The following is a 144179-nucleotide window of genomic DNA, read 5'->3' as shown; positions in this document are numbered from 1 at the left end:
CTGTGTGTGTTTCCGTCTGTGTAGTATGTGAGTGCATGTGCGAGTTTTTCTGTGTGTTGTGATATGTGAGTGCATGTGTGTGATTCCCTGTGTGTCGCATGTGAGTGCCTGTGTGTGTTTCCGTCTGTGTAGTATGTGAGTGCATGTGCGAGTTTTTCTGTGTGTTGTGATATGTGAGTGCATGTGTGTGATTCCCTGTGTGTCGCATGTGAGTGCCTGTGTGTGTTTCCGTCTGTGTAGTATGTGAGTGCATGTGCGAGTTTTTCTGTGTGTTGTGATATGTGAGTGCATGTGTGTGATTCCCTGTGTGTCGCATGTGAGTGCCTGCGTGTGTTTCCGTCTGTGTAGTATGTGAGTGCATGTGTGAGTTTGTGTGTGTGTTGTGGTATGTGAGTGCGTTTATGAGTTTCCATGTGTGTAGTGTGTGAGCACATTGTGATTTTCAGTGTATCCACGTTCCTGTGTGTGGGAGCAGCATGCAATATGTGAAACTCTATTGAGTATTGAGTGTATTTATCATGTTATTTGGGTTAAGCTATTTAATGAGTGCTTTAGAGGTTTAAATGCTTCAAATTATTTGTCTCTTTTATTTTTCCCTACTTTTGATTGCCTGAATTTAAGAACAATAAATGCACCTAGTGTTTTGTTTGTTGTGTATATTTTTTGTTTGGTTGGTTTTTTTTGGGGGGGGACGGGGGACGGAGGGGGTTGATTCATTGATTGTGAATAGTAGCTGTTTAATTGTCCTTTGTTCATCGTTAAGAAGAAATACAGCCTCTAATTTAACACTCGAGCACCCTGCACTTCAACTACAAATTCCACCTTGTAAGTAGTTTTATGTTATTTGTAGCGTTTATTATAAAAAAAAATCTTTAAAGACAAACCCAAACCAGTTGAAGAAGATGTGAAGACTCTCACCTCTAGCGTGGGATTGTTAGTAAAATGACACGTCATGCCTGCTACTACACACACTATTAACTTGTAACATGTTTATTATAATAGTGAGTGCTCTATATTATAATATCCTCTGTTATCGTATGCTCTATATATTGCTTCCTTATAGTTCTTCCAGTGTCACAGAGCTAACGCATTACAGCTCATTCAGCAATGATCGTCTCCAATGTTAGGATATAGAAAAAGGTCCTGCCCAATTGGTGATTCTACCCTTGGTATAGTTGTTTACCCTCTATGTTGCCAAAATCCCAAACCCTGAATCCATGTGTACCTACAGCCCCATACCATGCGGGCCAGTCTAAAAAAAAAATATAAAATCGGTGTCAATAAATTACCATGTAATAAAACATTTCTTTTTTACAATATGGCCATGCCTAAAAACAAGTAACACAAATTTATGTAACAGTAAAAAAATCTAAAGTCTGATGAAAAAGCATGCACTGTATAGTTCAAAGTGATTTTCTAAGAGTATTTGGCAGAAAACGTGGATATGTCCATGGGAAGCAACATATACGTATCGATGTCATCAGCCTGGATGGTGACAATTACTCCTGGCAATGAAAAGGTTAATAGGAGATTGTAATCTATAAGCATTCTCTCAGGGTGAGATAGCCGTCATTAGCATACAAGAACTCGACCCCAAGAAGCTAAATACATAGTTAAAAGTGACTGTTCTAAGTTTGTGGGACTTCTGGGGATCATAACGGTAGAACATAACTTGGTAAGATGTTATCTAAGCATCTGTGCTACAGTATCACTGACTGTATTACAGGAAAGTGTTATTCTGCTCCACAAAATTCATATAAAAATGTGCCCCACTGTGTTTTAATGCCACACTCCCTGGTATATTTGTCAAAAAAGATTCACAATGATCATCTGGTTACATAACATCCTCTTATTGAGCACATTACCAAATCCCAGCATCATCATGTGTTTTGTGTTATCTAAAAGGATATTCGTCATCCACCAAACCACTCACACTCTTTTGAAAAAGCATGAAATTGTATCTATACATTTTGAAAGCAGATTTCTTAGAAAAATGTATAAATTTGGAGAAACTCCCATCTAAAGAGAAACTATAAGCACTAAAACAAGTTTAATTTAAAGAGCTGCTAAACCCCCAACTCCAAAATTAGTATTTAATAAGGATAAAATCTTAATGAAATACTCACTTTAACTTTGTTGGAAATTCACTGAAATCCCAACACAGTCAAAAGATATACTAAGACAACTTATTTTTCCTATGCTTTACAAGCTAGACAAAGGTAGAACTAGCTTTTGGCAAGTCCCCACTAGTGATAGTTGAAGGATCTATGAAGGATCCTGCTGTCTTGTGGGATCATCCATAGACCTGTGAGTGATATTCACAACAGAGAGGTGAATACTGGAGGGATTGTTATGTTCCAAGCCTCTCTCGACCTGGTTTCTATGAGTGTGGCATTGGTTTACATGGCAGGAGGAAGCTGCTTGTTGGGCCTATATATGTGGGTAAGTTGAGGATTGTAATTCAAGGGCATTACATTGTGCCCAAATTGTTTGTATTATGAATAATGTTATGTATTATGTTTGGATTAGGTTGTACCCCTGGCTCACGTGACATTGGCAATACTAATGTAAATTCTGTGCATATTTTGCGTATGTTGTCAGTGCACACTACAGGCTGGCAACAGACATAATGTGATTATTCCCTTACAGGCTCTTATGTGTCCCCTCCCTCTCGGCAACCCTGCCATCTCCCAAATTTCCTCCTTTCAATTCTTCATTCATTCAAATCCATCCGCACTCCCTCTCCCCCTCATCTTGCTAGCTAAGAGCATGTGCATGCGTTCTGAGCTTGTAAATGATCCAATCAAAGGCATCTCTATGGAAGTCTTGAGAATGATTTCTGTATATTTAAGAAGGCTTCAATGTGTATACCCATAGAAAGAAGGTAGTCTACATGATTACGGCATAAAAAGGCAAACATTTATTTTGGGACCATGTGTTTGAAAGAAATTGTTCCATTTACACCACATATGCTGTGGTGGAGCCTCAATACTTCCCTCTTGCTGTGAAGTTTGGGGATGACTGATGAGCTGTTGATGGAGTACCAGCAGTGGACAAATGGCTCTGATGTTCACTGAGTGTGTCTTGAGACTTGTTAATGTAGATATCCCCCTTCATCATTTTATCATGTTATGTCTTTAATCATGCAGAGTCTATTCAAGTTTATACAAGGTATCTTTCTTGAGTTCAGATCTTCTTGTTTTCTCCTAATGATAAGGTCTATCCTCTCTTGCCCAGTGTCTGTTTCTAGATATGTATACACTCTGAATTCTAGACTTATTTAGTTATTATGAGTGCATTGTACTTTATGGGGGTTGTTTGTTTTGTAGTGTATTGTTGCCTCTGTAATTAGTGGGGATAGTGGGGATACTTTAATGTAATACTTTAAATGTGTACTATAGTTGATTTACTATGCTGTGTGTAATCGCCACATAAATGTTTAATTTGGTGTAAATCTTAACATTTTTAAAGACAGCGCTGTACCAATTTTTGAAGCTCAGTAAAGAGATATCAATTTTCTGTAATAGTTAAAGAAATACTATACAGTTGTATTCCCACCACTATAACTCCCTCTGACCCCCTCCCTCGCCCCTCACCCTCGCTTTCCTATGGGGATTTTACTGACTCCTGATGTCCCCATGCGGAGGGTAAGGACGTCCAGCATCAGTTAGGCGACCAAAATTTGCCAAGCAGGAAGTGCCTCTAGTGGATGTCTGATTGACAGGTACTAGAGGCAGTCTTAGTCCTGCGATGTAATTATTGCAGTTTCTCAGAATAAGAAACATTGCAGGGTTAAGGGAACAGGGACATTGCACCCAGACCATTTATAGTCGCCAAGCAGGAAGTGCCTCTAGTGGATGTCTGATTGACAGGCACTAGAGGCAGTCTTAATCCTGCGATGTAATTATTGCAGTTTCTCAGAATAATAAACATTGCAGGGTTAAGGGAACAGGGACATTGCACCCAGACCACTTCATTGAGATGAACTGGTCTAGATACCTGTAGTGTCCTTTTAAGCTATATATTCAGGAGCACTGGTAATATGAGGTTAACCCTTTCGTTGCTTTCATTATATCACATGCAATCACTGTGCAACAACTGACTCCTTATTCTACCTCCATAATTATTTAGTGATCTTAAATCATTCTCTTTGTGTAAGGAGTGAATACAGGGAGCCATAGGGAACTATAAAATTATATACTCAACTTCATAAATTCCATCTATAATCCCATCAGAAAAAGAATCTCAGGTGCCCCATTAATCATCTAAATGAGAAATTTCCTGGCAAACCCTTTGTCTGCCAAAGGGCTTCCCTGGATGTCACAGAGCAATAATATTAATGGCAATTCCAGATGAGAATAAGTTAATACTCAAAATTAAAAATATCTCTCCCAGAGGATCCATTAGTGTCGGAAATAAGGAAAATTCCCATCTCTTCTAATTGCAAAGTATCTAGCGATTATTAATCTGTTTTTAATTCTATTAAGAAAGATGGTCCTGGAAGGTGTATTAATTTCACATTAAGAAGCTCAAAGCACTTCATTAGAAAAGCTTCCTATTGTAATTGAAACCCAAGTCTTATCACCTATAAATATCTAACTCAGGTCTTTTGTCTGTGACGAGACCATCATGACTCTGAGACAGTACAAGGAGAACACATGAGGATTTAGAATCAGACTATCAATACTGTGGTCTCTGCTGGGCACTATTATATCTCATCTTGATTGGAGGGTCAGACACAGTTTACAGAAAGCAAGTATTGGGATTGGTTCAGTCTTAAAACATGCCGAATCTGTCCAGCAAGAAATTATCATGTTTGGACAGATAATGACAGGTCGTTAATAGACAAATATTGTATCTAATTTTGGTCGATGAAATTGTATTTATTTCATTACAGTATGGACTTACAAGCCAACCAATCAGAGCACTCTGACTGAATCTGCATAGCATGGGAGATCCCTTACAAGGGCTTTTCCAGCTATGGTAGCTCAGAACAACAACAAAAAAAAAAAACTATCATTAGAGAGAAAAGGAGGAGCAGTATAAACATAGTAATATAGAATGTGACGGCAGATAAGAACCATTTGGCCCATCTAGTCTGCCCAATTTTCTAAATACTTTCATTAGTCCCTGGCCTTTATCTTAAAGCTAGGTAGCCTTATGCCTATCCCACGCATGCTTAGTAGAGCAGTTGGCTTTAATGTTGTGGCTGATCAGTGTGTATATATGTGTATATATATGTATTATATAGTCTTATGACACTAGCCAGGCCTTTGAAGTTACTCACCACTGCAAGTCTGGATGGTCCTTGGCACATTCACCAATTGAATTTCTACCTGCCAGGGTAAAATTGTACTCACCAATAGTGATGTCGCGAACATAAAATTTTCGGGTCACAAACGGCGAAAGCGAACTTCCGCAAACGTTCGCGAACCGGTGAACTGGGCGAACCGCCATAGACTTCAATGGGCAGGCGAATTTGAAAACCCACAGGGACTCTTTCTGGCCACAATAGTGATGGAAAAGTTGTTTCAAGGGGACTAACACCTGGACTGTGGCATGCCGGAGGGGGATCCATGGCAAAACTCCCATGGAAAATTACACAGTTGATGCAGAGTCTGGTTTTAATCCATAAAGGGCATAAATCACCTAACATTCCTAAATCACAATGGATATGGATTGACACCTGACATATGACATATTGACACCTTGACATATGGATTGACACCTTGACATATGGATTGACACCTGTCCTCAGAGACCCTGATACACACTGACACAGAGCAGAATAGGGACTGTTCCTACTACATAGGGTCACTTGGCAGATATGGATTGACACCTGTCCTCAGGGACCCTGATACACACTGACACAGAGCAGAATAGGGACTGTTCCCCCTACATAGGGTCACTTGGCAGATATGGATTCACACCTTTCCTCAGGGACCCTGATACACACTGACACAGAGCAGAATAGGGACTGTTCCCCCTACAGAGGGTCACTTGGCAGATATGGATTGACACCTGTCCTCAGGGACCCTGATACACACTGACACAGAGCAGAATAGGGACTGTTCCCCCTACATAGGGTCACTTTGCAGATATGGATTGACACCTATCCTAAGGATCCCTGATACACACTGACACAGAGCAGAATAGGGACTGTTCCCCCTACATAGGGTCACTTGGCAGATATGGATTGACACCTGTCCTCAGGGACCCTGATACACACTGACACAGAGCAGAATAGGGACTGTTCCCCCTACATAGGGTCACTTGGCAGATATGGATTGACACCTGTCCTCAGGGACCCTGATACACACTGACACAGAGTAGAATAGGAACTGTACCCCCTACATAGGGTCACTTGGCAGATATGGATTGACACCTGTCCTCAGGGACCCTGATACACACTGACACAGAGCAGAATAGGGACTGTTCCCCCTACATAGGGTCACTTGGCAGATATGGATTCACACCTTTCCTCAGGGACCCTGATACACACTGACACAGAGCAGAATAGGGACTGTTCCCCCTACAGAGGGTCACTTGGCAGATATGGATTGACACCTGTCCTCAGGGACCCTGATACACACTGACACAGAGCAGAATAGGGACTGTTCCCCCTACATAGGGTCACTTTGCAGATATGGATTGACACCTATCCTAAGGATCCCTGATACACACTGACACAGAGCAGAATAGGGACTGTTCCCCCTACATAGGGTCACTTGGCAGATATGGATTGACACCTGTCCTCAGGGAGCCTGATACACACTGACACAGAGCAGAATAGGGACTGTTCCCCCTACATAGAGTCACTTGGCAGATATGGATTGACACCTGTCCTCAGGGACCCTGATACACACTGACACAGAGCAGAATAGGGACTGCTCCTCCTACATAGGGTCACCATTTTTAGCCCAAGGCAGCTCATCTCATCAGGCCTTTTTTAGTGGAATGTATCGCCCACTGTCAGTCCCTTCAGGATCCATCCCTCATTCATCTTAATAAAGGTGAGGTAATCTAGACTTTTTTGACCGAGGCGACTTCTCTTCTCAGTGACAATACCTCCTGCTGCACTGAAGGTCCTTTCTGACAGGACACTTGAAGCGGGGCAGGCCAGAAGTTCTATCGCAAATTGGGATAGCTCAGACCACAGGTCAAGCCTGCACACCCAGTAGTCAAGGGGTTCATCGCTCCTCAGAGTGTCGATATCTGCAGTTAAGGCGAGGTAGTCTGCTACCTGTCGGTCGAGTCGTTCTCTGAGGGTGGATCCCGAAAGGCTGTGGCGATGCGTAGGACTTAAAAAGCTCTGCATGTCCTCCACCAACAACACGTCTTTAAAGCGTCCTGTCCTTGCCAGCGTGGTCGTGGGAGGTGGAGGATTACTTTCACCTCTTCCCTTGTTAGATATCCCGAGCATACTTTTAAAATTATTTTGCAAATGCTGCATCCTTTCCGACTTGTTGTAATTTGGTAAAATTTCAGCCACTTTCTGCTTATACCGGGGGTCTAGTAGCGTGGACACCCAGTACAGGTCGTTCTCCTTCAGCCTTTTTATACAAGGGTCCCTCAACAGGCACGACAGCATGAAAGACCCTATTTGCACAAGGTTGGATGCCGAGCTACTCATTTCCCGTTCCTCCTCCTCAGTGATCTCAATGAAGGTATGTTCTTCCCCCCAGCCACGTACAACACCACGGGTACCAGATAGGTGACAACGAGCACCCTGGGATGCCTGTTGTGGTTGGTCTTCCTCCTCCTCCTCAAAGCCACATTCCTCCTCTGACTCCTCTTCCTCACAATCCTCTTCCAGCATTGCCGCAGGTCCACCAAGCGATGATGATAAGGCTGTTTCTGGTGGTGATGGTGACTACAACTCTTCCTCTTCACGCTCATCTACGGCCTGATCCAGCACTCTTCGCATGTGTACGCTCCAGAAAGAAAACAAATGGTATGATGTCGCTGATGGTGTCTTCGGTGCGACTGACTAGGTTTGTCACCTCCTCAAAAGGACGCATGAGCCTACAGGCATTGCGCATGAGCGTCCAGTAACGTGGCAAAAAAATCCCCAGCTCCCCAGAGGCTGTCCTAGCACCCCGGTCATACAAATATTCATTAACGGCTTTTTCTTGTTGGAGCAGGCGGTCGAACATTAGGAGTGTTGAATTCCAACGTGTCGGGCTGTCGCAAATCAAGCGCCTCACTGGCATGTTGTTTCGCCGCTGGATATCTGTAAAGTGCGCCATGGCCGTGTAGGAACGCCTGAAATGGCCACACACCTTCCTGGCTTCAGGACGTCCTGTAAGCCTGTGTACTTATGCACAAAGCGTTGTACGATCAGATTACACACATGCGCCATGCACGGCACATGTGTCAACTTGCCCAACTTCAATGCCGCCAACAAATTTGTTCCATTGTCACAAACCACTTTGCCGATATCCAGTTGCTGCGGAGTCAACCACTTTTACACCTGTGCGTTCAGGGTGGACAGGAGTGCTTGTCCGGTGTAACTCTCTGCTTTCAAGCAAGTCAAACCCAAGACGGCGTGACACTGCCGTATCCGGGATGTGGAATAGTACCTGGGGAGCTGGGGGGGTGCCGTTGATGTGGAGCAACACGCAGCAGCAGAAGAGGACTCAGCCGAGGAGGTTATGGAAGAGGATGGAGTAGGAGGAGTAGAGGAGGTGGCAGCAGGCCTGCCTGCAAGTCGTGGCGGTGTCACCAACTCCTCTGCAGAGCCACGCATTCCATGCTTGGCAGCCGTCAGCAGGTTTACCCAATGCGCAGTGTAGGTGATATACCTGCCCTGACCATGCTTTGCAGACCAGGTATCAGTGGTCAGATGGACCCTTGCCCCAACACTGTGTGCCAGACATGCCATTACCTCCTTTTGCACAATTGAGTACAGGTTGGGCATTGCCTTTTGTGAAAAGAAATTTCGTCCGGGTACCTTCCACTGCGGTGTCCCAATAGCTACAAATTTTTTTAATGCCTCGGACTCCACCAGCTTGTATGGTAAAAGCTGTCAGGCTAATAGTTCAGACAAGCCAGCTGTCAGACGCTGGGCAAGGGGGTGACTTTCTGACATTGGCTTCTTACGCTCAAACATGTCCTTGACAGACACCTGACTGTGGGCAGATAGGCGGGAACTGCTCAAGGCGAGAGACGGAGTGGTGGATGGTTGAGAGGGGGCAAGGAGGACAGCAGTGGTTGATGTGGCTGAAGATGCTGGACCAGGAGGAGGATGGCGGCTTTGAGTTTGTGTGCTGCTTGTACTCATGTGTTGATCCCATAGGCGTTTGTGATGTGCCTCATGTTTTCCTGGCCAACTGCATCATGTGCCTACGCAAAGCAGTTGTACCTAGGTGGGTGTTGGAGTTCCCACGACTCAGTTTCTTTTGACACAGGTTGCAAATGGCATCACTGTTGTCAGAGGCAGACACACAAAAAAAATGCCACACTGCTGAGCTCTGCAATGACGGCATTCTGGTGGTGGACACAGCATGCGTTGATTGGCGTGCTGTCGGGCTAACCCAGGGTGCCGATGCATGCTGTCTGACTGTGCCACTAGCTCCTTGCGACGACCTACCCCTGCTTCCAACTCGTCTCCTCCTCCTCTCTGTCTCCCCATCTGAACTTTCGCCCTGTTCTTCTTCTTGCCAAGCGGGCACCCACGTGACATACCATGGACGCATTGTCATCATCAACCGCTTCACTTGTATCTGACAACTCAGCGGAGGAAGCAGCAGCGGGTACAACATCATCATCATCACACCGTACGTCCATGTGTGTAATGCTGCCTGACTGAGACATATCCCTGTTATCTACATCCTCTGGCAATAATGGTTGCGCATCACTCATTTCTTCAAACGGATGTGTATATAACTCCTCTGACAGATAAAGTGAAGCGGCTGTGGTGCTAGTGTTGGTGGTGGCGGCCGGCGTGTGAGTGGTATCTTGAGAGGTGCCCGAAGCTAAGCTGGAGGAGGATGGTGCGTCAAGGGTCCGAGCGGAAGCTGTAGAAGATTGGGTGTCCTGTGTTAGTCAGTCAACTATGTCCTCAGAACTTTCCAAGTTCAGGGTACGTGGCCTCTGAAAATTGGGCATTATTCTAGGGCAAAAGGGAATCACAGCACCACGACCACGACGGCCCCTGCGGGGTGGCCTGCCTCTGCCTGTCATTTTTTTTTGGATTAGTGGTACTATGCGTGCAAGCTACTGTGAGACCAGATATGAGTGGCACTGTGCAGTGGCAGAGGTTGGCAGAGTACACGCTGTAGGCCTGACACACCCGCTTGAAGAAAACTAACTGCTATTCAATCTATAACAGTGAAAACAGTTTTTTGGTTTTAAATGCATGCTATTGTGACACCAGATATGAGTGGCACTGTGCACTGGCAGAGGTTGGCAGAGTACACGCTGTAGGCCTGACACACACGCTTGAAGACAACTAACTGCTATTCAATCTATAACAGTGAAAAAAGTTTTTGGGTTTTAAATGCACGCTATTGTGACACCAGATATGAGTGGCAATGTGCACTGGCAGAGGTTGACAGAGTACACGCTGTAGGCCTGACACCCACTTGAAGACAACTAACTGCTATTCAATCTATAACAGTGAAAAAAGTTTTTGGGATTTAAATGCACGCTATTGTGACACCAGATATGAGTGGCAATGTGCACTGGCAGAGGTTGGCAGAATACACGCTGTTGGCCTGACACCCGCTTGCAGACAACTAACTGCTATTCAATCTATTACAGTGAAAAAAAGTTTTGGGGTTTTTAAATGCACGCTATTGTGACACCAGATATGAGTGGCACTGTGCACTGGCAGAGGTTGGCAGAGTACACGCTGTAGGCCTGACACACAGACGCTTGCAGACAACTAACTGCTATTCAATCTATTACAGTGAAAAAAAAAATGTTTTTAAATGCAAGCTATTGTGACACCAGATATGAGTGCTGGCACTGGGCAAGTGGGCACAGTATCCACTGTGAGCCTGACACAGAAGCTGGCAGGCAGGCAACTGCAATTAGATTACACAGGAAACTTCAGGACTGTAGTGGACACTGAATACACTAGCCTAGCTATACATTTCCCTATCAAATGAGCAGCAGCTACACTTTCCCTCCTCTATCTAAGAATGCAGCTTCAGAATGAATCTAAAATGGATGCTGTACAGGAGGTGGGAGGGTCTGTAAGGGAGGGTCTGCTGCTGATTGGCTGGAATGTGTCTGCTGACTGTGAGGCACAGGGTCAAAGTTTACTCAATGATGACGAATAGGGGCGGATCGAACCGCGCATGTGTTCGCCCGCCGTGGCTAACGCGAACACGCTATGTTCGCCAGGAACTATTCGCCAGCGAACAGTTCGGTACATCACTACTCACCAATGGTTAGTGATGAGTAGAAATGTTGTAATTTGTAATTCAGCTAAGTTTTGAAATTCACTTTAAATTCACTATGGATTTCTAACAATTCTCACGTTAGTAAATAACTCTGATACAGTTAAAATGTATAGAATCATTTAAAGGATCAAGGTGACGTGCACAAATTGGTAAAAACCTCTCAATTCCAGAACACAGGAAAAGCCTATACAATACAATATATAAAAAACACATCATACTGTAGTATATTTAAGTATGCTGAGTAAATGCGGTAATTAGAACACTCACACGTTTGACTGTAGGCATTTGCTCTGACTGTAGGCATTTTCTCAACATTGAGCAGATATGTCAGAAGTCCGGTCCCACCAGATGTAGCAGTTTCCTTGGACAGATACTCAGGAACCGATTTGAATAAAATAACTTTTATTGCACATGAGCTCTGATGAAGTGAGTCAAGACTCACGAAACGCGTAAGGACAGCAATACTTTTCGTCACTTCCTGCAAAACATTACTGAGTTGGATTTGGAATGCAGAAGGGGAGAACAGTGACACACACGCGGCATCATTCAGTTCTTTTGTCTACCAGCCGGACTGCAGGACGGTGCAAACTGCCCCCAACAACAAGCTCTTTCCACTAACACTTGGTGTCATCTTGCAAATTGTGAGTGCATTTTTAAACTTACTGCCTTCTTAAAATTATTTATTCAGTATACACTATGGATCTCCACTCTGTTTCTTTGTAGAACGGAGGACAAAGTCATAACTTATGATCACCATATATAATCTTTAAGTATTAATATTGATCTATATGCAGTGTACACACATTGATATTACAAACATCTGAAGAAGACATCATTGGTACTGTACTATATCAATATAGCTTGTTCAGTAGATAAACCCCACCTGGATTAAAGGACCACTCTAGTGCCAGGAAAGCATACTCGTTTTCCTGGCACTAGAGTGCCCTGAGGGTGCCCCCACCCTCAGGGACCCCCTCCTGCCCGGATCTGGAAAGGGGAAAGGGGTTAAATCTTACCTTTTTCCAGCGCTGGGCGGAGAGCTCTCCTCCTGCTCTCCTCCTCCGATCCGCCTCTTCTCCTCCCCGTCGGCTGAATGCGCACGCGCGGCAAGAGCTGCGCACGCATTCAGCCGGTCACATAGGAAAGCATTCATAATGCTTTCCTATGGACGCTTGCGTGCTCTCACTGTGATTTTCACAGTGAGAATCACGCAAGCGCCTCTAGCGGCTGTCAATGAGACAGCCACTAGAGGATTAGGGGGAAGGCTTAACTAATTGATAAACATAGCAGTTTCTCGGAAACTGCTATGTTTATAAAACAATTAGTTAACCCTAGCTGGACCTGGCACCCAGACCACTTCATTAAGCTGAAGTGGTCTGGGTGCCTAGAGTGGTCCTTTAATAGCTGGAGCTAACGGAGAATAGCTAACATTGCACAGACTGCATCAGTTTATTTATTTTGATACTTGTATCAAATAGAAACTGCAACTAATTGGACTTTAAAGCATTGATACTTTCACAGTAATCTATTAAGTTTTATGAAAAGCTTTTGAGCTATATTCAGTTTTACTGTTATATATATTTTTTCTCACGCATGAGATACTGTTTTAATTCTTAAAGGTACATACTATTACCAACTCCTGGATACCCATTAGATCATATCGAAAACCATTCTTTCACTACTGCATTTTTGGAACTTTTTTGTGAAATCCCTGTTATTTCTAGTAGACTGGTTCCTATAGCCATATTATTAACGCTATATTTGAGACTCTCAATCTCAGCTACAACTATAGGCACTATACCCACAACATTGAGGTGTAGGAGATATGTTGCTGAGAGAGCCCCTTTAATGCTGATTATAATTGCAGGAAATACCATGGGCAAAGCTAGGACTACAGTGGGAAATCACTGCTCTCATACGTGTGCCAGTAATTATCTCAATAAAGCAATTAAAGTCTTTAGATTGATCTGCTAAAATATGTCAGTGAAATTCTCTTAATAAATGTCCCTGGATTTTTTTCTATGTGTTACAAGTAACAAATGGTTAAACTCTGCCTGTCTCCAGCATGACCTATTCTCTGTGCTCTTTCTATCATTTGCCTTTCTAATAGTGGCCCTGTCTCTTTAATGAGATTGAAGCGAAAACTTTAATTTTTCACCAAGACGCTTATAATTGCATTTTCTGAGTGTTTGAAAAGAGCGACGAGAGAACTATTAATCTCCCGTGTGCCAGAGGAAGAAAGAGGAGGCTCTATAATTAGGTAAAGTTGATCCTCAAACTGCACATATCTGTGGACAGACACGGGGCTATGTGCACTCGTGGGGTATTTTACCGTGATGTATAAAGCTGAGACTTTAACTGTCAATCTCCGTTAGTAGTTATCTTAAGAAGGAACACATTTAGCAATTTTATGCTGGCAGTGTGGGTAACCAAAGCAGAGACCTGATGATTGTTTACCCCCTTCCTAAAATCAATATAAAAGGAAATAAATGGGAAACGACTACATACCACCCCCACCCACCCATTCTGCCCATTACATAGGTTAACAGGGTATTTAAACAACTTAAAGGGTCACTGCAGGCACACAAGGTGCTTAATCTCTTTGAAGTGATTATAGTGCCTGGAATAAGCTATAAAACTGTCTCATACACTTTCAACATTAAAAAATGAAATTTTACTTGTTCCTTTGCCCTCCAGATCTCCCACATAGGGTGTTGATCCTCTATGGGAATATGCTGAACCTAATCCCCTGTTAAAGGACCACTATAGTGCCAGGAAAACATACTCGTTTTCCTGGCACTATAGTGCCCTGAGGGTGCCCCCACCCTCAGGGCCCCCCTCCCGCTGGGCTCTAGGGGTGGAAGGGGTTAAATGTACCTCTTTCTACCGCGCCGGGCGAGGAACTCTTTTCCTCCTCTCCTCCTCCTTGTCATCGTCATCGGCTGAATGCGCATGCGCAGCATGAGCCGCGCGCGCATTCAGCCAGTCCATAGGAAATCATTCTCAATGCTTTCCTATGGACGCTGGCGTCTTCTCACTGTGAAAATCACAGTGAGAATCGCGGAAGCGCCTCTAGCGGCTGTCAATGAGACAGCCACTAGAGGCTGGATTAACCCATATGTAAACATAGCAGTTTCTCTGAAACTGCTATGTTTATGGAAAAAAGGGTTAATCCTCACTGGTCCTGGCACCCAGACCACTTCATTAAGCTGAAGTGGTCTGGGTGCCTATAGTGGTCCTTTAATGCTCCACATTTCCTTGTTTAGTGAATAACTATTTGTATCCTTTAATTTTGCTCTGGTTGTTGGCTTGCAGTATTTGTATTTCATTAATGGACAATTAGCTGATACAAGTCAGTATGTTTAGAGTTTATTAGCAGAAGTCTTAGTCCAGGCTTCCCCAAACTCTGGCCCTCCAGATGTTGCTGAACTACAACTCCCATGATTCTAGGAATGAAATAGATGGGCTGAGAATCATGGGAGTTGTAGTTCAGCAACATCTGGAGGGCCGGCGTTTGGGGAAGCCTGGCTTAGTCAATCCTTTTTTTCCGTTCATGTTAAAAGACCATTTTGTTGTAACTTTACCCTAAAAAACAAAGAAGCACCCTGCTTGGCCATTTCAATATACTGGTACTCACACGATTACTATAGTAGACTCCTGCTGGAAAAGTGGTGAGATGGTGTTCCCTGCTGGCAGAAACTAGTAACTGCACTCAATTTCAATGCATTTCAATCTGACTGGAGTTAATTCATTATTTTGAGTGGTTACCTGACTGTATGTAACCAGAAGAGCTCCAGAGAGTCTTGTGTAAAATGACCTATCTCCGCCTTTTCAATGCATGTTCAATCTATGTTGACATTCTCTCCAAAGTGGCATAAACTCTTCAACCCATTGGCATCTAATTAAATCCATAGCTGGCTGACTCACAGTGGTCCTTTAATGCGTATGAATGGGGATCCTCATTTAACCAGAAACATTGCTAAAAAAAAAAAAAAACACAACTTTTTGTTAAAGATAAACAATTAAAATAAAGTGTGAATAATGGGCTGAACTTAATTTGGCCTGAGGGGGAAGCAATGACGCCAATATACGAAATGTAAAAAGTGTGATAGCGCACAGGTAGCATCTTGTTGCTTTGTCCTATTTTACAAATTAGAGTTTGGTAAATAAACCTATTTCACATCTTGCTGTGGAACAGAATGCAGACATCGTGAAATGTTGTGAAAAGGGATCTGAACTGCAAAATTTAGACAAAAATAGCTTTAAATGACAAATTCCCTAAATCAGCTCTTTCCCCATTTTAACCATTATGGCCTAAAATTTGCAGCTCCCCACCATCTACTGTTTAGTGACTAATTCACATTGTTTTTCATATTCCACACTTTTTATATAACTGTAAATAGAGAAATAATATGTGTTTTCAGAAGTGCGCTGTGTATGTTTAGACAGTCCCTTGAGCAACTTGCTTCTCACTTACGGATTTCTTCCAATTCAGTGATAATGGGGGTCAGAAAAAAATTATAGATCTGTGTTTCCCACTGACTGCTAGCATTTCAATTCTGTTGGTTGTATCAGAACATTTGGACTTGGTTTTGTAAACAGCTGTGTTAAACAATAAAGCTGGGACACACGCCATTTAATATCTGGCATTGTATATCAGATAAACAGTTTTAGGGTCAAATATCTTTAGTCTCATAATAAACAATAGCTAAAAAGCAAACTATTTGATATTTGTATTTTCTACTCAGTTACCTGTGCTGCTTCTAAAACACCTACCCACTGATTTATGTGTGGTGGTAAATCCGCAAGAATTTTTTTTTTTTTTTTTAATTACCAGTAGTTACAGTGTTGCATTCAGCTGTATCCCTTAGTATTTAGGTTCATGAGTAATTGTCAAGACAGAAGCTGTACGTTACAAATGCCCATACTGCATGCCTCCCAAGTGCAGGGCCAGATTAAGAGCCCATTGGGCCTGGTGCTGACAATTATGACGGTCCTAATTACAGAATCTTATCAACAGAAAACACAGGATGCAGTCATTAGACTACACATACCTTATGCTAATCTCTCGCTTTCCCAACCAAATCCATACCCCCAAAGGGGAGGACCCACTCAAAGTGGGGTGCAGGTCTGCCCGAAGAACTGGAAGCTCAGCCTGAAGTCAATGCATGTCAGGCTACCTGTCAATCATGCAGGCTGGCTATATAAGGGCGGACTATGCAGACAGTGCTGTGTCAACACACTGAGCTTGGCGTGAACGCGCCTAATGATGTGCTCTTCTGGGAACAATTCCCGGGTGTCCCCCAGCATTCATTCCTTCATTTCTTACTAGCAGGCAGAAGCTTATGGTATGCAATCTGGGACAGAGAAAAGGTGGATGTAGTGAGTGTAGCAGAAAGGGAACATGCCGCAGTGTTAGAGACTTAAAGGGAAACTCCAGTGCCAGGAAAACAATCTGTTTTCCTGGCACTGGAGCATCCCTTTACCTCCCACCAACCAATCCCCAGTTACTGAAGGGGTGAAAACCCATTCAGTCACTTACCTGAGGCAGCGGCGATGTCCCTCGTCGCTGCCTCTTCCTCTGCGCCGCTCCTCCCTGTGCTTCCGTCGGCCGGTGGGCGAGACTGATCCCGCCCACCGGCCGAGGAACCTAATGCGCATTAGCGCTCCCCATAGGAAAGCATTGAAAACTAATTTCAATGCTTTCCTATGGGGATTTGAGCGACGCTGGAGGTCCTCACACAGCATGAGGACGTCCAGCGACGCTCTAGCACAGGTTTCCTGTGCTATGAAGCAGGACGTTTCCTCTAGTGGCTGCCTAGTAGACAGCCACTAGAGGTGGAGTTAACCCTGCAAGGTAATTATTGCAGTTTATAAAAAACTGCAATAATTACACTTGCAGGGTTAGGAGTAGTGGGAGTTGGCACCCAGACCACTCCAATGAGCAGAAGTGGTCTGGGTGCCTGGAGTGTCCCTTTAAACAGCAAGAGCATTTGCACCATGTGCAAAGTCAGCTTTATCTTAAAAGAACACTATAGTGTTAAGAATACAAAGCTGTATTCCTAACACTATCCTGTCCCTCTGCCCCCACGGCACTCAAGGGGTTAACACTCGCTAAGGACTTCAGGGGGGATGCGTCTGTATGCTGCCCTAACGGCGTTAATGCCCTCATAGAACACCCCAACATCGGAGAGTGTTAAACTACAATAAATGTGTTTGGAAATCAGTCTGTGTACATTAGATACATTGTTCCAATTCTATTTATTAGTTGGTTACTTTAGTTGAATAAATTGTTATTAGTAAATCATCTATAATTTTTAAGAACAGCTCCGCCCCGGACCACTCAGACCCCTGAGATTAAAGTGTCCTTTTTTGTCCATTTGGAATGTTGGGAGGTTTGTTACTGCAGTGCTTATTCTGTAATGCAAGGATGTATAAAGACACTTCCTTACAGTACAGAATACAGATCATATCCTGGGACCTCAAGTCCCACTACTCCAAGAAAAGCAAACAGACACAGAAGCAGATATTCCTTCTCTACAGGGAAGCTGGACTGGACTGGGCATCCAGCAGAGATGAGACCTTGACTGTCCTTTGGGATGTCACGTGCTTGTGATAGGAATCTGTCATCTGATTGCAGAGTGACACAGAGAGGTGACAGCCTCGCTCTCTCACCGCACACTGTGATGTTGGAGCTGCAGAATATTCCTTTACATACCAATAATTATGGATGTAAATTGCAGCAAACAAATCCGGTGGATGCACAGTGTCACGACGCTGTCTCAGTGACATTCATTGAGTCCCTGATCTCAGTGTGTGTCAAGACAACAATAGCTGCACATCTCTCCATTTTACATTTTATATATACCGTATATACTCGAGTATAAGCCGACCCGAATATAAGCCGAGACCCCTAATTTTACCCCAAAAAACTGGGAAAACGTATTGACTCGAGTATAAGACTAGGGTGGGAAATGCAGCAGCTACAGGTAAATTTCTAAATAAAATTAGATCCTAAAAAAATTATATTAATTGAATATTTATTTACAGTGTGTGTATATAATGAATGCAGTGTGTGCGTATGAATGCAGTGTGTGCGTATGAGTGCAGTGCGCGTATGAGTGCAGTGCGTGTATGAGTGCAGTGCGCGTATGAGTGCAGTGCGCGTATGAGTGCAGTGCGCGTATGAGTGCAGTGTGTATGAGTGCAGTGCGTGAGTGCAGTGTGTGTGTATGAGTGCAGTGTGTGTGTGTGTATGAGTGCAGTGTGTGTGTGTATGAGTGCAGTGTGTGTGCGTATATATTAATTGAATATTTATTTCCAGTGTGTGTATATAATGAATGCAGTGTGTGTGTATGAGTGCAGTGTGTATGAGTGCAGTGTGTATGAGTGCAGTGTGTGTATGAGTGCAGTGTGTGTGTATGAGTGCAGTGTGTGTGTATGAGTGCAGTGTGTGTGAGTGTGCAGTGTGTGTGAGTGTGCAGTGTGTGTGAGTGTGCAGTGTGTGTGTGAGTGCAGTGTGTGTGTGTGTGTGAGTGCAGTGTGTGTGTATGAGTGCAGTGTGTGTGTGAATGCAGTGTGTGTGAGTGCAGTGTGTGTATATGAATGAAGTGTGAGTGTGTGATGCAGTGTGTGTTTGTGTATGTGTTGGTGGGGGTGGGCATTTGATATATTATTAATTATTTTTTTTTGTTTATTTTTTTATATTATTATTTATTTTTTTATCATTATTTATTAGGTAGTTATTTTAATTATTATTGTCATTTGTAAAGTGCCAACATATTCTGTAGTGCTGTACAATAGGTGGTCTAACAAACAAATAGTTGTAACAAGACGAGTTGGAGATAAACAAACATAAGCCGGTGCAGCCCCTGCTAAAAGATCTTAATATACTAAGGGGAGTGGGGTATATTTGCATAAAGAAAGGTAAAACACAGTCATACGTAGCAAACACATGTTGCAAGATAAGTTTACAATAAAACTAGATTTATGAACATTATGTGACTCAGTTGGAGGAAAGGAAGCAAAATGTGCTAGCGAGGTGTAAGGAAGGGAAAGAAGGTAGTTAACAGTTTCACTGATGTGCCTGCATGAAAAAGTGAGTTTTTTGTTTTTTAATGATAGACTGGAGATTGGGTATAATCAAATAGAGCGGGGCAGGAAGTTGCATAGGAACAGCGCCACCCTAGCAAAATCTTAAATATCAGATTTGGATGTTCATGTATAAGCAAAGGACAGGCTCAGGTCTTTCTCAAAAGTTAGGTAGGGGTTATGAATCGTTTTGTAGAGAAGTATTTAAGATTTGAATCGAACTCTTGATCAAGGGGCATGGTTTTTAATTATATGCCAACTGCCAAGTCTAAGACACATGATTACATGCTGTCTAACATTTAGTAAAGTGAGAATTGTCAAAGTGAATTCAATGTGAATTTCAAATTTATGGCTACGGTAGCTAAAATAAAGCATACCTGATTTGGAGAATCAGAAAGCTAGAATTTGAGCTCACCACTGCACCACTGCACCACCAGAGATCTCATGTGGTCTGATACCGGAGGAGGTCCATGGGGTGGTGGCATTATGAGTCACCGCACTGGTTGATACCAACCCTAGTGACACCACAGCATTTGTCTCAATGTAGGAGCACCTTTTACTTGTTTTCAGAGTAACTATGTGAGATCCTGATGCTCACACGTTAGATTCTCCCATAAATTAGTGAGATGGATCCTAATGCAATCTACGAGGCATTATGTCAGTTAAATTGTATATAGAATGTTTATTAGTGCACTGTATGTTTGGCTCAGTGTGAAAAGTGCTTTGTTGTAGGACATTATTTTTAATGCCTTGGACATGCCTTGCACAGGCGTGTACGACTGAGTGAGTTACACAAGCTTGGTTATTCACTGAACTCTGAACTTATGTGAATTAATTCCCAAATGGCAAAAAAATGACAAGATGTGATAAAGGCTGAGTTGGGGAATTCTCTCAGGTCAGCTATTTTTGCCTTGATTTTTTAAATCGGGTTTAAATTGGTAAAACCCAGAAGGCTATAAATGTTACGATTTTAAAGTAAATTTCAAATTTAAGGCCAAAAACAGCTAAAATTGAAAAATTAATTCAGCTATGATTCTAGTTTGGCTATGTGGGTCTAGAATGGTATTCACTTTTAATGCCCAACAGTTCTCAATTTAGTTAGGAAATAACCTTGTCAAAGTTTTTCAAATAACTCTGACACTATCGAAACTCCGGCTATATGGCAGTCAGGCAATTTACCAAGAAAATCACAAAAATGTATTGAGTGTGATGGCTGGTGACTATACCAAAATGACAAAACTTAAATGACAATCCACCTTGGAACCAACAATAGCGATCCAATGTAACAGGGGACAAATAAATATCCATTGTCATTTACATATATTAGGGGGTATACACCCACCATTTTGCAGGTCATTTGCAGGTTTTATAATGTATTTGATATTATATTCGTTTCCTGTTTTGTGCTTATTTTTGTTTATGATGTGTACTGTTTTACTATGTTTCTTTATTTGTTTGCAATGTTTTGTATGATATTTGTTATTTATGCATTGATATTGTGTATACGTGCCTAAAGATATCTCATCTATTGAATATTAGACTTCTGCACAAATTTTCAAAGTTGCTGCTACGAACGAATCAAAGGCCTCTTAACCTGCGCCCAAATGAATTGATCCGCCCAGGACTTACCTGTGGAGTCTTATTCATAATAAAGCTCAACTGGTACAACCCGGACAGATCAATTCGCTTGGGATCAGATTAAATGAAGTTTAATTTGTTCGTAGCAGCAGCAAATCATTTGTGCACAAGTCCATTGAATGTGCATGTTAATACACATCCCATATTGTGAGTCACACAAGAGATAGGCTAGTGGATTTTCTTATAAGAGGCCCCGCTACTATTGTTTTTATTGTTTGCAATTGTTTGTTGGAGTATTAATCTCTCTTTTTTATATTTTTTTCCTTACTTTATATATGATAACTGCAATTTTTTTTTCTTATTTGTCAATATTGGTATATATTATATTTTGGTATATATTATATTTTAAAGCGGTTGGCTACTTTCTGTGAATATAAGGGGAACATTTTGCTTTCCTAAACACTAGTGGACATTTTCACTAAACTCTGACCTATAGGTAGATCCAAACCACATTGGCAAACTGTAGGCCAAAATAGCTCATCTGGAAGAATTCTCCAATTCAGCTACAGTCAGAGCTGGAACCTTGTAAACATTATTTTGCCATTCAGAATTTAATTTACTACAGGTAGAGATTACACACTTTGTTGTAGCCATTCCAATTCATACCAGCAATGGGCACTATGATAGGCTGAAAGCGGTCAGCTGACACTCTCAGCCAATCACAGCCGTCCATTGCTGCTCAGGCTTATACTTCCTCATTAGTCTAACCAGCACATGGTGGTGTGGGCAGCTGATGACTCTCGTTTACCATTAAAACATTAAATAATGATTAGTTGAGTTATTTGTTATATATAAGTATGTTCTATGCCCCTCATAAAAAAATGAACACCACACCCATCAATCGAAAGTTTAAATTTAAATTATACATTTTATATAAGGTAAGATTGTGTCTGTCATTATTGTGCGGTCTATTTATTTATTTGTATTGCTCACGTTACATAACAATTCCCTGTTGTAATGTGTTATGTGACAGAACATGTCATTTACAAATAGCTGGGCGTGTTCCAATCCCTCAGAAGACGCTGACACTGTATTTAAAGGGGGTATATGATTGGTTTAATTAGTTTGTGGTTTATAATGAATTTCATATGAAATCTACAGACAAAATCTCACTTTACACGAACCTGATGAAGCTTCAACTTCTAGGAGCCTCCATATCAAGAAAATAGATACATAAGATACCTACCTTCCTACACCAGTCGTCACCATCAAAATGAATGTCACCTTGGAGAGACTCGTTCTAGAGACATTCCCATTATAAAACGTTTAACACCCACTCCACCAGATTTAAAGTGAAGGCAAATGACAGAGATGCTTAGTGCCATTTTCAATCCCAATACCTTTTTAAAATCACAGCTGGCTTAGTTATTCACTAAAGACTGGCATTAAAAGTAAATTCAAAAAACATTTTTAATTTTGTGCCAAAATGAACCAAACTGAAAACTTATTTATTTATTTTTTGTTCTTTCATTTTGGTCTAAAATTTAAATTTCTTGTGAAATATCCAAAAATTAACACTTTCACGTATAACCCTGTAGTATGTCATATTTGAGAGTGCAGGCAAAAAGGCATCTTCTAACAATAAGACTTTCAGTATACTCAGTACTGGTTTCAACTTTTGAATCTATAGAAATGCCTTCTATTCAATTCTGGCAATCAAAGGTTAAAACTGCGAATTTCTAAAGAATCTTACCTTTATTAAAGATGAATGGCAGACATAATGCAACCCGCTGCAGAACTTGAATAGAATATGAAGTGTGGTGGTGGATTATCACAGTTGGGCATTAAATTCCCATTCAGACCCGCAGAAGATTAAGTAGCGTGTAATATATGTTAGAATGTGGGGCAACGATTGTAGAACAGTATTAGTCATCTCTCCAAACATCAAATACTTGCGCAGGGTATTATTTTTAATCCATATTTAAAGTTGTAGTGGTCATGGGGAGATGGTCTTCGTATGGAATATGCCAAAGTAAATCTATTTCTTCGTGGCATACCACAACCAACTCTCACCAACTGTGCGCGTACAACAGATGGAAAAGTTACATTTTCCAATCACAAATTTTCTTGCCGCTAGCAAAACAAACGCAGTGTTTATTCCACGACTACTGAGACAAGGTTCAAAAAAATCCAAACACAGGATGAATGGGAATGATTTACTGTTACTCCCATAAATAATTGCAAAGCTAATGTTTATCCTCTACAACCGGACTGTAATTACCAAATGTCAACATTGCTTTCAATTCTGGAACATTGTGTTTATCTCAAAAAAAAAAAAGAACACAAAATTGGCAGTAGCAAAATGTTCCACTTTGGAGGTTACAATTTTGGATGATCGGATGTGCGAGTTGTATTGTTTTCGGACTGACCTGGCCAGGTCATGAGACATTATTAATAACAGGTCTACAAATGTAGGTTTCTGAATAATGCTATTCTCTGGTTTCTTGCACCAATTGTATATGACTGGAGGTGCCATGCTTCAATTTTGTGTTCAGCTCAGATAATGGTAGATGTGGGTGCACAGGTGGCATCAATTGTTATAGCAACTCATTCCAGATCTTTGGTTTGAATCACCGTGATCCTTTGCTGCTTGATCTCATCCATTGGCTTCACTAGGATAAACCCCTTGCACTATTGTTCACCATCTTGGTGGAACTTTTTTTTGTGTTTGCCCAATCTTTTGCACAAATCAACTAGCAGCTCTGAAAGGGATTGTGTTCCTGTTTGCAATGCCATCATTATGTTGTTTCATTGTACCTCGCCCCTTCATTTCATTCTGCCATTCAGTAGCAGAGTTTCGTTCAATAGTGATACATATCACCACCGTGTTTCTCCTCCATTCTGTGCCAAACTGAATCTCTTGCACCACAACTACCTCTAACAATAGAACCCAGATCTACTACCAAATATATTTAATGTGTTGCCAATTTTCCATTTAGAAATGCTTGAATATCACTCTATGTGAGAGACTGCACGTTTTTTTTTATTTCATGTCGTATCAAGAAGTAGTGAATTGGATGGCGCATTCAAGCCCTCGGTTATGTTGAACATACCATATACATTCTCCAAGGTTGTACTACCTGCCTGTTCTAATTAGAGAACAAAGACTCGAGTACTAATTAATTCTTGTTACCTGGGGATTAACACCTGGAGTTTTATTCTACCTGGAGGAAATGTTACTGTAAATTGAGTAGTGTGCTAAGGGGTGCCCATCGGAACTTTCATTTAATTGAGAAAAACAATAAATTAAAAAAAGTCACATTTATCAGATAAAAACCAGATACAATTCTAATATTAAGTGCTAAATAAGTGGCTATCACCATGGAAACCAACAGAGTTTCTTCAAAGTTAGCTCATTGTTCCAATTTTACCATGACAAATATGGCTCCTGGACTTCCTTTACCATACTAAAATAGGACAAACCTAACAATTAATGTGTTCTAGAATCTAGAGCAGGTATAGGCAACCTTCAGCACTCCAGATGTTTTGGACTACAAATCCCATGATGCTTTTGGGTGTAAGAGCATTATGGGAGATGTGGTCCACAACATCTGGAGTGCCGAAGGTTGCCAATCCCTGATCTAGAGAACAGTGTCTCAGCCATTTCCAGGTTCTCCAACAGGCACACAGTGGCTCATAAGTACTGGACATCAACCTTTATAATACCAAGTGACTTTACCGAAACAGCTCTATTAAATTGCTCTATAAACTACCAATAGAACATGGGACAGTACTCTCACTTACTCGTCAATACCTCCCTAGATTATAACATGCTTTTTTCCATGGGTCGTAAAATGATGGCTGGAATATGTCTTGTCTATTTAACCCAAGTGTCATAAAACCTCCTTCCGATTGATTTCCCTAGGCCGTGTCAATAGACTCTTTTCCCTGTAGATGCCCCCACCAGAACCGTTTAGTCTGAGTACAAAGCATAATGAATGATTTCCCTTTTTGTTCTCTTGCTAAGAAAAGTGTGGATAAAACAGCCTGATTTGTAGCGGTGAGTGAGGTACATACAGTTGCATAAAGCATGAGTAATGAGTATCACCCTTAGCTGATTCTTACTGAAGGGAGGGTCCAGCAATAAACGGCTAATCTGAACTAAACACATTACAGATGAGCTCATCAGCTCAAATCTAATTATTATGTGCCAGGCCTGGCTTAATTGCTTGTCCTTGACATAAATAATGTCTGCCATAAGCCTATTACCCTATGTAAGCCTATTATTGCAGTAATCGCGTTGCTGTCAAAAGCACAAAACGGAAACGGACGAAGAGAGGAAAATAATGGGATGCAATTAACAGGCAAACAGGGACAAGCAGCTTTTTAATCGTTACACGGGATAACACAGGACTGATTCGGCGCTTGGTGAGGACTGCGGGCGTCTAGAGAGAAGGGCAAGAAAAAATGATTGAGCAGAACATAGGGTGTATTCTTCTACGAAGAAGTGATGATTCATGGACGGGGACAATAATGATCTCAAAAAGATGGACAATGAATCTAAATGCTGCTTTTTCAGGCAAACTGTTAGCATTATTTTTATAGGTTTATTCAGTAAATGCCAACATTGCGCTGGCACAGTTTGTTTTTTAGCAGCACTTTGCGTTTCTGGCAAATGCAAGAATTCAGGATATTATTTTTATACACTTTTATGACTCTGGCACTCTGACCTTTGCTACTTTACCCAGAACGACGTATAGACCTCGGAATTATTTTAACATCAGACAATCAAAGATCTAAAATGAACTTTTCCAGGCAGAACAATATTTCTACCAAGTTAGACTGAGAATTTAATGCCTTCTCTTACAGACTATTTTCTGCGATAAAACAGCATGAAAATGGGTTAACTTAAAAAGCCCTTGGCAATGCATTGCCGATACATCAAAGAAGATTACGAACTTGAAATTTGCTGAATAATAAAACGCCCCAAAGCCTCACACTCCCAAGCAAAAAATTATTAATAAAAAAGCTGTCAAATACTGCCACCCTTATTCCTGTCCTCAGAACACATTATACAGGGTTCTTCACTTCCTTTGGTACCAGTACATATTCCTTATTCAACTGTATTCCTGCAGAATATGATGTTACTTTACAAATACCAGATAATAATAGTATTCTAATGTTTAAATTTGAAAAAGGGCTCTCCCTAGAGCCCAGTTACCTCTTCTTCCAAATTATAATAAATGTATTTATTTTTTAATTCATAATAAAAATAAATAAATTTCTCCCCTTTTTCTAGGGGCTCCATATTATTGGTGTGTCTGAGTGTATAACAGAACTTTACAGCAATAATACTCCCAATAAAGTGTTTTTAAACTGCAATAAATATTCTTATTTGATTCTCTTTGATGAAGAGTGTAGAGTAGACATGGCAGAAGTTTTCAGTAGATCGAGAGTTCGGTGGTTAGTGGTAAAAGTGAAGCATTACAAGCAGTAATAGTGAGTCACTTCAGAAACTAGTAATCAATAAGGGTTTAAGGATCCTCTTACTGTTTGGTCAGAAATAAAAATCCAACCCAGGCCAGAGAGGAAAACTCACTAACGCAGTAAAGCCCTTCTTACCGGCATCAGCCACATACAGTAGTCTTCAATGACTGTTGGCAGGAGGGATTTTCCCAGTGCAGCCAAATACTTACCATGTATAGCCCCATATAAGACTAGATCCATTGGGGGCTATTGGCCCTTTAGTGGTTTTGGTGATCCCTGAGTACATGTTGGTCCTGATAACTCATCTTTTGTTCTGCTCTCCTGACTTCTAGTTAAGTTTTTGGCCTTTTTTTCTCCCCGCTGGATTCACAAACACAGGGGAAGCACTCATGCCAAATCACTTAGTCGCAGTAATGTACTGGTGCTTCAAGGCTCGGAGGTGGCGAGTCTCCAGATAGTCATTTAAATAACATATTGTATACAGAATCCAGTCACACAATGTTCTATGGAACCTTGCAGATTTTAACAGGAAAATGACTTCCACTGAAATTCCAACACAGTCTTAATATATTCCCTATGTTTCACATGTGCGAGAGTTAAACACTAACGTGAGCTCCTGGTAGGCAGAGCGCTAGAAGCTGAACAAGATTGACTGGAAGAAGATAGTGGCAACTGCGAGGGACAGGCTCAGGTACGTAAACCTCTGCTTTCCCTGCACCCAATGCCAACAAGGCACCAAAGTCAGCAGACACCATTAGGGTCTTTGCAAAATCTGAAAATACCGCAGGTGGTGACAGAGTCACTTTAAAGACACATTACGTATTATTGCTGTAAGACTACTTGTATAGCCCTCCTCATTTCTCACTTACCCAGAGCTCACTCTCCTTGTCTTGTGCCTTCCTTAACACACATCTTCAACTGCTCTCTCTTCTGGCATTGTTCCTGCTAACCTTAAACATGTAGTACCTATCCTGAAAAAAACATGTCTTGACCCATCCGCCCCGTCTAACTATCGTCCCATATCCCTGCTTCCTTTTTCCTCAAAGTTTCTGGAAATACTTGTCTCACTTCCTCAATTCCAACTCTTTCTTTGACCCTCTTCAATCTGTCTTTCGCCCTCTCCACTCTACTGAAACTGCTCTTATCAAAGTTACTAACAACCTAATCGCAGCTAAATCCAAAGGCCACTACTCCATACTAATTATTCTTGACCCCTCTGCTGCCTTTGACACCATTGATGATCATGCTCTCCTTCTTCAAACTCTTCAATCACTCAGTCTCTGTGACTCTGTCCTCTTGTGGTTTTCCTCCTATCTCTCCCAACGCTCACACAGTGTCTCCTTTTTCTACCCTCGTCCAGTCTCGGTTGGAGTCCCCCCAAGGCTCTGTCCTTAGTCCCCTTTTTTTTTTCTCTTTATATTGCCTCTCTTGGCAAATGTATTACCTCTTTTGGATTCCACTACTACCTGGACGCTGATTACACCCAGAGATATCTCTCTTACCCGGACCTCTCCCCTGCCATCCTGCAACGTGTCACTGCTTGCCTTTCTTCCATCTCTGACTGGATTTTCTCCCGCTTTCTGAAACTCAATCTCTCTAAAACTGAGCTTTATTACTATTATTAAAGAGGAGGCTCAGTATTAGGAGGAGGAAAGATACCACTAACTTGAAGGGAGAGCGAAAGAGGAGGCTCTGTATTAGGAGGAGGAAATACTGAGCCTCCTCTTTCGCTCTCCCTTCAAGTTAGTGGTATCCACATAAGTCCATCCTTGCAAGCGCGCTGTCTTGGCGTCACACTTGATTCTGGCCTCACCATTGAGCCTCACATCCAGTATGTTGACAAATCCTGTAGATTCCATCTTAAAAATACAGCCTGCATTCAGCCCTTTCTTACGCAAGATGCTACCAAGGAGCTTGTCCATGCTCTAGTAAGTTCCTGCATTCTTGTAACTCTCTCCTAATTGGTTTTCCCAAAAGCCGTATTGCCCCACTACAGTCTGTAATGAATGCTGCCGCCATTTTCCTATCTAGTCGGTCCTCTCACACCTTACCCGTCTGTCAGTCCTTCCATTGGCTTCCTGTATCCTATAGTCAATTCAAAGTGCTAACCCATACCTATAAAGCATTGACCAGTTCTATTCCCTCATATCTCTTCACAGATCCATAGGTATGCCCCTTTTCGGCCTCTCCGCTCTGCCGGTGACCTTCTCCTGCACGTTGGTCGCATGCATACGACTAACTCATACATGCAGGACTTCGCGCGGGCGGCTCCCTTCCTACCGCCATCAGACTCTCCCCTAGTCTTCAATCGTTCAAGAAGTGCCTTAAAACCCATCTCTTTAGGAAAGCTTATGGCCTCCCAGAGTAACCTCTACCTCACATACCTGTCTCTTGCTCTCTCCTATAGGGCAGCACTTTTTTCTCTCCTCCAGCTCTGCTTCACTCCCACCTTATTTGACTTCTATTCCCTGTCCTAATGTGTTTTATACTCCACCCCCTATAGACTGTAAGCTCGTTTGAGCAGGGTCGTCTTCAACCTATCGTTCCTGTAAGTTTTCTTGTAATTGTCCTATTTATAGTTAAATCCCCCCCTCTTATAATATTCTAAAACGCTACGGAATCTGTTGGCGCTATATAAATGGCAATAATAATAATAATAATAATAATAAAAAAGTTTTCTTTCTGCTTAGAGAGGATCTAATTTAAACACACAGTTCTGGCACTTGGCAATGAGGGCCTCTACAGAGGTAATTTAATACATTTTTCAGAGGCTGAAATCAATATTTCTAATTTAAGTTTGTAACAGTGAATGGAAAGCGCATTTCTTATGCCAAAGGTGTTGAGCATGATTTAATCTGTCACAATGGCTCTGCATGGGGTAAATGCTAAATTGTCCGCTCAATAAGTAAGTCGTGTATTTAAGAATCGGTTCTTTATTGCAAGTGGCGTTAACATACTTTGGTTAACATTTATTTTCTCTTCGGCTAATTAATTATTGTACCCTTCCATAGTTATTCATTAAAATGGGAAATGGGAATAAATGACAAGGATTTCCACATTTTAGACCAAAATAGTAGTTCAGGGACAATAACTGTCGGGAGAATTTTTCTGACCTGACTGCTATGGACTAAAAGTTGAAATGTTCTGTCAGTTCTGTGTCATTTTCTTCTATGGTGAACAGACCACTAAATAAAGTGTGGCCATTACTATCGGTAGTTAAAGGGAAACTATAGTGCCAGGAAAACTAAATTGTTTTCCTGCACTATAGCTCCCCCTCTCTCGCCAACCACCCAAAAGTCCCTCTAGTGGCTGTCTGTTTATCAAAAACGGCAACAATTACCTTTTCAGGATTATGGGACCTCGGACTATGCACCACGACCACTTTAATGAGCTGAAGTGGTCTGGATGCCTATAGTGTCACTTTAAGATCATCAAACTGCTCTTGTGTGACTGGTGTGAATTTAAATAATCTTGCGTATTATCTAGGACCATGTTTTTTGTTTTTTATTAATTATACATCACTGTATGTGACCGCTGTCCATTTACTGGCATTATACTGTCATACCACCAACTTCGGTGTCTTGTGAATCGTAATGCCAGTGGGAGGGCTAGAGTGGGGATAGAACAGTGACACAAATCACTTCACTGGCGCATTCAAAGGAGGTGGAACCACCCAGAATTGGGGCACGTGTACCTGAAGAAGTGGTAAAATGCATGCCAAGCGTCCTGTTAATCACCCAGGGAAGCCCACTGGCCCAGGGCACTGTAATAAAGACTTTAGAATAGTCAGTTGCAGACAGGACAATTTGTTCTAATGATTCTTATTGTTATTGATCTAATTTATATTTTTTTTTACATTAAACTGGACTTTTTATGTTTATGTGCGGGGTATGCATGTCAAAGTGTTTTTTAACACACAGGTCAGGATCCCAATTTGGGTTTCAGGTAATATCAGTGGGCCATCAAGGGCAGCAACAAGACATTCTACTGATCACAGAATAATAATTCAAATTGTTTTGTAGCGTTCATCTTGTACATATGTATATACACATATATACAACTGATCCAGTAATATTGAAGAATGGGTCCATGCAAGAATTTTAAAATCGCTGTAACCAAACTAACTTTTGTGCATAAATTGGGTCAAAAAAATGGTTAAGAGGCGATTTTATCTACAGCCCTGTTAATAGTGAAATATGTTATTGTTCTGAAAATTTAATTTATTATAACCCCTATACCAGTGATGGCGAACCTATGGCACGCGTGCCACAGGTGGCACGCCGGGCCCTTTCTGTGGATACGCGGCCATAGGTTTGCCATCGCTGCAGAGTAGGCACCTGCCTGCCCGAAATGACAGGCGCCTACTCTGCTTCCGGTTCGGGAGGCAGGGGGAGGCAGGGGAGGGATCTTAGAAGCAGCTCCCCTGTCCTCCCGCGAGCAAGATGTGTGGAGCATTGCCACGCGTTACCATGGCAACGCTCCACACAGCATCGCGCGGGAGGACAGGGGAGCTGCTTCTAAGATCCCTCCCCTGCCTCCCGAACCGGAAGCAGTACTTGCCACCACCGGACCACCCAGCAGTACCCCTACCCCCCCACACACACAGCAGTACCCCTACCCCCCACACACACAGCACCCCTACCCCCCAGCAGTACCCCTAACCCCCACACACACAGCACCCCTACCCCCCAGCAGTACCCCTACCCCCCCACACACACAGTACCCCTACCCCTCCACAGTACCCCTATCCCCCCACAGTACCCCTACCCCCCCCACACACAGTTCCCCTCCCCCTCACCCAGCTCCCCTCCCCCACACCCGGCACCCCTCCCCTTCCCCCTACACACATCACTTCTTCCCCCACACACACAGCACCCTTACCCCCGCCCAGCACCCCTATCTCCCCACACAGCACAGCACCCCCCACACAGCACCCCTCACACACACACAGCACCCCTCACACACACACAGCACCCCTCACAGCACCCCACACCCACCACCCCATCCACACAGCACCCCTCACACTCACACACAGCACCCCTCACACACACACACAGCACCCCTCACACACACACACAGCACCCCTCACACACACACAGCACCCCTCACACACAGCAACTCTCACACACACACCCCTCAATGCAGTGTGTGTGCGTGTATTCAGCAGTCTGCGTGTACGTTTGTCTGTCTGTGTACGCAGCAGTCTGTCTATCTGTGTACGCAGCAGTCTGTCTGTCTGTGTACGCAGCAGTCTGTCTGTCTGTATACGCAGCAGTCTCTGTCTGTGTACTCATCAGTCTGTCTGTCTGTGTACTCAGCAGTCTGTCTGTCTGTGTACTCAGCAGTCTGTCTGTCTGATTACTCAGCAGACTGTCTGTGTACTCAGCAGACTGTCTGTCTGTGTACTCAGCAGTCTGTCTGTGTACTCAGCAGTCTGTCTGTCTGTGTACTCAGCAGTCTGTCTCTCTGTGTACTCAGCAGACTGTCTGTCTGTGCACTCAGCAGACGGTCTGTCTGTGCACTCAGCAGACTGTCTGTCTGTGCACTCAGCAGACTGTCTGTCTGTGCACTCAGCAGACTGTCTGTCTGTGCACTCAGCAGACTGTCTGTCTGTGCACTCAGCAGACTGTCTGTCTGTGCACTCAGCAGACTGTCTGTCTGTGCACTCAGCAGACTGTCTGTCTGTGCACTCAGCAGACTGTCTGTCTGTGCACTCAGCAGACTATCTGTCTGTGTACTCAGCAGACTGTCTATCTGTGCACTCAGCAGACTGTCTGTCTGTGTACTCAGCAGACTGTCTATCTGTGTACTCAGCAGACTGTCTGTCTGTGTACTCAGCAGACTGTCTGTCTGTGTACTCAGCAGACTGTCTGTCTGTGTACTTAGCAGACTGTCTGTCTGTGTACTCAGCAGACTGTCTGTCTGTGTACTCAGCAGTCTCTATATTCAGCAGTCTGTGTGTGTATGTATTGCATTTGTTGGAGATACTAATAAATATAAGCTTAATTTTATCTATTTATATCATTATTTAAAATGTGTATCATTGAACTCTCTGTTGTTGTGTTCTTTTAAAACAAAAGTTGTTAATTAGTTCGGACAACAGTCCGAGTTGTTTTTTCTAAACTTAAACCTCAATATTCAGGTTTAATTGCCGTGTTGGCACTTTAAGGAAAAACATTTGGCATGTATTGCGGTTTGGGCACTCGGGCTCAAAAAGGTTCGCCATCACTGCCCTATACAGTAACTAAATAACTATTTATTTACAAGAACATTTTACCCAGAAAAACACGTTGAGATCCCTCGTTATCAGGAATTTAAAAGGAATTTCAAATGTTATGGTAAAATACCTGATTAGAAAAAATGTTATCACTTCACAACAATTCACTGCTTAGTAAGTAATCACTAATAATAATATATATGATTCCTGTCCAGCATTGTCTCTGTGTGGATCATTATATCACTAAAGCATGTGTCGCTGTGACAGTGTGTACACATTGTGTCAGTGTTTGCTGTGAGGTTGTCAGGTACACAGACCAAGGGCCGGCTTCTTGCCACACAATAAACTGTTTCAGACTCTTCTGGAAAAACCGGCTTTCGGATTCTAAACCCTTCATTTATTCTTGGCCCCTCCTGAGTGAGGCGGGAGAGTTTGGGGGGGAACCATGGAAACGCAACACAGGGATCTTGCCCACAGTGTACTCAAGATCCTGACTATGGAGCCTCCTTTTGTAACCTGTGTCTGTGAGCTGTGTGACTGTGGGTGAGTGGTCCCATCCCGTTTTATTATCAGAGCACCTGCTACAGTGTCTGCGAGAATAGCCATTTTAAATTCGCAAAAGTAAATCAGATTAACACAACACAGGATTTACTATGGGTATGAGTTCAAAAGATCTCCATCAAATTAGAGCATTTAAAACGGTGAGCGTTGTTTGAGCCCCACTCTAAAGGAGGGCCGTGTTCCAAGGGGGGCTGTGTCATTAGATTGTTATTCGTAAGAGAGCAAATATAACTGCTTGGGTTAGAGAATGCATCGGCAGGGTTAGGTGGTTTAGAGTTACGGTTAAGTCAGGCATATAGTGATGGGAGTTGCAGTCCACATTGTCTTTTCCAGTTTGATTATTTTGGACTTTTGAATTTCAAATTTAAGGACCAGGGTAGCTGAAATGATGCAGAATGTTTCCAGTTTGGCTTTTTTGACCTTAAATTTGCAATTTACTTCGAATGCGCTTTGAATTCTCTCTATAGTGAAAAACCCTGAGTGGTCACTGAACAGTGAATTGTGCTGAATGAAATCTGAAGTTTGCAATTAAGTTTTCCCTTTGCTACAATTCTCTGTTTAGTGAATGAACCCCTACTGTGTTCGTTTTTACCACTTCTACTGGAAGGCCATTCCTTGTAACTGGCAGACTTTCAATGAACGACTAAGAAAACAATACAATAATAATGTGGGCTTTTCCATATATCAGTTATAACCATATACACAAACTAACAGACAATAATCTTTATTTCTGGACAATTTCTCTTCAGACGTCACAAACACCACAAAGACTGCAGAAAGCAGCGACGTGTCCAGGGAAACTATATAAAGGGCGATTGCTACATCTCCCACTATAAGTCGACATTCAACGCTCCACGAAGTGAGTGATAGACACTTGGACTCTCGTTAAACTAAAGCATGAATGTTCTCTATGGTCTCGACACTGGTTGATTATAGAGAATGTAAAGATTTTTCTAAATATTGCAAATCTCTTTTAAAATGACCACGGCTTAAGGAACACTATAGTGTTAGGATATTACTAGTTAGTTTTTAATTTCCTTTACCCACTCGTTGTGCTGGCCTCGCTGTGGTTGCCCTGCCTCCCTGGCTGAGATCAACAAGTTCAGTGGAAGACAGCTTCTACAGGTATGCTTAACCCTGAAATCAAAACATTGCTGTATCTACAAAAAGGCAATATTTTATATGATAGGTTTAAAACTACAGTGCTGCTGTAACTAGATCACTTCATTGAGATTGAGATGATGTGGTCTGGGTGCCTTTAAAGGTCGTCTACTCTTTATTGAATAGACTATCACCATCCTTTTTTCATGCCACCTGACTTTATCTCCACTATTCCACTGTATAACCTTGCTATTTAACACAGTAAAGGAGGAGAGTATATTTAAAAGATGAAAAACTACCACAACAGACATAAACACACACACATACATACAGACACACACACATAGACATACACACACACACAGACATACAGACGCACACAGAAACATACAGACACGCAGACATACATACAGACACACACATACAAACACACACATACATACATACACACCCACACACAAACACATGCATACAAACACATACATACAAACACACACAGACAGACACACACATACATACACATATACAGACAGACATACACACACAAACAGACATACAGAAAGACACATACATACGTACACATACATACAAAAACAAAAAAACACACACTCAGGGCACTATAGTGTCAGGAAAACTGCTTTGTTTTCCTGACACTATAGTGATCCTTTAACTTTAGGATTATTTGCTAAAGTTTAAACACAGTCCAGATCAGCAAAAAAACAGATTTGCAATCCTTACATTTATTCAAGGCCAATACGGTTGAATTTTTATTATTGAAACCAAATGATCAACTAATTCTCTACAATGTGGTGTTTGCTTAAAAAAAAACGGTATTTCTCACATACAAATCCGTTATAAAATAATAATAATAATAATAATAATAATAACAAAGTATTTAACCAGGAAAGGTACATTCAGATTACTCTGCTTTTTAAGTACGTCCTGGGGATGTTGCCTTAGCCCAACATCCAGGTGTTCTTATTATTACCCAATTTATTGGTATATAGGATTCCCATATTTATCTAACACAGAATTCCAACTATAACCACTTTGAACAATTCAAGTAGAGGGCAAATTTGCCCACTTTTACCAGGAAAATTAAAATATATTCACAGTATTTGCTAATAGGAGAGCAAGCAACCAGGGGACAAGTGGTCAAAACAATAATAAATTAATAAAACAATTGAGTTCAAAAATACATAAATAAAATAAATAAACAAAACAACTATGTTTCAGTTATATTGGACCCCTCTACGGAGTTAAGCATTTGTCCCCCGGAGTTAGGTGTTAAATTGGTACCAATTACAGCCGTTTGTAATAATAACAACTTGTATTGGACAGAATTAACCCCTTAAGGACAGACGACGGATATATTCCGTCATGATTCCCTTTTATTCCAGAAGTTGTGTCATTAAGGGGTTAAAATCCAACTGAATTCCGATAATCTTGATCTGTATTTGAGCATTCAGTTGTGTATTTTTTTATCATTTCAGCCTCTCTGTTGCATCTGGACAATCTAAAATCCAATCAATAGTAAAGTTAATTCAGAATCGGTACCAGAAAACCCAGACATTGATAAATCTTGTGAACAATATCCTGGTTTTATCATCAGAATGTCTGGCATTTTTGCTAGTCAGGACCGGGATCAGTCGGACCTTTGTGTACAATCCAGTCTGTGTATTCTCCACGTAAATTCTCTGATAGAGAGAGACATCAAAAACGTTAACACCTATATTCAATGAAAACAAACTTTAATTTAATCGCTGAAATAATTTTGGAAAAATGGTGGAAACATGTGACGACTTTAATTCCGAGTGCAGATACGCACCATTTCATTTTGCTGCAGATGATCAACTGCAAATGAGATTTACTCTGCCACATCCCCGGAATGAAATTATCAGTAATTCTTGACAGTTATTGCAAATGTAATTCGGTAATAGTGCAAGTACCCGTAGTTCAATCATTTACAAATCCGCTTTTTCCTGCGTTTTAATCTAGAAGTAATAATAAAAAAAAGCAATATCTATTTTGTTTCTCTTGTTTTTTTCTTTTTATAGAATATTAAAGCTCATCCTTATCCAGAGATAAGGTGAATTAATATTCCAAATATATGGAGCTATGGAGCCAATATTTTTTTAAACACACTTAAAAGAAAACAATATTTGCAAGGCACACCCACTGTTTCTTACCTTACATTAACTAGGGTGCCCTTTATAAACACATCTATTGTAGTTTAATTACACACTTTAAACACCACAACCACTACAACCTGCTGTACCGGTGTGGTGATTATGGTGCCAAGAATGGAAACATTTAAATACAGACAACACAGTAAAGGAGGAGACTATATTTAAAAGAAGAAAAACTACCACAACAAGAGGACATAGTCTTAAATTAGAGGGGCAAAGGTTTAAACATAATATCAGGAAGTATTACTTTACCGAGAGGGTAGTGGATGCATGGAATAGGCTTCCAGTTGAAGTGGTAGAGGTTAACACAGTGAGGGAGTTCAAGTGTGCGTGGGATAGTTATCCTAGATATAAGATAAGGCCAGGGACTAATGAAAGTATTTAGAAAATTGGGCAGACTAGATGGGCCGAATGGTTCTTATCTGCCGTCACATTCTATGTTTCTATAAGTAGTCAAATTGTTTAACAACTTACCTGGGGTCAGCTTGGCATTCATTGCCAGTTCTTTTGGTGCCAGAACACCTGCAGAGCTCAATATGCTCCACTGAGCTAAGCCTTGAAATTGAGGCTTAGGTCGTTGACTTAGAGCATCAGCTGGGTATTCTCAGCCAATGAGTGTGGACCTGCACGACCATGTTTAGCTCAGCAGCAGAGCTTCGAATTGCAAAGAGGGCAGTGGTAGGCGGCAGTGCTTATGGTGTTTGGAGTGTTCCTTTACTTCATTTTCAATATGAGATACTTTGGTATTATTCTAAATCAGTAAATCAAGAAGTTACCTAAAATCTCCCTCTTGTCGTCACATCTTCATCAAAAATTATAATGTCACTATCTGCCTAAATGTTGGAGAAATGGTAGCCTAAATGTTTATGATTTCAGCTCATTTTCGAGAGAACTAAGATGTTTATAATGTAACCACAATTTTGGGGTTTCTTTTGTCTCCAGATGTGCTTCCTCGAAGCAGCAAGAGGCCTCTCAGAACGCCACTTTTTTCCAGTCTTCCACCCATGAACTTGGCGACTACACAAAGATCAGAATTTATAGCTCGGCCATTTGGGGACAGAACCAAGCCGGTCATTCCTTTGGTAAGCTTAGAAGAAAAGAAAAATAATATAAAATCTTGTATTTATTTTCATGAGCACACGCTTAGCATACACATTTTCTGTACATTGAAGATGTCCAACTGCTTGAATGTTGGTGTAGGTATGGTCTGATTGGATTACAGATCAATTAGGGTACTATTAAAAATATTCCTGGTCTTGTCCTCTGTTCATACTCACACCACCAACTCTCATCTTCAAGTCTTCTCTAGTTCCCATAGGACTATATTCCCTGCTTCATTAGACTCTCCCCATCTCCATTCATCAGAAGAAAAGATAATTACTAAAAAGCCCACTTCTTCAAAATAGCATAACAATCAAACTGTTAACATCCTTTCCTCTCCCTCTGCAAACTTTACTAACTTGCTTCACGTCCTCTCCTCCAAATGCATCATAGAACATTCAAGATTTTTGTGTAATTATACCCTCCGTGAAATTCCAAAGTGACCACGGAGGTATTAAGAATGTAGTGTTATTGGCAGAGCAGAGGTTGACAAAATTCCATTGCTAATTTTTGGCAATTTCCAGAAAATTTACTCATGCATTGTGAGAGAAGTTCCATGGTGGCTATTGAGGTCTCACAGGATTTTCAATGTACTCTTGTGCATGCACAAAAAGTGACAATATATGTAAAGACTCTGAAAGTAACAGTGACGCTGAAATTGTTTGGTTTGGGGAAAGCAATTGCGTGATGTTATATAAAGTGTTTATTACGCATTTATGTGATGTGCATATCAAAGACTCCCCTTGAGGGCCGGACTGGGAAAAACTTCAGCTCGGGCATTTTTGAATCACAGCGGCCCACTGAGAAGGGGGTGGGCCAGAGAGGGGGGTGTTTTGTCATCACCAATGACAAGCACGGATAAGAATAGCAAACATATATATGTTGTTTTTTTTTTGTTATTTATTTTTATTATTATATTTATGTCCCCCCTTCCTTCTTACCTTTGGTAGGGGTGGACCTTGTTGCCAGCCCTGGTGGTCCGGTGAGGAGTGAACTCTGCCCTGCAGTTCCTAGGGTAGAGTTTACTGTCACGAGATTGGAGTGTTGCCATAGTAACGGCGGCAACGCTCCGATCTTGTGAGAGTAACGCGGAGCTGAAGGATAGAGCTCCCCCTGGTTCTCCCTCCCCCGCCAGTGGCTTCATCTCAGTGCCTGTGGGCCAGTGAGGAGATAGCTTGTCTCCCCACCGGCCCATGAAGGCACACAGCAGGGCCGGCGCTCTGATAGCACTGGCTCTGCATGGGCTGGCAGGGCAGATACACTGATCTCCCCTGTCGTCCTCAATCCACTGGGCATTTGCCCGGTATGCCCGATGGCCAGTCTGGGCCTGGTCCACGCTGACTTGAATGGGTTAATATAGACATCAAAAACAAATGTAACTTAATGGAGCAGTTTCGGTTTCTAGATCATGCTCCTGCAGTAACACTGCTATTTAGGAGTAAATCTATGTTTCTGTTTATGCAGCAAACCTCCTCTGGCTGTGACTGACAGAGTCTACATAAAAAAAAAAAATGGTTTCGTTTTCAATCAGATGTTAACTTGCTCTAGGTGTTTTCATCTCCTGCTCTTTAAATTGAACTTTAATCACACACAAGAGGCTCCTGCGGGGTCTAGAAGGCTGGTAGCAGAACAGGAGATACGAAATTAAAAATTAAACAGAATTTGTAATAAAGGAAGTATAAACATTAGATGACTCTTTACAGGAAGTGTTTAGGAAGGCTGTGTACGTCACTTGCAGGGAGGTATGGCTAGGGCTGTATAAACAAAATGACTTGTCTAAATGGCAGTGAATTGGGAAGTGAGACTGCAGGGGCATGATCTATACACCAAAACCACTCCATTAGGCTAAAGTTGTTTTGATGCCTATAGTGTCCCTTTAATTAGTGCATGTGAACTTGCCTTTGGAAAGCCTCCCATTTTTCTGAATAGTGTTGTCTGCGGGATGGCTACCAGTTAATAAATTGGACAGAGTAGAATACCCCTGGGATTTGTCTCAAAATAGAAACATTCAGAGTTGTATGTTTTATTTAGTAATTCTTAATGCGTTATTTCCCTATTATGTATTATCAGTATAATACTTTTTATTTTTTTTTGTACATTAGGTTAAAATAACTGATCTGGAAAATGTTTCCAACTAAGTTATTGAGAGTCACAATATGACTAATTTAACCTCAGTTTGACATCTGAAATTCAATTCAGTAGAATTCAGAGTTAAGTAAATCGACCATGTTAGCCTTTTGATGACAGGGAATAAAAAAAAAAATCTGTATTATAGTCAGAAATACAGTTCATTTAAGGACACACGATCAGCATCGTGAGACATAGGGAGTAAGGTACAAAAGAAAATACTTAAAAGATTTGTTGGCAATCATCTTCTAACTGATGCTTCAGGATATGTGGGAGCTACAGAAATTGATTTTGTTGTTCTGTATTTTGATGCATAGGGAAATGTGTGACCCAGATGAATTTTATATTTATTAGGGGAGGTGTCGCAAGCATTGCATGCCCTGGTATGAAAATATCAAATGATCTTTCAAAATGATTAATTTGTAAGTAGGTGAAATAATGACTTTTAAAGGAGAACTGACATTTTTCATGATTTTAAATATTATGTTTACGTATTTTTTAAAAAAAAAAAATGTGTGAAAAATGTGTGCCTCCATTTTACTCCCTGTCAATCACTATGATAAGCCCTGTTCTTTGCATCTGGCTGGCAACACAGAGAAGGCATTACGAGAGCAAGAGAAAAGAAACAATGTTTATGTTTCCTCTCCTCATTTGCATTGCGTGCCCTGGCTGTGCCTGGCTTGAAGTGAATGGTGATGTAGTTTGTTAAATAACTGTAAACCCAATACCATCTTCCTTCAACACAGGAAAGCTATCACCAGGGTCCACAAGAGCCCATGATGGACCAAACACTCTACAGTCTGCATTATCCTCCAAAAGAGGGAGAAAGAGCTGCAATCAGACGACCAGCAGACACTTTGCGCCCTCCACCACTTTCCAAATTTCAGCCCAGCACAACAAACAAGGCGGACTACAAAGAGTGGAAGTCAGAACGCCAACCACAATATGGAGAGCTACCAGCTGTGGCAGGTACTAGGAAGAGGAAGCAATTAGGTGGATCATTAAAAAGTACTATTCGTGCATTTGCCAGCAATAGTTATCCAACTATATATAACAAAGTATTCAAAGTGCACATCACGGGAGAACAATGGGTATTTAGTGGAGATATATATGGATGCTATACAAAAAATAGGTGAAGCTTTATAAATACATATCTTTCTCTGTTTAAATCTACAGGTTCTGCAAAAACAGAGAAGGAACACAAATAGTGCTGATCAAACTTATAAATAAGTAAATGTACAAGTTTGGATGTATGGTACACTCACAAAGGTAGAGCCATAATGCTACCTGGCTCTGGTTTAAGGTGCCTCTGGATCCTTAAGGAGATCCACTCCTTAATACGAAAATAGGATGGGTCTACTCAGGAAACCAAAATAAAATTGTATTTATTCCAATTATTAAAACAAAGGGATAAAAATAAAATAGTGAATAGATAAATAAATGTCCTTATGGATAGTCCAATCTACCAAAATGCGTTTCGCCCGGTTCAGGCTTCCTCGGTTGGTGTGTGGATGTCTCTTTATGTACATAGCGTCTTATGTAAGTACTAATTTTTATATTTTTTATTTTTTTTAATTCCGGTGGAATGCCAAGGTGCGTTCCATACGCACCACCACGTGGCGTCTCTCGTCATCCTCTTGGAACGCATCTAGTATTCCATTTCCTTGTTCATATCGGACTTGGACATTAAGGGTATAAGTCTATTTCTTTTGAATAAAGCAAACAGAGGTGCCCTTAAGGTATTACACCCACGAGAATGGAGTGGTAAAAGCACCACTCGTTGTACCTCCCTGAGTGCTATAGCAACAAGTGGCGCTTTTACCACTCCAATCTTGTGGGTGTAATACCTTAAGGGCACCTCTGTTTGCTTTATTTTATAGATCTATAAGTCAATTTCTATGCTGCACTAGCTCTCTTTCTGTTTTTGTCTCCTTAATAGGTGTCAGAGTGATTTCCATGTTTGCAAGTATACCTACAGATTGTGCTTTGTTTTACCACAACCACTGTTTGTGTTTCAATTACTTATAATATTTCCACTCTGTATACACCTCATTTTATAAGTCAATTTCTTTTCTTTTATCTCTTGTGAAAAATTATACAGGATCCATTCTCTTCTCCGGTGAAAGCCACCAGATGAAAACCACAACCCAAGATCACTTTACAGAGAAAAAGATGACAAGAATTGCCCCAGTGAAGTCAATTGAGAGTCATCTACATATGGAAGGTATGAAAAGTAGAATTTATTTACATTTTAGATGTCACGATAGGAACACTATAGTCACCTAAACAACTTTAGCTAAATAAAGCAGTTTTAGTGTATAGATCATTCCCCTGCAATTTCACTGCTCAATTTACTGCCATGTAGGAGTTAAATCACTTTGTTTCTGTTTATGCAGCCCTAGCCACACCTCCCCTGTCTATGATTGACACAGCCTGCATGAAAAACTGTTTCACTTTCAATCAGATGTATTTTACCTTAAACAATTGTATCTCTTTCTCTGTAAATTGAACTTTAATCACATACTGGAGATTCTTGCAGGGTCTAGCAAGCTATTAGCATAGCATAGGAGAAGAAAAATCTAAATTAAACAGAACTTACAATAAAGAAAGGATAAACTTTAGATGACTCTTTACAGGAAGTATTTAGGAAGGCTGTGTAAGTTACATGCAGGTAGGTGTGACTAGGGTTCATAAAGTTATTTAACTCCTAAATGGCAGGAATTGAGCAGTGAGACTGCAGGGACATGATTTGTGCGCCAAAACTGCTTCATTAAGCTAAAGTTGTTTTGATGACGTTAAGGTCCCTTTAAGGTATAACAGACCTTTTTTCAGTATCTGAAGATGACAGTAAAGATAAAAATAAATTGAAAAAAAAAAACAAATATAATAACATTTGACTGTTATGCAACTTTTAGTACCCTGCAACCCATACACACATTTTTCTGCTTTATTTAAAACTCTCGAGAAAAGTTCATGAAAGATTGCATATTTTTTCTATATTCATGTATACACAAAATATACAAAAGACAGAAAATATAAATTAATAACAGCAAATACAGTGAGGGGTGCTCCAAACACAGTGATTAATACTTAGAACTGTGAGACCCCCTGATCATTCTGTAAAAGATTATATAAAAAATAAACATAGTACAATACTGTATACAATAAAATTGATCAATAACAGAGAGGTAATGGTCACTCACAATCTTCAGAGCCTTAGGGAACAGGCTCTGGCTGTATCAGCAAGTAAATAATAAGCTTATTCAAGCTATCAGCACGACACCTCAATCTCCGCCTTTCCCAGATAGATATAATAATAATTCATTACAAATCTATATTACCCAGGACTGTAAAAGGACTTAAAAAAAGACCCATTACCTCTGTTATTGATCAATTGTATTGTATACAGTATTATGCCATGTCTATTTTTGTAAAAACGTTTACAGAACGATCAGGAGGTCTCACAGTACTAAGTATTAATCACTGTGTTTGGAGCACCCCCTCACTGTATTTGCTGTTATTGATTTATGTAGTGTCTTTTGAGTAGTTTCTAGACACTGGGGGTTGTCGCTATTTTGCTATTTCAGCGCCAATCCACCTGTATTTTATCCTGTTTCAGGGTCAAAGATTTTGTTTACAGAAAATATAAATTGACAACAGTATTAATTAATTAAAGATAGTTTTACAATATTTAAGAGATAACTCCAACCCAAAAACTGTATTTTAGGCAAACACATTTTTTTGGTTAGCGTAACCCTTGCTGTAAAAAATGGAACCAAGGGGAACTTAAGCAAGTTACTGTGCTTTATGGTAGATATATTTTAAATTAAAGGTGTGCACTTTTTTATGATTGAATTGACCTAAGAATGATAAATTGACAACAATATTCGTTGGAAGATGGTTTTACGTTACCCTGTTATGTAAATGTGTGTTTGTTTGTTTTTTATTCTATATGAACAATTTATATATATATATATATATATATATATATATAATTATTTTTCATATATACACACATACATGGGTTTCAGTCCTTTATATATTTTGTCAAGAGATATGAATGGTAAATAAAGTTCAACCATGCGTATATGTAGGGACTAAAAGTCACAATTCAAATGTTATAAGACAAATGTTTGAACTATTGAAGGACTTTTATTAGTAGTAGTATAATCACAGCTTTCTTATCCTTTTGTTCTTGTTTTTTGTTTCTGAATAACTATTTTTTTTATTCAAGGCGAACACGACATGAGAACCACAAATCAGTCCACATTTTTCCCTCTGCCTCTGGAAAAGGTGACAAGGAGGAAGGAAAATGTACCAAAAATCGACAAAGACCGACCACAAATGGAGACCACAACCAAGTATCAGAGAGACTTCCCCATGCCACATCAGGCTCCAGAACCAAGCAAAGTCGCCCACCCACCACCAGATAACCTGACGGTGAATACCCACTACAGGTAAATTGGGTGAGGAACACTATGCAAGCATCAAGTCTATCTAAATCTGTCCAAATAGGAGCCTACGGAGCAACATGTGGCCCGTGGGTTACTAGCTGGACAACTCTAGATTAGGGCAATAAACAAAAGTGATTAATTATAGGCTATGAAAATGGCTACGTCATCAGAAGTAGATGAGATATATTTGTGGTTTCCTCCTCAGTAACCAGTTTCAGACAGTTCAAAGAGAGGCATTCCCTGGTTGGGACCCACTGAAATACCCTCGTCCTGAACTTGCTCACCTAAATGAGGAGCTAAGCATTATGGGTAGAGAGCGTGGTGGACAAGTGGATGGGAACACTGTGACAAAGGTAAGAGAAAGTCTCCTGTCTATTCATTTGTCATACTTTCAAATGTTATTTTACCATTATATCCTCCCATTAACGTTTTAGAATCGAAAAATCTTACAGACTTTTCCATGGAAACTGTAACACGGGCATTGCATGGCAGTAGAAAATATAACATTCATATACTTATAAAAAAAAAAAATACATTGCATATTTAAAATTGTGTGCACAGCTTTGGAGCAACAAGCCTACAAACATTAGAACCACTCAGGCCAACCCACATTTTGGGTTGGAAACTGAAAACGTGGCCTTTTTTTAGTTTTTTCCATACCAATTCCAAGAACATAGATCAGGGTTTTTGTTTTATCTAGATATTAAACCAGAGCATAAGTATTGAGTTATTTACTAAAGGGTAAATTGTGGGGAATTCTGAGTGAATTTCACAGTTTAGGTAACAAAAGCCGAATTAAATGGAAAATTCTACAAGTCATGTATTTGTTTCAGTTCAGCTGTTGGCATAACATTTGAAATCTACTTTGATTTCACAGCAATTCTCACTTTAGTGAATAACCAATAGTGTCTTAGGCAGGTTGTCTATTTTCCAATTGTCTCCTTTTTTGCCATTTCCCAGTTGCATGCAATCTTTTCAGCATCCATTTTTTATTTTAATTTTTTTAAGATTTTGTCCCGCTTGTTCACATCTCTGCCTCTATGCCCTGACATTTCCTTTGTTCTAATTCTGTCCCAGTTGCCAATTCAACTTTTGCTTAAAACTCTTTAAAATGAATACTATTCCCCACTTTAAAGCTATAATGAACTCTCTCGTCAGCTTGCATTCCTTCCACCAGAAATGCAGCCCAAGGAACCTGTTCGACGACCACGTTCAGTCCTCCGGCCTCTGAATGCAAAGTTTGATGGTTCCACGCACAGCAAAACAGTGTTCCAGGACTGGGGGGTACAGCCACGTAAACGGCATGGTGACCCCAAAGATGGCACCTCATTGAGACCTTTGGTGAGATATGAAGGTGCATGTAATTGTAATGCTAAAAGATATAACCTCTACACCTCACGAGCTGAATGAAATTGCTTCTCTGTACAAATATATTCCTATAGATCAAATACTTGGGTCATAAAACGCAGCCTCCTCCCTCCCTAATTGGCCATTACCGACGAGGAGGATGGAGCGGGGGCATAAATAATTTAATAATAATAATAATAATTTGATGTATTTAATACATCAGGGACAGGCAACTTTCAGCACTCCAGATCTTGTAGATGTTTACGAGCATTATGGGAGAGGTAGTCCACATCTAGAATGCTGAACGTTGCTTCCCCCTTGACATATATTATGAGCCTGCATCTATTCCCCCGGTCTAGTGGTTGCCACGACCACGTTTGTGCTGTTTATCTGAAGAATGAAAACCCAGTAAGTAACCACTTTACAGAATAAGACAATATTGCCTATGGCAATAGTGGCCTGTAAAATGCAGCAAGGACTGCATAAGGCACTGTGCCACATCTAAACCATTGCAGCTTTATATATGTGTAGGACCTGTTATATGTATAAAAAAAGGAATTGACTAACTTGAGATATTATTAAATAATGTATGCAATTACTAGTGATGCTCTGTGTTGGTAAATGTAGCCCATTACAATGTAGTATAGAGATCTAAATTACTATAAAATGAACAAGATGGGAGTTATTGAAAACCTACATCTCTAAATACAAATAATATATCTTCCAGTATACAGGACACTGTTAAACATTACAATCATTTAAATTTGCACTTGGTTTTATATGGGTTTCATACCTTGTAATGATGTTAATAACAAAGCTCCACTGTAGATGGTTGTCCAGCAACAAAGTAATTGATTCTATCCACACAGATCAGGCTGGACAGCAAGACTACAACAGGAACCACATTTGTGCCAAAAAAGGGAGAGATGGTGAAGAACTGCAAGCCAGAAAAGGACAACTTGGAGCTGATGGGTGAAAGAGATTTTACCACAGTGCACAGAGAGGCTTACCGGTACTTATCCAGAGACTGTAGTTCATTTTAATATAGAGAGCAGCACAGAGATTTGAATGTAAACAAGAGTAAAAATGTGGAACAAAGCCCAGCAGTTCCAAGGGGTTATTGCCCATCGGAATTTGTGATTCCCAAGTGTGTGATATATACAATATTTATACAGACATCAAAATATTATTACATCATATGCCAATCAAAGCAATGGACAATGACGGGTACAAATATTTCTTGCCTCTTTGCATACAGTAGAGCTGTCATCCGTGGAATAAAAGGCAAAAAAAAAAAAAAAAAACTAACATCGAAGACTATTAAAGCTTTGGAAACTAAACAGTTTAAAAGAGAATTTAAGTTTCTTACAGTAAAACAGTTGCAGCAGTAATCTGTATCAGCAATGTTACTTTAGAATAGATCCCGCTATATATGGCAAAAGCCATGGACAGGAATAGCACTGGACGAGTGAAAACACAAGTCTGTTAAAACAAAAAGGTACATAGACTAATAAAATGACTGACCATCATCATAACCGGTGAAATACATCTGGAATAGTGAGCAAGGAAGGAAATTAACCACCTAGAAGATCAATGGAATGTTGCAATATCAAATATTCTTATTTTTTTGTCCCACAGAATTCCGCAGTTACCGGAGTGCCGAATGCAGATCTACCTTCGGCAGATGAGGGAAGAGAAAGCGCCAGAAGGAAAGGACATTCAGTGACGGGCTGAAAAATGGTCAATAACCATTCAGTCTGCTAGCTACCATTCTTAACACTTTAAAATGTCCTTATAAAACATAACAGAGATGTTATGGATGGACGCACGAAACAAATTATAACCAACTTATATCTTTACTGCAAGAAAAGATCTGTCTATGTCTTAACTGTTGCCCTCTACTTTCCTTTTCAAACGCTTCAGTTTTATCTGGCCAATACGACTGCTTCAAAGGAGTTTATTCACTAAAGATCGAACTGGAAAAACTGCGACCATAGCAGAGCTGGAAAACTTTAATATTTAGATATTTTGGGCTAAATCCTGCAATGCAATGTTCACTGTAACCATGTGTTTCATGATTAAACACCAACTTACCCTCCCCTGCACCCAGCGGGCACCGAACGCCAAGTGGTAAAGTCACCATCCGGGGGCATTCACAAAATATGCAAAGACCCCACAAAGTGACAGAGCTGCTTTAATAGGAGCACATACTGAAGTGAGAAGTATATGGTGAACCCCAATGTATATTCTGCCATCAGCCCATAGTCCTATTTAAAGAGAACTATCCCTTCTATGGAATTTGCACTGGTGAATAAAACGTTGCACCATCACCTAGAACTTGTAACTATTTTATGCTGACAATTACAACGTAACATACAGGAAGTTGTTATAGTGTCTACAGTAGTTCACCCCTTCCCCTACCTTTGTCCTAGGCTCTAAAGAGCAGTATTTTAATATTTAGAAGGTTTGGAAGCATGGCTTTAAATCACGCCTCAAAGCAATCTGGATAAGAGAGCCGGGACTGTTACTTCCCAGTTCTCCTACCTAGGCATACCGTGATGTCACACGCATGTGCACACGCCTTGTCACAGAGAATCATTGCATAGCCGTGGTCCTCTATGTGGAGCATTGGGCTGGACCTCTATCCTGGAGGCATAGCTCCATGTACATCAAGTGAGGAGTGGGGGGGGGGAGGGGGTGGAGGCAACGCTGGTGCTGGAGAGAAGTAAGTAAAATGCATTTTATAGTTTTTTTTTTTTTTTTTATAAACACTGGGGTGGTGGTGTGCTAAAACAGGATAATTAAGGCAATAGCATTAGGAATACATTTGTGTCCCTTTAAAGATATAGCAGATAACGTCAATATCCAGTTCAGACAAGGCAGAGCCAGTGCAAACATTGGAAATGAAGGGGAGAAATGGATATACATTGTTTCATTTCTACTTTTCTCTGTACGTTTTTTTCTATGCTGTCTGCCAGGCGCAAAAGGACAGAGTTTGTAACGGAGCTAAGATGGAGGCACCCAGTTACAGGGAAAATAAGAGGGGTGGATTTCTACATTGGATTTTATTTTTCATACCTCATAAATATATTGTAAGTTTGTTAAACACAGGCATAAGCTAAAAAAATGGTAAAAGTCCCAAGAAGGGGCAGTTCCCATTTAACTTTATTAAAAAAAAATGGATAACACAGAACTATTCACACAAACCTAGTAATAACGACCAAAATAAAAACTGGATCTCAGAAAAAACATGAAATGGAGTAGACAAACAAAAAAAAACACAATGCGCTTTACATTTAATACAAAACAAAAACGTTTAATACATCACAGTTCAGAATGCAGTCATCATAATACAAAGAGAAGAAATAAAAGTTAATGGAATTAAAATATTTTTAAAAAAAAATATTCGGCCTGGTGAGCTTTCTTTATTTAGTAGCACACCATCCCAAACCGTCTCGGGCCAGAAGAGAGATGTATAATGTATCAAATAAATAGCAATATATACCCACAGGGTATAGAGCTCACACTTTCCACATCCCTAACTCTGTTCCTTTATAAATTCTCAGGTTCTTTTTAAAATGGCTGAGGTTCTAGTTTAGTCATGTGATCCATTGCTAGTTGCCTGAGAAATACTTTTGACACCCTGAGAACAACCGTAGAAAACAGACTGTAATACCTATATACACCCTCCGTACTGGGGAGGTGGGCTCTCATGTCACAGGCAGAAAACACAGAGCCACCAGTGATTCAAATACTTTACAGATAGGTGACTCCCTTGGACAGTGAAGGACCTCACATGTGTCAGAGCCCCGGCATCGATTGTGTATCTGAAGGGCAGGCCCACACCCATATAAACCAAACGATGTTCTGCTATAGTCTTCAAACAATGACTTCTGGGGTTTACATGTCTTCTACACTCCATTTGTAAGCTTCATCCTGCACAGCCTTCTTTTCAGACTGTCGTGAAAAGTACTGCTTCTCAAACCCGTTGGATCTATAGAGCAGAAAGACAAACACTGAGGACATGAAGAAATGTATGATAGCTGTGTACAACAAACACAAGTGTACTGGCTCTGATGTTCCTTGTAATCACACACTCTTATGTCAATGAATTTCCTTGGACACGTGTTTACTATGGTGCTTCCAGTTACAAATGGAGAAAAGCCAACAAGTGTAACCCCTCCCTTTGAGTTTTCTTTAAAACATGGGACTCAAATCGCATAAGAAGTCATGAGAAAACCGCATAGACTGCTGACCAAGGACCAAAAATGATAACTAAATATTAGTATTTCAAAGTTATTAAATATATGGATGGTTTGATGCTATGGGGCATGTATCGGTCCTAACATTTTCTGAATGCTGGGAAGGAGAACATTTACTTGACATTGACTGTAAGCTGTTGATCACCTTCAATAAGGTCAATACATTTTTGAGAGCGTTTTATTTTTCGTACATTACATGATGTGATGCACTTCACTCGCCATTAAATTACCCATAATACCAGCTTTAAATACCCATACCAAAGAGAACTAGGTTTAACAAGATACCTTAGGCAGATAGACATTTGTTTGCAAATCTTCCTGCATAATGCACGTCTTCATTGACACTATAAACCAGTGTTTCCCAACCCAGTCCTCAAGGCACACCTACCAGTCCAGGATTTAAGGATTACCCAGTTTTGTCTAAGGTGTTTTTTTTTTTTTTTCTTCTAAAAACACCTTAGACAAAACTGGGTAATCCTTAAATCCTGGACTGGTAGGTGTGCCTTGAGGACTGGGTTGGGAAACACTGCTATAAACAATGTTAAGGTAGCAGAACTACATTAATGTATACAAAAATACCTGTCCACGCCATCCCATCGGTAGCCAGGCCATATGTTAAAGCGATTTGGAGGAGGGTTTGAGCCCTTGTATCTTGGGCGTTCTAGAGTTAGAAGAAGACAGTAAAATATTAAGAAAATTTTAAATCAAACACTTGCCCTGAAACAGCAAGAGTCCAAACGTATTTCTAAAGAAATTCATCAGAATGCAAATGAATCTATTTGAAGGTTTGTGACTTGTTTGTGCCCTTTAAGACCAATTTGCTGAAGAATGTTTCTTGTTATGTCTGGCATTGATTGTTACCTCCTAAATCAAACCATCTACTCAAATTCCACCGAAGTGTACCAACCATGTCATTTATAAGCCAGAGTAAACGAGGTAACACGTTTTGCAGTAATATTACACTAAGGAGCCCTGGACCCTTCTCTAAGAAGGAAAAAAAAATCCTCTACAATGTGATGCAAACTCCAGAATGTCATCTCATAATATATTTTTGTTACAAATGTAAGTTCCTTATCTTGCTCTCTATACAGAAGAGCCAAACCTTAAAAGTTGGCTGGGGGTTTTGACCTACACTAATTTCCTTCAACGCCAGTTCTTCCTTAAAAAAAAAACAACAACTAAACAATTATGAAGAGGAGGTTTAATTACTTAGTAATGCACTCCTGCTGAGTAAGGAAATATGTGCTTTCCTTTTTGTTCAAGTGGCATTGATCTCAAGCTCCTATCCATGACAATGATAAAATAAAATATCAGTCACCTTTCTTCCCACTGGTCTCCTTTTCCTTTTTCTTCATCAGAAACTTAGCCATCGGATCTCCGTCTCTCTCTTTTTCTCGCAACATCTTGTCCAGATCCTCATCATCAGCATATCTAGCGAGAGGTTTATCTATCTCCCGAGCAGCATTTTCCAGGTTCAGACGCTGTTTCTCCTGTTGCGCGAGACTAAGATAGTAAGAAAAAATATTTTAATTTGGATAAACATTGCCTTCTATAGAATATTCCATCATTCTTCACCTTAGCACTTGTCCTCCACTATTTCCATGGTCTTTGCGTTTCCTGACTCGGCTCTCATCATCGTAACTTCATTTTAAGTCCCCATCACATTAACCCACTTTCCTACCCTGTGTATATGTCCCACAATTTCCTTTTTTATTCCATTATCTGGACTGCCTTTACTCACTTATGTCTACTGCCTACCCCTTTTATCTATCACTGCCATTTTATCAGCTTATTTCTACTCTTAAAGGAACACTCCGGTCACCATAACAACTTCATCTCTCTTTAAGGTTGGTTGAGAGTGGTTAGCTGACACTCTCAGCCTATCAGTGACTCCCCATTCATAAAGCTGGATTTAAAGAAAACTTTTTCAAGCCAGTTTTAAGAATTAAGAGTCACTGATTGGCTGACAGCGTCAGCTGACCACTCACAGCCAATCTGCAACACCCCACACTTCCTAAAATTGAGATTCAGAAGCCACATGCCACATGGGGGACCTGAAGATAAGCACTGAATGCACACTTTGCAGTTAAACCGTTTGAGAATGGTTTAACACCTTAACGTAAGAGTGTGCCCAGGGGCCTCCTGTCACCATAACAACGTCATTAAAATTAAGTTGTCATGGTGCCTAAACTGTCCCTTTAACCCCTTAAGGACACATGACATGTGTGACATGTCATGATTCCCTTTTATTCCAGAAGTTTGGTCCTTAAGGGGTTAACACACAAAATTCAGTTCTGTGCTCAAACTCTCACTACTCAATACAAAGAACAAAATCCCCAAAAAGTCACTACTAGTGGGGAGTTTGAGCGCAGGGCTAAATTTTGTGTATTTAGATTTTCTTCTGTATTACCCAGCCATGTTACAATGCTGCCACCCACCCCATACCATCCCTATTAGGGGTTAATAAGTGTGTAGGGGTTCAGAATAATACGGCTTTTTGTCTCAGATATTATGCCTTTTACCTGAAAACAGCAAGGTGAATTTTTAGTGTAGGACTCACCTACGAGATGAGCTTACACTTAAACAACCATTGGAGTGATGCTAAAAGCCTCCAGATATTTAAAAGTGCAGAGGGATTTGGGATAGTGCACAAGTAACTATTTTTTTATTTATTTATATTCTTGTCTCCCGAATTGTAGTTAATTTACACCCGAATGGCAAAATATTGGTTAAAATAGCCAAGAGGGAGAATGTTTCCATGTTAGCCATTTAAGCCTACATTTTATCACTCACATTTGTTATAATTTGTAGCTTAGTAAATAAGCCCCTAAGACTCCTGTGGCGGAACCAACCTCGCCACTGTGAACTGGAGAAGCCTGGTTGCTAGCCTCCTGCCCTGCGACTATGGCCCTGGGGTGTATTAACCCTGTAAGAAGTGTATTTGGGCAAAATTGATTTTTGCATGCTGTTCCTGGCCCTTTAAATACTTGGGAGCAGTGTTACAACTTTTAAACTGGCACTTCGAATGCAGCCGAAGTGCCGAAGTCGTCGAAGTGGCCGCCATTCGACAAACGAACACGTGGCGGCGGCCATTTTAACTTATTCGAACGCGGTCAGCGGTGTGTGCAGCCAAATCTATGGAACTGTTTGCGGCTCGACCTTCTTCGAGACCGCGGCTGGAGACTAAGTCCCGTTCGAAGATTTGAACTCTCGTTCGAATGGGACTTAGTCGTTTTCTCGGTGTAAAATAGACCGACCGCACAGCCCAAATCCATGGAACTGTTTTGGGCATGAAAATGTGCTTGCGGTCGGTCAAAAGTGACTTATAACTATCTCCCGAACGGCTTCGTATGATTTTTGGGTATGTTTGTATTTGGAATGTGCTGAGTAATAACATGTAACTGTTATTAATATTGGATGTATGGTTTTAGAGTTATGAAAGTTGGGTAAAAAGTATGTTTAAATTGTACGTATAATTGGGTTACCTCTCAGGCTAAGGGGAGGGAATCTGTGGGATTTAACCATTGTGTAATTGGGTAATGTATAATTGTACATTAGGGGAGAATTGCATAAAAGCAGAGTGTATGTCATTAAACCTGAGTTCTACTTTACCCTCAATTTGGAGTGCCGTCTCTTATTGGGGGAATCTGCTACAAGGGATTGCTATGCGTGTCATACTCCCTTGCTAAATCACTGCTAAGCTCTTGTTCTGCTTGTTCCTGCTCTGCTCTCTGGAGGAGTCTACGGTGGTTATGGTGTATGCTGCAGTGCTTTGAGTCCTCAGGAAGCGCTAGGAGCATCCTTCAACGGAGGTACCCAGTCGGGGTGCCAGGCGATCCGTTACAACTCCTTTCCTGAGAGAATGTCCAATATTGTTGCCATTCGGCTGTTTTCATCTGTCTGTCCGCTATACAACACCGGTTAATACCCCGTATCACACCATCTTTAAACCACATTCTTCCAGCACCCCGCCCGGCATTCTATCCCCATTCCACTGCCAATCCAGCTCTTTTTTTTCCCCATTTGTCAGCAGAGCCCAGTCCTTCTTTCCCTTCTACAGTCTATTGCCCAGCCTTCCTTACCCTGCCCTATTCTGCTCTCTTTTTAATCATCTACTGCAGTGGTTCTCAACCCAGTCCTCAAGTACCCCCTAACCGTCCAGGATTTAGGTACCTAGTTGTGTCTAAAGTGTTTTTAGAATAGAAAAAAAAACAAAAAAACACTTCAGCACAACACGGTAATCCCTAAATCCTGGCCTGTAAGAGGGTACTTTAATCCTGAAATCCTGGACTTGTAGGGGGGTACATTAATCCCTAAATCCTGGACTGGTAGGGGGGTACTTTAATCCCTAAATCCTGGACTGGTAGGGGGGTACTTTAATCCCAAAATCCTGGACTGGCCTAAATTCTGGACTGGTAGGGGGGTACTTTAATCCCTAAATCCTGGACTGGTAGGGGGGTACTTTAATCCCTAAATCCTGGACTGGTAGGGGGGTACTTTAATCCCAAAATCCTGGACTGGCCTAAATTCTGGACTGGTAGGGGGGTACTTTAATCCCTAAATCCTGGACTGGTAGGGGGGTACTTTAATCCCTAAATCCTGGACTGGTAGGGGGGTACTTTAATCCCTAAATCCTGGACTGGTAGGGGGGTACTTTAATCCCTAAATCCTGGACTGGTAGGGGGGTACTTTAATCCCAAAATCCTGGACTGGCCTAAATTCTGGACTGGTAGGGGGGTACTTTAATCCCTAAATCCTGGACTGGTAGGGGGGTACTTTAATCCCTAAATCCTGGACTGGTAGGGGATACTTGAGGACTGGGTTGGGAACCCTGTTGTCATACATTCCTTTATCACCTCCACTATCTAAAAGTACATTCCTTCCTCTGGTTCCCTTTCCACTCCTCTGCTGAGCTCCATAGCACGCCTTTCATTCCATAGCACGCCTTTCATTCCATAGCACGCCTTTCATTCCATAGCACGCCTTTCATTCCATAGCACGCCTTTCATTCCATAGCACGCCTTTCATTCCATAGCACGCCTTTCATTCCATAGCCTCATTTCATGTTCTATGCTAAGCTCATCTGACAGACAGAAAATCCCCTAAATTCCCAGTGCCATTTTTCTTACCCTTTGCCCCACTGAGCATACTGCTTATCCCTCTTGTCCTGAATCGCCTGCTTCTTTTTCTGTTCTTCATGTTCTGATTTCAGGTCTCTTCGCTTCCCCGATTTATCTCGAAAAACAGTCTCGGCATTCATGGAGTCGGCTATAAAGAATGAAACGTGTTAAAGGATTTCTTTTTCACAGAACGGCGTAGTAAGATGGATTTTAACCACAAGATCTCTCATCCAGTAACATATCCCTTGGTGCTATTATTGAATAGCTCCCGCAGTTTGCGGCTTGGTGATCGTCTGAAATATCAAGGATTTGTGTGTCAATCTATCCTTTCTAGTATACTTTTACAATTTGTTAAATTCTATATAATGCCGTGACGGCTATTAATTTTTCGAACTGGGGTTTATCATACGGACTAGAAGCAATAAAATGAATATTTAACTTTGTTGACATTATTCAGTAATGTTCTTGGAACATGCTTTAGGGATTTAGTTTTTTGACAATGTGCTAGCATCCTACCTTTCTTACTAAAAAATGGCGAGTCACACATTCATGCTATGGCCTGCTGGAAATATCCATTTTAAAATAAGTAGAATCACACAAAAGAGGGATGCACAATGCTTCCATAAGTGTAACTTAAAGGAAAATTATACCTGTACCCAATTTTATGTTTAGCTTTTGTTTGTAAATGTGTTTATAATAAATCTATTTTCTACATCAACCTGGATCCGTGGCATTTTACCCAATTTCCATTGTAAAGAAGATCGAGGAAGGCTCTAGCTCCCCATTTTACATCGGGGGGAAGGGGCACCCAAAGGCCTTCCAATTTAATTTATCCTGTTTGTGCAAACAATTGCAGTGCTATTTTCTATACATGTAGCAATATTTCACTACGTGTTGCTAATTCCTTTATAGTCACAGCTGTATCATTTTATTGTTATTATTTTGAAAATAGACTGCTACTGAGACAGATATTTACATATACATCTATACACAGACACAAAGGGGCAAAATCTAATCCCCTGTACTAATTCAAAGAAATTCTACAATGTTTTAATTGTCCAATGCAACCATGTAGTAAAATAATGCAGCAATGACCAATAGGAATGTGGATGATACAAACACTTTGAAAGTTAGAAGCTTCCTACATTGCATCCGCTTAAAGTTACAGGCATAGATCTTATATCAGATATATTCCGAGACTAGTCAGAATACTGTGTATAGCCAGTGTCAAACTAGTCCATGTTCATTGATCAACATGTAGAGTTAACTCATAACAACATCTGGTTCTGGCTGCTATACAGAACTCTCTAATTTAAAAAAATATATATATATTATTATTATATATATGATGAAAGTTCCGTGGTGAACTGAAACGTTGATTCTAACTGGCATCTGCTGAATAAAAGCTACGTTTATTTTTCACCCAATTTTAAGTCCATGGAGTGCTATCTTTACATTGACTGTTATACTTTTGCTGAGGAGCACCGGGCATTTCCGTTTTCCTTTCACTGGAGTGCAGGCACTGGCATAACTATATATTACATATACACACCCCCTTGTTTCACATATACACACATATACATATACACACATACATACATATACACACACACACACATTTTTTAATTTTAAATTTTTAACCAAGGATAAACAAATTTCAAAGTGTGTGCACATTATTTACAACAGCTAAATAAATGTAATTTGACAGAAACATTGCTTTACTTTTTGGAAGTTGTTTATAATGGAGGGTGTTTAAATAATTACGTAAGATTGATGGTAGAAATGCGGAAAGTTATTAAATAGCTTTTAAACTTACCGAGGGGTAAAAAGTATACAATTTTTATGTTATAGTTATTAATGTATTGTTTTAATGAGAAATTTGATGAAATCACCCTTTTTCCAACAGTACAATGTACTAAAAAAGCCAGAGGAGTCTTTGTTTCTCTGAAACTGCTATGTTTACAGCTGCAGGGTTAACCTTCGATGGACCTGGCACCCAGGCCACTTTATTGAGCTGAAGTGGTCTGGGTGCCTATAGCGGTCCTTTAAGTATCAACACATCACCTGCTGTCCAGGCATGGACTGTTTAACTACTTACCTTCCAAATGCTTATTATCTTTCTCTCTTTTCCTCATCTCCGCTTTCTCCACTCTAAGAACCTCGGCAGACACCAGGCCAGATTTCCCACCAGAAAGCATCTAAAATTAAGACGGACATCTTCAAGGCAAGCATAGGTATAGTTTGTTACGGAGCAATTTGAAAAAGGTATCGTCATTTTTTTGTCTAATGGGGCTTTAACAGTTAAAATTGTCATGGATGCAAAAGTTTAGTTGCAACCTCTTATATTCAGCTTTCTGGTTTACTTTAGGGCAAGCAGAGGGGTAGGAGGATCTGGCAGCCTCCTGTGTGAGATTGAGATTTCACACAAAGAAGAAGAAAAACCTTCAGACTTGGAATTCTGTATCACGCAACATTATTGTAAGCATCTTTCCCATATACCTTGTAAAATAAATGATTTAATATTACTAAAGAACACTCCAGGCACATCAAACACTTCAGCTTTCAAAACGAAATAAGCACTTTTATAATTGAGGGGAGAAAGGCCTACCTGGCTATCAATCCAATATGTGAGGAGGTCTTCTGCTTGCTTTAGCTTCACATAACTAACAGAAGTGGCAGGCACATTGGGCTAGAAAGCCTGCCTTCGCCCCTTCTCAATGACCTGTATTGTTAGTGACTCCAGCGCAGAGATTTCTCAATTAGAAGCCTCTGATCGGTGCACTCCGTGGCACAGAGAAAGATGTTCCAGGAATAAAGAGGAAGGCTTGCCAAGGCTGCAGACAGCAGGCCTGTAGCTTTTGGAAGACGCTTTTAAATATACCCACAAAGAAAACATGCACACACCAAAAAAATAAAAAAAACACATGTTTTGTATATCTGCTAAACAGTGGAAAAAGAACATCAATGGAGTGTTCCTTTAAGTATTGTTTAGTAAGTGCTTGCCATATGTTATATTATGCTCCCTGTGTCCATATGAGATTGATCATTGCCCAGCATGAACAAAGAAGTTTGTGCTAGGCAAAAAAGGGGCAAATCAGTTTAGATGCAGACAGCAAGTTCTGCAGCTAGAAAAGGCAGGGTTTCAGGTAGTTAGAAAGGGAATTTTGAAAAAACAATAAATATATATTAACTAAATTTTTCAAATACATAAAAAAAAAAAATTTGTGACCTAGACATTCCCTTTAAGTACTTACTGTGGAGTTTGATGCCCCATTTCTGCGACGTGGCGGGGATATGTCCGAGTCTGAACCCCTACTCTTGGTAATGCGTGGAGGAGACAGGTCTGAATCAGAACCTTTTCTTTGGGTTCCCGGAGGGGGTGATAAATCTGTATCAGAATCCTGCTTTCTACGTGCTGAGATTTACAGTTCAGAAAAAAAAAAAAAAAAATTGTAAAAAAATGTTTCAGAGCAAGATATAGAATATGAATGATAGTATGCAGTCGAGCAAAGTTGGATGGAAGTTTTGAAAGGAAAATTTAAAATTGCAATTATATATTTCACTTTATAACATATGTAGTGTTTTTCTGCATTCACTTCTACTTGATGTTTTGAAAATTAACTAAATATGGCCTATAGTTAATAAGCTTTAAATTATTTATCTACAGAAATTTCCAAATATTTTATAAGCAACTTCTATAGATAAATCATTTGGAAAGTTTATTAAATTGAGGCCTGTTTGCAGAAAGGGGTAGTTTTCACACAACCTGAGCAGTAAACTCAGGTAAGGAATAAACCAGTTACCTTCTTACTAAATTGTATTGCAGATATAGTGGTAATTGTGTGATCTACAAGTGTATACACCATAACTGCACATGATGAAATCAACACATCGAAACTGATGCCAGTGGTAAACATTAACTTTATATGCATACTGTGATTTTTCTAGACATAGCGGTAATACGCAAAGAGAGAAAATTCACTAAATACCTTTCTACATAAAATGGAACTGGACAAAAAAATGCAATTAATGAGGAGTGCATATTTATCAGTTTAATATATTTAATACATACTAAGTGGCCAAAAACATTCCAGTCAGCTTGAAATAACTTTTTATCAAAATAGTAAGCACTGTATTTTGTCAAATGTAGCTGTATTCCATTTAAACGTATCCCTCAAGTTGCCACATCTTCACTGAACTATCTCTGGAGAGTAGGTACACTTTTATACCTTACATGCAGTGTTAATTTTGGCGGTAAATTACAATTTAGTTTTAGTCATGGTCTCATTACTAAAAAAAAAAAAAAAAAAAAAATTTAATTTTAGTCATCTGAATTGTTTTAGTCTACACAACTATAATCTAATTGGTTTAGTCTTTTGCCCCTTCCCCAGCCCTTCTGTGTCTCTTTGAATGTCCCCTAGGCCCACTTGGTATCTCGCCGCTAGCCCCTGTGTCTCTTTTACCCCTTTCCCAGCCATTCTGTGGCTCTTTGCCCCTCTCACCCACTCTGTATGTATCTTTCTCTTTATAGCCCCATTTGTGGGTCTCTTCCCTCCAGCACTTTTTCTCTTTTTCTCCTACAGTCCCTCTATCTCGCTATGTGTCCCCCCAGCCTCTCCATGCATCTCATCTCCCCACGTCATTCCCACAACCACCCATGTGTCTCAATTGCTCCCTCAGCCCCTCCACATGTCTCATTGCCCCATGTGTTCACCCCTCCCTCACCCCAGTACTTCCATGTGTCTCAATCTCCCAGCCCCCTATGTGTCTCATTTCCTCTCTTCTATCCCTCATTTGTCTTACCCGCCCGTGTTCATTTTGGCAGCAATTTTCAATTCAGTTTGTCTTTTGATTAAAAAGCAGTTTTAGTTGTATTTTAATTATCTGAATTGTTTTAGTTTGTCTAGTTTTAGTCGACTAAAATCTGACTAAAATGTTGGAAGACAAAATTAACACTGCTTCAGTTTGATAGCTATACCCCCAATAAAAACATGCTGGCATTTAAATATGCATTTTTTCATTGGGCTTATGCTACTAAACAGCTTGCAAACGCTACATAAGTCTTGTCTGCAGACTTTGCCCTCCTTCCCCTTTGAACCCCGCCCAGACTTTCTGTGGCTGTCCAATGACAGACTTCCCAATGCAGCTTAATAAGAAGTATTAGCAAGGCAGGTGCTCTGGACAATTGCTGCCTCTTGAGTTTAGCTAACCAAAACAGGAAGTAATGAGACCAGTTGTCTGACTGACAGTCAGGGGGGTTTAGCAAGGTTAGAAACGTGCAAATTTGAATTAAACTTTGCACTTGTGTAAAAATAGCAAAAAACATTCTTTACACATAAAGCTCAGCAAGCCTAAGTGCTTTACGGGTCTGGAGTGTCCTTTTAATGAAGGTTACTGCTTTTAAATCATTTACATTTAATAGATAAACAAATGTTCAAATTTACCTATTTTCCGGTTGACTGAAGGAGATTCAATTTTCTTCTTCCCTATAGGAGAGCTGTCAGAGTCAGAATCATGTCTTACCGAGGAAAAAGTGGACCGAGTTGGCTTCAGAACTAAGGATTCTGCATGCCTGTTATGTTTACTCTTTTGAGCAGGTGAGTGAGCTGGGGAGTCACGTCTGTTTTTATGAGAGGAAGATGGTCCAGGAGAATCATATTTTCCCTTCTGATTTGGCAAAGGATATGGAGACCTACTACTGCCCTTATGAGGAGGTGAGGCACGTCTGTCCTTGTCAGAGGGTTTGCTGGTGTTCCTCCTTTGAGGGGAAATGCCATGGGAATCAGGTTTCTGCCTGCTACTAGTATAAGAAGGTGAAAGATCAGGAGAATCACACCTGGCCTTCCGGGGTGGAGATGGGCCAGGGGAGTCCGCCCTGGCCCTCCTGGGTGGAGATAGACCAGGGGAGTCACGCCTTGCCCTGCGGGGTGGTGATGGACCAGGGGAGTCACGCCTTGCCCTGCGGGGTGGTGATGGACCAGGGGAGTCACGCCTTGCCTTTCGGGGTGGAGATGGACCAGGGGAGTCACGCCTTGCCTTTCGGGGTGGAGATGGACCAGGGGAGTCACGCCTTGCCTTTCGGGGTGGAGATGGACCAGGGGAGTCACGCCTTGCCTTTCGGGGTGGAGATGGACATGGGGAGTCACGCCTTGCCTTTCGGGGTGGAGATGGATCAGGGGAATCACGCCTTGCCTTTCGGGGTGGAGATGGACCAGGGGAGTCACGCCTTGCCTTTCGGGGTGGAGAAGGACCAGGGGAGTCACGCCTGCCCCTCTGAGGTGGAGATGGACCAGGGGAGTCACGCCTGCCCCTCCGAGGTGGAGATGGACCAGGGGAGTCACGCCTGCCCCTCCGAGGTGGAGATGGACCAGGGGAGTCACGCTTGCCCCTCCGAGGTGGAGATGGACCAGGGGAGTCACGCCTGCCCCTCCGAGGTGGAGATGGACCAGGGGAGTCACGCCTGCCCCTCCGAGGTGGAGATGGACCAGGGGAGTCACGCCTGCCCCTCCGAGGTGGAGATGGACCAGGGGAGTCACGCCTGCCTCTCCGAGGTGGAGATGGACCAGGGAAGTCACGCCTTCCCCCCCGAGGTGGAGATGGACCAGGGAAGTCACGCCTTCCCCCCCGAGGTGGAGATGGACCAGGGAAGTCACGCCTTCCCCCCCGAGGTGGAGATGGACCAGGGAAGTCACGCCTTCCCCCCCGAGGTGGAGATGGACCAAGGGAGTTACGCCTGCCCCCCCGAGGTGGAGATGGACCAGGGAAGTTACGCCTGCCCCCCCGAGGTGGAGATGGACCAGGGGAGTTACGCCTGCCCCCCCGAGGTGGAGATGGACCAGAGGAGTTACGTCTTCCCCCCCGAGGTGGAGATGGACCAGGGGAATCACGCCAGCCACCCCGGGGTGGAGATGGACCAGGCCAGTCACGCCTACCTCTCCGGGGTGAATATGGATCAGGGGAGTCACGCCTGCCTCTCCAGGGTGAAGACGGACCAGGGGAGTCACGTCTGCCTCTCCAGGGTGAAGACGGACCAGGGGAGTCACGTCTGCCTCTCCAGGGTGAAGACGGACCAGGGGAGTCACGTCTGCCTCTCCAGGGTGAAGACGGACCAGGGGAGTCACGTCTGCCTCTCCAGGGTGAAGACGGACCAGGGGAGTCACGCCTGCCTCTCCGGGGAGGAGATGGACCAGGGGAGTCACGCCTGCCTCTCCGGGGAGGAAATGGACAAGGGGGGTCAGGCCTGCCTCTCCGGGAAGGAGATGGACAAGGGGAGTCACGCCTGCCTCTCCAGGGAGGAGATGGACCAGGGGAGTCACGCCTGCCTCTCCGGGGAGGAGATGGACCAGGGGAGTTACGCCTGCCTCTCCGGGGAGGAGATGGACCAGGGGAGTCACGCCTGCCTCTCCGGGGAGAAGATGGACCAGGGGAGTCACGCCTGCCTCTCCGGGGAGAAGATGGACCAGGGGAGTCACGCCTGCCTCTCCGGGGAGGAGATGGACCAGGGGAGTCACGCCTGCCTCTCCGGGGAGGAGATGGACCAGGGGAGTTATGCCTGGCCCTCCGAGGTGGGGAAAGACCAGGGGAAAGACGTTTGGCCCTGCGGGGTGGAGATGCATGGGGAGAGTTACGTCTCCCCCTGCGAGGAGGTGAGGGGTCAGGAAAATAATGCCTTCCCTTACGAGGAGGTGAAGGGTCAGGAGAGTCAATTCTTCCCTTGCGAGGAGGTGAAGGGTCAGGAGAGTCAATCTTTCCCTTGCGAGGAGGTGAGGGGTCAGGAGAGTCAATCTTTCCCTTGCGAGGAGGTGAGGGGTCAGGAGAGTCAAACCTTCCCTTGCGAGGAGGTGAGGGGTCAGGAGAGTCGTGCCTTCCCTTGCGAGGAGGTGAGGGGTCAGGAGAGTCGTGCCTTCCCTTGCGAGGAGGTGAGGGGTCAGGAGAGTCGTGCCTTCCCTTGCGAGGAGGTGAGGGGTCAGGAGAGTCGTGCCTTCCCTTGCGAGGAGGTGAGGGGTCAGGAGAGTCGTGCCTTCCCTTGCGAGGAGGTGAGGGGTCAGGAGAGTCGTGCCTTCCCTTGCGAGGAGGTGAGGGGTCAGGAGAGTCGTGCCTTCCCTTGCGAGGAGGTGAGGGGTCAGGAGAGTCGTGCCTTCCCTTGCGAGGAGGTGAGTGGTCAGGAGAGTCATGCGTTATTCTTCTAGGAGAAGAATCAGAAGAGTCATGTCGCTTCCTTTTTGGTGATACAGAGGAGTCAGATCTGCCCCTGCTAAATAGAAAGAAAAAAAAAAAAAAGGGAAACAAACATTAATACAATTCTTGTGCATTAAAACCAAAAATCTATGAGCTCAATCCATTACCTTATGTAGCTCTTCCAACATCGGAGACATATTACCTTAATTCAGTAGCTTCTTTCTCCTCTCTGGGAGACGTCTCTTCTTGATCTGGAACACAAAGAAAAGGCAGATGTTTCCAATACATACGTTATGTTCTTTCACATAATAAAACTGCAAACCTAAATACCCTTTAATTATTTAAGTTATATTTATTTTGATAAAATATAGTATTCTGTCAAAATCTTCAGCAGCACAAAATAAATTAAAGAAAAAAAAAAAGTGTAATAATTAAGTTGCCTGAAGTTTAATGAATATATATTTACAACACATCAGGAAGACTATGTATGGATACTACTTCTCAATGCTGTTTCCTGCCAGGAACTAGTGCTTCGATCGTATGCAAATCATTACTTATAAGGACATACACTGGATTCCCTTGTGGGTTTTATTTTTTCATAACAAGAACATACCCGATATCTGATCAATAAATAATATAATATTTCCGCTTGATACTCAAGAGTTATTACAAAAAGATTTTCAAAACTCTCAAGCACGTTGGTACACACGACCAGGCTTAGCCCAGTGCAGAGCCCAGTGGTCCCCAGGTTGACAAACTGTTTGGTTTGACAACTTAGACTGGAAGTGTACTATGGTACTCCTGGCAGTGGGCTGTAGTGGTTATGGTGCTTTAAGACGTGTTCCTTTAAGACCAGCCAAAAGGCTTTGTTTTGGTTCGCTTATGTATTTCATAAAGCATTGAACAAACTGAACTCTCTACTTCCTGAGTAGGATATGAATACTTCCTATACAACAGAATCCCGAATATGAAAATCTGTATTATATCAAAGGAGCTTGTCATTCTCTCCCTTTTTTTACAGTGTAGGCAGAATGCAAACAGAAGATCTTGGTTCTATGCATACATAATATGCAGCAAAATTATAGTTGCTCACTATAGTTTAAAAAACACTTAAAATTATACAGGCAGCAGTAAATTATACAAGGATTCCAAGACCTAGTGAGTTTGCAAGATAAAAGAAGACAGAATATATCACGCCCAGTCTTCGTGTACAAATTTTACGTACATTGGTCTTTGGATTATTCCAACACAATTGACCTCAAAATAAAGAACAAAAACAGACACAATAATAGTGCAGATAATGTGCTTAAATTCTTGTGTAAAATACACTCGCATTTACTAGAGCTAAATTAAACAAAACAGCAAAGCTCTGACTTAGTTCTATTAAATGTGAGTGTATTTTACACAAGAATAAAGCACATTATTTGTATACAACACACTTTGCTGCACTATTGTGTCTGTTTTTTTGTTCTTTATTTTGAGGACAATTGTGTTAGAATAATCCAAAGACCAATGTACGTAAAATTTGTACACTAAGACTGGGCACGGTATATTCTGTCTTCTTATATATATTAAACTGGTTTTATGGCATTTAAGGCATTCAAAAGTAACCACCAGGATCTGCAAAGTGGTTGTTTTTTTTGCTTTTCTGAACAACTGCTTTAAAGGGACACTATACGCACCAAGACCACTTCACCTCATTTAAGTGGTCTGGGTGCAGTGCCCCAACAACATTAAAGGGATACTATAGTCACCCAGACCACTTCAGCTCAATGAAGTGGTCTGGGTGCCAGGTCCCTCAGGTTTTAACCCTTCAGATGTAAACATAGCAGTTTCAGAGAAACTGCTATGTTTACATAGCAGGGTTAATCCAACATCTAGTGGCTGTCTTCCTGACAGTCGGTAGAAGCGCATCTCCGATGCTGGATGCGAAATTTGCGTCCAGCACGTCCATAGGAAAGCATTTAGAAATGCTTTCCTGAGGACTGTTTGAATGCGCGCGCGGCACTTACCGTGCATGCGCATTCCGCTCCACTCGGGAGCTGACGTCGGCGGGGGAGGAGAGGTCACCAGCGCCGAGGGAGCCCGGCGCTGGATAAAGGTAAGTGGCTGAAGGGTTTTAACCCCTTCAGCACCACGGGAGAGGGGCCCTTAGGGCACTATAGTGTCAGGAAAACGGGTTTGTTTTCCTGACACTATAGCGATGCTTTAACCCTGCAGGAGTAACTATTGCAGTTTTCAATAACAATTTTGTTTCCCTGCCACTATAGTTTCCTTTCAAAAAAATATTTTAAAAGCATGTTATTTATACACACATAAATGCTTTTTAAACACACACACACTATGTATACATAATGTCATAAAACTGAGTTCTCCAAGGTCACTCCAACAGTAGACACTGGAACTCAGCACCGGCCTGTTACCAATTCTCCCTCTCAACCCAATACTAACAATAGCACCCTCATTTCGAAAAGGGACTAGAAAATTGACATCGCTCCAGCTGAGAGTCCCCAATTGTAGACCAGACCCTGCAACCCCTACAAAACTGAAATGTTCTAATGTCCCAATGTACACCTTATGTACTAAGATGACCAATGTTCAGTTGGATGTTACAATCTGATGTTACAATTCTTTATTTCAATCCTAACATTCATCCTTTCTGTACAAACGCCATATTAAAAAATCCATAAATAAAGAATCTTTTTGGATGCTGGATCACACCAACACAAATCTATCAAGTATTTTACATGCAATTTAGATACAATTGCAATGTCTGTGAAAGAGACCTTCTATCAGAAAAACTGCGAGAAATATTGACTTTGAGAGTCTTAGAAAGCATTTGCTCACAATCTCCATGACTTCTGCGTGAGAATTGCAGGCTTTCTGCTCACGCCAGAAATGTAGCACACAGAGCAGTTCCTACCAGTGTGGCTATAAGCAAGAGCACAGTGTGTATTCTCAGATTCAACTTTATTGTCACTGTACCAGGTACATACAAGGGCAATGAAACACATTTGGCATCTAAAACATTAATACACCAGCAAGTTAAAGAAAAAAAAAAATATATATATATATATATACACCATTTAAAAAATGTACTTCCGGTGTAAGCTTTTTAAATCTATACCCAATACCACGATTCCCTAGTACTTAAAAATACAACCGTTCTTCAATAATACAAATTTCCAGCCTAAAAATACATCAACATTATACAATAGTACCACCCTATAGAGACTCAACATACAACCTATTACCCCAATCTAAATAAAAAATTCTGTCCCACAAGACCACTGTACCTGTGCCACTCTCCATTTCACCTATGATGTAAGTGATTGTTTCTGCCTAACAGAAGTGCATTAAGTGAAAAAAAATAATACTCAAAACCAGTCTTTGGATTGTAGAAACACAGTCCCTGGGATGTAGAAAATAATTAAGGGGCGTTACATTACTTTTGAGTGCATTTTGTAACCGAGTCTATGGAGGCTACCGTGAAGATCACAGTGGCATTTTTTTTTATGGATATGCTAATGAGCTGTACATACAATGTCTCATGCAAAAAGCACGTACTCAATTTTTGGCTGATGAGTGCATTTTGTTGAAAGTTGCCAGATCAACATTTTCCCCCAAAACACACAATTTCTTTACAATGATGGGTAGTAAGCTGCCCTGTAATATGTTGCGTTCATATAATACAGTTCGTTAAACAAGACAATACATGTGGGATTCCAGATTTAAAGAACCGATTTCTCTCATGCAGCATTTGAATGTTATACAAGCCCTTTTCATCTGCTACCGGCTGGCATCAAAAAATTATCAAGGAAAATGTTGTGGACCTGGCAGTCGTAATTGAACACTCCTCCAGATTATGCATTAATGAGTGAGTGACTAATGATTAAAGCACACAAATGTTTGTTTCCTAAAAGATGATCAGCATACTTTGTAAGTAGAGAAAATGGATTGCAGGAGGACAGGATGGCAAAATGTCACAGCAAGCAACTATGGTCTGAAACCTCCAATAAAGGATCAACTATACTGAAAACCCAGTGAAAAGATTATAATGGGAAGTCGTGATGCTCTAAATCAGGGGTCCTCAAACTCCGGCCCCCCAGATGTTGCTGAACTACAACTCCCATGATTCTCTGGCTATCTATGTAATTAAAAGAATCATGGGAGTTGTAGTTCAGCAACATCTGGGGGACCGGAGTTTGAGGACCCTTGCTCTAAATAGAGGACCTATAGTTTACTAAAGTTAAATAAAATGTAAATGAGATAAGACAGCAAATTACACAGGAAATCAGGAAGAGACCTAACCGTTTAAACATAATTCTGATTTCCAAGCCAACAATGGAACGATATAATGCACTTGCAAGCAATAACTGGTTTTAGAGAAAACACATGGCTCTAATACCATTGTTTTGTACCCAGTTTTATCATTTTACCTTGGATTAGTTTCCATTTATTGCCGGTCCTGAATTCCTCCATTCGTTTCACATCTTCTGGACGTTCATCTACAAACTGTGCCACCTACAAGAGTAAAAATGGGCTTTACCACCGGCAGTGGAAATTGTAAATCTGAGCTTTATAAATATATAAACTTATACAACATTAACACAGAGAATATGTGTAGCAGAAACCTTGTAGCCACTGACAGGGTGATTTATTAAAGAGGGAATTCAAAGAGAATTTCAAATGTAAGGCCAGAGTAGCTGAACTGAAAGTTTAACAGGTCATCTATTTTGACCTTAAATTTGAGATTCACGTTGAATTATCACTTTACTAAATGACCCTGGGTAATGTTAGCTGTAAGCTTGTTTGGGCAGGCAAGCCCTCTTCACCTAATGTTACTGTTTGTCAAATGTGTTTTGTTAGAATTGTGTGTCTTGCTTACAAATTGTACAGCGCTGAAGAATATGTTAGTGCTATATAAATAATTGTAATTATTACATAGCGTCTCCAAAAAGTGTTCCCTTCAAAATATAGCATTGTGGAGAGATAGGAATGCAAACCACCTTCCAGCAATACTATATTCTGAAGGTAATTATTTTGTGAGGAGCTTTGTTGTAAATGATACTATGAGAATACAATATTGTAGCTGACACTATGGGATTTGTAAATTAGTAATTGGAATATAGTTAAAGGGACATTACAGTACCCAGAACAACAGCATGATGTAATTGTTCTGATGAGTACAGTCAGTCCCTGAAGGCTTTTATGCAGTGAACAATATAGTTTCAGAGAATAGGCAGAGTATACATTGCAGCCTAGGGATAGCTCCAGTAGCCACCACTCTTATGGTGACTAGAAGTGCTTCCTGGGGCAGTGCGGTGCTGTGTGCAGCACTGACATTCAGTGTTTCCACTATATGCATGGAGACACTGAACCTCCTTCATAGAGATGCACTGATTCAATGTATCTCCATGAGGAGATGCTGATTGGCCAGATTGGCGTTTGGCTCTGCCACCGGCCCGCCTCCTTGGCTCAGATCATCCTATGGGAAAGCATTGTGATTGGCTCAGGTCATTACTTCTGATGATGTTAGCCAAGGAGGCAGCTCAGGGGCAGAGTCAGCAACAGCAGACTGGAATAAAGGAAAGATTTTATTATATTTCGGGGAGCAAGATAGTGATTTAACACTCTAGGGTCAGGAATGTTTGTGTTCCTGACCCTATAGTGTTCCTTTAATCAAAATATTCCCCATTGAATACCATGTGCGATTTGGTGTGTTTCATTTATAAATATTTATATGGTTCAAATTCGTTATGAGATTTACCCCCCACGCTCCCCAAAATATTAAACTCCAATATCAGAGCAAACGATCTTGGATGTTTTGTACATAAAAAGTTATTAGGTGTCTTTCTCTGATTTTTGCTATGACTTGCTAGTGTATTATTGCACCCACCACTGGTTCCTCATCCTCTTCTTCCACAACCTCCTCCTGCTTAGATTCTTTCTTCCAGTCATCCGCATCATCATCGACTATACGCATCCTGCAGGACAAAAGAAGAGGAAAATAGGAGAAAGCACATAACAATCATCATATTGCTTGGGAGATGTTTTGAATATGACAATATTCTCCAGCCACTGGTGGTCCCATAAATACTATTCTTCTGGGACTACTTTTTTTTGCCTTTGACAATGTACATCCAGATCTTCTTGATGGAATCTGTGAGACAATGTTAAATCCTATCTTTACTTTTAATGTAATTAATAATAATATAACACGGAAGTATTTACCCAGGAAAGGTACATTAACAACTTTTGAAAACGACCAGTTATCCTGAACCAGGTTAACCCCTTAAGGACCAAACTTCTGGAATAAAAGGGAATCATGACATGTCACACATGTCATGTGTCCTTAAGGGGTTAAAACAATCCAAACACCGTTTGCATATCGATATGGGATTTATTCTTCTATGTTTTAAATGATTCTGAGGCCCATGGTAGTGTACCACAACAAGACAACATGAGCATGAACTTCTTTATTTAAAATTTTGTCCATTTGTGATATTAATCATTATAAAATAATTACGGTATACTAATAAATGTATATATGTAAAATAAAATGACCAGATAATTATAATGCTGCATGTTTACCAACAGGCTGGTTATAATGCTGCATGGTTACCGACAGCCTGGTTATAATGCTGCATGGTTACCGACAGCCTGGTTATAATGCTGCATGGTTACCGACAGGCTGGTTATAATGCTGCATGGTTACCGACAGGCTGGTTATAATGCTGCATGGTTACTGGCAGCCTAGTTATAATGCTGCATGGTTACTGGCAGCCTAGTTATAATGCTGCATGGTTACTGGCAGCCTAGTTATAATGCTGCATGGTTACTGGCAGACTGGTTATAATGCTGTACGGTTACTGGCAGACTGGTTATAATGCTGTACGGTTACTGGCAGACTGGTTATAATGCTGCACGGTTACTGGCAGACTGGTTATAATGCTGCACGGTTACTGGCAGCCTGGTTATAATGCTGCATGGTTACCGGCAGCCTGGTTATAATGCTGCATGGTTACCGACAGCCTGGTTATAATGCTGCATGGTTACCGACAGCCTGGTTATAATGCTGCATGGTTACCGACAGCCTGGTTATAATGCTGCATGGTTACCGACAGCCTGGTTATAATGCTGCATGGTTACTGGCAGCCTAGTTATAATGCTGCATGGTTACTGGCAGCCTAGTTATAATGCTGCATGGTTACTGGCAGCCTAGTTATAATGCTGCATGGTTACTGGCAGCCTAGTTATAATGCTGCATGGTTACTGGCAGCCTAGTTATAATGCTGCATGGTTACTGGCAGCCTAGTTATAATGCTGCATGGTTACTGGCAGCCTAGTTATAATGCTGCATGGTTACTGGCAGCCTAGTTATAATGCTGCATGGTTACTGGCAGCCTAGTTATAATGCTGCATGGTTACTGGCAGCCTAGTTATAATGCTGCATGGTTACTGGCAGCCTAGTTATAATGCTGCATGGTTACTGGCAGCCTAGTTATAATGCTGCATGGTTACTGGCAGCCTAGTTATAATGCTGCATGGTTACTGGCAGCCTAGTTATAATGCTGCATGGTTACTGGCAGCCTAGTTATAATGCTGCATGGTTACTGGCAGCCTAGTTATAATGCTGCATGGTTACTGGCAGCCTAGTTATAATGCTGCATGGTTACTGGCAGCCTAGTTATAATGCTGCATGGTTACTGGCAGCCTAGTTATAATGCTGCATGGTTACTGGCAGCCTAGTTATAATGCTGCATGGTTACTGGCAGCCTAGTTATAATGCTGCATGGTTACTGGCAGCCTAGTTATAATGCTGCATGGTTACTGGCAGCCTAGTTATAATGCTGCATGGTTACTGGCAGCCTAGTTATAATGCTGCATGGTTACTGGCAGCCTAGTTATAATGCTGCATGGTTACTGGCAGCCTAGTTATAATGCTGCATGGTTACTGGCAGCCTAGTTATAATGCTGCATGGTTACTGGCAGCCTAGTTATAATGCTGCATGGTTACTGGCAGCCTAGTTATAATGCTGCATGGTTACTGGCAGCCTAGTTATAATGCTGCATGGTTACTGGCAGCCTAGTTATAATGCTGCATGGTTACTGGCAGCCTAGTTATAATGCTGCATGGTTACTGGCAGCCTAGTTATAATGCTGCATGGTTACTGGCAGCCTAGTTATAATGCTGCATGGTTACTGGCAGCCTAGTTATAATGCTGCATGGTTACTGGCAGCCTAGTTATAATGCTGCATGGTTACTGGCAGCCTAGTTATAATGCTGCATGGTTACTGGCAGCCTAGTTATAATGCTGCATGGTTACTGGCAGCCTAGTTATAATGCTGCATGGTTACTGGCAGCCTAGTTATAATGCTGCATGGTTACTGGCAGCCTAGTTATAATGCTGCATGGTTACTGGCAGCCTAGTTATAATGCTGCATGGTTACTGGCAGCCTAGTTATAATGCTGCATGGTTACTGGCAGCCTAGTTATAATGCTGCATGGTTACTGGCAGCCTAGTTATAATGCTGCATGGTTACTGGCAGCCTAGTTATAATGCTGCATGGTTACTGGCAGCCTAGTTATAATGCTGCATGGTTACTGGCAGCCTAGTTATAATGCTGCATGGTTACTGGCAGCCTAGTTATAATGCTGCATGGTTACTGGCAGCCTAGTTATAATGCTGCATGGTTACTGGCAGCCTAGTTATAATGCTGCATGGTTACTGGCAGCCTAGTTATAATGCTGCATGGTTACTGGCAGCCTAGTTATAATGCTGCATGGTTACTGGCAGCCTAGTTATAATGCTGCATGGTTACTGGCAGCCTAGTTATAATGCTGCATGGTTACTGGCAGCCTAGTTATAATGCTGCATGGTTACTGGCAGCCTAGTTATAATGCTGCATGGTTACTGGCAGCCTAGTTATAATGCTGCATGGTTACTGGCAGCCTAGTTATAATGCTGCATGGTTACTGGCAGCCTAGTTATAATGCTGCATGGTTACTGGCAGCCTAGTTATAATGCTGCATGGTTACTGGCAGCCTAGTTATAATGCTGCATGGTTACTGGCAGCCTAGTTATAATGCTGCATGGTTACTGGCAGCCTAGTTATAATGCTGCATGGTTACTGGCAGCCTAGTTATAATGCTGCATGGTTACTGGCAGCCTAGTTATAATGCTGCATGGTTACTGGCAGCCTAGTTATAATGCTGCATGGTTACTGGCAGCCTAGTTATAATGCTGTATGGTTACTGGCAGCCTAGTTATAATGCTGCATGGTTACTGGCAGCCTAGTTATAATGCTGTATGGTTACTGGCAGCCTAGTTATAATGCTGTATGGTTACTGGCAGCCTAGTTATAATGCTGTATGGTTACTGGCAGCCTAGTTATAATGCTGTATGGTTACTGGCAGCCTAGTTATAATGCTGTATGGTTACTGGCAGCCTAGTTATAATGCTGTATGGTTACTGGCAGCCTAGTTATAATGCTGTATGGTTACTGGCAGCCTAGTTATAATGCTGTATGGTTACTGGCAGCCTAGTTATAATGCTGTATGGTTACTGGCAGCCTAGTTATAATGCTGTATGGTTACTGGCAGCCTAGTTATAATGCTGTATGGTTACTGGCAGCCTAGTTATAATGCTGTATGGTTACTGGCAGCCTAGTTATAATGCTGTATGGTTACTGGCAGCCTAGTTATAATGCTGTATGGTTACCGACAGGCTGGCTATAATGCTGTATGGTTACTGGCAGCCTGGTTATAATGCTGTATGGTTACCGACAGGCTGGTTATAATGCTGTATGGTTACTGGCAGCCTGGTTATAATGCTGTATGGTTACTGGCAGCCTGGTTATAATGCTGTATGGTTACTGGCAGCCTGGTTATAATGCTGTATGGTTACTGGCAGCCTAGTTATAATGCTGTATGGTTACTGGCAGCCTAGTTATAATGCTGTATGGTTACTGGCAGCCTAGTTATAATGCTGTATGGTTTCTGGCAGACTGGTTATAATGCTGTACGGTTACTGGCAGCCTCGTTATAATGCTGTATGGTTACTGGCAGACTGGTTATAATGCTGTACGGTTACTGGCAGCCTGGTTATAATGCTGTACGGTTACTGGCAGCCTGGTTATAATGCTGTATGGTTACTGGCAGACTGGTTATAATGCTGTACGGTTACTGGCAGCCTGGTTATAATGCTGTATGGTTACTGGCAGCCTGGTTATAATGCTGTATGGTTACTGGCAGCCTGGCTGGAGGCACAGGACAGACATGCAGTGATGGACTTTCTCACCCCTTTCCTTCTGGCTGCGGCTGCTTGATCTTCTTCCTCCTCTTCTTCTTCTTGGACGCTCCATCCCCTCCCAGGCTGTCTCCGGGCTCCAGGTACCGTTTCAGGTATTCAGCTTTGGACAGAGGTTGCACTTTCCTTGCGAAGGCCGCCATCTTGCCTGGGGCGGAAGTCGCCATCTTACCCGGGGCGGAAGTCGCCATCTTACCCGGGGCGGAAGGAGGTCATGCTACTACTTCCGGTCCTGAGAAAACATGGGCAAGATGCACATGTGCTGTTCACCCTGATACCTTTCATTGAGGTGGTTGTGGTGGCCCACATGCTTGCTGTGCTTCATGGGAATCGTAGTCCACAACAGCTGGAGGAAATATGCCATATATAGAATATTCAGATATTGATAGTTTTTTTTTTTTTTTTATAAATAATATATATCTCTCTATATGTTCATCAATGTAAAAGGGGTTTTATTTATTTATTTTAAATATCTAGTACAAGTTGAAAGGATTTGAGAAAGTTTTAAACTGGCTACAAAAATAATTATTTAAATAAACACAAAAGGGGTTTTGTTTATTAAATAACGAATTGTAGCAGTTACTAAATATCGAATGTCCAGATTATTTCCAAACCAGCTATTTGGAATTCAGTTTATTACAATTTGGTACTCAGTCCCTAAATAGTGAATTGGGGTGAATTAAAACCCACATTGCAAAACTTAGACCAGAAATAGCAGTTGGAAAAGTTTCACAACTCGTTTAAAGTCAGGACCTGGGTTATTCTTGCAATTTGATTTTCAATTCACTACAATTCAGTGTTTGGTCAGTACTCCCCAGTGAATAATGGCAAACTAAAAATCAAATTACAATGATTGTGCAGAGATGAAGAATTGTTCCACATTTTGCCTAAATGTAAATATGCTCTTAAAGGGACACTAGTCACCAGAACAACTGCAGCTTAAAGTTGTTGTTCTGGTTTCTATAGCCTGTCCCTGCAAGCTAAGCAATGCAAACACTGCCTTTTCAGAGAAAAGCCAGTGTTTACATTACTGCCTAGTAACACCTCTAGGTGCAGTCACCAGATGGCCATTAGAGGTGCTTCCTGGGTCAGTGCAGCACAGTGTGCTGCACTGACGTTCAGCGTCTCTACGCTGTGCATGGAGACGCTGAATGTTCCTTATAGTCATTCTTTGATTCAACTCGTCTCTAGGAGATACTGATTGGCACAGCTGCGCATGCACAACGGCTTCCCAATGCTTACCTATGGGAAAGCATTGGATTTGTGGAGGTCATCAAATATTATTACACATTTTAGTTCAGTGGCCTATGCAATAAAATGTGTATCTACACTAGGCAGGATGGGATCTGAAGTCCACTAACCTCATTTTAAAGAGCATCCACTAACACACCATGAACAAAGTAGAGGCTATAATAAAAAAAAATTGGGGTGGGGCCGGGGCCGGACCGCCATGCTGACCGGTCGCATGCAGGAGAGGCTCCAGAGAAATCTGGCCTCTTAGGCAAATCCTGCAGCTCTGAAGCCCACAAATAGCCCAACAACCACGGTGGGAAAGGTGGCAGACACCGAGATCGGGAGTTTTGGGACCCTAAAGGGTCTAATAAAGCTTCAGGGACTGCGGCCTACTCGAGAGGGGAGTGGGGTGGACGGCCGCTGTCCTGTCTCCCCCCGCGGCAACCACATGCCGACTATCTTAGATGCCTGCCGGTCCTGCTTCCCCCTCCCCCTGTGGGCCGGGGGGGTTATCCCGGTCCCCACTGCGGAGAGCTCCGGAGAAGTGGAGGCTGAGAGGCATAAAACTTACCTTCCAAGATGGCAGCAGCGTGGAGCCCAACACCAATGCCCCTATCTTATGCAGCCTAGGGGAGAGAAGTTGTGCTGCTCACCAACCTGCATGACCGTAAAGCTGATGGGGAGAGCTCAGCAAGGTAAAAACCATAGGCTTAAACAGCACAGACAGCCACTAAGCATCCAGGAATGCCTCACAACCGTGAAGGGGACGCTCTCAAATCAAGAAAAAGAAACCCAGTAATACCTGCCAAGAACTGTGGGACTACACTACTTAGACCTGCTCTGCAAACTTTAACCGGACTTTCTGTTTCCAGCGACGTCCTTAAGGCACTCTACATCACCACAGAGGTACACATAATAAGAGTCACGCAGCGTTTGGGATACCACCTACAGCACCTGAGCAAGGCATTTCTAACATCCCCGGCAGCCATCTTTGGTCTTCGTTCCTGCTCTCACCTAACCACCTCTCCAACATGGACTTATATAGACATATGCACTTGTTCAGCAGTTAGCCCAACTCCAGTGGTCTTTATTATAATATCTGTCTGCCTAGCATGTAACCTAACGTTCAATAATTAACCTGTCCCAATCGAGTACAGCCTTGCACGTAATTTACCATATGTTCTCTAAGCCATTCCTGTGTCGGTTACCCAATCTAGCAGGAAACGTTTACATTATGTTTTTAGTTTTCTTTACTACTACTCCAACATAGTTATTATCATCTTGGTGACACTCACAGGCGCTGCGCCTTTAAATAACAGACCAACATGCTTCCAGTGCATCCTAGTATCCTGTTACCCCTTCTCCGACAGCCGTTAGCACTGTGTCGCAGCATGACATGTCCACTATGTTTTTTCTGTTATAAATATAAAAAAGTGCAATTTCTTCGCCTGCCATACAAATGCTTTATATTACATGATAATATACTGCTTATTAACGCTGTTGTGGCAATGTAAGCTCAATTGTAATCCCTTGCACATAAAAATAAAGAATTTAATAAAAAAAAAAATTGGGGTGAAGCTGGAGGTTTTTTTGACAGTACTGGACTTTTTGTCCACAAAGAAAAGCTTGTAGTATGGCGGAGAAAGGTTGGAGGGATTCCCTCGGCATGCATCAGTTTTCCCAGGCCGAGGGCCATTGGGGAAGGGGGAAAGACCCCAGTACACCATCAACACGCAGAAAGCACCCAGAAGACAACCCACTTGACCGCTCTCTAAGGCCTGCTGCAGTATCCTGCAATGGCAGGACTTTGACTCACTCAGCAACCATGTTCGTGGTCAAGCGGTGTTAGCTCTGGAACAAGTCTGGGGCCGGAGGAATGCATTACCCCGGTATCACTGTGTAGCCCTCATAGATGGACATTGCAAGTACCCACAAGCAGTGCCAAGCCAGAGAGTTCTTTGACAGTCCATCTCACTAAAGGATGGCTCCAATCACAACGATCACCCAAATCCAAGAACACAAAAGTGTGTTTGTAAAGTATGTCACCATTAGCTTCTCAAGTCCTCTTCTATCTTTTGTTCTTATTGGATTGGCCTCCTTAATACGAATCTAGCCCCAGTGGCATATATTTCCACTCCTGTCTTGTCTAGCTAGCTCTATATATTTAATGAGCTTGGCTTGTTGTTCATATTGAGACATATATGCCTAACTTACTATGCCTAGTTTAAGTTCCAACTACAATTAGACGTGACTGTTTGGCCTTTTATTTTTTCGTTCTATTTTAATTTCAAATGAGGCGACTAACTCTCCTGTGATATACTAAGCTGTTCGCTATGTCTTGCATTACTACTGTGTCACAAATGTTTACATGTGTGTTTTAACTAAGCCCTAAAAAAAAAAAAAAAAAAAAAAAAAAAATGGGTAAAAAAAATTAGGAAGGGAAGTGTATATATTAAATGGGTATACAAATAGGGGAAATCGCTGTCTGAACCTATAAAAAATTAATAAGACATAGTGAAGACTGTTACATATATAAAATAACAGACACGTTCTTGAGTGCACTCACAAGATGTAGGAAGGCAAATCGCTCTGAAATAGCCACCACCTACTCCTGTAGGGGGGTCACACTGAGAATACACTGGATCTTGTAGATATTAAAATCCGGAAACCAAAAGTAGAGCAGGAACAAAGTATGGTAGAAAAAAGTATTTATTCATAAATACAATAAAAGGCACTGGTCCAACGCGTTTCGTTCAAACAGAACTTCTTCAGGGACCTTTCAAGTTAAAAATAATAGTACAGATACCATACATAAAAATTCCCGCTGTGTTCTATTTTGGCACCTATGTGGAAAGTTGCCGTTGGGAAGCTGTTGTTAAGTTAAGTTTATTTATTTATTATTTATATTGTGTTTGCACAGTCTATTCGAGTGTGTATTTTGAAGTGTATATATTAAAAATATATTCTGGTTCGCTTGGATGTTGTCAACAAAACAAGTTATGGTAGGGTGTGGAACTGCACTCTGTCAAAGACCGTGTAGGTCGAAACGTTGCGATGGAGTGGGTTCAATAAAATTGCCTGATTTGTACCTTGGAGTGCCTCGACTTTCCTTCTATTTTGTTATTCAACAAAACAAGTTATGTCACATGTCCTGTTTACATTGAATATTAAAACAATTCACAAAATCACTTAAAAAAATTATCATCCAGTCCCTCTTCATCGTGTTTAGTCTTGAAAGGACTGTATTGAAAATACAGAGTAACGGAGGGGCGTGGCCTGACAAGCGAAGCGGATGGTCGCACGGCGCTGAGCTCCGCGCACCGAAAAGCCCGACAACGCGTATATTCAGCGGTACCGGCTCCACAAAACCTCGTCCGCAGGTCTCCTAACATGGCATCACAAAAAGCCAAGAAGCAGGTGGAAAAAAATGACCGCGCTGGCTTCTTTGCGACCCGAGCGTCGACGCCAAAAGCCCTGGGCCTAGCCGATCAGGAACAAGATGGCGACGGAGGTAATGACACGCTGCCACTACCATCCTCCCCGGGGGGGCAAAACCTACCAGTGACCCAGGATTTCTTGCAGAAATGCCTAGACAGTATGTCCAGCAAGATCCTGGAATCCCTGCAAGGTACACTGAGAGAAATTAAGAGAGAGATGCAGGAGCTGGGTGACAGGACGGCACACATGGAAAACCGCATGGAGGAACAGGTTACAGTGCATAATATAATGGCAGATCAAGTGAAAGACCTGCAGCAGCAACTTGACCTCACACAGAGGAAGGTCATGGACCTAGAGGACCGCTCACGCCGCCAAAACCTACGCATCAGAGGCATCCCAGAAGAAGTGAGGCAACAGGATCTACACGAGTACCTCATGGGGTACTTTAAGGCGCTGGCACCAGACATACCGGCTGAAATTCTGCTGCTGGACAGACATCACAGGGTGCAAAAACCGGCGTTCCTACCACAAGACACCCCCAGAGATGTACTAACACACCTACACTACTTCCACGCTAAGGAAGCACTACTCCAAGCGACCAGAGCAGGTGCAGAGCTCCCACAGAAGTATAAAAACATCAAAATGTTCACAGACCTCTCTGCAGCCACGTTACAGAAACGAAAAGAATTTAAGGAAACAACGGAAACCCTCCGCTACAACAACATACAGTACAGATGGGGATTCCCAATCCGCCTCCTGATCAGAAGAAATGGTACGGTGACTACAGTGAACACACCAGAAGAGGGCCGCAAACTGCTGCGCAGCTGGAATGTCCTGCCAAATCCGGAGAGGAAAGACATGTCCACAGCGCCGAGAATGCCTCCAGAATGGAAAAAATCCAGAAAATGAACTAGCACAGAAACGTTTTTCCATCTGCTGCTCCCACCATGGCAGCGCATGACATCTGGCAGACAACGAGGCGCAAGTATTCCTAGCACTATATGCCTCACTATAAACATTTGAGACCACAAGCACAACACACACAAATAAGCCACGAAGGCTTGACGAGCACATAGTCCACAAACAATCCCAGACACAAACTTCCACACACACAGAAAAAAAATAAATAAATAAATAAAAAGAAAAAATAAACAAACGAAAACCACACCAGTACGCCTTACGCCACAGCCATAGCCGGTAAATACACAGCACACTCCGCATACCACACATGAGAATACCGATGGAATGATTCGGGCACTTTGGGTGCATCCAACCGTCCTACACCTTAGAAGTCAACACAGTAACCACGCTCACACCTGGCACTATCACGGTAGTGCAATACCCTTCAGTGGGAAATGTATACTAAAATGTTTGTTAATGTATGCATTGTTTTGTTATACTCGAATGTTATGTATGATGTTTGTATAGCTGACACCTTGACCCCACCTCCCACCCCCCCGATCCCTATCCCAGGCATTATAGGGCCCTGCTGTGGGGACCACAGGGACAGCAAACGCATGGACCCCCTGGGGAGACAGCACACCACCATGATGACACACTCAATGACAGAAATACCCAGAATCCGTATACACTGCCCATTAGAATATGAAAATATACAGCCATAATGTTAAGGGGTTGAACACCCCAGTAAAGAGATACTGCCTAACTAGAGATCTACGCAAAGCACGCCCAGACATAGTATGTTTACAGGAAACGCACTTTAAACAAGCGTCCAACCTAGCACAAGCACAGTACCCAGTCCAATATCATAGTACAGCCACATCCAAAACTAAAGGGGTCTCTATACTGATCAGCAAGGATGTTTCCTTTAAGCTCCTGTACGAAGACACAGATAAGCAGGGGAGGTACATCATCTTGGCGTGTGAGATCAATAACTTAGAACACACGATCGTAAACATTTACGCACCAAATGCAAACCAGAGAAACTTCCTGCACAAAATTATAACGCGCCTCGCGCAAGTCCAAAGAGGAGTCACGATCATATGTGGGGACCTGAACCACATATTAGACCCCAAAAAAGACTCCACAGTGGAGCCAAACACACCCAGACACACAACCCTCACACGGGAATGCAAACCCTTAGTCCGACTACTTAGTGAACATGATCTATATGATGCATGGAGGGTACTACACCCGGAAGAAAGGGACTTTACTTTTTTCTCCCAGGTCCACAATACTTACTCCCGGATAGACGGGTTCTATATAAAAGGTATGTTCCTGAACCAACTAACCGCATGCTCGATAGGTACAATCACATGGTCTGACCATGCCCCGATTACTCTTGAATTGCAAGACGCATATGATTATAAACACAGGAGCCCCTGGAGACTGAACGAGACCCTTCTGCATGACTCTCAATTCTGTGCAAACCTCACCACTGACATGAACCGATACTTTGCTAACAATCAGACACTGGGAATAACACCGGAGACCCTATGGCAGGCACACAAGCCGGTTATTAGGGGCTTCTTCATAGGTAAAGCATGTGCACTAAAACGTGAGTCCCAAACTAAAACAAAATACTGGCTAAAAACACTCCAGAACTAAAAAGACAGATTCAGGAGAAACTAGGGGAAATTAAAACACATGAACTGGCAAAAACAGGGTACCACCTTAGAAAACTTAGGGCCACGCACTACGTACAGGGAAATAGGGCAAGCAAATTGCTAGCTAGGAGACTGTCACAGGAATGCGAACACAAAGATCCCATACATTCTAAACCAAACAGGGGAGAAGAAGGTGACACCCAAGGACATAGGGGATGTCTTTGCAGATTACTACTCATCCTTATATAATCTTGGGAACGACGCTAACACATGTCAACCTACTACGGCCAGTATTGAGAAATACCTGGAAGGGGTCCCCCTACCGTCACTGACTGAGGAACAAATAGCTACAGTGCAAGCCGCTATCACAGTAGAAGAGGTGCTCCAGGCCGTATCACGCCTACCGAGTGGGAAAGCACCGGGCCCAGACGGGTTCCCCAACAATTATTACAAACAATTCGCACACACCCTAGCCCCGCACCTCGCAAACTTATTTAATGCAATAACTCTCAAAGCTGACGCACCTGGAGAGATGTTGGGCGCACACATAGTTACACTGCCCAAACCGGGGAAACCACCCACATGTAGCCAAAACTTCAGACCCATCTCACTTCTTAATACAGACATTAAACTCTACGCAAAAGTACAAGCCAACAGAATAACCAGCATACTCCCGACCCTAATTCACGATGACCAGGTGGGCTTCACAAAAGGCAGACAAGGGTCGGACAACACTAGGAAAGTACTCGACTTGTTGTATAGTCTGCTCCAAGGAAGGGAGGGGGGAGTACTGCTCTCATTGGATGCCGAAAAGGCCTTTGACAGGCTCAGCTGGCCTTTTCTGCAGGCAGTACTTGGTAAATACAGGTTCCCCACAACCTTCATAAATGCCGTCCGAGCACTGTACTCGCATCCTACGGCCAGGGTCCTCAACTCTGGATTCGTATCCAAACAAATACAAATCACTAACGGTTCGAGACAGGGGTGCCCCCTATCACCGTTACTCTATATCCTAGCACTGGAACCCCTGGCAGCGGTCATCAGGGCAGACCCAGACATACAAGGCATACACCTGGGGGACAACGAATACAAGCTTAACTTGTTCGCGGATGATATCCTGGTAACATTGACACACCCCATAATATCCCTACCAAAGCTGATGGCAAGAATCCAAGAGTACGGAGCAGTGTCTTATTATAAGTTAAATGTTACGAAAACACAGGCTCTGGGTATAACATTAGGCGACGACCTTGCAGACAGACTGGAGAGGGCATTTCCCCTGGACTGGAGACATGACCACCTGACATTCCTGGGCATAAAGCTAACCAAAAACCCTGCCCACCTGTTTCGGCACAATTATGCCAGACTGCTGAAAGAATTCTCAGACACACTACACACTTGGAGGGGTAGATACTTGTCGTGGCTGGGCCGCATTGCGGCAGTCAAAATGACGCTCATCCCTAAAATACAGTATCTTTTCCGGACACTTCAAATACCCACACCGAAACAATTCTTGAAAAACATGCAACACATTATCAACTCCTTCATTTGGGAAGGGAAAAAGGCAAGAGTAGCAGCAGGGACACTATACCGTTCAGTCAAAAATGGGGGGTTAGGCCTACCCAACCTAACGACATACTACAGGGCGGCCTACTTACACAACATTACCCAAATTAATCGTCTGACAGACGTCCCGCAGTGGGTGACGATTGAAGCAAGCAAAGCCCCGCACAGCGATCTCCGATCACTAATGTGGAAACAGTCAGACAACAACCGGGCGCTGGACGCTCTCTTACCCACTACCCAAACTCTGCTGCGAGTATGGAGTAAAATGAAACATGAATTAGTGTCAACACAGACGTTACCCTTGGCCACCCCAATGCGAACTATTGGACTGGAGATCCCCACATTCCCGTGGGAGACTTGGGTGAAGGGAGGTGTACAACATATATACCAAGTCATAGACAGGGGTCGCATACTACCATTCCCTGACATACAGGACAAGTACAACCTTCCCACCAGAGCTGCATTCTCCTACCTCCAGCTCAAATCGTATGTGATAAACAGATTAGGGAAACGAACGGACGACACGGTAACGACACACATGACAGTATTCGAAAAACAATGCACAGGGACTACACCACTTCAAAAAATAATGTCCTGGGGATACCAAAAACTATTGGCGCAACAAACGCACAAGTTAGGAGAGCTAAAAGAGTCATGGCAGCGAGATATAGGGAGGACAATACCAGATAGGGACTGGGACAGAGCCTACATGGCTCACCAGGGGCTCACGGCATGTGCCACACACCTGGAACTACAGCGCAAAATCCTATACCGCTGGTATCTAGTACCGGACAAATTACACAAAATATGGCCAACAACCAGCAACACCTGCTGGAGGTGTGGGGGGGAGGTGGGTACAATGATACACGTTTGGTGGACATGCGCCAAACTCAGACCATTTTGGGAAGCGGTAGCGAATCTAATACAGAAGATACTACCCAACCCGAGGATAGATGACCCACAGGTATGTCTCCTGTTCATCTTACCAGAAAATCTATCAAAACGAGTCAAGATGATAGTATACCACACACTAATTTCAGCTAACCTAGTAATATCCAGACACTGGAAAAAAGCGGTGACCCCGCCTATAGAGGATCTCATACAGCAGGTAGACCGAAACTGGGCGTATGAAAGAATGGCGTACATGCAATTTGGAACACGAAAAGGGGTGCTGGAGGCGCATGACCTGTGGGTAACACATATTACGAACCCACGCACCACACACTCAACCATAACTGAGCAAGCATGACCTAACGTGACCTAGAGGTACCACGAGGAGTACCAACATACAAACCTTAGCACTCAACCAAGGCATAGATGACCCATAGTACGCCACCCAGAAGTAGCCATACTACTACGACTTGGTTAACAACGCACGCTAATAATACATGCTTTGCCTGTAAATGTAAAACCCATGTGAAATATCAAAATGTCGATGACTCTCTGACACCGGGGAAACCCAGGTATCACATGTATGTAAATATCTACACGTAGCTGATCTCTGTATATTCAGCCTGTAATGTACCCCTACCCCTCCTTTCCTGTTCTGTATCCCAATGTTTTGACTTATGACTTATGACAAAATAAAAAATTGTCAATTGGAAAAAAGAAAATACAGAGTAACGACGACACTGTAGAACATGTCAGTGATGAACTGAAGAAGTCTCGGTCACTTGAACAGATACGTTCTTGAAATAAAAGGCGAAAAATGCTTCCGACCAGATTCTTCAATCTTTCATTATGAATTTTAGTGTCCACCTATCATTGCAACATGGATAGTGGTTTCATATTTAATTCATAATTGGCACACTGCTCAATATAACATGAGAAGTGTTCGCATCCAGCTCATAACTTTTCTTTATCAAGTCACAAAATCTTGGTCTGACAGACTACCACAAAATGCATGAATGTTTCAAGGAGTCATATAGGAAACCTTTTTGTATTTTATTTGAAAATCAGTTTATTGATCAGAGAAAAAAAAAAAAAAAACACAAACAATGAATACCAGTCCTAACAAACAGATTGCTTTAAGCTTCAATTTTTGCTTTTTCTATTGACAGGACACTTTAAACCCTGCTTTTATTAAACTGGTAGCTCCTGCAAGCAGAACCTGTCTACCACCAATATAACATTCAAGCAAATCTTACTTTTGTTTTATTGTCTAGGGGCATGATTAGCTGCAGACAGTAAAGAGTCCTATTACAACAGCAGACTGACTACATACAGCAAATCGAGGTTTTTAAGCGTTCTACTGCTTCGTTATATAAAATATATAGGTTTTAAGTTATAATACCGCCAGTCATTAGTGTGGGCATTGCAGCGGCCACAAAATAGTTGGAACAAAAACAAAACAAAAATCTTGCTTAGTCTAGTATTGCCAAAGAAAGGGCAAACATAGAAGGTAAGAAAAGATAAGAATTGTTGGGGGGGGGGGGGGTCTTTGCCTACAGGCACCCACAATTCCAAAAGTGCAATCCACAAAATCTAGACGCAGAGCCTTATACGCTAGGTATTACAGGTCAGTGAGTTATGTGGACATTATCTTACAGATGGCAGATTTTTGGCCACATTACAAAATGAAATGAATTATAGAATTATATACATTAAATAGCGCTTTGAAAGTAAAGTGTAGATCAAACTGGATTTATAAAACTTCTACCATGTGGCCTTTGCATGGCTGTTAAACTTTAATGATTTGGGTACAATATGCTAAATTTGTGTCTACATATTTACAGACCATCTTTATTCATTTACACTGCAGCATAAATCCTTCAAAATAGGATTTTATATTCCTAAAATGCATTGCTAATACAAATACATTGCTTTCTAAAACTAACACAAAGAAAGGCATTCACGTTAACTTAAATATGGCTCATACTGGCCTAAAAAAAAAAGAAACCGTGGCACCAATCTCTAGAATCTGTCATTTTACAGACAATATCTAGAGAGAAGCAAGCAGATATATTTTGAATGTAAATATTTTTTTTCCCAAAAAATATTTTTGATGTTTTTTCCTCTAATTAGCCAAAGACCAGTTTTCACACTAGATTGCCATATCCCCTGAAATGCAGGTCTATAAATCTTTCTTGTGTGATGAGAGGGGAATCTCTCTATTCAATATATCTTAACTAATGTGTACAAAGGGGATAAGGCATTAACGTCAGAGGATCAATAACAGAAATTGCTGTCCTACATGAATCCAGCCCGCACATTCAATAGGCAGTGTGATTAGCATGAATAGAAACTTAGAGGCTGATAAATACAAGTCTGTTGATGGCCAACAAGTAAAGCTCTTTATACTATGATTGCACCCGCTTTCTCCTATTTGGAGACCCACATTACCAGAGGGGTAGGGAATTAGACTTGACACTTAACATTTTAGCAGATTGTAGCTGCTAGGAATTGTTTCTTGGCTATATGTTCCCATATAATGTTACATTTGAAAAATTTACACTAAAATGTTATCCTGTGTTCCAATTAGACTCTCCCAACCCATATTCTGATAACCTGCAAGCACTACTCGCTAGGAAAACCACGTGAATGCTCAGTCTGTATTGTATTAAGGAGTAAGGAGTCCACCAGCATGTCTGGTTAACAGCCGTTCTCTTCGTATCCCTCGGTTTTCATGTCATTAATTCCCAGATCTTCATTCTGTTCAAATGTCCGCTCGTACCTTTCTATCGTCATTTCTGGGTCTTGTTCTGGTGCATAAACATTCTGCAGGGAGAGAGCGAGTCAGGATCACCATTAGGAATAGGAATACAAAAAACAGAATGCCATTACAGAATTAAAAAAAATAAAAAAGTCCACCAAGCTTTTAAAAAAAATACAAAAGTGTGCCTGCACATTCTAGGTCAAAAAATATATTTACCAAATCAATGTATTATTTCTTCAACAAATTTAAAGCACCATTATCACTTTTTTTTGTAAATAACAGAGTTTGTAATAGATGTAAGACAGACTAGGGACTACTTAGCCTTACAAGACAGTTTGGGTGAAGAGGGAAAGGACAGAGCTTCTCACGGTCCTTCCACAGCCAGTTTGTACTCTCACATGGACGATATACGCCCATGACATGGATCCAGGCAGTTGAAACAGAATAGGTCCATGTACATTTATAATAAATATACACATACATATATACACACACACACACACACACACACACAAAATTTCCACTCAAAACTGGCGAGTGAAAATGTTGCTAAATACCTCAGAATGGTTATATTCAGCAGAGCTGAGGGAACTCCACCATTAAAAGAGGTTTGTTTGTTACCTGGAGGTAGCTGTTGCCAGCAGGATCATCAAGAATTATATGAGCTTTTAACTGTCCTTCGACGATCTGCAGCAAGACAAAGGAAGAATGTAATCCAGAATGCTGCACATACTTAATATAAGAAGCAGAGGCATGAATCACACATTTTATTTTTAGAACATCATTCTATAAAAGAAAATAGTAGTACAGCCACTACAATTATTACCCTACCAAATCCTTATCTTAAACAGAATTCTTCATGGGAAAAGTATATGCTTAGCCAATCAATACCATCCAAATCTGGACACAATTGACACTGCTAATATGCAAGTGTTAGTTACGCGTTAGCAACCTAATGAGCGAAAGTCCAAGTCACCGGCACCCGGGAGACCCTTGGATGTGTCAAAACGCTCAAAAAAAAGTTTGACACAGACCATGGGATGCCACCAGGAGTCTCCGAACACCATAACCATTACCACAGACTTTAGTGGTTACCGTGCTTAGAGTGTCCATCAATGGAAGAATACACTAAATCTAACAGAAGAGAGGCAAGACTACTCAAATATACCTGGAAAAAAACAGCTTATTTATTTCCATGTATTCTTTTAAGAGTCATTCTAATGGGACAAAGATTTGAAGTCAAATAATATATATTTTTCCATCGAGCGCAGACCTCCTTACTAGCACACAAATTTACTCTACCAAGCTCATGCACACACTACGTACCTCGTCAATCTTCTTGCCAAATTCCTGACGTTTTACTTTCCTTTCAGATGTGGAGCTGTCACCAAGAGTGAATGGATTTTTATCTACCACCTTTAAGGATAGAAAAACGGCTCATTAATATTAATATTTCCTTCATTTAATATTTCATCTGGAAATGCCTTCTATTTATCCACTTTTTGATCACGCTCTTTTGTTTGATATTTTTTCTATGTGATCTGTTACTCAAGACATTAACACAGGTTTTAAAAAAATATGAGAAATAACAGTTACATTAGATTTTAAAATATACAGGATAAAATTACCTTTATTTTAATTCACTTTAAAGCTAAAAAAGCAGCTGCAGACAGAGCCCTCCCACATCCAGAGGAAACTCGTCCTATGAACTTCTGCCCAACCAGACTTTATAGCCCATATGGTTTATCTCCAATGTCCATTCATCACTTAGGATGAGGGCAACAGTTCTGTAAATTGTCAGATGACCACAACCTTGGTATGGCTGCTATCAGACAGCCCACTCACAGTTTAGTAAATACATCTATGTAAAACTCTTGGCAAAGCCATGGTAGTCATACACAATGGTCTCTCCAGGGAGAGAGCAATCAGCAAAAAATGGGCACATAGATGCCACTTGCAAAACTTGAATAAAATTAATATAGCCAGCCTTGAAATATGGCTACCTCAGTGGTTCCCAAACTTTTTAGGTTCAAGGCACCCTTAATATTTCAATATTTTTCCAAGGCGCCCCAAGTAAAAAATGTATAGGTTTTATATCTGTACAGCGCTGCAGCATATACTGTAACAATGTAACAATCCAGGCACAATAACTACTACAGCACGCTGTAGTGATTATGGTGCCCTCCCATGGTAAGTAATCAAACTGTTTAAGAACAGTTTGACAACTTACCTGTGGTCTGCCAGGATAGGGGCTGTAGTAAGAGATAGGGGCATTGGTGTGTGGGGCGCAGTGTGTGTGTGAAGGTATGGTGGGGGGAATTATTGTGTCTCTGTGGGGTGGGAGGGTAAATTAATTGTAATTAAAAAAAAAAATAATAATGTGATATCCCCACCCTCCCCTGCTTACGTTTGCCTGGGAGAGGGGACAGTACAAGGCAATCCTTGGTGGTCCGGTGGAGAAGCCCTGGAGGTCCAAGTGGTGAGAGAGAACTCTAGCAGCCTCAGGAGCTGCTAGAGTTCACGCTCGCGAAATTCGGAGCGTTGCCATGGTAACAGCGGCAATGCTCCGAGCTCGCGAGAGGAGAACCCAGCGCAGCAGCAGTTTAGAGCTCCCACTGGTCCCCCCTCTCTCTCTTAGCAAAAATTTTTCGCAAAAATTAGGGGAAATGTTTGTGCGTCTTATGGAGCGAATGTGAAGCTTTACTTACTTGTCTTGTGTCGTGGGCCGGCTTCACAGCGCGCACCGCGGTACAGGAACTTCAATTTCAGGTTCCGGTTTCCGGCAGGACTGAAAGGAAGTGCGCACACTTCCTTTCAGTCCCGCTGGAAACCGGAACCTGAAATTGAAGTTCCAATACCGCGGTGCGCGCTGTGAAGCCGGCCCACGCTACAAGACAAGTAAGTAATTGGGGGACACTATGGGACAAATGGAGGTGAGGGAACACTATGGGACAAGGGGAGGGGGGGACACTTTGGGACAAGGGGAGGGAAAGTGCACTATGGGACAAGGGGAGAACACTATGGGAAGGAAGGGAGAACACTATGGGATGAGAACACTATTGGAGGAGGGGGTTAAAGAACATTATGGGACAGGGGAGGGGGGTTTAAAGATCACTATGGGACAGGTGAGGGGGCTAAATATCATTATGGAACAGGAGAGGGGAGTGGGTGGTAAGGAACACTATGGGACAGGGGAGAAAAAAAAATATTCTGAACAAACTTTCCCATAGTAAGAAACACTATGGGACCGTTTGTTCGGAATATTTTTTTTTCTGGGTTTCCTCCTCTAAAAACTAGGTGCATCTTATGGTGTGGTGCGTCTTCTAGAGCGGAAAATACGGTATTTCAAACAACATTAATGGGAGGCAGAAATAAAACATAAAAAGGTTAAAATATAAATACAAAATAAAATATTGACTTACCAAGTCTCTAATATCTTTAAGGAGACCCTCCAACGTAGTGAACTTCCCCCCCAAAGCTCCCATTCCCATCTCAAATTCTAGTTCTGGAATGTTAACGTTGCAAGTCTCAGACTGTTGGATACAAAGAACACAGTATGAAAATCAGTGCAAACTCCACATCGTAGATCATGCTTTTAACACACTACGTGAAATATTCTCATTTAGTCTGAGGTCCAAATGTCACTTTCAACATTGGAAATTCGAAGATAGACGGGTCAATTTCTGTCAACTGTGTATCGTTTAAAAAAAAAAAAAACAAACACAATATATGACCGCTTTGCCGCCAACAATAACATACTCACTCACTTTTAGAATGTCCCGAGAAAGGTCAGATGGGTCTGTTATAAGCAATGTGATTTTAGTGCCAAGAGGTTCAATAGCACCACCTGATTTCACCTGCAAAAGAACACAAATACTGTGTTAAAAGTTACTTATTTTCCAAATAGAACCATGTCCATTGCTCACCTGTGGGTGTATGATTTCGCAAGCAATTATATTCAGTAACATTTTAGTCTCTAAAGAGACAGCAGTGCAGAAAAAAAACAAAAACAAAACAGCAACACAGTGTTTTGTCTTAAATACTCCGTCAGTACCGTTTAGGGCTGCTCCCCTAAGAGCTTGTGCTGCAGGGATGTGACATCAAAGCCTGAGCCACCAGCAGTTGAGGTCTTTGGGTCCCAAGGATACATTAAGCTGCAGTCTGCTTTCCTCTATCCAGTCGCTGAATTTGCTCGTAGCCCTAGTTAAGTGGCTGTTTTCACTCTGCCCTTTTGAGAGAGGGCTAGCGAACGTTTTGAGCCCTGGTCTAGAATCCCAAAATATTTTTTTTTCCCCCCAACATTCCCCCAATCATTAAGGTCTTTTATTTATATACCATTGAGCATAAGTAAGTTGTATCTCAGACAAATAGGAGAAAGATACATTAATTTTAAATAAACCCATTATATTTCTCATTCCAAAAAGAGACTTGGAAGGAAACAGGAAGTTTATACAATGCAGTAGTTAAGTCCTCCCCAATAAATATTGGGTGAAATAAATGTTAAAGGAACACTATAGCGTTAGGAATACAAATGTGTTCCAACGCTATAGTGCCTCGAGTCACCGTTTAGGTGATCAGGCCCCCCCGCTTGCAGTGTTAAAAAGGTGATTTTACTTCTTTCCCCCCTCACAGCACTGGTCTGCAGCATTACACTGCCTTTTTGGCTGAGATCATTGAGATCGGTTATGTTGGCCAATCTAATGCTAGGAAAAGCATAGGAAGGCATACGGAGGCTATTGAGCAAAACGTCACACTGCAACATTTGATAGAGTGGTGTATTACTCCATTCATTCTACAGAAGCGCCTTTACTGCTAATAGAGATAAAGAACAAAAATGCAAGCTGCAAATAATTCCTCAGGACACAAGGGGTATTCACACAGATTAATGTTGACAGTCTTTTATGTTTAAGTCAAGAGCATCCAGCTTTCTTGAATCCACCAATAAAAGGTCACTTCTATACCTCAAAATATATTGCATGAAGCACAGCAAAAACCATACCAGTTGATAACATGCACATATCTGAGTGAGCCACACCGCGTACGCCTGCAGACACTCACCTCATTTGTTCGATGGCCGCAGGAGTCACAGTTTGTTGCCATAATGATGACTTCCTTGAAGTGTGGAATTTCTGAGGGTCGGTGAAGGAAAGTGGATTGATTGCCTACGAGTACAGCTCAATGCTACTGCAGCACACAACACCCAAAATACAGAAACCTATCTCACTCATGCACCGGATATAACGGGTTACCAAATCTATTCATCGGCCGTTACAGTTAACAATCACTGCTCCATCACTTTCTCTACATACCAGCTGTTACTGAAACACTGTCGTTACAATATTCAATATTACAGTTCACTTGCCTTTCCTGTGAAACAAAACATTTGACTCACAGTAAATAATTTTTGGTTATTATCGGTAGTAGATTTAGGTTGTACTTGTGCTATGGCCACCACATAGGCAGAAAAAGTCAATGCATCACCTGTGGATATATACAAAGCCGCAACATAGTCATCCAACACTTTTGTCAAGCATTACAGGTTTCATAGGGAAATGTAACCTCAGTCTGAAATTAAAATTTGATTAGTACCTCCCCTAAGCCCTGTAAATACCTTGTATCCATGCAACATCCTCAGTAACAAGAAATAACTAGAAACACAATTCTCATGTAAAAATATCTTTAAAGGGACACTATAGTAACCAGAACAACTACAGATTGTTGTATTTGTTTTGGTGAGTAGAATCATTCCCTTCAGGCTTTTTGCAGTAAAAACAGTCTTCTCAGAGAAAATGCAGTGTTTACATTACAGCCTAGTGTCACTGACATTCAGTGTCTCCTCCCTCTGCATGCAGACACTGAACTTTCCTCATAGAGATACATTGATTCAAAGAATACATAACTGGCCAGTGCTGTGTTTGGCTTGTGCTTGCTCCGCCCCGATCTGTTCATTGATAGTCTCACCCAGAGAATCACTTCTGATTATGTCAGCTAAGCAGGCAGATCAAGAGCAGAGTCAGCAGCTGCAGACTGGAATAAAGGTAAGATTTGAATATATTTAGGGGGTGGTTTGTGTCCCTGACTCTATAGTGTTCCTTTAATAAATATGTAAGGAAACATGTAACGATACAAAAACTAAGGAAACAAAAAAAAAAAAAAAATGATTCCTCCTCCCTCACATACAGCAGCAGTACATTAGAGATTTAGCAACATCCTACAAGAGTGGGTTTAGGTCACAACTGCCTGCAATAACGTCTGCCCAAAAGCTGCTTCTGTGGAGGACTCAATGCCTAGCCTGTAATGTGTGACAAAAATGTTGAAGGACAACCATGTTGCGACTTGGTATGTATGCTCAGGAGCAGGACCGGTGATTTTTGACTACACAGGACGCGCCGGCCCTGCTCAGGAGATGCATTCCCTTGTTCTGCCTACATGGTGTCCATAGCCCTAATACTTGAGGAAAATAATGTATTTCTAATTTTATATTTATATAGTCACAGCTAGTATATATGAATTACTCATTTAACCACTTAAGGACCACATAACTGTCTATGCCATCATTCAGTGCCGGCTTTAATGCAAAGTGACGGCATAGGTTGTCATGCAGTAAAACATACCAGCAGGAGTGGAGTCCCTGAAGGAACCCTCTTTCAGCTGGGGCCAGAGGTAATGGTTCTCCCTTTGATGCTGAAATCACACTGTAGAGAGTGCTCACAGAACCCTCTGTACTGTGTGAGTTGAGAAATCCCTCTGCTGATGTCAGTACTGAATCCCTTGAGAGGTGGGTTTAGGACTGGGATTATAGGTTAGAGTAAGGGTTTGCATTGTGGGTTGGATTAGGTAACAGACTGGGGGTAGGATTAGGGGAAAAGGGTATACATGTGGGGTATCATTGTACTCGAGAACTATAGAAGAATACAAATCGTGGGATATGCGTGGTCTATGAAATTCCCCAAAAGAAAAACGTGTGTACAGTAAAGTGTCAAAATGTTCTTCGTTACTAACTCTGAGTGATATACTTCTACAAATATGTACTATGGGGTAGCGGTTATGGATTCTGTGACTGTTATAAAAGTTGTAATTTCAGCATTTCAAATTTTACAAAGTTTTAACTTTAAAATGAATCCACTCCTTGCAGTATTTGTTTTAGAACTTCTAAAAACTAAATATAATCCTACACATATTGGGCATTTTAACAATCAGGACCAATTCTAGTTTCTAGTTTGACTTCGCTTTCTTTATTTGTACTTGGTGTGTAGATTAGTAAATGTAAAACTAAAAAAAACAAATATATTTTTTCCCCCTTTTTTATATTTTATTCCTATTTAATATTGTGTTGTGTATACATTTTGGTATCAAAAGAAAGCCATATTTCTCCTTAAATATATTTATATCTATCTATATCTATATCTATACACATACATACATACACACACACACACATACATACATACATTAATATAAACACACACACAAAAACAGAAAAAATCCCCTGCACTCACGCTTGGTAGATCCACATTAGCTGGGTGCCAAAGCCTGGACTCTAAAGATACAAAATGGCAAAAGATAGCTGCTCACCGTTCTTTTAAAATTCAAATCAGGCTAAAAATCAGCGACCAACGTTTCAGTCCCCGCTCGGGACTTTCCTCAGGGTCAAAATTACAGGACAAGTTGTCCTGTCATTTTGACCCTAAGGAAAGTCCCGAGCGGGGACTGAAACGTTGGTCGCTGATTTTATCCTGATTTGAATAAAGCATTTGAATTTTAAAAGACCGGTAAGCAGCCATCTTTTGGCAATATATATATATATATATAAAAATCTCTCTCTCCCCTCTATGGGTGCACATTGTTCTACCCAGCTCATTTTGGTTTTCATTTTAGTGAAGGTACAGTGGCAGAACTATTTCGTCCATATAGTATCAACCTACCTTTGTTTATCAACTAACCAAATGACGATGTGTATCTGGCAGGAAAAGCTAAACATGTAAAAGGATACGCACTAGTTTCATGTTTGTTGCTGCAGGAGCGTTGCACTCTGGACAGTTCGTATGGAACTTCAAGACCTGCCAGGAGATACAAATAGTTAAACCAACAACAAGCCCTCCAAAAAAAAAAAAAAAAAAAGCCCACAGAAAATACTTACGGTGTTAAAACTATTTATGTCAGTTTCACAACATTTGTGGCTTGAGGCCTACCCTGGTCTATTTCTCTGTATCCATGTTTGCCATTATGACGGTGTGTTATATTGAGAGAAAGTAAATATAAAAAATACAAAATAAACACACCTTTTAAAGAAGGAACACTAGAGTCACCCGACAGCTTGGTACAGTTGTCTGGTCATTCTAACCCTGCAATGTAGTTTTTGTAGAAACTAAAATACTTGCATTGCTGGGTTAAAGCACACTTCTAGTAGCTGCCATATAGACCGCAAGTACAGGTGCTTTCTGCCATTTCTAGAGAGTATTAACCCCGCACAAAAAAACAAAAAAAAAAAAACACAGAAATTATGTGTCTGTGTCATTAGGTCAGTCTATAATTTGAAAAGTCTTGCATAGTAATGTTTGCCTAGATTTAAACAGGGTGAAGAATATTAGTATATATATTGTTAGAGTACCTCATCTTTCAGGTCTTCCGTGCCAACCCCAGGCTTTTCTAGGCTAACCCCAGGCTTCTCTGTATCATCTTCCTGAGAAACAGAATTCTGAATAAGAAAAAAAAAAGGTAAATCAAATCTTTAAATAGGCCACGTTTCTTATGTTTTTTTTGTCGAGGACTCAAATTATGTGCATGGGAGCCTGGCGATATATTCTTCAACTGAAAATTTAGCTCACTGACCCACTCTGCAAGTGTTATTCCACGAACAATACTAATAAAATACATTTGTCAAAATGCTATACTGTTATGTGCTTCCCAGTATCAAAGCCTCGTCACATTACAGACAGAGCTTACTGTGGGCAGTTATCTGTGGGCTGAACATGATGTGCCTGTTCTGACATTGGGGACCCAATTTTGGATCTAGAACCAAGAGTTAAGAAAAACTAAAATGGGCACTGCATGTTTAAATAGAGAGAAACGTTATTCACCAATTCCTTTTTGAAATAATTTTGTTCAGAACTCCCACGTATTAAAATCAGTCATACAGCTTATTAACAATTGTTGTATGGCCAATATTTGCAGCCATCAAGAGTGGTCTTAAATAACAGAGGTTTGTACAAACAGTTTAATTTTCTGTAAAGATTAAAGAAATCTGCCACCAGCTCTCATCCAACTCAGGCACTGGAACGTCTGCATTAGCAATCATGGCAAGCAGGAGACAGGATGTGGGAGCCGTGGAGACAACGGTTTGAGTCAAACTGCTCAAAAATAGTCTGACCAAGAGCAATGGCATAAAGCCGAATGGCACTGTATACACTCATTAACACTCGACATCAAACTTTTTTCCCCTTTCTGCACACTTTTCAAACGCTTCTTAAAGAACCACTCTCTAAAATAGAAGAGCAAGCATACGCTACATTCACAGTGTATTGTGCTATATTTTTAAATAGGTATACATTTTTCGGAAAATGAAAAAATATATATTTATTAAAAGAGAGAGTTTTATATTTTCTGCTGTGAATAAAAAAAAGGCAAGTTCCAATAGTAACTTACTTCAACTCCTAACATTCTGTCCTGGTCTGTGCTCCTCTTGTAATGAGCAGTCGTGAGGGCATCATCCTTCTGAGGGGCAAATGGATTCTCCACAAAGCTGTTTCCAGATGGGTCATCAAGAATCTGAGCAAATTCAGCAAACATTTAGTGACTCCAATTCACCAGACAGAAGAGCAAGCATCATTTAATGGACACAACTCGTTACGTTGGCTGCTCCAAGATGGTGTAAATTAATACACCTGAAAATATTTCAGGTTATGCAACAATGTAGAGGGTTGGACATTTTCAGAAGACATGGATTATATCTGATATGGGCCAAGAAGATAAGGGCAGTCCCTCTGGATTTTGTCAAACTGTTTTGGCAAATACAGGAATCCCGGCACTCAAAGCCATTTCCATCTGCACAGAAGGGTACATAGAAGCAGATATACAGCTCAGGCCAGGAGGGTTGGGAGGTTTAGATATGAAAACATAGAAAGGTAAGATCTACACACCTAGCAAGGTGAACAAAAAAGATCAAAATGTAAGAGGTGGAGCTTGCAATCAAGACTGAGTGGACGCCATATTTTACAGCGCCTTCAGAAATTACAATTCATGAAATATCACAACCCCATCTATTCCTCCGAGTCTGTACTCGCCTCAGCTCACCATATTAGGTGAACCATCTCCCCAGACACTCCGCTCCCTTCAGGGTGTGGGGGGAGCAGCTTTGGGCAGGCGGAATTTAACAAGTACCAGAATCAAGAGCAAGACCGTTACTTACAAGGGTGAACGGTGTCTCCCCGTCTCTCAAATGCTGAAGTTTTGCAATAAATCCATCAATTTTCTCTGCCACTTGCTCATTATCAGCCTGTAATATGAAAACATTTTTCGCTTAAACAGATGGAACTATGAAAAGCGGGCAAGCACAAACAGCACAGAATTTAGCACATCTCAATATTAAGGAACCAAAACCCTAAATTGTATTAACAGAAAGTGCTGCACTGAGCACAAATCACACACAACTTTTAAAATGTACAAAACAAATTGCACTGCTTTTTATTTATTCATTTTAAATAGAGTTTACAAATTCTTACCCTACGCAGAGGCTGTTCCTGCTGTAGACCCAGGATGGTTCTCTCCAAGATTCCTTCAATTGTAGAAAGAGCTGATAAGAAAAAGATAATGTGAGCGAGATGTTCATACGCCAACCATACACAAAACGCAAGAAATAAGCGGTTTCTCTTGAACTGGATCTGTCATTTTCAAGGTCTTAGCACATTTTGTAAAGACACACAAAAGGAGACATCTCCGCTTAGGGTTCGGTGGCCAGTTGACTCAGTAGAGCGTAACCTGTCCCTTGCTGCTGCTTTTGCCGCCATTTTCTTCCTGGGGACCTTCTTTAGCTCCTGGCACTTAATCTGCCAGGAGGCAAGTCACTGCTGTACATTCAGGCATGTGCAAGAGCATAAAAACAGTCTATAGAGGATCCCGTAAGCTCCACTTAATATCAACTTTGGCTTATATGTTTGGATGGTTTGGGAATTTTTTAATTAGTTAAATACACATTTTGTTAATCTACATACATACATACACTGATCACCCACAAGATTAATACCGTGTAGCCTCCACTGATGGTCCCAAAACAGAACTGATGCATCAAGGCATTGACTCCACACGAACTCTGAATGTGTTCCGTGGTAGCTGACACAAAGACATTAGCAGCAGATCTTTAAGTCCAGCAAGTTGTGAGATGGGGCCTCCATGGATTGGATTTGTTGTTCCAGCACATCCCACAGATGCTCAGACTGAGAAGTTGAATGTCAAGTCAATAAAAAAAATCAACTCTTTGTCATGATCCTCAAACTACCTTTGAACAATTTTTGCAGTGTTGCAGGGTGCATTATCCTGCTGAAAGAGCCTACCACCATCAGGGAACACCATTGCCATGAAAGGGTGTGCGTGGTCTGTAACAGTCTCTAGGTAGGTGGTACGTGTCAAAGTAACATCTACATGAAAGCCAGGACCCAAGATTTCCCAGCTGAACATTGACCAGAGCATAACATTGCCTTTGTCGATCTGCCTTCTTTCCATAGTGCTTCCTGATGCCATCTCTCTGGCAATCCATCTAGCCTAAAAGGAACACGTGATTCATCAGACCAGGCAACCTCAATCTATTGCTACATGGTCCAGTTCTGACGCTCATGTCCCAATTGAAAGCGCTTGCGCCAGTGGACATGGGTCATAACGGGCACTCTGACCGGTCTGTGGCCACGCAGCAAACTGCTGTGTACTGTCACCTATCATGGCCAGCGTAAGATTTTCAGCAATTTGAGCTACAGTAGCTCTTCAGTGTGATGGGGCCTTCAATCCTCACGTTCATTAATGAGCCTTAGGCGAACGTTAGCCTGACATAGGTTCATCTTCCTTGCATCACTTTTGGTAGGTAAACACTGCATAACTAGAACGGGAATACCCCCAAAACTTGCTGTTTTAGAGATGCTTTGACACAGTCGTCTATCACTATTTGGCCCTTGTCAAAGTCAATCAAGTCTTTTCTCTTGACTATTTTTTCTGCTTTCAATACATAAAACTGAAGAACTGACTGTTCACTGGCTGCCCAATATATTCCACGTCTTGACAGGTACCATTGTAACGCTATAATCAATGTTATTCAAATCATTCGTCAGTGATTTTAATGTTGTGGCTGATCAGTGTATATTCTCCCTATCTTCAACAAATGAGACAAAAATATAAATAGTCTCACTGGGAGATTTTTCTTAGCCAAGTAAAAAAAAAATGATGTATTTGGTATTTAATAATATCACTCTAAAAATTCTCAGTCCAAATTCATCATTGACAATGTCACTTTAATGCCTTTCCCACATAGAAATAGATAGTCTGTACCTCCTTTTTGGGTGCATGCTGGAATTTCAAAGTCTAGTTCTGGTATCCGTGTGGTTGCATAATCTGTTTTGACGACCTCACGGTTCAAATCCTGTGCAGGGAAGCAAACAATAAGAACATGTGAGATAATGCATATCATGTTCTCTAAGCTAGGCGTCAACACTGAGAACAAACACTGGTACTTCCAGTGTGGTTTCTCATGATACACACAATAATGCAAGCTGTCAGGCTGTCCCACCATGAGCACGTTCGTAGCCTGAAATAATTCTCCAGCAAATACTACTTGAACTAACTTAAGGAGGAATCCCACATACAATGTTTTTTTTTTTTTTTTTTTTTTTTTTTAATATGAGTCAATATTCTCTTCTATTAATGGTTAACTCCAAACATGATACTGCACGCTACAGTGGTTATGATGCCAAGAGCACTTCTCATTTTGCAAATGTTTGCCCTCTTACATGGGTCCACCCCAGCGCACAGGATCCTTGCAGGTCTGGTGACGTGGAGTTGGCTTTTACAGAGCTGCAGAAGCCGAATGCCAATGTTATTTATTGGCTGAGAGAATCAGCTGACCTCTCTCATCCAATGAATGCAACACTGTGCCTAGAAATATGAAAATAACAAATTAGCCAGGTCAGAACTATTGTTGCGGATTGACTTAGGACATCACAAGGTCGTTGCTGGAGTTACACTCATGGTAACAAAGGAGTTAAAGGAACACAAACATGTATTCCTGACTTTATAGTCTTAAAACCACAATCTTGCCCACTGGCCTCCCTAAATATAGTAAATTCTTACTGGCATTCAAGTCTGCAGCTGCTGCCTCTGATCTGTCTGCTTGGCTGACATCATCAGATGTGATTCTCTGAGCCAATCACAATGTTTTCATATTGGATTGGCTGAGAGTGTCAATGAGGCAGAGCCAGCACAAACCAATCAGCATCTCCTCATAGAGATGTATTGAATCAATGCATCTCTAGGAGGAAAGTTCAGTATCTCCATGCAGAGGGAGGAGACAATGGCAGTGCTGCACCAGGAAGCACCTCTAGTAGCCATCTGAGGAGTGGCCACTGGAGTACTCACTAGGCTGTAATATAAACACAGCATTTCCTCTGAAAAAGTGTTTACAAAGCCTGAAGGGAATGATTCTTCTCACCTGAATAAATACAATAAGCTGTAGTTGTTCTGGTGACGATAGTGTCCTAAAGCTCAGTATGTGCAGTATTTCATAGCAAAACGATGCACATACAGACTCCAGGCACCATGATGTGCTTATGGTCATGGTGCTTGGAGTAACCCTTTAATAAAAAAAATAGGGATTAAACCAAACATTACAATTAGCATTTTCTACTCACTCACTCACTCCGACTCACCCGTTTGTTTCTAACACTCAGTGAGTATCGAACACCTTGCTCCTGAATACGACCAGCTGACTGGACTTCTGTGTTGCTCCAGGAACATTCCTCACATGTGAATGAACTGACAATGATCTCTTTGAAAAATGGAACTCTGGTAAGAAGAATTCGAGTAATCCCCTAGATTAAAGAAAGAAAGAAAAAATAAAGCACAGGACTGGATCAAATAAGTACATTCCTCTGTTCACTCAAATTATAGCACCATATCAAATCACCAATATATACTGTGATGGGCAGCATTTGTAAAGTGCACTGCAACATGGAGAATTAATAAGCTTCGGGGAGATAAATTACTTAACCAAAGGAAAATCATGCAGACCTGTGCTCCCTATACTGACCATTGGTCTTTCCACCATGCCCTCTGCTTTCACCATGGACTCCTCCCTCTGTCCCTTGCTCCCCATAATGCCACCTCCTGCCTTGCAATCCCTACACTGCCCCTGATCTCCCCGCCATGCCCCCTGGTGTCACCCTCTGCTCCTATTATATGCCCAATACCCCTGAACTCCCCGTCATGCCCCCTGGTGTCACACTCTGCTCCTCCTATGCCCAATACCCCCTGAACTCCCCGCCTTGCCCCCTGGTGTCACCCTCGTCTCCTCCTATGCCCAATACCCCCTGAACTCCCTGCCATGCCCCCTGGTGTCACCCTCTGCTCCTCCTATGCCCAATACCCCCTGAACTCCCCACCATACCCCCTGGTGTCACCCTCTGTTCCTCCTATGCCCAATACCCCCTGAACTCCCCACCATACCCCCTGGTGTCACCCTCTGTTCCTCCTATGCCCAATACCCCCTGAACTCCCTGCCATGCCCCCTGGTGTCACCCTCTGCTCCTCCTATGCCCAATACCCCCTGAACTCCCTGCCATGCCCCCTGGTGTCACCCTCTGCTCCTCCTATGCCCAATACCCCCTGAACTCCCCACCATGCCCCCTGGTGTCACCCTCTTCTCCTCCTATGCCCAATACCCCCTGAACTCCCCACCATGCCCCCTGGTGTCACCCTCTGTTCCTCCTATGCCCAATACCCCCTGAACTCCCTGCCATGCCCCCTGGTGTCACCCTCTGCTCCTCCTATGCCCAATACCCCCTGAACTCCCTGCCATGCACCCTGGTGTCACCCTCTGCTCCTCCTATGCCCAATACCCCCTGAACTCCCCACCATGCCCCCTCTTGTCACCCTCTTCTCCTCCTATGCCCAATACCCCCTGAACTCCCTGCCATGCCCCCTGGTGTCACCCTCTGCTCCTCCTATGCCCAATACCCCCTGAACTCCCCACCATACCCACTGGTGTCACCCTCTGTTCCTCCTATGCCCAATACCCCCTGAACTCCCCGCCATGCCCCCTGGTGTCACCCTCTGCTCAATACCCCCAAAGCCCCTTCTCTCTAGCTCCCTCCATGCCCCCCACATCTCTCTCTAGCTCCCTCCATGCCCCCCCACCTCTCTCTCTCTAGCTCCCTCCATGCCCCCCCCACCTCTGAGCTCCCCCCTCTCTCTAGCTCCCTCCATGTCCCACCTCTGAGCTCCCCCCTCTCTCTCTAGCTCCCTTCATGCCCCCCCCCACCTCTGAGCTCCCCCCCTCTCGCTCTAGCTCCCCCCATGCCCTCTCTCTCTCTCTCTCTCTCTCTCTCTCTCCCTTACGTTCTTGTAGCAGTTCATACAGAGGGATTCTATCTCTGTCGGCTGCTGCTCCTCATCGTCAGCGCTGATCTCCGGGAACACAGCGGCCGAGCCGCGACTTCCCTCCGTGTGGATCGCGGACATGGCGGTCTGCCAAGCTCACTGACACCAACCGGCTCCCACACAGCTCTCCGTGGTAACCACGTGCGGCCCACACCCGGAAACAGCTGTCACTAGGCCCCGCCCACAACCCCCAGCGACGCCGACTAAAGCAAAGCGTCTATCCGCCCATCCACGTCACCGCGCATGCGCACTGCGCCGCTCCCTGCGGCCTGGAGCGCTGTGACCGCGGTCACGTGACAGGGGGAGGAGCCACACAGGAGTGTGAGTTTCAAAGCTTTATTGAAATGTAAACATTGACATTAAAGGGGTACTGTCACACCCATATTAAAAACATGAGTATTTCACAAAGATGGACTCTCTATGAAATACTCATCATGACTGTGTTGAAATTTAATTAAAGAGGAATTCAGTGCCATGGTTGGGTCTATTTCTCCCCCGCTGCCGGGTATGGGCTGTGTGTATGGCGGATCCCGGTATAACCGCGGTCTCGCTGGATTCCCCATAGACCTCAATGCTGTAATACTGAGCGTGTGTGAGGGACGGACGTAGGGAGTACAGCCGTGACGTCGGCTTCATGATGAGGAACAACGCGACCAAGATGGCAGCCCCACGAGGGATAGGTCCCGGTAAGGGACAGGTTCCAGGCACCTGTTCTAAAGAAGGATATTATGGCACTGGGAAGAGTGCAGAGACGAGCTACAAAATTAATAAAAGGGAAGAAAGTTCCATAGGAACTGTACCGCCCTTGAAAAGTCTTTAAGGTGGCGTCAAAGGTGTGAGTACAAACAGAGGATAGACGACATCTTTGGCTGAGCTTAGGGGCCTGGACAGGAGATATGTATGGGCAGACAAGAAGATGAGCCTCACCACTGCATTAATTATAGACTCCGACGGGGCAAGGTTTTGGTGTACTGATTATGTCCCTGCAGTCTAATTGCTCAATATAAATCACTTTGGTTATGCAGCCCTAATCACACCTCCATTGGGTGAGACTCATACTGTCTCTCTTGACACCAGTGATATACCGGTATATTCTCTATAATATTTTATCAATAAATAATACTATTATACTGTAAAAAAAAAATATCTAAAATGTTAAAATAATTGTGTTTTGCTTTAAAAACGTTAGACTTCCATAACTGTATAAGGCTAGAGTCTATCCGGAGTGTCCCTTTAAGCGTTTAAGGGTTTTGAGAGGAGTGAGTGCATATAGCAGTGGTTATCAAACTACGCACATATGTACATCTATGAGAAAGGACAGAAAGAAAAATATAAGCAGTGTGTGTATATAACCATGGTCAAATGTATTGGATTTGTTCACTATGTATAGTTTAAATATTTACTGCAGATATAATTGGTTGGATTCTTCTAACACAGTAATTATCTCTAAATTTGGTAGTGGCAAAATTATTTAATTATTCTCCTTAATACTTTTACTCATTGCTTGCTGATAATGGGTTAAAGTAGATGCTCAGTATTTAGGATTATATACCCTGTCAGTAATCATAGTTCATAATCATTTCACAGACAATTGTCTACTTCTCCATACTGCTGGGGAATGTCTTGTCCTTTTGGAACCTCTATTCTGTGACCCTAAATATATCAGATAAACTCTTTAGCTTTACGAGTACAGCTTTGTATTCCTAACAATAAAGTGTTCCTTTAATGTGATGTAATTCCAGTAAAATACAAGTTTAGCAGGCTAAGATTGCCACAAGGCATATGTATGTATATGTGTTTGTAGTATCAGTTAGTTAATTATACGTAGCTAAGATACTGTTATCACTGTACTGACCAGGTGCAGGAATGTAAGAACTGGAATTACGCGTCCCTCTCCTTTGTATCAGATGAGCCACGTGGTTAGACCGGATGGATGAGTTTAGACTCTATTTATTAAATAGGTTAAGGGTATGTGTGGGTGTAGTTAATTGTGGGAGGAGCTACAGTGCTATATAAGGAATGTACTCTATGTATTCAGTACTCAGACTTTGCTGTATTTTGGTGACGCTAGTCCCTCTGAGTCCCGATCGGTGATCCAATAAAGAATCTCTTCCTTCCTGAAGAAACCTGTGTCCATCTCTCTGTGCTTGGCTTCCGTCAGTTTCTCCGGTATCATTTGGTGCATTGGCCGGGAAGCTCATCGTTCAACGGTAGCTGAGAGGCAGAGGCGTGAGACGGTCTATCTTTGCCCACGTTCTCTACGGCTGCACCCCTGAACTTCTGCGTGGACCTCCCTTCGTCTCGGCGCCACTGGTCTGTTGTCCAGGAGATCATCGGCCTCTACGTGAGAAGTGCTGGGGTGTCCCCGTCGATGAGTGTGAACTCAGGTTCAGGAACGAGGAGGTAAGACAACTGCTGTTTTAGACGGCAGGACCCACTAGGGGTATACCGATTGTGCGGTAGGCCCAAAGGGGTTTTGAATCTGTGTATCTGCCCCCTCTGTCGGAGGGAAGGAGCGAAGGCGCACCGCTCGATCGAACGCTCTTTAGTCAGACCGTTTGATTTGGTTAGTCAGGCGGGGTCCTGGTGTAAATAGCCCTAGCCGGACACCGGTGTCTTGTCTAGACTAGCGTTCTAGGGTGTATATTACGTTCGCTAGGTCGGAGGGACCGGGAGACTAAGCGGCGCCTGTGTAAATTCGGTTCGCTAGTTCTCATCCTATCTGGGCTAAGTGGGAAGGCGTGTAAATTTGGAACCCACTAGACTTTTGATAGTGCGACTAAGAGGCGCCTGTGTAAATTCGGTTCTCTAGCTCGCTATATATGTGGTGATTGGGCAGTGTGGCTAACCAAAACGGGTGTATATAGTTTTAGGTAGTCCATTCAAGGTACTGGCCAATAGTTTAGTTGGGAATTGTAAATGTGTTAACGATTGTTTTAGTAAAGTGTATATCTTGTTAGATAGCGCGAGCTCAGCCGTCTAGCGAGAGTGTTAATAGTGTGTTGCTGTATTATAGTGCACGGTACCATAACCCTGTATATTTACTGACATTATATAATAAGTACTAATCATTGTCGTCCATTGCATGTTTAACACCATAACCACTAATAATTGTATTGTGACCTTAACTTGTGCTTTGACCTATGCTAACCGTACTGTAACCGCTATTTGTAAAAGACGATGTTACTGGGGTGTGTTATAGACGGGTAATTCGTATATAGAGAATTATAGCGTGGGTGACTGTATAGTTACGCCAAAGGGCATAATATTGATTATATAGTGACTGGTGTAACAGCTGTGTGTGTACGGGAATTCCCTGAGTGTTTATTGTTATTGTGTACGTTTCACTTGGTAACCGTACCACGTGGTGCTGTTGCCAGAGGAAACGGGTGTGACTGTTGAATAGTACGCGTGTATAGTATTCGTTGTCGACGACGTTCCATTGTTAAGTATGGGTGCGTCGCAGTCAACGATTCCGGATCCCTTAGGATGTATGGTTAAGAATTTTAAAAAGGGATTCAAAGTTTGTGATTTTGGGGTAAAGATGTCTCCTGTACGTTTGGTCACTTTGTGTACTAGGGAGTGGCCTACTTTGGTTGCGGCATGGCCGCCACGTGGCAGTTTGGATCCAACTCTGGTACAGCGCTTACACGTGGCTGTATCGGGTAGGCCTGAACTTTACGGCCAGTTTCCTTATATTGACTGTTGGAGACAGGCCGTAAATGACTCGCCAAAATGGCTCCAGACATGCCACGAGGAGCAGTGTCGCCTCATGGTAGCTAGGACTTGCTCGTCCACTAGGACTGGTGTTAGGCCCATTTTGGACACGCCCCCTGAGTCCGAGATCCCTTTGCCGCCCCCTTACTTTCCGTTAAGAAGAAGTGACGCAAACGCAGGAAGTCCTGCACCCCTCCCCTCATTACCCTCATCCACTTCCGCTTCCTCCTCCAGTACAGGATCCACCCCCCCTCGTACTAAATCTCCCCTTCCGGAACCAGAATCCACCCCCATTAGAAACGAATATCCTGATTTGGCGCCACTTCAGACTTCCGGTCAAGCTTCATCTAGCTCGGCTCGAAGTGTTTTATTTACGACCTTTTCCCAAAACCGACCTCCCACATCCCCATACCCTATCTCTCCCCGACCGGAACCCATGACTGACGCCTCTCTACGTAGCCCCATCCAAACCCGACAGTTGACTGGTGCCCAACAATTAAAGCACTATCAGATGCCTCTTCGTCTGAATCCCGGGTCAGCTTATATCGATGCCGCAGGTCAAATGGCACACGCTGACCCAGTCTTCGTATATGTCCCATTTACCACAACCGATCTTTTAAACTGGAAGACCCATAATTCCTCGTATACTGAGAAACCACAAGCTATGACTGATCTGTTCACCTCAATAGTACAGACGCATAATCCGACATGGGCTGATTGCCAGCAGTTACTAATGACTTTATTTAACAATGAGGAAAGGACAAGAATAAATCAAGCAGCCATTAAAGCATTAGAGGATAGAGCCCGTGCTTTGAACCAAGCCAATCCAGCAGCATGGGCCGCGACACACTATCCCAACACCGATCCCGATTGGAACGTAAATGGTGCTGATATGGTTCAACTCAGAGCCTATAGAGACGCTATAATTGCTGGCATGAAAGCCGGAGGAAAGAAAGCCATTAACATGTCGAAGACAGTTGAGGTGATCCAGAAAAGCGATGAAGCGCCCAGTGTCTTTTATGACCGATTATTGGAGGCATACCGCTTGTATACCCCCTTTAATCCGGAAGACGCAGACAATTCCCGAATGGTTAACTCCGCCTTTGTCAGCCAAGCATACGGAGATATTAAGCGCAAGCTACAAAAGTTAGAAGGGTTTGCAGGTATGTCCATCACCCAACTAATGGAGGTAGCAAATAAGGTCTATATGAACAGGGATACAGAAAGTAAGAAAGAGGAAGAGCGCAAGATGCGTAAAAAGGCTGATATGCTAGCGGTAGCGATCGCAGGCGTAGATAAACGGGGCCCAGATAGAGGCAATAATAGATGGAGTAGGGAGCCTTTGAGTAGGGATCAATGCGCGTATTGCAAGGAAGAAGGGCATTGGAGGAACGAATGTCCGCAAAGAGAGCAGTACGAGAGAGACCAACCCAGGGCAGGCTACGGAAACTTTAGAGGTAGAGCGAGAGGTAGAGGAGGCCCCGGAGGGAGTAATGGTTATAGAGGGAGTAATGGGAACAGAGGAAGTGTTAGGGAAGACAGGTATATTCCAGCAGCGCAAAGGTCCCGCGATAGAGAAGGTAGGGACTTTGTAGGATTGGCTGACACTGTCATGGAGGACTATTGATACCGACCGGGCTCCATCCCCCTTGGTCGAGCGGAGCCTATGGTCGATGTATCAATAGGGGGGAAAAGGAGTGCGTTCATGATCGACACTGGTGCTGAACATTCAGTGGTGACTAATCTAGTTGCTCCTCCATCTGGAAGGACTATTACTGTGATAGGAGCAACTGGAAGAAGTGCTGAAAAACCGGTTCTTAAAAGTCGACTCTGTACATTGGGAGGCCACGTAGTAAAACACCAATTCCTTTATATGCCTGAATGTCCAGTCCAATTGCTGGGACGTGATATGCTATCAAAATTACAAGCGCAGATTACGTTCCTACCAAATGGAACAACATCCTTAAAGTTTAATGGACCTTCAGGTATTATGACTTTATCCGTACCAAAGGAAGAAGAGTGGCGACTTTATACAGTGTTGACTAGCCAAAACCCTAGGAGTGATGAGACATTGTTTAACATACCAGGAGTTTGGGCAGAGAACAACCCACCAGGACTGGCCCGCAATATTCCACCAATAAAAATTGAACTGAAACATGGGGTTTATCCAGTGAGCCTAAGACAATATCACATTCCGCAGAAGGCTAAGAAGAACATCCAATCCTATCTGGATAAGTTCATACGGTATGGTATCCTAAAATTCTGTACTTCCCCCTGGAACACCCCATTGCTGCCTGTTCAAAAGCCCGGTACAGATGAGTATCGACCTGTACAGGACTTAAGAGCAGTCAATGATGCGGTTGTTAGCATACATCCAGTTGTACCCAATCCATATAACCTGCTTGCTTTAATTCCGGGCGGGGCTACTTACTTCACAGTCTTAGATCTCAAAGATGCCTTCTTTTGCCTCCGAATTGCCGCAGAAAGCCAATGTATTTTCGCTTTCCAATGAGAGAACGCTGTAACGGGCTCAAAACGCCAAATGACTTGGACAAGACTGCCCCAAGGGTTTAAAAATTCACCTACCCTATTTGGTTCAGCTCTAAGTCAAGATCTACTGGATTTCGAGTCTATCCCAGGAGAATGTGTATTGTTACAATATGTAGATGACTTGTTGATAGCAGCAGTTACAAAAGAAAAATGTCAGCAAGCAACGCACGATCTACTACATATTCTCTGGAAGGCAGGATACAAGGTGTCCAGGAAGAAGGCTCAGTTGTGTTTGCCAACTGTCAAGTATCTGGGATTCCATATTTCTGAAGGTCAAAGGATTATGGGGCCAGAGAGAAAAGAAGCTGTCTGCCAAATACCAATACCCAAGAATAGAAGACAAGTGCGAGAATTCTTGGGGGCAGCAGGCTTCTGTAGGATATGGATTCCCAGCTATGCGATACTGGCAAAACCTCTGTACGCAGCCATCAAAGGTACAGAGCACGACCCCTTCTTATGGACCCAAGAACAGCAAACGGCATTTGAAGATGTGAAGAAGGCTTTGATGAGTGCCCCAGCATTAGGTCTACCTGATCACACACGACCATTCTACTTATATGTACACGAGCAAAGAAGAATGGCTGTGGGAGTATTGACACAGTACTTGGGATCATGGCAAAGACCTGTTGCCTACATGTCTAAGCAACTGGATGCAGTGGCCAGCGGACTTCCACCTTGTCTAAGAGCCGTAGCTGCAGCCGCCCTGCTAGTAGCTGAAGCCGATAAACTCACTCTGGGTCAAGAACTTTATGTACGAGTCCCACATGCAGTACAGACGTTGTTGGATTACAAAGGAAATCATTGGTTTAGTAACAGCCGTATGACCAAGTATCAAGCAATGTTGTGTGAAAACCCAAGAGTGCATTTAGAGACTGTAAACACCTTAAATCCAGCTACCCTTTTTCCGCAACCTACTGAAAGTCAACATGATTGTTTGGAAGTAATGGATGAAGTATTTTCAAGTAGACCAGATCTTCGTGATTTTCCCATCCAGAACCCCGATGTTCAATATTACACCGACGGCAGTAGTTATGTGAAAGAAGGGATCCGCTATGCAGGATATGCAGTGACAACAATAGACAAGGTGATAGAAGCTCGGCCACTGGCGAAAGGAACATCAGCACAAAAGGCAGAATTAATAGCACTAACACGAGCGTTACAATTGGCTGAAGGTTTAAGAGTAAATATCTATACGGACTCTAAGTATGCGTTTTTAACCACTCATGCCCACGGAGCTTTGTATAAAGAAAGAGGACTACTGAATTCAGAAGGCAAAGAAATCAAGTACGCAGCTGAAATCCTACAACTATTGGAAGCAGTGTGGGAGCCGAAAGAAGTCGGTATCATACATTGTCGAGCGCATCTGAGAGGAGATGGTGATGTAACCAAGGGAAATCGGATGGCAGATAGTGCAGCTAAGCGTGCTGCTGAATCAGGAAGACAGGAGTATGTGGGGCATATAGCTGCTCTTATACCAACTCCACTGTCCCAATGGACTCCAGTTTATACAGCTCAAGAAGAGGAGTGGTTAAAGACTGAACCGGGAAAGTATTTGGAGAACAAGTGGTATCAGCTAGAAGATGGAAGAATAGTCATACCAGCATCACTAGCGGTAGAAATTGTCCAAAATTATCACAACGGGACACATTCTGGGAGAGACAGTACTGAAGAATCTCTCAGGAAACATTTCTACATACCAAGATTGTCCAACTTGACTCAGGCCATTGTACGCAGATGTGTAACGTGTGCTAAGAATAATGCAAGACAAGGACCAGTAAAGCCACCAGGAGTCCAGTTTATGGGGGGACTCCCCATGTCCGATCTACAAATAGACTTTACAGTAATGCCTAAATCGGGTGGACATCGTTACCTGTTGGTAATTGTGTGCACCTATTCAGGCTGGGTAGAAGCATGTCCTACTCGTACAGAGAAAGCAGGAGAAGTTGTAAGATTCCTGCTACGAGAAATAATACCCCGATATGGACTACCCTGTTCTATAGGATCGGACAATGGTCCAGCTTTTGTTCATCAGTGCCTACAACAACTGACTCATATGCTTGGTATAAAGTGGAGGCTTCATACTGCATATAGACCCCAGAGTTCTGGTAAGGTAGAGAGAATGAATAGAACTATAAAGAACCAGTTGGCTAAAATGTGTCAGGAAACCCAACTTAAGTGGAACGTTCTCTTACCCATAGCTTTATTGCGAATCCGCAGTACCCCTACCAGAAGGATGGGCCTCTCTCCTTTTGAAATCATGTATGGGCGACCACCTCCCGTACTTGGTAACTTAAGGGGGGACTTGAGTCAGTTGGGAGAAGGAATTACCCGGCAGCAGGTTGTAGAGTTGGGTAAGACTATGGAGGAGATACAGAAATGGGTACAAGATAGATTACCTGTGAATATTTATCCCCCTGTTCATAGTTATCATCCAGGAGACCAAGTGTGGATTAAAGAGTGGAATAATGTACCGTTAGGGCCCAAGTGGAGAGGTCCTTATGTTGTTCTTTTGTCTACCCCTACAGCGATAAAAGTAGCCGAAGTAACTCCGTGGATACATCACTCCAGGGTTAAACCAGCAGCAGTCGATTCTTGGCAAATTACAGCAGATCCAGAGAATCCCTGCAAGATCCGGTTGAAACGCACTACTCAGTCGGAGTAACGAGGAATTATTGTGGATTACAAATTTTATTGTTACAGGTGTGAGTGAGAAGGCCATAATAAAGCCTGTCCGCTTACCAACACATAGTGTATAAGCCAGGAAAGTCTCGAAGGGACACCTGTGAAGACGAGCAGAACTCCATTCCCTGCAGCCCTCACATCCTGGAAGCTGAGGTTCCATCGCACGGACGAAGACTGAGGATGACGGCGAAAGATGTGCTTTTGATTGTGTTTATTTATATGTGTTTTTATATTCAGGAAGGTAGAGGTACCGACACTCCTAGCTGTGAGGTATGCATTAAGACTACGAGAACAGGTAACCATATTTCCCAAACCCTAATTTGGCATTCACAATACGAATGTAAAGGAGAGGTATCAAGATGTAGATACCTAAATATAGACTATAGTGTGTGCCATTTAGGAGTAGGAGAACCTAAGTGCTTCAGTCCAGAGTATCAACCTCGTACAATTTGGTTGACTCTCAGGAATGGAGATCCTCAGGGGACCCTAATTAATAAGACGGTGTTAGAATCCGTACATTCTTCGGGTGTTCTGCTATTTGATGCATGTAAGGCGATATCAAGTGGTAGAAAACCGTGGAATGTATGTGGGGATCTTAGATGGGAGAGGACGTATGGGTCTAATGATAAATATATTTGTCCCAGTAGTAAAAATAAATATGTGAGTCCTAGATGCCCAAATAAAGACTATAACTTTTGTCCATATTGGTCTTGTGTGGGGTGGGCGACTTGGGGACAGACAGTAGATAAAGACATGATAGTGACTAAGTTGCCGACTAGCCCTTATTGTAAGTCTATGGAATGCAACCCAGTCCATATACTTATTAATAACCCCGACAAGTTCCTAGATAAGTATGGAAATTTATTTGGGTTTCAGATATACGGGACGGGTTTAGATCCTGGGACATTATTGTTTATAGGAATAGAGACTGATACGGTATCCTCCCAGACTCATCAAGTATACCATTCCTTTTATGAAGAGATGAGTATAGATAATAAGATCCCCCATAACGCTAAAAACCTGTTCATTGACCTAGCTGAAAGTATTGCCGGTAGTCTTAATGTTACCAACTGCTATGTGTGTGGAGGTACTAACATGGGAGACCAATGGCCTTGGGAAGCAAAGGAGGTAATGTCCGGTTCTGAGGCAGTTGACCAACTAATATCTACACAAGCCGATTATCATTTGAGTGTTAGAGGTAAATCTGAGTGGAGATTAAAGACCTCCATCATAGGTTATGTTTGCATAGCAAGGAAAGGAATAATGTATAATACTTCTGTAGGAGAATTAACTTGTCTAGGGCAAAAAGCTTATGATGATGATACTAAAAATACAACTTGGTGGTCGGCTTCAAATGTCTCAGAACCATCTAACCCGTTTGCTAGATATGCCAGTTTAAAGGATGTGTGGTTTGATTTATCCATCACATCTACCTGGAGAGCCCCAGCAAATTTGTACTGGATCTGTGGTAAGAAAGCCTATTCGGAGTTGCCACAGGACTGGGAAGGGGCATGTGTGTTGGGTATGCTCAAACCATCCTTCTTCTTGTTACCGATTGAAACAGGTGAGACTTTAGGTGTTAAAGTGTATGATGTGAATCATAGGAAGAAAAGGGGACCCTTAGAGATAGGCACCTGGGAAGATAATGAATGGCCTCCCCAGCGTATCATAGATTATTATGGGCCAGCCACGTGGGCAGAAGATGGTACCTTTGGTTATAGAACCCCAATTTATATGCTCAACCGTATTATAAGATTACAGGCGGTGGTTGAGATTATTACTAATGAGACCTCACAAGCACTCAATCTTCTAGCGAAGCATAATACCAGGATGAGGACAGCAGTGTACCAAAATAGATTAGCCTTGGATTACCTTTTGGCAGTAGAGGGAGGTGTATGTGGGAAGTTTAACCTGAGCAATTGCTGTCTTCAAATAGATGACGAAGGGCAAGCAATAGCTGAGCTTACTAGCCATATGGTTAAACTAGTGCATGTGCCTACTCAGGTATGGAAAGGGTACAATCCAAGTAGTTGGTTTGGTAGCTGGTATGAGTGGTTTGGAGGGCTTAAGGCAGTGGTAGGTGGAGTCCTACTGATTTTACTGTTGTGTCTACTCCTACCGTGTCTTATACCCTTAGTAGTTAGGTCTGTGCAAAGCCTGATAGGAAGTATAGCAGAGAGGAAGGCTGCTGCACAGATAATGGCGATATATAAGTATAAGGCTCTAGATCAAGGAGAACCAATGCAGGAAGATGAGTGTTAAAAGATTCACATCATAAGATAAGTCTGGTCTGGTTCATGGTAACCTGAGGTATATGCAAACCAAGGTTAAGTGATGCCTCAAGTAATTGTGAAATATCAGAGGCATCAAAGGGGGGAATGTGATGTAATTCCAGTAAAATACAAGTTTAGCAGGCTAAGATTGCCACAAGGCATATGTATGTATATGTGTTTGTAGTATCAGTTAGTTAATTACACGTAGCTAAGATACTGTTATCACTGTACTGACCAGGTGCAGGAATGTAAGAACTGGAATTACGCGTCCCTCTCCTTTGTATCAGATGAGCCACGTGGTTAGACCGGATGGATGAGTTTAGACTCTATTTATTAAATAGGTTAAGGGTATGTGTGGGTGTAGTTAATTGTGGGAGGAGCTACAGTGCTATATAAGGAATGTACTCTATGTATTCAGTACTCAGACTTTGCTGTATTTTGGTGACGCTAGTCCCTCTGAGTCCCGATCGGTGATCCAATAAAGAATCTCTTCCTTCCTGAAGAAACCTGTGTCCATCTCTCTGTGCTTGGCTTCCGTCAGTTTCTCCGGTATCATTAATTCTGTAAGCACACAGTGATGGTGAATACAGTAAGTTGATAGTGAATGAGGAATTTTATCAACCGAATGCTAGGGAACCATACCAAATAAGAGGAGGCATTTGGTTAATTTATTGTATCCATAAGCAGCACTTTTTACATAGAGAAATGGTCCCCAATTAAAGTGATAGAGCAAATATTCTTAGTAAAAAAAAGTTCACATTAAAATCCAATTAAAGAAAAACGTGTCATGAAATAAGACCCAAAGGCAGCACAAAAAATGTAGTAAGCACTTTGCTAAACACAAAACGCATTAAACGGACTCTTCACTGATCAAATACAGTGAACACAATATGAAAATATACAGTATTTAGTAGATATACCCTGTATGAAAACATGAATGTATTTAAGTATGCACTTTTTCATTAGGGATATAGCTAAAAATAGCCCACCCGTTATAAGCTCTCCCCTTCTAACCCAGCCCAGACCTTCCGATTGGCAGCCAGGGGTTGCAACAAGGTGCATTTATAAAGGTGCCAATTTCTATTGAAATCTGCACATTTTGTAAAATGAAAACAGCGGACACCATAGAGCACTTCAGCAAGATAAGTTCTAGCCGAAGTGTCCCTTTAAGCGTTTTAGTATTTATGAGAGGAGTGAATGCATATAGCAGAGATTCTCCCAGCGATAGTCCAGATTTCGTCCATATCTCAGTTTGAATAGAACATGGAAATACATAAATCTTGAACTGTTGCTCGGCCATGAGAACTGGTTTGGGCACCCTAACATAAAGGAAGTAGTCAAATTAATCTAAGAATCGTTAAGTTGGCCCCAGGGCCTGGGTATATAACAATATAGTGAAATGATTAGAAGGTTAGAGGGGTATAGAGGTTGGATGTGGTGCAGTAAACCAGGAGGAAGATGTAAGCGGACCAACCCCACTTTTAGACCTAGCTTGGCATGGAGAACGAAAAAGCTGCTGTACGGACAGTAAGTGTTGCCGTGAGCGGACTGAGACAATTTGAAATCTGCACTCTTATAATATTAAAGAAGAGGCACCCTCTTCACACATTAGGACTACATACACCTTTTAAAAACATGATTATGATAATTATTATATTACAGAATAGGTGCTGCTATATTATGAATGCTCTGGACTTCAACACAAGTTCACTCCATATGGAGATTGAAGTCATTGCAAAAAATCACTATTCATTAAGTAGACAAAACATATCACTTCTAACAGATTCCGGCCTTATGTGTAAATGATATAAATAAGCCAAACAACATGTATTCTGAAAACAGAAACTTTATTTACAAAACAGACATTGCTCACAACGTTATAATCCTGGCCATATCACGGAGAGGTCTAGAAGTTCTTAGTTATTTGTTGCCATCTCTCGGAGGCAATGTCCACAACGGAGGAATAAAAGTTGCTGACGTATTCGAGTCCTGTATCATAGGCGCTCCTTAAATGGATAAAAACATGTGGATTAAGATATACATAGTACATAATGAAGTCAATATCTGGCATTTTGGTAAAGATAATAGTACTAGTCCTCCAATTATTTAAAAATAAATTGGATAAAATTACTTCTGCAGAAACGCATCTACATTTCATTGATTGGAGGCCTGGAACAAATGTTTTTCAGACATGTCCTTTGTTACAACAGATATGTTGGATATTATTATAGTATGTAATAAAGTTTTATCAAACTGTTCTGTTCAGAAAAGTGTCGAAAAGTTCTAAAATTGTGTTAATCACCATGGTAACCGATAGAACCAGCACAAATGTTCCACTCATGATAATTCCACTCCACAAGAACTTTGCAACACTTTTCAGACACATTGATAAATATCGCGCACACCCATTATATATCTCAGGGAGAGATACATATTTTAATTTATGAGTAACAAAGGTGTCCCCTGTTAAAAAGAAAACTTTTTTGTTGTTGTTTTTAAAGTAGTTGTTGACAATGATAATTTTGATGTTTACTTAAGAATGTGATATATTGGGGTAAATAATAAGGAGATGTGGCCTAGTTAGATATAGTAAACTCTTACAGTGCAGTCTGTGCTAGTGGAAGCTCTTTCACTTGGTTTATAGCATCAGATGCCTTTGTGGACACATCGCTGGCCAAGTCTTTCACATAGTCGATGCTGGACGACAAGAAGGTTTCCTCATTTTGACCAGAGACTGGGTAAAAAGAAAAAGGTATAGTGTTAGCATGGTATTACCAGAGGGAGTACTACTGAATTGGAGCACCAAGATTAAAATATAGTGTATGAGAAGAACAGGTAAAGAGAGAAAAGAGTTCTTCGAGTGCATCAGAGATCACAGAGTTGGCAAAAAAGAAACTAGTGATAAAGAGAAATTCACATTTTTTGGATGTTTTAGAATGTATCTAACTAGGTAAACCGTAGATGCATGTGGATTTGTCAAATAGCAAACAGATTTTTACATTAAAAAACAAGGCGGCTCTGATAACTGAACTTTATGCATATATTTTTGCTTTCCCCATTATTTATCTTGTTCCTAATATCCCTGTCAACTTGGTGAGATGTGTCTGCCTTGATATCAATGGGGGTTCATCTACGGATTTTGTTCAGAAGTCTAAGGTAGTTTGAAATGGATGGGGCTGCACTGAGCTCCATTATTTTGGGAGACTTTTCAGTGCATTTGCCCATGTGATAGGTATTATGGGATATGCGCCTTGATTTGCATGAAGTCACTGAGCAGTGGCTTTTTTAAATGTTGATTTTACTATATAAAAACAGCTAGCCAGCAAAAATAAAATAAAAATAAATAAAGTACAGAGAAGCAATGGGGTAAAAATAACCTCATATTTTTTTATATAAAAAAAAAAAAAAAACACACTCCAAGCACCATATATCCGACAACAGCCTGCTGCAGTGGTTATGGTGCCATGAACGTCCTGGAATGTATGTAGTAAAAGCTCAGCTGATGTTCTCATCCAATGTGCAGGCCCTACACTACATAGCTCAGCTCGAGAGAGCTAATGGAAACTTTATGCAGGACTTTCCAACTGTCCTGGAGGCTGTTAAACTTGAACAGCGGACCCCGGATAAGTTATCAAACCGTTTGCAAGAAGGTTCCAGGACACGCCTGATACTTTAACCACTATAATGCACTGCAGTGGTTATGGTGCTTGGATAATTCCTTTAATATGAACAGAAAAGCAGTAGGGCAATAGAGATCACGTATTATATGTTATGTTTATTAGAGGGGGACAGAGTGAATCACAATTTGTAATTTACAGGGCACAATAACAGCAGAAGAAAAGTAGCACATTTAAAACATGGTACAGGAAGTATTCTTTTATTAATCAGCTATTCTGTGTTGCTACAAGGTTTAGCAGAGCAGAATCCTGGAAGAGAGAGTACATCTTACCTGCACAAACAGCCAACAGAGCAAACAGAACGGAGACAGCTAACAGTTTCATGGTCAGAAGTGGGTGATTGATCTGTGGAAGATATAAATAAGAGGATGAATGCACAGAATGTGTAAACTGAGCATACAGCTCACGGGAAGCTATCTGTAAAAATGGATCAATCCTACGCCTACTCTGTGCACACAGGCATAAATAGATATATAAGTGTATATTAACACAGTCAAAAAACAAATTGGGGACACACAGAGAAAATGCATCTTTTAATAGGGGCACTGCTGTAAAGAACACACAAACACAGAGCACACTGAAAAAATAATGAGGCTCATTCTCTAAACTCTGAACAGCAGCAAATTGGAATCTGCGACTATAGCTGAGTTAGAAAATTCTTCCAGATAAGCTATTTCAGCCTCAGTCTTGGGATTCAAATTTTACATTTCGGGAATAAACAAGCCTTTACGTCCCCCACTGCTTACAAAGTAACCCAATATTTGTGGGTCCTACACTAATTTTAACACGGACATACAAATGCTTACAGCAATACTTTCTGCTTAAACTGTATTCAAAGGCTATCCTTAAAATGTATGTGTGCCAGGTGTCCATTTGAAGTGATTACAGTAAATAGTACATTTGAGAAAGGTACCTTTTTGCCTGAGCGGAAGTGTTAAACTATGCCGATATTAAAGAAATGTTGCCTACCCAATGCTCAATTTCATATATAAAATGTGAAGTTCACTTTGAGTTCTCTTTAAATTTCAGACAATTCACACATTAGTAAATAAACAACTAAGTTAGAATTGGGATTCATATTAGTAGATTTCCCAAATCATTTGGCTGAGGTTAGAAATCCCATGTTGGAGACCTAAGTTGAACGTTAGTTAAATCGATGTTATAATGCACTATAATTGGTTAATAATAAGCGCTGCGGAATTAGTTGGCGCTATATAAATACCAATAATAATAATAATAGTCAGCAGAAAGATTAGAGCAGGGATGGCAAATTCAGGCACTGCGGATATGTGTGAACTACATAATCCAAAGGATTCCTGGGAAGTAACGGAAATCCAGTTCACAAACGTGCTGTGCCAAGTGTAGCCATCACTGACTTCATTAGTCCTATGGCTTGTAAATTGGTATGATTTTTTTTTCACAATTGTCATGACAATAGGTGTTATAATAATATCCAATAATAGCCATTCTCCTTATCATACGAAAAAAATGAAATTTAAAACCGTTGTCATTCTTATGTGATCATATTCTACAACCGTCACACATGATACAACAGCTCTCGCCGATTATTGATATAGCAAGGTTTATTCACTAAACAGGAATTGCCCATTTTAACACAAATTGTTGAGTTGAAAAAATTATTATTTATTGTAATCCCCTTTCTAGTTCTGCACAAGATCCAGTTTAATGAATCTCTAATCCCATATGCGTTGTTTAGTTATTACATACAGATGCCAAAACAATATTGAGCCTCTTTAAAAATAATTTTTGTAAAGATTTCTGTATCGTGCAAAACCTTTTATAATCTTAGCTGGATTTAAAATAGAAAACCAGAGTGCTTATTTGTTTAAATGAAACTTACCGTGTAATGCTACACTCGACTCTGTGCTATCTTTGCACTTAGAACTGTTAGTTTTATATAGTCTGCTCCCTCCCAGTGGGGCGTAGGGTGGGGGTGGGTAAGATTTTAGGGATTGCTAGGTTGTTCATACTTCGTAAGGGGAGCGAAGGTCACATGGAGGGGTCACACTGGATATTCTACAAATGGAACTCTTCGTATCTGCTGACTGTCAGAATCCATTCTGATATTATATAACTTAGTGTATACAAAATAATATTCAAGCCTCTTCTACTATTACCGACTCAATGAAAAATACAAAGTAATTTAGGGAAAATGGACATGTACCCATGCAGATACATGGGAAATAGGAAAAATGCATCTTACAGTGTTTTTAAAAGCACAGTTTGAGACTTTATGGAGTTTTGCAATAGGATCTATTGTATTACAAATAAACTACATTTTTATATATTTCTTGTGGTGATTTATAATGATATTTTCAATTTTATTTTTTTTACTTTTTACATCTGTACTTTTCCTTTAAAACAATAGACACATATTATTGTGAGGTATAATTTAATTTTATGTGTCATTTTGTTTAATTTCCATACAACATAAAATGCTCATCAGTCACTAGTCTCCTCAGTTATAGTAAATAAAGACCAATTAGTGGCTCTGATGTGGTCCAGGCCACCAGCAGTCTGAGACATAAAGAGGTATGCCTAGAGTTTGGACATACTGCTCTATAGTGGGACTGTCCTGATCAAACCTGTACGGATGGCTGCAGATCAATTAGAGCATTTGAGGGCTAGAAATGTCCTTCTACTGGTACTTTGAGACGCCTGCCCTAACCATTCTAGATAGCTTTCTAACCTAACCTGACAACTTAAAGGGACACTTTAGACACCCAAACCACGTAAGCTCAATGAAGGGGTCTGGGTGCACCATCCATGTTGCACCTAGTGCTGCAATGTAAAACATTGCATTTTTAGAGAAAACGCTTTGTGGTTGTTAACAGACTTTTGGTCCAGTAACTAATGCTGGACGACCTGACGCTCTGCTTGAGTACATCCAGCGTCAGCTATTTCACCATAGGAAAGCATTGGTTCAATGCTTTCCCATGGGGAGGTCCTAATGCGTGTGCGTCCCCTCGTCAGTAACGTATATCTCTAAGCACCAACTAGCACTAAGACCTCGATTTAACTATTTCATAAAGTTTTCAAATTATTTAATATTTATGAATTTTTTAAAAAAAATTATCGAGTATTATTAAACATGTTTTCATTTTGTATTATTTTGATATTTTTTTGCTCTGACATATTTTGTACTATATATATATATATATGATATAGTTTATTTAATATTTTAATATTTTTGAACGCATCATTTTAAATGTTTATCCAAAAATATTAATTATTTGGAAAGCTTGCCCAACAATATTAAATTGAGGTCTAAGAAGCAGTAGCTCTCTATAATAACAGTTCTGGCTGAACACAACGCTCCTACGGTGTCTGTGAAATGACACAAACATTTTCGGTTCTCCATTCTGAAGACGCTATGTTTAATAGATAACCAATCTAGCATTCTTTTAATCAATTTCTATTCTGGTCAATCTTGTCGCCCAATTTAGTTACTCGTACTGAAGCAACATACATGACGTAAATGTCACTGCTCTGGAATGGACAGCGTTAATCAGACAGTCTAGGTATGCAAGTAATCTTGTCCTGCATTTTGCACGGACTTTGCCCTGGAAAACACGGATAAAGGAGAAGACTTTGACACAGGACAAACAGCCACGCTGCCCCGCACTAATGCCTGGAGATAAGACTCTATACTAACAGCGATATCAGTATATGGCACACAAATTGCACATCCGTGTGAATCAGGTTATTGAGGTGACAGACACAAATAAAATGATGTGCCTCTGCTGACACAGGGTTATGTTTACTAGATATAAGGTATTAAACTATTGTGAAATTGAAATGAAAATCATAATCAATAAGGCCGAAGTAGCCAACTTTTAATATAGCTAAATTTGTGATTTGTATGTATTTAGTCTGTTTTGCCCAAACTATAAGTAATCCCCTGTGTTGGCTGCATTTGTCCGTAATGCTGAATGCTAGTAATTCACATTTTTTTTACATTCTTTATTTTTTGGAGTGCATGTTTAACAGACAAGCTTTCTTAGACGTTATTACATGAGTATACGTGATACAATTGAAGTCATGTGTGTTTTATAGAATGTCTGAGGATCCGCACTTTTTATAATAATAGCATGCGGGTCTAATATGATTAGAGACAAAAACATGACATGTATAAAATAATATATGCAATTAGATCAAATATGTGTCAGGGGAGTTAAACAAGAGTAGTCAATACCCTATTTTCTTTTTGGGAAGTAATAATAAACCAGCTAGACAAAAAATAGATTTATAGACTAGGTCCACTTAGAACAAAAGCTGGATAATCGCTACCCTAGTTAGAGATGCCATCAAAGGAATAAAATAAACAAAAAAGAGAAAACACAAAGCTTTAAAGAGATAACAGTGATTAGTCGCCAATTAAAAACAGGTAACGCGACAGCATCCTCCGTCACAGCAATGAGGCACAGCACTGGTGAGGAGATTGGAGCCCAGCTCAACCGATCCCTTTGAGTGGCAGGAATAGAGTGCAATCCAGTGGATCCACGTAGGCCTTTGGCCTGAGACGCCAGAATAGGGGTCCACTCCAGCCCCGGGCCTGTATGAGGGCCAGCATCTTGGTTCCATGGACTCGGGAACATGTGTGTCAAGTCTTTTCCCCTGCCGGGGTAGCTGGAAGAACCTGTTGATAAGGGCCTGCATTGGCGGGAAGTCTTTGGCCGGTATGGCCAATGCTTGAGGAGTGTGCCTCAGGTGGCAGGTCATCAGTGGGGAGGGGGTAGGTAAAGATGTTACTGAGGGCAAGACATATTTTATGAAGCCCATGGAACAGTGAAACAGGGGAGTGGGCCTTGACAAGGCCAGGAAGTAGGCAGGTGGAAAGGTTTGGGATGTTCAGGGCGGGGCTAAGTAGGGGAGGAGTCAGGTAGTGTAAATAGGCGGCCATCTTAAGTGAGGAGCCAGTTAATCTGAATTGCACTGACCTGTCACTTGTGGCTGGTCGGCGGAGTTCTTTTTTCTTTTTCTCCCTCTGCAGGTAATGGCGTCACTAGAGGAGATTCTGGACGGAGTTCGGGCGGCGGTTCGTGATCGAGGGCTGGCGTGGCTGCATGAACAGATCGGGGCTGCTGCCACCCACGCGGAGGGACCGGGGAGGAGGTCGGCGCGGAGGACCAGGCCGCCACAGAGGTTGAGCCCGGGAGAGGCCCCGGCGGCCCGGCGGCGGAGGAGCCCTTCAGCGGTCGGCGGTTCGGAGGCCGGACCGAGCACGGCGGCGGCGGAGGGAATGCGGCAGGCGCCTTCGGGCGGACCCGCCGGGCAGGCGACTGCGGGCGCAAAACGGAGGCCACGAGGTCAGAAGGCGCCCCGCGTAATGGCGGCCGGCGGGACAGCGGAAAGAGGGACTGCGGCACCTCCAGTGGACCATGCGGCTGCGGATGGCTTCACCCACGCGGCCAGTGGGCAACGGACTGAGCGTCCCGGTGAGTCAACCTCCAGCGGTATCACTGAGGGGCAAGGTGGGAATACTAGTCGGGTTACTACAGCACCAGCGGTCCGCCAGGCAGTGCGGGGAGACCAGGCCAGCAAGGGATCCGAAGGGGCGGCCGGAGGGAGGGCCAGGACCGAGATCAGTAGACTAGGAGTAGAGGACAGCGGAGCGGGTCGGGCGGCTCAGAGGGTCTCTGGAGCTAGGAAAGCGACAGGCGGCCTATCCTTAGGGGCTAGGGCAGAGTCAGACAGGGCGGCCGGTGGGGGGCCAGGCGCAGCGGCTGTGGGAGAGCCTGTGGTTTCAGCACGATACCGGGGAACTAGAGATGGCAGTATAGAGCGGGGGGGCCCATCCGGCTGCCCTCAGGTACGGCCTAGTGACAGGGATGCGGCAGTAAAGGGCCAGGGCGGCCAGCGGCGCAGCAGCAGCGCCAGGTGCAGCAGTGACAGGAGCTGGTCGGGAGGACGGGACAGCAGGGACAGGAGCCATTCACGGCTAGGCCGCAGTGAGTCCAGGTTCAGCGTCAGGGAGAGGAGAAGGAGGTCCAGGTCAGAGGAAGGGAGGCGGAGCAGAAGGCACAGTGGATCGAGATCTTCAGAGAGGAGCTTAAGGGAGCAGCGACGGGGAGAGCTCAGCAAGGGAGGTCGGAAAGAGCAATGGAGAGGATCCAGGGCAGTCGGAGAAGAGCGTAGGGAGGAAGGGCGGGTAGGGAGCTACTCGGGCAGACTACCCAGGATGTCTTCTCCTTACAGGTCGCGGAGTAACTCACCAGCAGTTCCGAGGCGGGACCAGGCGGGCAGGAGTCGGCGTCTATTGGGAGCTCCAGTGTCAGAAATGGCGGATGGAGGGACAGCAACCCCGCGGCCTGCGGCGGCCAGGGGCATCAGCGGTGAGTCTACCTCTACACCACACCCGGGGACATTCATACATTGTTTGAAATCATTTATAGATTCGTGGTCAGAGGATAGGGAGCCACTTAGGTTCGATAGGGTTTGGTCAGCAGGTGAAGGCAGTGGGTCGGGGTTGGTGGGGGTATCCTCAGGAGTGACAGGTGGTACTAGGGAGGAAACGCGGCCCACTGATAAGCCTGACGGATCATCGGTGGGGGACGGGGTACTCGACGTGACGGGGGGGGACATTACGGAAGCAGCACGTCAGAATGTACATGTGTCCTTCGCGGGACCGTTAGGTTGCCATTTGAAAGGGGAGGTGAAGGAGAAGATTGCGAAAGGGGAATTCGTGGAAATATTTTCCCTTCTTCCCCTGGAGGAATTCTTAGATTTAAAAGAGGAGGACAAAAAAGACGCCAAGAAGGAAGAGGAGGAGAAAAGGCGGAGGTATCGCAAGATACCGAAAACCTTCGGCAACTGGCTACGAGCCTTTTGCATTTTGGCCAGTGTTATTGGGGAGAAGCGGCCGGAGTGCTGCTCCCAGTTGTTTTGTTACTTGGACGGAATCGGGGACGCATACCGCACCTATGGAGGGTTGGCATGGTGGAGGTATGACGAGCAGTTCCGTCAGCGACTGGCGGCCAACCCTTCCATGCGCTGGGACCAAATGGACCTGCCGCTTTGGATGCGGTTAATGATGGCGCAAAAGAGCGCGCCCTTTCCAGGGACTGCCGGCACCGCTCCCGGGGGGGCGGTGGCGGCAGGTCAAAAGAAAGGTGCCTGCTGGGCCTTCAACGAGGGACAGTGTAAGTGGGGATCCGCTTGTAGATTCAGGCACGAATGCTCAGGGTGCGGCGGGAACCACGGGGTCAACAGGTGCTTCAAGAAAGGTAAGTCGGCCGCAGGGGGAGGAGCAGCGGGAGCGGCCGCTCCCACAGCTCCCGCTGGGGGTGTCACCAGTGAAGGTAGGCGCGATGTTGCCTTGGCTAAGGCAATACGCTGATCGGGCTGTGGCAGAATTCCTTCGGGCGGGATTTGCCGAGGGTTTCAAAATTCCCTTCAAAGCCACGGGGCCGGGGGCACCTTGTGAGAACCTCAGGTCGGTCAGGGAACACCCGGGGGTAGTGCGGGAGAAGTTGGCCAAGGAGGTGCAAGCTGGGAGGATGGCAGGGCCATTTCTGGCTCCGCCCTTGGCGAATCTGAGGTTGTCACCATTGGGGGTGGTTCCCAAGAAGGAAGAGGGAAAGTTTCGTCTGATTCATCATTTATCGCACCCGAAAGGGTCTTCGGTGAATGATGACATCGACGCCGACCTATGCTCGGTCTCCTACACGTCATTCGACAAAGCCGTCGAGCTGGTTAGGAGAGCGGGGCGTGGGGCGCTGATGGCCAAGGTGGACGTGGAGGCGGCTTTTCGGCTGCTGCCCATACACCCGGACTGTCACCACCTGTTGGGGTGCCACTTTGAGGGTGCAATCTTCGTGGACTTGTGTCTGCCTATGGGTTGTTCCATCTCTTGTGCTTACTTCGAGAGGTTTAGTACCTTCTTGGAATGGGTGGTGCGCACGGAATCGGCCGGGGGTGCTGTAGTGCACTACCTGGATGATTTTCTGTGTGTCGGCCCACGGGACTCTGAGCGGTGTGCTCAGGTACTGAGGGTTTTTCAGCGGGTGGCGCATACCTTTGGGGTGCCGTTGGCGGGGGACAAGACGGTGGGCCCCACCACGTGCCTTAGCTTCTTGGGTCTCGAAATTGATTCGGAGCTCGGGGAATGCAGGCTGCCTAGGGATAAGCTGCGGCATCTGCGACAGCTAGTGGACGTGGTCAAGGGGGCGAGGAAGGTGACCTTGCGGGGGCTCCAGTCCCTCGTGGGGAGCCTTAATTTTGCGTGCAGGGTGATCCCCATGGGGAGGATATTTTGCCGGAGGTTGGCGCAGGCAACGAGTGGGGTGCGGCGGCCGTCGCACTACATTCGGGTGTCGGCCGAGATGAAGGACGATTTGGGGGTTTGGGAACAGTTTTTGGGCAACTTTAACGGGACAGTGTTCTTTCGGGAACCGACGGTGTCGTCGGCAGCAATGAAGTTGTTTACAGACGCTTCCGGCAGTATTGGTTTTGGGGCCTACTTGGCAGGTAAGTGGTGCGCGGAGGCGTGGCCGGAACCGTGGAAGGTGAGTCCTCTGATTAAGAACTTGGCGTTCTTGGAGTTGTTTCCCATCGTTGTAGCGGTGGTACTCTGGGGTACGGAGTTGGCGGACAAAAAGGTGGTATTCTACTCCGATAACATGGCGGTAGTGCAAGCGATCAATAGCTTGACCGCCTCGTCGCCCCCGGTAGTACGCCTGCTTCGACAATTAGTACTTAGTTGTATGTCATTCAACATAGTGTTCAGGGCCAGGCACATCCCGGGGCTCCAGAACGTGGTGGCTGACTCACTGTCTCGTTTTCAGTGGGAACGCTTCCGGGAGGCTGCGCCGGACGCGCTGGCCCAGGGTCAGGAGTGCCCGGGTGTGATGTGGCAACTCGGGACGGCCTGCTTGGAGACTGTGTGAGGGGGTCACTGGCGCCGAGCACGTGGGCGTCCTACGTAAAGGTTTGGAAACTGTGGGACGAGACGGTGGCTCAGGTGAGTAGCCCCCCTACGGAGGGGCAACGCTTGGATGCACTTTTGTGGTTGCTCTGTCGACTGTTCGCGGCTCAGGCGTCGCCTGCCATGGTGGATAGGCATCTCGCTGCCTTGGCTTTCCTGTTTAAGTTCAATGGCTGGGTTGATGATACCAAACACTTCCTGGTCCGTCAGGCAGTGAAGGGATTCAAGAGGGGGAAGAAAACGGTAGACTCGCGTAGACCAGTGTCCTTTGAATTGTTGCGGGAGCTGGTGGGCGTTCTTCCGGGTATTTGCAGCTCCACATTTGAGGTGTCGTTGTTCACGGTGGCGTTTGTGTGGGCTTTTTTCGGGGCTTTTCGGATCGGGGAGTTGGTGAGCGCAAACAAGAAGGGCCTTGGGGGTCTTCAGCTCACAGATGTAGAGGTTCGCGGGGACAGGGTGCGAATTCAGTTACGCCGTTCGAAGACGGACATTTTTGGTAAAGGTTGCACAGTTGTGCTGTTTGGGTTGCCTGGGTCAGGGGTGTGCCCAGTTGAAAAGGGGTCGGAGTACCGGGCATTGCGCCCGGGGGGTGATGGTTGCTTCTTGGTGCACCAGGATGGCTCGGCCCTGTCGCGCTTCCAGTTCGCGAGGGTGTTTAGGATGGGGGTAAGTAAGCTGGGCCTAGAGCCAGGGCAATTTGGGACTCACTCCTTTAGAATTGGGGCGGCAACTGAGGCCGCAAGGCTGGGACTGGGGGACGAGAGGATTAAACGCATAGGGAGGTGGGAATCCTTGCGTTTTAGATCATACGTTAGACCAGATAGGCTGGTGTGAGCAGGGCAATGGGATGCTGTGATGGAAGTGGAATCCATCTGTTTGGTATTAACGTGTTTTTCTTTGCAGGATGGAAAGTGTGGATCTGGGGCCACTCGTATGTCTATTGGGCTCAGAAGAGGGCTGCTGTTCGGAGAAGTGGAGCACAGCTGGGTTTTACTCAAGGAGAAGTGTCGATTTCTTGGTTTGGCTTTAGGGGGTTTAGCTGGCAAAGCCTAAGTAGTTTGTTGTTTAGCAGGTTGGCCGGGGGGTCTGCTCCAGACATAGTTTTATTACACGGGGGTGGGAACGATTTGGGTCTGATTCCGCAAAGGGAGTTGGTTAGACGGATGAAGAGAGACGTTGATCGGCTGTTGGACCTGGTCCCTGGCGTGGTGGTGGTGTGGTCGGAAATGGTCCCCCGTTTCACGTGGCGGCACGCCAGGGATCCAGCTGCGGTGGCTCGATGCAGGGGCAAGGTTAACAGGGCAATGGCGAGTTTTGTGCGGCGATTGGGGGGTATTGTAGTTCGGCATAGGGAACTGGAGGACATGCTTCCGGGCTATTTTAGGAGAGACGGGGTACACTTGTCAGACGTGGGTTGTGACTTGCTCAATCTAGGCTTTCAGGAAGGGATTAGCTTGGCCCTGTTTCAGGGTGGTGGGGGGCGCACATGTCCTTAAGGGATCAAGTCATGTGCTATGGCGGAACAGGGCGTGTTAAAGCCAGGAGTTAGATGGAATTGGGAATGGACAGGCCAAGGCCTAGGCTGGAGTAGGCCAGATGGATTAGATGTTGGTAGGTTCAAGCTCTTCGGTGGCTACGAACCTAGGGGGTAGGGGTGTCTGGGTACACCCCTACAGTTAACAGATGGTTTTGGGGCCTCTCTGGTAGGCCGTGTGTTTATGGTTATATGTTAAGTGAATGTTAATTATTGTTCAAAAGATAGGGTCATTGTCAGGGGTATTGTACGGGGGGATAGTAATATAATGTTAGATGGACAATGACCCTAAATTGTTAATTTATTTATTTATATATTTAATAATTAATAAAGCTGTGGACGTTATAAATCCAACAGATAAATTCGGTGTCAGTGTTTTATTTAAGGTAAACTAAAATGGCACCTGCCGAATAACGACGGTGCATATGTCATGAAGCCCATGGAACAGTGAAACAGGGGAGTGGGCCTTGACAAGGCCAGGAAGTAGGCAGGTGGAAAGGTTTGGGATGTTCAGGGCGGGGCTAAGTAGGGGAGGAGTCAGGTAGTGTAAATAGGCGGCCATCTTAAGTGAGGAGCCAGTTAATCTGAATTGCACTGACCTGTCACTTGTCCCACCCTCCCTCCCTATAGTTGAGTTTTGATCCCGTTTGGTCACAGCGGCGGGAACAGGGCGTGTTAAAGCCAGGAGTTAGATGGAATTGGGAATGGACAGGCCAAGGCCTAGGCTGGAGTAGGCCAGATGGATTAGATGTTGGTAGGTTCAAGCTCTTCGGTGGCTACGAACCTAGGGGGTAGGGGTGTCTGGGTACACCCCTACAGTTAACAGATGGTTTTGGGGCCTCTCTGGTAGGCCGTGTGTTTATGGTTATATGTTAAGTGAATGTTAATTATTGTTCAAAAGATAGGGTCATTGTCAGGGGTATTGTACGGGGGGATAGTAATATAATGTTAGATGGACAATGACCCTAAATTGTTAATTTATTTATTTATATATTTAATAATTAATAAAGCTGTGGACGTTATAAATCCAACAGATAAATTCGGTGTCAGTGTTTTATTTAAGGTAAACTAAAATGGCACCTGCCGAATAACGACGGTGCATATGTCATGTAATGGAAGAGAAAGTTGCTAGAAGAGTTTACAATGAAGTCTTCTTTAGATGATACAGTTGCAGGAGGGAAGGCAGGGTGGGTTCGTGAGATGTGGGGAGGATAATATGTTAACAGTTTAACTATTACATTCTTGAAGAAGTGAGTTTTCAGGGAAGAGCATCACAGAGGACGAGCTGTGGGAGTACTTGGAAAGCAGAGACCCCCCACTCCCCCCTGTGCTATGCAGACTGGTGACATTTGCCCAAATTTTACATAATGATGCACAGTGTATTGTTTTCCATTCCATAATCACTTTTAAACTACTCACCATAACCACTAGAGTGCATTATAGTGGTTACAGTACAAACAGCCTTTGTGTGCCATCCCTCTGTTTTTTTTGTTTTTTTTGTCAAACTGTTCTTGAGCTGATTGGCAAAAAGTCTTGTTTCTCCCAGCAGCCAAAGCCCAACCATCCTGCTGCCACTAGGAGTAAATGGATTTTTCATTATCCTTACAGACCATCCATCCCTGGATACAATTATAGGCTGCATGCAGGGCTGGCGCCACCGCCTCCTGGGGGTGCCCAACGGAATGTTTCCTGGTGGGCTCCCCCTATCTTGGACCGCAGCGCTGGGCGAGGGGCTCTTGAGCCGCCCCCAGCGCCGTGCCGATCCTTAAGGCGCCCAAAGGTGGGGGCGTCGAGAGGAGCCCTATCACAGGGGGGCCAGGAAGTGGCCATCTGGCCACCTCAGGGCGCCCCGAACATGTGCTAGGCAAGGCAGAGCAGGCACCTGCTTACCTTGATGGCAGGTGCCTGCTTTGCCACTAAATGCCGGTGACCAGAGGAGAGGGGGACGAGCGAGGGAGGCTTTTCTTGCAGCCTCTTACTCCTCCCTCGCGTGCCCTCTGTATATGACCTCATTCTGTCCCCGGCATACTAAACAGCAGGCGGGAGGAGTGAGGAGCTGCCACACACTGGACCCCAGGGAGGTTTGACCGTCAGTGAGTGAGTGTGTGTGTGTCAGTGAGCGTCTGACTGTGTGTATGTGTGTGTGTGTGCCTGTCAGTGAGTGCAGGGCCGGACTGGGAAAAAAATTCGGCCCGGGCATTTTTTTATCACAGCGGCCCACTAAGAAGGGGGCGGGGCAGAGAGGGTGTGTTTTGTCATCACTAATGACAAACACGCCCCCTCTCAAAGTGAGCATGTTGGTTCAATGCTCTTCCAGGGCAGACCATGCGCAGTGCTCTGCTGAAGAGCTCTAGCATGAGAAAAAAGCCCTGTATTTGTTCTGCACAGCGCAAGCAGATTTAATAACATGCTTGCACTGTGTTTCCTTGCAACTTGTCTCTGGTGTCTCTATAAATGGAATATAAAAGCCAGGAAAGAGTATTGTGCATGTGTTTGGATAGCAAAACAAGGGATGGAGTCAGCGCTAATCAGGAAGGCAGCAGTCCCAGACAAGGACTCCCTCTAATGTCCCTGGAAATACAATGGTAAAAGCAGAAAAAAGGGGGGAATGGGTCTGCGCCAAAATACACACTAGGTAATGATATTAAGTCCAATAGGATCTATATTGTCTTTTCCAAAGTTCTACTTGTTGCGATGCCCAGAAGGTGTTGGTGACGTGAAGAGTAATCCAAATATGTAAAAATAGAAGAGTCCTTACTTACAATTAACAGAGCTTAATCCAGCTCTGGTGTGAATGGCTTAGAGCGGTCTTATCCCCGCTTACAGGATATGCGGCAAGTGTCCTCTTCTTTGTAGTGACCGGTCGCCAAGTTGGAAATAAAAATGGAAACAATAATGGTGCAGTATGTTTCACACGTATAATAAAAAGTATAAATTATAATAGATGTACTCACATTCAGTAGAGCTTTGACTAGCTCTAGTTTGTTAGGCGTGCAGCGGTATCATCCCCGCTTGTGGGATGTAGGGTGAGTGATCTTGACGAGACTGTCAGGAGCTCGGAGAGAAGATAAAACAGCGATAGTGCTCTCAATAAAATCTTAGTGGTAAAATTAAATAGTAAAATATACTCACAGTATATAGGGCAGACTAACTGCTCTATGTAACAGCGTGGGTGGTATAATCCCCACCTAGGATTCTTTGGAGTATAGTATGCAGGAGTAAAAGGAAAATAATAAAAGAAATATATAGTATAAAATGTGTATAAAAAGCCAGGTAACAATAAAAGATGATGGTTTAAGCGTAAAAAAATGACCAAAATCTTTTAATTAACAGTGGGTAAAACAGTAAAAATATCCAAACGCGTTTCGCCAGTATAAGGCTTTATCAATGGATAATGAAAACATTTCCATTGATAAAGCCTTATACTGGCGAAACGCGTTTGGATATTTTTACTGTTTTACCCACTGTTAATAAAAAGATTTTGGTCATTTTTTTACGCTTAAACCATCATCTTTTATTGTTACCTGGCTTTTTATACACATTTTATACTATATATTTATTTTATTATTTTCCTTTAACTCCTGCATACTATACTCCAAAGAATCCTAGGTGGGGATTATACCACCCACGCTGTTACATAGAGCAGTTAGTCTGCCCTATATACTGTGAGTATATTTTACTATTTAATTTTACCACTAAGATTTTATTGAGAGCACTATCGCTGTTTTATCTTCTCTCCGAGCTCCTGACAGTCTCGTCAAGATCACTCACCCTACATCCCCCAAGCGGGGATGATACCACTGCACGCCTAACAAACTAGAGCTAGTCAAAGCTCTACTGAATGTGAGTACATCTATTATAATTTATACTTTTTATTATACGTGTGAAACATACTGCACCATTATTGTTTCCATTTTTATTTCCAACTTGGCGACCGGTCACTACAAAGAAGAGGACACTTGCCGCATATCCTGTAAGCGGGGATAAGACCGCTCTAAGCCATTCACACCAGAGCTGGATTAAGCTCTGTTAATTGTAAGTAAGGACTCTTCTATTTTTACATATTTGGATTACTCTTCACGTCACCAACACCTTCTGGGCATCGCAACAAGTAGAACTTTGGAAAAGACAATATAGATCCTATTGGACTTAATATCATTACCTAGTGTGTATTTTGGCGCAGACCCATTCCCCCCTTTTTTCTGCATGTGTTTGGAGCCTGCTTCTGGGATAGCGTGTGTGTAGATTGAGCTGATTGTGGTGTGGTATTGTGTAAGAAGGTCGGTTTTAGTCGTGTTGTGTTTGTGGTGTAATGTAATGCATATGTGGCTAGGGACTCTAGAGAATGTGTGTGTGTGTGTGTGTGTGTATAGGGGATGTAGCAAGTGTGTGCAAACAGGCTATAGTGTGTGTGTGTGTGTGTTTATAGGTGATGTAGTGTTTGTAGAGAGTGTGTGTTTAGGGGTGTAGTATGTGTTTGCTTAAAAGGAATCTGGTGTGTGTATAGGGGATCCAGAGTGTGTGTGTGTGTATATATATGTGTACATATGTATGTATATGAGTCTAGTGTGTGTTTGAAGGACCCAGAATGTGTACAGGAGATCTAGTGAGTGTGCTTATATATTGGATTCAGAGTGTATATAGGGATCTAGTGTGCGTATGTGTGTAGATGATCCAGAGTTGGGTAAAGGATCTATTGTGTGTCTGGAATGTAATGTGTTTAGGGGTGCAGTATGTGTGTGAGGGTGCTGCGTGTGTGAGGGTGCTGTGTGTGCGGGTGCTGTATGTGATTGATTTGTGTGAGGGTGATGTCTGTGAGAGTGCTGAGTGTGATGTGTGTGAGAGTGCTGTGTGTGATGTGTGTGAGAGTGCTGTGTATAAATGTTGTGTGTTGGGGGTAAATAAACAAATAAAAAAACTAAGGGGGGGGGTAAATAAACAAATAAAAAACTAAGCAGGTATTATATCCCCCCTCCCTTCTTACCTTTAGCCTGGGAGGGGGGGACAGGCATGGTGGTATCTGGGAGGGGGGAGACCAGCACTCGAGTTCACTCTCGCGAGATCGGGGGCGTTGCAAGATAGAGCTCCGCTGGGTCTTCCTCTCCCTCCCCTGCCGCAGGTCTATGAAAGTGGGCCGGTGAGGGAGAGCTTTGATCTCCTCACCGGCCCTTCATTGAAAACAGCGGGGCCGGCACTATCCGAACATAGACCGGCAGGGGAGATTCTGTAACCTCCCCTGCCAGCCTCGGCCCCTGGCCACCGCGGCCCACCGGGCAAAATTTGCCCGGTGTGCCCGATGGCCTGTATGTATGTCAGTGAGTGTGTGTGTGTGTGTGTCTGTCAGTGTCTGTCAGTGAATGTCTGTCAGTGAGTATCTGTGTGGGAGTGTGTGTATGTCTGTCAGTGTATGTCTGTCAGTGAGTGAGTGTATGTCTATCAGTGAGTCTGTGTGTGTGTGTCTATCAGTGAGTGTGTGTGCATGTATGTGTCTGTCAGTGAGTGTGTGTGTGAGTGTGTGTGTCTGTCTGTCAGTGAGTGTGAGTGTCTGTGTGTGTCTCTCAATGAGTGTATGTGTGTGTCTGTCTGTCAGTGAGTGTATGTGTGTGTGTGCGTGTGTCTGTCTATCAGTGTATGTCTGTCAGTGAGTGTGTGTGTGTGTGTGTCTGTCAGTGAGTGAGTGTATGTATGTATGTCAGTGTGTGTCTGTCAGTGAGTGTCTGTGTGTGTGTGTGTGTGTGTCTGTCAGTGAGTGCGTGTATGTCTTTCATTGAGTGTGTGTGTGTGTGTGTCTGTCAGTGAGTGAGTGTATGTATGTATGTCAGTGAGTGGTGTGTGTGTGTGTGTGTGTGTGTGCCTGTCAGTGAGTGTATGTCAGGGAGTGTTTGTGTGTGTGTGTGTGTGTGTGTGTGCATCAGTGAGTGAGTGCGTGCTTGTGTGTCTGTCTGTGAGTGAGTGTATGTCTGTCAGTAAGTGTCTGTGTGTGTCTGTCAGTGAATGAGTGTGTGTCTGTCAGTGAATGTGTGTCTGTCAGTGAGTGTATGTCTGTCAGTGAGAGAGTGTATGCCTGTCAGTGAGTTTCTGTGTGTCTGCCAGTGTGTGTCTGTCAGTGAGTGACATGAGGGGGCAGCAAAATGGATCTTTGCCTAGGGCAGCAGAAATCCTTGCACCGGCCCTGGCTGCAAGCACCTGGAGTGATAGAGCCAAAGCTGGGCTTTGGGTGCCAGAACAATCACATTTTACTTTTCTAAAACTACTCACTAGGTTTGACAAACAAAACTGAGCAATGACACTCAAAGACTTGCTGCATTCTAACCTCTGCAATAATTCTGTAGTGGTTGTGCTCATTAGCGTGTACATCAAGGGACACTCTGGGCACCATAACAACTTCTAACACCTCAATGCTGTAAATGCTTGTATTTATGAACCAGCCAGAAATTATAGCTTGGTGTTCAACATGGGTCTAACTTAAGAGGTAGAGATGTGCACAGATTGTTTCAGTGGGCCAGATGGTTTCTCTCTCAGTAAACACCCCTGCCTTTCAAAGAAAATAGAAAAGCATAGTTTAGAGACCAGTTGATCTAGTCTAGCTATTTCACTATAAACTGCTGGCATTAAATACAAATCTAATCAGCAGTTCTCTTATTCTCAATGCCTATGACTCAGGGACATTGAATGGATGATCTCAGATTTCCAACAGAACAACAAAGACACGTCAAGAACTCCACACTGCACTGTAAATGAAAGTCCAAGAGGCTGTCCTTCCTGGAAACCAGGATAGCAGCGATAATTTTGATATAAATAGCAGTGAAAAAGCACTACTTTTATTCTCCAACCCAATCTCAAAGAATCCAGGTAAAGAGGGAATGGATATCCATATTTCTTTGAGTGAAAGGGCTAAATTATGGGCAAAGAAGACACAGATAGTGGACCTGCCCTGTTAAGCAGAAAAGAGAGAAGAAAAGCTTGAATTGAAATTATTGAGAACAAACATTTTAATTTAGAGTTTTCTAAAAATGTATCACTTTCTTTGCAGGTATCTTATCACTGAAGATCATCAGAATGTTCGTTAAGGTTGTTGCCCTTGCGCTTGTTCTTTGCGCCTTTACAGGTCAGTATGGGGAGAAAAATGTTGGGGTCTGAGAATTGTGTGTGTGTGTGACAGATGGAAAGAGTAAGAAGACAAATGTAATAAAAATATCCAATGTGTCGAAGAGTGTGTGGGATGAACAAGAAAGGGTTAGATGACCTATGAGATGCTGGGAGATGGAGAGTTTGATGCATGGAGGAAGAGAAGAAAGTCAATTTTAGCAAGTGGAAATAATCTAATAAAAAAACTGTGGTAGACGAATATGTATGGGTTTTTCATTTACTTTTTGTGAAACAAAAATAACTGTTGTAAAATCAGGTCAGAGAGAATACATTTGGTAGTTTGTATTCCACTAATGGTAGTTTTCCCCCCTCATCTTAGGCTCTAAGGCTGAGATCCAAAGTGAACAAGTGGTCAATGCTTTCTGGGACTATGTCTCCAAACTGACCAAAGATACCAAAGATGCCGTGGACCAGATTCAGCAATCTGAGATCAGTCAACAGCTCAAGTAAGTAAGAATAAATTAAGAGCTGCTTTATATATAGTCTGAAACTTAACGGAGCTTAGAATTTGTGTTATCTATAAACACATTGGGATTTTGCCATAGTACCTTAAGAAAATGAATGATTCCATTCAATATTGTTAAAATCAATTAATTTGCTGTATACATTTTGGTGTAGAACATTGTACAGATTGTTTCCTGTTCCATAATCATGTTTAAAGGGGCACACAGCGCACCATACCCCTTACAGTGTAATGTAGTGGTTACGAGCAAAGAGCCTTCAAGTGCCATTTATGTCAAGCCTGTCTTGGCTCTCCTAGTACCCAAAGACTAACCACTCTGCTGCCACTGAGAGTTAATGAAGGGTCCAGTATTCTACAAAACCATTGAACCATGAATACAATGATAGACTGCAAATACTCTGTCCAATAGCAGAATAATTAGATTTTGGGTTCCGGCACAATCATATTGTTTTTTTTCTCAATCTACTCACACAGTTTGTCAAAAAATATGTCATTGACACTCAAAGCCTCTCTGCACTATAATCTCTGCAATAATGCTGCAGTGGTTATGGTACTTAGCATGCCCTTCGGGTTAGAATATAGCAATAGTAAGATGTTTTTATCATGATGTTACTCACAATCTCAATACTATTCCTGGACAGGATTTTTGGCCCACCTTTTGCAATTAAAGTTTACAATGTTTAGTGAATTAACCCCTCACTCCTGTTTGTCAGTGGATTTTCCTATTTGCGTTTTGTAAGTTTCCTAATTGAAAAAGCTTGATCCACTCTGCGTTATTCTGGTACTACTTATATTATTATCTCATATAACCCACCTGTATATTTAAATTGATATGCGACCATTATTTCACGGCCCACTTATTTGATTTTGATTTGAGCGTGTATATTAAAAATCATGTATGTTATCTGCAGGATCCCAATGATACATTAGGACAAATCCATAGTTTTCAGAAAGCAGGAAGCAACAACCTTTTTAATCTTAAATTCTCAATTTATATTTATTTGTATATTTATATATTTTTATCAAGTCTAGATTTATACTTTTCCAAACCCTTGTAAGCTGTTACATAATTCCATATTTCTGATACTGCAATTTGTTTGTGATTATTTTCTCTGTCCATCAGTTTACCTATCTATACTTCAATACTTTTCTTCACAGTTCTCTCATCCAGGACAACCTGAAGACAGTAAATCTTTATGCTGAAGAAATGCCAAACCAACTCATCCCTCTAGCCAAACAGATTCACGATCAACTAACTCAGAATTCAGAAAAACTTCGGGAGCAGATCAGACAGGAACTTGAGCAATTAAAGAGCAGGTTCTCTCCATATTCAGATGAGGTCCATAATCAGCTGAAAATAAATTTAGAACAGTTGCAACTAAAGCTTACTCCATATGCTGAGGAACTTCAGACACAGATTGAGAAGAATACCCAGGTGGTCAGTGAGCAACTGAAGTTGGTGGCCAAGGAATTAGATGCTAAGATAAGAGAAAATGCAGACAATGTCCAAGTGTCTTTGGCCCCATTTGCCCAGAAACTCCAGGACAAAATAGATGAAAGTGTAGAGCAGATGCAAAAACAGGTTGTCCCCTACACCGAGGAGCTACGAGAAAAATTAAGGCAGCAATCAGAAGAATTGCGTCAGAAGCTGAGTCCCTATGCAGATGACATGCAAGATAATTTGAACAAGTATATCGAAAACATGGATTTCCAAATGAAGAAAAGCGTGGACCAGATGGAAGCCAAGATGTCGGAGCTCACAACAAACCTGAAAAAGCAGTTAGACCCCTACGCTGATGAGTTGAGAGATAAACTCAATGAGAATTTGAAGGATGCCACACAGGCTTTGGAGCCTTATTTGTCCAAAATGAGTGAAAGCATGGACCAGAAAATCTCAGAATTTAAAGACACGATGACCCCATATGGAGAAGAACTCAATAAGGCCCTTTTGCAAAGGGTGGAAGATATGAACCAGAAACTTGGGCACTACACAGTAAGTGTGAAGGATCAGCTAGAGTACCTTGAGAAAGATGTCCGGGACAAGATCAATGACTTCATCAGCAGAGATGTTCATACAGAAGAGTAAATCAAATTCCACTACACTGTAACAACAAGCTGCTACTTAATATACAAATGGCACCCCATTCCATTCTAACTAGAATGGCACCCAAATACACAAATAACATTTCCACCTGATACAAGGATATTATTAAGAGAAAATAATTAGATAAATCTTTACAGAGAACAAGAAGCACTTTTTACTTTATGCGACTATAGCCAAACATTGTGCATGTCTTGTTGTCCCATATGGTGCAATACTTGTCAAAATAACTATATAACCACCGACATATGAATGTTTTACATGAATACTAGTTTCTCTCTGAATTCACTTTTTGACTTAGCTTTGAATAGAACGCATCTAGGCAGAACAACTTAAAGTCATTTTTCTTATGTTTTTTCCACTAATTCCTTGCCAAGTGTTAAATATTGTGTGTGCGATTTTTTGGTGCTTTGCAATAAACCTGCAATAAACAGCAACTCAGCAATGCAGACGGTGTGATGTCTTAATTATTGGGGTATCAAGCTTCTTCTACCTGATACCTGAATCTGCATTTAATTTGGAAAGCAACATTTATATATATACACACACACACACACACATTTATAGTATTATTGGAGAAATGTAAATAAATGTATATGTAGCTGTACATGTCCTCACGATATATGATGTCAGGGCCGGTGCAAGGATTTTTGCCGCCCTAGGCAAAAGTAAAGTTTGCCGCCCCCCCCCCCCATATGACATCACAATGCCCCATGTTAACTAACGCAAGTGCTGCAGTGCCGCCGTGTTTACATTAAAAGGCCTGCAGGGACAGGCTATAGACACCAGAACCACTACATTAAGCTGCAGTGGTTCTGGGGACTAAAGTGTCCCTTTAATGTGAGGTAAATTAGAGATTAGTGCCACGAATAATATACTAGATTGCCTACTTACAATCAGATGAGGATGGTGATGGGCTCTAGCTGCAGTCTGGCTCCACTCGTCTAGTGTATAACAGGCTCTCTGGAGGCTGTTTGTGTTCTGGGAGAACGGAAAGCAGCTCCATTTTTTTAAAGGCCCTTTACACAGCTCATGGTCTGGGCCCCAGGGTCCACCTTCATGTTCCACCAAATAGTTTGTTCACAGGAGTAGGGGATGTCCTGATATGTGTGTAAGGAATGCATTGTGTGAATCTGTGTTTGTATGTGTAAGGGCTGCAATGTGTGTTTCTGTGTATGTACGGGATGCAGTGTGTGCGTCTGTAAGGGGTGCATTGAGTGTGTGTAAGGAATGCATTGTGTGTTTCTGTGTGTGTAAGGGATGCATTGTATGTAAGGGTTGAATTGCTTGTGTGTGTGTGTCTGTGTGTGTAATGCATTGTGTGTTTTTCTGTGTGCAAGGGGTGCATTGTGTGTGTGTGATGGACGTCGATCTCTCCCTCCTCCCTTGTCACTCTCTTCTCCCCCTCTCCCTCCCTCGTCACTCTCTTCTCTCTCCCCCCTTGTCCCTCTCTTCTCTCCCCCCCTTGTCCCTCTCTTCTCTCCCCCCCTTGTCCCTCTCTTCTCTCCCCCCCTTGTCCCTCTCTTCTCTCCCCCCCTTGTCCCTCTCTTCTCTCCCCCCCTTGTCCCTCTCTTCTCTCCCCCCCTTGTCCCTCTCTTCTCTCCCCCCCTTGTCCCTCTCTTCTCTCCCCCCCTTGTCCCTCTCTTCTCCCCCCTTGTCCCTCTCTTCTCCACCCTCTTGTCCCTCTCTTCTCCATCCTCTTGTCCCTCTCTTCTCCCCCTCCCTTGTCACTCTCTTCTCCCCTGCGTGTCCCTCTCTTCTCCCCCCTCCCTTGTCACTCTCTTCTCCCCTCCCCACTCTCATTCCCCCTCCTAACCCCGTCAATTCCACTCCCTGTCAATTACTTCCCCCCACCTTGTCAATTTATTTCCCCTCCCTTTCAATTTATTCCCCCACCCTGCCTGTCCATTTATTCCCCCACCCTCCCTGTCCATGTATCCCCCCCTCCCTGACCACCCTTCCCCTCCCTCCCTGTCCACTTATCCCCCCCCCTCCCTGTCCATTTATTCCCCCCCCTCCCTGTCCATTTATTCCCCCCTGTCCATTTATTCCCCCCCCCTCCCTGTCCATTTATTCTCCCTGTCCATTTATTCCCCCCCTCCCTGTCCATTTATTCCCCCCCTCCCTGTCCATTTATTCTCCCTGTCCATTTATTCCCCCCCCTCCCTGTCCATTTATTTCTCCCCCTCCCTCTCCATTTATTTCTCCCCCCCTCCCTCTCCATTTATTTCTCCTCCCCCCCACTCTCTCCATTTATTTCTCCTCCCCCTCCCTCTCCATTTATTTCCCCCCCTCCCTCTCCATTTATTTCTCCCCCCTCCCTCTCCATTTATTTCTCCTCCCCCCCTCTCTCTCCATTTATTTCCCCCCCCTCCCTCCCTCTCCATTTATTCCCCCCTCCCTCTCCATTTATTTCCCCCCTCCCTCCTTCTCCATTTATTTCTCTCCCCCCCACTCTCTCTCCATTTATTTCCCCCCCCTCCCTCCCTCTCCATGTATTCCCCCCCCTCCCTCTCCATTTGTTTCCCCCCTCCCTCCCTCTCCATTTATTTCTCCTCCCCCCCACTCTCTCTCCATTTATTTCCCCCCCCTCCCTCCCTCTCCATTTATTCCCCCCTCCCTCTCCATTTATTCCCCCCCCCCTCCCTCCCTCTCCATTTATTTCCCCCCCCCTCCCTCTCCATTTATTTCCCCCCTCCCTCCCTCTCCATTTATTTCTCTCCCCTCCCTTTATTCCCCCCCCCCTCTCCATTTATTTCTTTCCCCCCCCCTTTATTCCTCCCACCCTCCCCTACCTATGTTGTAGCGTGGCCGAGCTCTGTACTGTCCGCGGGTACAGGGAGCATTTGTTTCCTGTACCTGGCCGGACTAAAAGGAAGTGAACACTCAGTGTTCACTTCCTGTTAGTCCGTCCGGGTACAGGAGACAAATGCTCCCTGTACCGGCGGATCATACAGGGCTGGCCACGCTACAGTGAGGGAGTGACAGGAGGGAGCGCTGAGCGCTTCCCTCCTGTCAGCTCCTCTCTTCATGCTGCGCCCGGGCGGTGCGCCCTCATGGACGCACCAGCCCGGGCGAAGCTGCAGCTGCCTGAGGCTCTCTGCAGAGCGCTCGGGCGGCTGCAGCATTAGGGGGGCCGGCGCTCCTGGCGGCGCCCCTTCCTAAGGGGCGCCCTAGGCGGCTGCCTAGTCCGCCTTAATGGTAGCGCCGGCCCTGTATGAGGTCATCAGCTTACACATCTAAAAATTAAACTACAGCCAAACAAGATCTTTTAAAGCCACATTCAAACACCTACAATGTTAAAATGGAATTTAGTCACATTTTATGGCCAAGACATGCTTAAAAGGTTACTCCAACCACCATTCTGCAGGAGACAACTTGAAACACTGCACATCCAGAGATATTTGTAATTGAGTGCTAAGGGTAAGTTTCGCCCCCAGCGCACGTGACTTATGCAGCCCAGAACTCTGTTGCCTAATGTGAATTCTGTGCATAATTTACATCTGTCATCAGCGCTCACTGCACGCTGCCACCAGGCAAGGGAGAAGTTCTTGTGTCCTAACATAAAACATGAAGTCCACTCCTAACATAATGGTAATATAAAATCTATGCAAGCGAAGTGTCTAGTTGCATTTGTATTGCTTATATAGGAGACACTCCTATAGAATGAATTATCCCATCTACAAACATTAATGAGGAAGGGAAGAAAGCTAAACCCAAAAGTTTGCTCAGAACTTCAAACATTTAGTAAAGAGTTTGGAGGATAAGCAAGTTCTAAAAATGGGCAAACATTAATCATAGGACATGTGGCAGTCAGTGCATATCTATGCAAGAGCTACTCAAAGGCAGACGGTCACTTTCTATGATTTTAATATTAAGTTTACATATTCATTGTATTCGGCAAATATGTGTTGGTGTGGTCTGAAAAGTAAAATAAAATATAGAAATTCTCTCTACTGTGTTTACCTCTAATCTGCAACGAGCTGCTTCAATCTTGGGTCCCTGTCAATACAATATAAATTGCTCTTTTCTGCTGCTGAACATAGAGAAAGAGGAGATTCTGAAAAAAAACTGCTTCCACCATTTTCCTCATTTGCATTCTGTGCCCAGACTGTGCCTTGACTGAACTGAAATGTGATGTCACTTGCTAAAATCTTTAATTTACATTTTAAAAGGAAACAGAGAATTAATTTCCAGAGTAGCGACTGGTTTGCTTTGAAGTAAATCTATCTATTAACACCTGGTGTTTAAATTACCTCCATCAGTATGGGTTGTGACCTTCTCTCATATACAGAGAGATGCATTCATATTCATAGCAGATTTCATTTATTGAGGCGTGGGCTCTATATAAAGTGGAATGCATGCCGCAGTTGTCTCTCATTTGGTTGGTTGATTTCTGTTACAAATAATTTGTTCCTTATGACTCCATATCTAATTAATTGTATTGAAAAATGGGTAGCTGAGCATTTCATAGCAGTAAGGTGAAATTAAGAAGATGTTCATTGAAATGTTCACAAACAACCCCAGAACCAGATTGCCCAGTAGGCAGCCAAGGTGGCTGCCGTGCCTCAGGCTCAGACAGGGAGCCAGTGATGAGGCCCTCCTAAAAAGATTTCCCTGCATGGCCCTGCACCTTCTCATTTCATTGAGGGAATGCTGTGGTCTGCAACAATATCAGGTATTGAACACTGCCCAAGTGCTTACTGATGCCATAGAGTGCCACAGCATGTGCTCTGAGCCATTGACTGAGCATCAGAACGGTGAGGATGCTCTTAAAGTGGACCACCAGGGATCCACTTCACTTTCCCCTGGACCCCAAGGAATCCAGCATTCGCTAGATGAAAACATCCCTTAGCTTATTGCTCACATTGTGATGTTCAGTGATGTTCAGGTAACCTGTAACAATCTAAACTGTATCCGCCTTTATAAGATAATCAAATGTGTAGTCGATTACTTAGCATCAAAAATATTTTCAAGTTAAAGCAACATGCTAAGCACCATTTTTACCAGAGCACACTGTGGTAATTATGGGGCCAGGAGTGTCCTGGTACCTCCACAGTATAAGTAGTTAAACCATTTGATACTAGTTTACCTTTCTTACCTGGGATCTGCCAATTCGCTGGCAATGCAAGGTAGGGCTTAGCTCAGGAGAGTTAACGGACCTTAGCTCTCATTGTTAGAAGTGACTCAGGTAAGAAGTATTCACTACTGACATTGTGGGGGGTGTATCAGGGTTTCAGCGTTAGGAGTTCAGGATGCAGGAATTGACAAAAAAATAAGGCCTCAATTTACTAAGCTTTCCAAATAATTAAATACTGTTAGAAATATTTTTCCAATTATTTGTCTACGGAAGTCAACATTAAAGCCTATGGAATTTTTTGTAGATAAATTATTTGGACATTTTTCTAACAGTATTGAATCTTCTGGAAAGCTTATTAAACTGAGATCTAAACTAGTCAGCTCGAGGTACAGACATGGGTGGTCAGAGACAACTAGAGGATCCAGGATCAGTCAGGCTGTTGCAGTAGTACTTTGCTCTGGTACTGGTAGGGCACGTTTGACACTTGCACAGAAGTACTGGTTGTAGTTTCACAGGACTGGGTGCTTGCACAGTAAAACAGAAGCCCTTATAAGGGAGACATAGGCCATCTGAGCAAACAGAAGTGTTGAATTGGATATTTATAGGGAAGCACACCCCACTTCGTTGTCACCATATCATGGGTACCATCCACCGAGATATGCTGTACCCTTATCCTATGAAGCCCATATTGTTTTGGCACCAGGAATAGCCTGGTCCAGTTCCTTAGTACTGGGGCAAACTGTTTAGCAATTGACCTCTTACCTGGATTCCCACTGGGTTCGGAGGCTCCGTTTGGTGCTGTTGGACCACTTCTGGCTTCTTCAGAGCTGCAGAAGACAGAAGCTGATCCAGTCACCATTCATTGGCTGAGAGAATCAGCAAACACCTCCCAGCCACTGAAAATCATTAAACTGTGCAGTAAACTTTGCACAGAATTAACATTAGCCAGCCGTGAAGTCTTGTTCCGGGTTGGCTACTGATGCCCCAATGACACTGCTGGAGGTGGAGTTACACCTCCAGCAACAAAAGGGTTAAACTCGGTATGTGCAACATATCATGCTGAACTGCTGCACATTCACTCTCCAGGCACCATGACCACTTTAAATCACTAAAATAGTCATGGTGTGTGGAGTAACCTTTAAAGTAAATAAAAAAAAAAAAGGTAAAACAAAATAAAATTCCAAGGGTACAAATACATATTAAAATGCACTGATTGAGTAATCCCAGCAGATAAATTAGAAGCACCCTCCTGGATGGACATATCCCTGAAGAAGTCTACTCCAGAAGAAACGTGTAGGATTGCTTTTAGTCTTGCTTTTTGAATGTATTTTTCAGTTTGTCCTTTTCGTGTATTTTGCCTTTGTGGAGTTTCCAGTTAAAGAAGTTCTCACAATTCTTCTTATGTGGACCAAGTGGTGATATGCCAGTGTTGAAAAAATAGTTTAGCATCCATATCCCGGCTGGGGAGGGCTAGAGTTTTTTTTATTCTTGTGAGTGTATATTTATACCTTCGATCCTATTGTGCTCTACTGTACTACACTATATATAGTATGTTTAAATATTTCTAGTGACTCCTCATTCTGTGATATATTCTAAAGGATTCACACTAACAATAAATGTACTAAAGTTGTATATATTAAAAATCTTTTGGTGTTGGTTATTTCTACATTATAGACCCCTCTCTTACCCCCTTTTTTTTTTAATAACTTTTATTGTATCTCTTCAAAGAATCACATTCGTAATTCTGATAGCCTTTTAACCAACAGTTAATATGTACCAGCGTATAAATTCAGAATTAGAAAAATGGCAAAAAAGTATGTACTGAGGTTGTTATAGTTTTTCTCTCATGGCACTATTCAGGGTTTTTACCCCTTGGTAATATAGGTTCACTTACTTGGAACCAAGGTTCTATGAGATATGCCCTTCCCTTTGACAATCTCTACTAGTATTTTGTTGGTAGCTGAGATTGTATGGTGGGCTCACAGTTAGCCTTGTTACACCAGGGTCCCCTAACAGATAGACTATTTTGCCTGACGATAGGTTTTATAGCGATTTTTCCTCCTGACGATAGGCTCTATAGCGATTTCTCCTCCTGACGATAGGCTCTATAGCAACTGCTCATCCTGGCGATAGGCTCTGTGTATGTAAGCTATCTGCCTATACATATACCCTCCTTATTGTAGTCCCCACTAATTGACAGATAGACAGTCATGATCACACATACCGTTTAGCCATCACACACTTTCACTGACAGGCACACACTTTCAAATACACATGCACGGACATACACTCACTGACAGACACACACAATCATAGACACACACATCATCACTCATTTAACTCATTGACTGACATACACACACACTCACTGACAGAC

The 144179-nt window shown here is 42.7% G+C and overlaps 4 protein-coding genes across 5 annotated transcripts; 2 read left to right on the top strand and 2 right to left on the bottom strand.

The window, feature by feature from the left end:
* Positions 1 to 33183: 33183 nt before the first annotated feature.
* LOC134578155 (stabilizer of axonemal microtubules 1-like) lies at positions 33184 to 47918 on the top strand. Its single transcript, XM_063437157.1, has 10 exons — positions 33184 to 33327; positions 34095 to 34204; positions 37578 to 37717; positions 40610 to 40832; positions 41965 to 42087; positions 44098 to 44320; positions 44523 to 44670; positions 45476 to 45658; positions 46534 to 46676; positions 47303 to 47918. The coding sequence occupies exons 1-10, from the start codon at positions 33230 to 33232 to the stop codon at positions 47388 to 47390; spliced, it is 1479 nt and encodes a 492-aa protein (XP_063293227.1). The 5' UTR covers positions 33184 to 33229; the 3' UTR covers positions 47391 to 47918.
* A 1041-nt stretch (positions 47919 to 48959) lies between these two features.
* BUD13 (BUD13 homolog) lies at positions 48960 to 73704 on the bottom strand. Its single transcript, XM_063436720.1, has 11 exons — positions 73529 to 73704; positions 69124 to 69211; positions 67664 to 67748; positions 63427 to 63475; positions 60491 to 63300; positions 58301 to 58461; positions 57145 to 57244; positions 55056 to 55194; positions 51245 to 51429; positions 50506 to 50587; positions 48960 to 49658 (listed from the first exon to the last, which is right to left on the bottom strand). Exons 1-11 carry the CDS (start codon positions 73702 to 73704, stop codon positions 49565 to 49567), a joined length of 3969 nt encoding a protein of 1322 aa, XP_063292790.1. The 3' UTR covers positions 48960 to 49564.
* Positions 73705 to 84290: 10586 nt separating this feature from the next.
* Positions 84291 to 101839, bottom strand: ZPR1 (ZPR1 zinc finger). Of its 2 annotated transcripts, none has more exons than XM_063436546.1 (14): positions 101588 to 101839; positions 99901 to 100062; positions 98528 to 98618; positions 96718 to 96788; positions 96405 to 96491; positions 95642 to 95764; positions 94608 to 94694; positions 93990 to 94056; positions 91055 to 91125; positions 89764 to 89853; positions 89419 to 89529; positions 87323 to 87412; positions 86618 to 86683; positions 84291 to 86058 (listed from the first exon to the last, which is right to left on the bottom strand). In XM_063436546.1, the coding sequence occupies exons 1-14, from the start codon at positions 101708 to 101710 to the stop codon at positions 85933 to 85935; spliced, it is 1365 nt and encodes a 454-aa protein (XP_063292616.1). In that variant the 5' UTR covers positions 101711 to 101839; the 3' UTR covers positions 84291 to 85932. The 2 variants fall into 2 exon arrangements, with proteins under 2 accessions (XP_063292616.1, XP_063292617.1); XM_063436547.1 differs by having other exon boundaries at positions 84292 to 86058; positions 94608 to 94679.
* Positions 101840 to 133841: 32002 nt separating this feature from the next.
* LOC134577078 (apolipoprotein A-IV-like) lies at positions 133842 to 136952 on the top strand. Its single transcript, XM_063435721.1, has 4 exons — positions 133842 to 133861; positions 134043 to 134117; positions 134478 to 134604; positions 135780 to 136952. The coding sequence occupies exons 2-4, from the start codon at positions 134069 to 134071 to the stop codon at positions 136705 to 136707; spliced, it is 1104 nt and encodes a 367-aa protein (XP_063291791.1). The 5' UTR covers positions 133842 to 133861; positions 134043 to 134068; the 3' UTR covers positions 136708 to 136952.
* Positions 136953 to 144179: the final 7227 nt, after the last annotated feature.

This window comes from Pelobates fuscus, chromosome 11 (assembly GCF_036172605.1).
Source record: "Pelobates fuscus isolate aPelFus1 chromosome 11, aPelFus1.pri, whole genome shotgun sequence".
Classification (NCBI taxonomy): Eukaryota; Metazoa; Chordata; class Amphibia; order Anura; family Pelobatidae; genus Pelobates; species Pelobates fuscus.
The sequence above is the reverse complement of the archived record's forward strand: the minus strand, read 5'-3'. Positions and strand labels throughout refer to the sequence as shown.

Coding starts and splice junctions, on each gene's coding strand:
- LOC134578155 (XM_063437157.1), top strand. CDS start 33,230: ATGGAAACGCAACACAGGGATCTTGCCCACAGTGTACTCAAGATCCTG. Junction 40,833..41,964: donor AGAGCTACCAGCTGTGGCAG/GTACTAGGAAGA, acceptor AAAATTATACAG/GATCCATTCTCTTCTCCGGT. Junction 46,677..47,302: donor GTGCACAGAGAGGCTTACCG/GTACTTATCCAG, acceptor TTTGTCCCACAG/AATTCCGCAGTTACCGGAGT.
- BUD13 (XM_063436720.1), bottom strand. CDS start 73,704: ATGGCGACTTCCGCCCCAGGCAAGATGGCGGCCTTCGCAAGGAAAGTG. Junction 69,212..73,528: donor CCGCAGCCAGAAGGAAAGGG/GTGAGAAAGTCC, acceptor TTTGTCCTGCAG/GATGCGTATAGTCGATGATG. Junction 67,749..69,123: donor AAGAGGATGAGGAACCAGTG/GTGGGTGCAATA, acceptor TTACTCTTGTAG/GTGGCACAGTTTGTAGATGA.
- ZPR1 (XM_063436546.1), bottom strand. CDS start 101,710: ATGTCCGCGATCCACACGGAGGGAAGTCGCGGCTCGGCCGCTGTGTTC. Junction 96,492..96,717: donor AGGAACAGCCTCTGCGTAGG/GTAAGAATTTGT, acceptor TTCATATTACAG/GCTGATAATGAGCAAGTGGC. Junction 95,765..96,404: donor GGGAGACACCGTTCACCCTT/GTAAGTAACGGT, acceptor GAATTTGCTCAG/ATTCTTGATGACCCATCTGG.
- LOC134577078 (XM_063435721.1), top strand. CDS start 134,069: ATGTTCGTTAAGGTTGTTGCCCTTGCGCTTGTTCTTTGCGCCTTTACA. Junction 134,118..134,477: donor TGTTCTTTGCGCCTTTACAG/GTCAGTATGGGG, acceptor CCCTCATCTTAG/GCTCTAAGGCTGAGATCCAA. Junction 134,605..135,779: donor GAGATCAGTCAACAGCTCAA/GTAAGTAAGAAT, acceptor TTTTCTTCACAG/TTCTCTCATCCAGGACAACC.